The 120028-nt window shown below is 44.1% G+C and overlaps 3 protein-coding genes across 3 annotated transcripts; 2 read left to right on the forward strand and 1 right to left on the reverse strand.

Annotated features, from left to right (window-relative positions):
• The first annotated feature begins 48246 nt into the window (after nt 1-48246).
• On the forward strand, nt 48247-86739 carry UBE2Q2 (ubiquitin conjugating enzyme E2 Q2). The gene is made up of 13 exons (XM_088519834.1): nt 48247-48471; nt 63192-63296; nt 69429-69533; nt 71182-71238; nt 72968-73108; nt 76796-76880; nt 79193-79253; nt 80589-80679; nt 80992-81050; nt 81979-82027; nt 83009-83104; nt 84107-84173; nt 85959-86739. The coding sequence occupies exons 1-13, from the start codon at nt 48286-48288 to the stop codon at nt 85988-85990; spliced, it is 1134 nt and encodes a 377-aa protein (XP_088375960.1). The 5' UTR covers nt 48247-48285; the 3' UTR covers nt 85991-86739.
• Nucleotides 86740-87900: 1161 nt separating this feature from the next.
• Nucleotides 87901-92384, forward strand: FBXO22 (F-box protein 22). Its single transcript, XM_088519843.1, has 7 exons — nt 87901-88017; nt 88129-88261; nt 88603-88690; nt 89124-89219; nt 90137-90301; nt 90923-91088; nt 91804-92384. Exons 1-7 carry the CDS (start codon nt 87914-87916, stop codon nt 92231-92233), a joined length of 1182 nt encoding a protein of 393 aa, XP_088375969.1. The 5' UTR covers nt 87901-87913; the 3' UTR covers nt 92234-92384.
• Nucleotides 92385-100595: 8211 nt separating this feature from the next.
• NRG4 (neuregulin 4) lies at nt 100596-119168 on the reverse strand. The gene is made up of 5 exons (XM_088520954.1): nt 119079-119168; nt 116232-116365; nt 105866-106015; nt 100904-100983; nt 100596-100792 (listed from the first exon to the last, which is right to left on the reverse strand). Exons 1-5 carry the CDS (start codon nt 119166-119168, stop codon nt 100776-100778), a joined length of 471 nt encoding a protein of 156 aa, XP_088377080.1. The 3' UTR covers nt 100596-100775.
• Nucleotides 119169-120028: the final 860 nt, after the last annotated feature.

A 120028-nucleotide genomic window follows, 5' to 3' on the forward strand; every position in this document is an offset into this window, starting at 1 on the left:
AAGGTTTGTGCATTATTTCTGGGTCTCAGCCTCCGGATGTTGTTCTGTCCTTGTCAAATACCTTTCTGCACCCTGAAATTCCCCTTATTAAACATGTTTTAGTTTCTTAGCTGTCTTTTGGAACAACAAAATGGATTCGGCTTCCTGGTGTCTCATTAATAAAGCTATTTTTTTTTTCCAGACCATAAATCATTTTCGAAGCTTTTTCTGTAATTTGTTGAGGTGCTCATAGTTCCCGTGCCCACAGGGTGAGCTCACCGCATGCTCGGGGCATTAGTGCCCTCCAAATTTGATGTGGTTTTTCCCTGCTTACAGAGAAGCATCTTTGCTTTTTTAGCTATTGGTTGATAACTCAGCTTTTGGCTTCTGGGATATTCAGTTCAGCTAGTATAGATCCACTATAGCTCATCATGTTGTATAACATATAAGGCAATATATTGCCTCTGGTTTAAGAAATTTTGCTTCTATTTGAAGAGATGATGTATCTGATTTGGTGGGTAATAGATCTGATTCAGCAAGTCGCAGATCTGATTCACTGGGTCATTAGTTTGCCAGGCGAGTAGTACATGTAATGTAATTAACCAGGAATCTGGCTTCGTAGATGATCTGTTTTTTTTTTTTTTTTCTCCTGAATAATTAACTTGTGTATGTGTGTGATGAATCTCTAACTGTCCATATAACCTCTATTAGGTTTGTTTTGTGACTCGTCTATCCCTGTGCACGGTCAAACACAATAGTTGCCCTGTTGTCACATAAAATACAACAGCAGTCACTCTGAATGTGAATATGAGCTAAATATAGATATAAACTGCATTTACTTGTCAATAAAGATGGTATATTTATAGAATTCAACTGGAACATTACAATTTTTTACATGTAATTGAGAGCCTCCAGGGACTATAGTGTCTTGGATAGCTAAAAATCTATTTTGAGTTCTATCCAGTGCGATCCACACGTCCATCTGCTCCTTATTTGTGACAGCCGGAGCGTGCCAGCATGCGGGAGAACAAACGCAGTCCCCTTTTGGCTAGGACTGTGTCTGTGCCTTCCTTGGTACAGTCCCATCTGAAGCTGCAGGAGGAATTGATTTAGGGGAATTGGCATAAAAACAAACAAATCAGGCTAGATCAATGGTGAACAAATTTCTTGAAGAATTTTCTTGCTGAAAAAATTTTAAAAGATCTTGTTTTGTCATTATTCCAAACAAAATGTTTTGATTTTGAGTAGCATGTAAGCATCACGGTCTCTCCTGGAGCCATTCTGGGGAGGACGGTTTCCAGCCTCCACGGCTTTGATTTCCCAGAGCTTTTCCAATATTTGTATCCCTTTCCTTCTAATTCTTCTACTTTAAATGGCCCCTTCCATGGGTTGAAGTATGTGCAATAATTTGAAATTCAGACCTAGTTGGGGATTTATGTCTGTACCTACCGTGTGTGATATGCAAGTGCCCTAACTTGCTGTGTTTTAACTGAGCAGTTTTTCTGTATAAGTACCATTTTGTTAAGGTTTCAGTTACTCCTAAGTGCAATTAGTTTTTGTCAAATTACAGCTGCAAGAATTAGCAGCTGCTGCTGAGAGGTCCCCTTGCACCTGAAGGCAGCAGCTGATGTGATCGTGTGAGAGGTGAGCCCTGTGCCATGAGGGCCACGTGCGTCGGCGTGGTGACCACGGGCACCCTCTGAGCTGCCCCGAGCCCGTCCGCGTCAGGGGATGCTCGACCGGCCTCCGCGGGAGGATGGAAGGCTCTGGATATCAAGGTGTGTGGAACAGCCTTCGAGTCAGATTGCTCCAGGGATCGGGTACCCTGGCTGAGCAAGGGCAGAGTTTCCCAGGGCGTTTTAATGCTTCATTTCTTTATAAAGGGTAGATCTATCAGGAGGAAAAATTTTAAATGGGTTCAATGCGAATGTTTTAAAAAGAAAGTGGAGCGAAAGACAGCTCAGTCTGAATGTTCTCAACCATTTTATGTGCAACATTTTTAAGCATTCCCTAAAGAATATTTTACTTAAGCAAAGACACATGTGCCATAGGAAATAATAGTGCTATCCTGTTGGTTAATACCTTTTTCTTCTTCTTTTTGTAGATTTGGACAGCAGGTAAAGCAAATCTTCCGTAATTAGTGATGAGGTTCTACCCTGTCCCTGGGCAGGGAGCCTGAGAGCGTTTCCTGGGCTGTGCTGGATGTGGCCGCAGCAGCTCCCGCGCGGGGCCGTGTGGGCAGAGGCTGCTGCGCTGCGGTGCTGCGCGCTCCTGCCACGGGCCTGGGCAGTGCAGGCGCAAAGCTGCGCTTGCCAGGATAACCTTAGCATGTGCAGGGCAGAGGAGAGAGTGTGATGGCAGCCTAGGAATTTTTATCCATTTTTTTGGACAGTTGTGTGTATTTTTCTACTGAAAATTGCTTTTGAGAATTGCAGAAAACAAAGAGGAAAAAAGGTGCTTTTTTCCATTAAAAAGTAAAAAGATTTTTAACTTCACTGGATTTTTTTTGCAGAACCTCACTGAAGGCATCGTGCTCCAGCAGAAAAGTGGGCACCATCTAAAGCGGCGTCAAGAATAATCTGTGCATGAGTGGTCAGTCCTTTCTGTACATATGAAAATGCCAGGGAGATCCTGACTGGATTTGCTTCTGCTTTATATAAGGGTGGGTGCAAAGTGTAAGGAAAAAGGCATCTAGAGCTTTAAAATAAGAGGAGACTCTGCTTAATATGTTAAATTTCAATTTCCTGTATCCTGTGCATCTAAGAACCAGAGTGAAATGGCTGCAGCAGAGAATCAGGAGCAAGATGAGAAGGATGCTTACATTTGTTTGGATTCTTTTGCCCTTGTTTTTTTTTCTACTTTAACTGAATAATATGCACTTTAGTGAAAGGAAGCAGATGTCTCTCGTTTGGTAAAGACTCATTATCCTTCAATTTAAGGTGTGAGAATTAAAAATAAAGATGTAAATGGCCTTCCAGAGCAGCGTTAAGGGAAGCTGGCCTTAAGAAGGTATATCCTAAGCTTGAAAAACCTCCCCTGAATCTCTTGGGCATTCTTTAATTTTCACTAAAGAGAAAAAGAAAAGAAAAACAAAAAAGGAAAGAAAATAAAATAAAAGGCAGTTTTCTCCTATGCAAAGCTAAGAATGCGTTTACAAACAAGTGGGCTTGGGTATGTGTGACTGTAGTGGGTTTTTTTGGTTTGGATTTTTCCAGCTTTGGGCTCCCAACATGAGGACCAGGGAGGCTGTTGGAACCGAGCGGCTGGCCCGGGGAGGCAGAACGTGTAGATGGGGCAGCTGCAGGTCTCTGCGCTGGAGCGAAGCGGGGCAGGTCCCCCTGCTCTGGCAGCGGGTGTGCAGCCGCCGCGGCGGGGACGTGCCTGTCCGTGCACAGAGGTGTCGGCAGGAGCCGCGTGGAGGCTGGCGCCGTGGCCAGTGGCTGCTGCTCTGCCCCCCGAAGAGCCGTTTCAGCCTTCCTGAGACTGAGCAAGTCTCCTGGTAAAATGGATGACTTCAGAGCACGGAATTAGCATGTGATGCCGCAGCCGGTTTTGAATTCCTGCTTTCATTCCTCTCTGGCTGAATGCTGAAAGCTACTCGCTCCGTGGTGGGTAGGGAGGGACGTCACAACCTGCCACCTCCGCAGCTCGTGCGTCTGCCAGCTTCTGCTCGGAGCTCTTGCCCGCTCCCCCTGCTTGGCACTCCCCTGCGCGTGTCCCTTTGCCAGGGACGCTCCAGAGCCGCTCTGGGCACGGATGTGCAGTCGCTATGAAATGCTGCTTCCTGTGAAGCCAGAGCGGTGCCGACAGCTGCCGCGGGCGACGTTCCGTGGAGCGCAGCTGAAGTCTCTGTCCAGCTTGTGTGTTCTGGCACTCGCGCGTTGCCTGAGCCTGCAGGGAACTGCAGGCTCCCCAAGGTCTCTTTCCCTCTGGCTTTGCCAGAGTATTTATGATCTCCAGGTTGAGGTTCATGTTGGCCGCAGTGACCTTTTGTAAATTAATCTTCCTTATTGCCTCATTATGTGCACTTGAAAAATATTTCAATTACAGCAGATTAGCATTTTATTAGTATGATACATACCCAGGATGTTTTCGGGCAGCTGCAAAAAAGAGATGGAATCTCAAAGCAAATGGGACAGAGGATAAAATCTCTTGGTTGGAAAAGTTATGCCTGAAGCTTCCTCTGTGTTACAGTCTCTGCAGAAGATGGCTTTGAACTAGTGCAGTGCAAAACAGAAATTGTCTGTCTTGTTGCTGCTCTAGACGAATGCTCAGTAAGTGCAGGAAACGATGCTGCATTTTGAAGTGCACTTGAAAGGCTGCCTGTGGGTGCAGTCAGCATTTCTGCAGCGTTGTTTCCCTAGGATGTTTGATAAAGGAAACCTCCCTGTCTCAAGGGGTTTAGTTTTACGAGGAAGCTGAGGTGCAGAGAGGCCCGTGGCAGCCTGCTCCGTAAGGGAGCTGCTCGCGGCAGCAGCAGCTGCAGGGTGGCTCCGAGCGCGGCTGGAGGCCGTGCGGCCCGAAGCTGCCGGGCCTCCGAGCAGAGCCACCGCGCAGCCTGCCTGGCCACGCGTTAGCACCGCAGGATGGGCTCCCGGGGAGCTGTCTCACCCGACTGGCTTGAGGTCAGGCAGAGAATTGGCATGACCTGCTGCTGAATCCGGGCTGGTATTCACCCAGTGACTTCTGCAGGTGTGAGGTACACATCGGGAATTAATGCCAGCCACATACAGTATTAGGTGAGCTGCTACTGCTCCAAACTGCAGCAGTACCGGACCGCAGAAGCTCACGTGTGGCGCCTTTGGTGGCGGGAGTCCTGCAAGGAGGATCCCTTGCAGCACCAGCAGAGCTGGGCTTGCAAGGCTCTTTCCAGTGGAGGTTCCCAAAGCTTAACCCAGCTGAGCACACACTGGGGTCTGCAAAGGTACTGGGATATCTGGAGCCTGGTCCTACTGGTGAGCGCACAGAGATGAGCTGGAGAGGCCAGGTGTTAGAGGGGGGCAGTTAGATGTGTGACATATGTGTGGGAAAAGCCTCAATCCTCCACGAAATAAGGCGACCAAAAGTCACTGCCATTGAAGTTAAGGAACCGGGCTTCTCCTCTGCTGCAGCCCTGGTTGCATTTGCTTTTTAGTATTTAGTATTTGTACCCCCCACCCCTTCTTTTTTGTTGTTGTTTTTGGTGTCAGAACTGTTACGGTGCTGAATCTTCTTTTCCCAACTTCTGTCTCTCAGCTCTACTGGCATCGGCTCATTCCTGTGTCCTCAGGAGCAAACCCTCCCCAGGATCCCTTTCACAGTTTAGTTCAGACGGGTTCTTTTCCTTCCCTCTCCTCTTCTCCAGTTTCACTCTTCGCACCTCCTTGCTCTTCCCCCCGCTTTTACCCACCTCCTCTTCCTCGCTTCACACACCAGCTGTGTTCACCTCCAATTTTATCGTGCAAGTTGGAAACGCGTGAAACTGCTTCCCTGGCGCTGTTGCTGTGTGCGTGTGTCCGCGTGCTCCTAGCTGCCTGGAGGGCCGGTGCTGGCAAACCCGGGAGTCTCCCTTTTGGGGCTGCGTGTCGGGGAGCAGCACTAGTGCGGCTGGGCGCAGGGGACGATGGCTCAGCACCTAGAGGTGGCTGCCGGGCCAGCTGTGAGCCCTGCGGGAAGGGCTGCTGCCCCGTTGCAGCTCGAGGCGGTGCAGCGCTCACCTCGTTCTGTGCTTGCTGCGGGATGGACTCCTTGGGGCCTGCGCGTCGGGGCGAGTCCTGTCCTGTGCTGCTCCTGCTCTGCTTCCATTTGACCATGTTTCATCTTGCAGCAATTAGCCTGGGAAAGATTATTTCCTGCCAGTTGTTTATTGATGATTTAATTAATAGTAGTAATTCAAATAACAGAAAAAAATGGAATGGCTGAAAGGCCAGACTGTTCTTATCACCATTTTATTACCTCTGTGAGAAGATGTTTGGCTGTGTAACAGGCTTCAGCAGTGATTAGAGAACAGGCTCCTGATGCAGGTAGGAGCATCCTGAGCGAGCCCCAGCCTCGCTGGAGCTTGTGGTGAGGTGCAGCAGGGAAGGACCTCGTGGCTCTGCGTGGTTTCCTCGAGCTGTTCCTCTGCACCAAAGGTTCTGCTGCTGCCTGGCCCTGCGGGACAGGGGAGCACCCTGTGCCACAGGCTTTGCTGCTGGCACTTGGCATGGCCCTGCCTGGGGACAGCCCGTCCCTTGCCCTGTCCCTGCTTTACTGCGTGCTTCTCTGCTTCCTCTTTGTTTCCTCTGTCTGTGCTTTTCCCACCATCTCCCTCTTCCTTTTTCTATTCCCAGTCTACTGCCTGCATAGACTCCAAATAATACAGCAAGGGCACAGTTTTGTTATAGCTTATTCCTGTTTTTTTTTTTTTTTTTAGTTCTTTGGTGCCTTGCATATAATAAACGGAAAGCGAACACCATACAGAAAAATAAGATTGTATGTCTGCCAGAACTAGCAAATAATTCATGAGCAAGGTAATACCCATGACAACTAATGTCTTGCATTTATTATGGATTCCCTATCAAGTAGATGGTCCCTGTTTTTCATAACAAGTTAACTTGAATTATAACTCTTTACTTTTGTTCATGTGCCAGCTTTTAGTTTGAGCTTCGCTTGCCCAGGATATTCAATAGTTTTCCAGTAGTTTTAGAAGTACTTTTAGAAAGTTTTCTGGTGGTGACTTCTCCAGGCTAGGATTATGCAAAGGACCTTTTCTGCTGCCTGGAAGGGGCTATTTACAGCAGCTGAGATATCAAGACAACGAGATAGGGTTTTAAATAAGATGTTTTATTTTGAGGAACAGGAATGGAAAATCCAATGAAAAAGTCTGCTTTTGTATTGGAAATCAGCTTGGAGGCTTTGCAGTCCTTTCTGCAGAATGTGTTCTGTCACAGTGTGACCAGTTTCTGAGGCTTTAACAGAAAACTCGGAGACAGACTGAGAAACAGAATAACAAATGTGAGTGCTGGGCAGCGTCCCCTGCAGCAACTGTATTTTTGGAGGCCTGTCATGGCAAGGCCAAATATTCTGCTTGATGAGTCTGTCTGTGTCAAACTGGTAGAAAGGAGGGGAATATATTTTTACTAAGGGGAAAATACCCAGGGAGGGAAGGTTGCAAACTGGGCAAAGACTAATTGGCAACTTACTGCACTTGGCCTGTACAACTCGGCTAATCTGTGCAGAAATTCAAAGCGAGAGTCTTTTCTTCTCCCCATCGGGCTTTCCCCGTCCTCGTGGTGCAGAGGGAGAGCACAGACAAGAGCTGTGCTTGGTGTGGGTTGGCTCCTGCTGTGATGAGGAGAGTTGCAAGCTGTGCTCCCCGTGCGCCTTTAATCCTTCCTGCGGCTCCACGGGAAACGAGAGCACTTTCTTTCCTAGCGCTTGGGATATTGCAGGAGAGGATAATTACTCCTCTCCTCGTGATCTCCAGCGTAGCAGGAAAGCTCCCCCTCAACATCCTGCCCTCTGAATAATACCTAGCTGAGGTGATTTCCACAAACATTCATTGATTTCAGATTTAGGAAGAGTGCCAAAGGAGGGAGCTTTAGACCCCTTGTTGTGCTGGGGCTGGTTTTGTGCTGTCATCTCCCTGCCAGGCTGCCGCTGCAGCAGCGTTAAGTGCCTTAAATCCCAGCCTGTCTCCTTGGGATGCAGACCTGCGTGAGAAATCTGCTCAGGGCTGTCACTTGGTTTATCTAGATAACCAGCAGTGATGTTTTGAAGCCTGCCTTACTGGATTTTCTTTGTCTCATGCTGTCTTTTCTTTGGAGTCTGATAAATGTGTATAATAAGGCAAATATTTTAGGCATGTTTGAAAGCCAGGGAGATTGTTCTTGGGCAATAAAAGTGCATGGTAGTATTGTGTACATAGGAGGGCAATGCAGCTGGGGATGCCATTCCAGGCAGTTTTGGGGAAGGGCTGGGTAAAAATGCTTTGTGGATAGAGATAAGAGAAAATCATTCCTTCCCTAAAAACTTGGCTGGATTAATTTCTGTGCTTCCCATGTCCCAGTTGAAGTCTAAGGGCATGCCTACATCAGGAGGTAGGGAGCCAGCCTTTATGAGCTGCAGAGCCACCTGCAAGCTACGTTATTTGTAATCACCCTGGATCCGGGAGTGTGCGTGCGCGTGCCGCCGCACGGCTCCCCTGCACGCCGCCGTTATTCCTGCCAGCTGGAGCGGCGCTTCCGAGTTGTCATTAGGCTACGCGTTTTATCCGTGATAAAATTCCACTGAGGGCAATGAAGAGATGAGTCTGGATTTCTGGAAATGTATTTTCTGTCTAGCCTGCCCGTATTAATTTCTTCCCCCTGCCTTTGACCATGACCTCACTCAAAAACAGCATGGTTAAGCCAGGAGTGTTCTGGGACACTGAAAAAGTTGTTTTGTGGGTGTTTTTTTCCCCACATTGTCTAAGTACTAAGCCAAATTATTTGGATAAGATAACTGAGAGGAAGAAAGTCTATTTCTAGAAGGTGTTTTCTCCCTACACCCCTGACTTTTATGCACTCTTTTGCTCTTAACTGGAATCAGCATGTTTAGCACATCTAAGCTTTTTAATCTATTCCAATTACAAAGATTTGAAGTAGTATCCAAAAAAGTGCTGATCCCGTCAGGGTGGCGCTTGCGCACTCAGCACTTTGTCACGGCTCTGCCTGCCAGCACCTTGTGTGCTCTTCATCTCTCCTCTATATCCCAAGGCCTGGCTGGAGGAGAAGCCCAGCAGGCTGGTGCCCATAGATGAACCACACAGGAGCCCTGGCTCTTTTTGCACATGGGTCATTCTTTTTCCTCCTCTTTTTTTTTCCTAACAAAACTGTGGGTGCAGTTGGGGCAATTGCTTTGGAGCAATTGCTTTCCCCATGTTTCTCTGTGTGTGAGTTTTTATTTTTTATTTTTTAAGTCCCATTCTTCTGCTTAATTTTCACTTCTAGCTGGACAAACCCTCAGCATGAGCTGATTGACAAAATATTTGTTAGACTGACTGAAATAGAGATGCTGCATTTCCCCTGGTCCTGGCCATATTTAAGAAGAGATGGGGCAAAACGAGAGATCTAAATGTGTTTTGATGCTCCAGGACATTCTCACCTTTGCAAAAAGGATTTTACTGTAGATGTCCAGTGCTGGTTCGAACATATTTTACAGGGCAGGAGGGAGTATCTGGGGCAGTCTCTCCTGTTTATCTTTCTAACATATCCATAGAATTCCAGAGAACTGTACTTGGTGATTTGGTTTTAAGAGGGAAAAATTATTAGCGAGTCATAAATGTTTCCGAGTTCGGGGTTAGCTTTGCTGGCACGATTAGCTCCTCTCCGCCTCTCCTGCCTTTGCTGCGAGCTCTGGCGTGGCTGGAGGCGCTGGCAGAGGCCGGAGCCGCGCGGGGCCGTGCGCGCGGTGCGTCCCGCGGGGCTGGCGCTTTGACCCCTCGAGACGCTGGCGGCTGCGGTGGGGATGGCGCTTTGCTGCTCGCTGGCGCCGGGGCTGTTGCCCCTCCGCTTTGTTTCACAGCTGCGGGGCGAGTGCAGGCTCAGCAGCAGCTCTGTGAAGGGGCAGACAGAATAGGGTAGGAAAAGCTCGGTGGGGTTTTCTTTTCTTTGCCCTAAAGGCATGGCCAAAAATCTCCCCAGAACATCACCCCTCTGCAGTCCGTCCCGCGCGCATGTGTGTGCGCAGGCATCGGCAGCCCTGGTGCACAAACAAAAGGAGCAAAAATCAATATGTGCCGCTGACATTAGGTGGATAATGGTGGGTTGGACCTTTGGTGCTAGGGTCAGTTCTCTAGTGCATAGTGAGCAGAGCTGTTCTTAGTGCTTTGGAGCAGTAAAAAATGATTAATAATTAAATACCTACGCCTTTTCTGTTTTACCTTTCTTGAAAGGCATGCTCTTACAGATCCTGCTATCCCAGAGGCCTTTAAGAAGATGGATGCAGTGAGTGTTATTGTGACCTTTGCTTAAATTTAGTTTCTTTTACCCCTTCCTGTCCCAGCATGGCTGGTACAACTCAACTGTCAGACTGTCCTTGTAAGAGCTGAGATGCAGGAATTGACACCACGAAAGTAATAACAATCGGACTGGAAAGCTTATGTTTGTGTAGCAAATGCAGAATCAAAGCAAAGGGGCTTTGAAAATGTGTTTCCGTGTTTTGGGACTCCAGTCTTGCTCTGATAATAGAATTATTCAAAAAATCAGGTTGTGCTTTTGGGATGCCTGGGACTTCCAGAGCGCTGGTTGCTGAGTTGCTGAATGATGGAAACAGTGAAGCTTCCTCACCTTGCAAACCCATTTAGCTGGTAGGAGACTGCCCTGTATTTCAGGATTTAAATGCACAACATGAAAGGGTCCTGCTCCCTGGGTGCCAGCCTGTAGATAAACCAGCGCAGGCCACATAATACCCATCAATATAAAACAGTTTAACAAAATAAGTCTGTTCACAGGCGACAGGTACTTTTTGCCTATAGTAGCAGTATGCAGCAGGCATTCCCCCATGATAGACGTGACTCTCCCTGTAGCATGGGTCTATGTGAAAGTCCCAGGAACAGCAAACTAAGGTTGAGTTTTCTTATTTACTTGTTCCTCTTCAACCCTTTGTGTTCTGATGGGCTCGGAGGGGCTCTCGCGTCCCTGGCCCGGCGTTAGTCCCAGCTCAGGGCACCGCTGTCCTCCGGATGCAGCAAGCGGAGCAAGCGCTGCTGCCCTGGCACGTGGTGGCAGGAGCGAGGTCAGCGGGGCCCTTGGGCTGAGTTTTACCTTCATTCATCGTAACCAGCCCCAGGCTGTAGGCAGGAAACGTGGCTAGACACGGATAAGAGCAACCGTGTGGAGCAACCAGGGGCTCCCGAGGCGAATGCCCAGTGTCCGCAGCTGCTGATACATAAGTTCCTTAGAGAAAAGTGCAGGAAACAGGAGCACTTGAAAGCGGGTGTGTTAGAGATCTCTGCAGGGGCAAACTCGTGTCTCTTCCTTGGTGATAATTCCAGTCATTCAAGCTGCCTTTTTGCTACATCCAAATATCGAGCTAATGTTTTCACAGACCCACTCATGATGACTCTAGCATTAGTTTTTTTTGAGGAATAGTAACTAATTTAGTCTATTGCTGTGTATATACATAATCAGCCTTGTTTTACCCTTGTGAGTGCTCTTTGGTTTTAAAAACACTGAATTTGAATGCCCAGTCATGCAGTGTTGAGTGAACTCTCTGAAGCTCTTTGCGGTTAGATTTAGTTTCAACTTCTAAAATAATTTTGTACATTTACCAAACCAATCAAGCAAGCTCCCTCCTCCAGTTGCTCAGTCGTGTGACTGCAAGGCAGTGTAGCTCTGCCAGCTTTGGACATAAATGCAGACGTTCCTGCTGATTTTTATTCCGCTCAGTGATGCCATGGCTTTATTGAAGGTCTCTTTTCTCCCTCTTTTTTTTTTTTTTTTCCCCTTTTTGGATCCATGACTTTACTTCAGCATTGAACCACAGCTATCTAATCTAAATATTGTGTCAGGTTGTAGCAGCAAGTAGGGAAGTGGTAATAGCTGCCCTGTAGTTATTTCTGGTGCTAAAATCCATCCCCAGAAATGGTGCTGGGAGAACAACCACCAATGAGTCTCTTAGGGTGAACTCAGTATCTGAAGTAGTTTTAAATCCTGTATGAAAAGTATAAAAGAGGCTTGATTAAATCATAAAGCAAGCAAAGTCTCCTTTTTCTAATGATACCATAAAACACCAGAGTAATAAAGCATTAATACCAACTTGCTGATGGACGGTCACCTCTAGATGGTTTCAGTATGTACAGAAGTTGCATGAAAAAGGGGAATGAATTTCTTTAGAGGGAGCTGGGCTCTTCACAGGAGAAAGTCACAGGTTGAAAAGCAGGATGTTGTGGCCGTAGCAGGGCCAGGAGGGGTGGTTGGCAGCAGCGAGTCCGTCCGTGTCCGCTCGACGCGGGGCCCGAGCCGTGGCCCAGGCTGTGGGGCCGGTGCTCTAACGTGCCGGCTCAGCTCTGTCCTTTCCAAGTCAGTGGCCCTTTAATAGGAGTTCTCAGTGTCTCCTTTCCAGCATGTCCCCAGGGAAAACAAGCTGAGGGAAACAGAAGAGAACCTGACAGCTTGAATTCACCCTTAGGTACCGATTGTATTTGTGGATTTCCACGTCACGCACAGAAGTGCTGTGGAGCGACTCAATTCTCCCTCACGAAGTTAACGTGCTGCATGGCCGGGGCTGCCTGTGCAAAGCGCTCCCAGGGAGCGCTGAAGGACACGGAGCAGCGCGCTCTGTTTTCCCCTGCTCTTTGCCTTTTGAAGCAGGGCTTGGGTTTTGCCTCCCGGCTCTGGAGCCAACCCAAGTCACTGCCCGCCCAGTGGCTGTCTGAGCCGTTCAAGACAACGTGTTTTTTCTGGCTGCTTCACAGCTGGTGCCTTTCCGGATGAGGGCAGAGGATGGTGGTGACCTGGTGAGACCTCAGTAAAGCTCCTGCGTGAGGACCTTGCGCAAACCATGCGCCTGCTTGTACGGGGCAGCGAGTGCTGCAGCCTGCTGGGGGAGGAAGCCGTGATTTAGGAGTCAGCGTAAGCAAGGACATTATCCCTGTGACGTGACATGGGCTACAGTTTATTGTCATGGCTAAGTCGCAACCATCTCGTGGCAGCTTGCCCTGGGCTGTGGCAGTGAATTCCCACAAGCACTAAAGTGGTTGCATCCCGCTCCGCTGCTCCTGGGTGCCCTTGGCCTGCGGCATCGCTGCGAGCGGGAACCGCCGGGGCAGCACAGAGGTGGCGGTAGGAGCGGGCTGGGGATCGACCCCCTTTTCCTGCCCTACCATAGAAAAGAGTGGAAGGTTGTCAGCTGGCTGTAGTTGAGACTATTTAATTCTTGCAGTCTATTGTAGAAGTTGGTGCCTGAGCATTTACCCTGGCATCAGGCACTCTGCTTTATAGGGCTGTTCCACACAGGATTAAAACCACGGGTTTTCTGATCAGTGATGCTCTAACTTTGCCTGTAAAGACTAACGAGATGGTTTATTAGCTTATTATGTTTGTACTTTAGTCACTCTCTTTTTTTTCTATTTTCTTGTCCGTGAAAATGGAAAAATGATGGTGCCAAAAAGTAGCAGAACCCCCTCATTTTTATGTATGTGGTAAGAAGCAGCGAGAAATGGAGTCTTGTTGTTTTCTGCATTATTATTGCTCCGAATATTGGTCATTTGCCTTGTAGCTTTTCATGCAACTAGTTGCATATTAGTCTGTGTGATTTGGCTGTGATTCCTTTGTATATCCTTTAAAGGACACATATATTTATATATACCTATACATATATATGTACACAGATAAATAGAATTGAACAAAATGGAAACTTCCTCAGGATAGTCTGACATGTTTGATAGGAATAGTGGTAACTTTTAACAAGAGCAAATACAGGGTTTTGGGGTATGCTTGGAAGATGTTGGTTTTGTGAGGAAGGCCTGCCTTTCAAGTCTCCCCCCATAATGTAGGATTTGTTTGCAGTTGCCCTGGCCCTGTTGTTTTTTCATTTGTTTTGTTGCTGTTGTTTTCTCTGGGGGCTGTTGCTGCTGTTCCGCGAGCAGATCCCCGGGAGCCACGTGGAGGTGGCCGCGCTCGGCCTGGCACCGTCCGCAGCGTCGGCGGGGACGAGGGCTCCCACCGCAGCCCCGAGCCGCGAGGCGACGGCGGGGGCGCTCTGCAGTCCTGCCCCCAGCCCGCTCGGCCCTCGGCAGGCAGCATCTCCCTGGGTCCCTGTCGCGGGGAAATCCCAGGGCACCTTCCTCCCTCCTGAACGTAACGGGGCTCGTGTTAGCTCCGTATCTGCTCTCCTGGCAGGTTCAGCACTTGCCTTCAATTTACTGTCTCGAGCGCTGCAGTCCTGATGAGGCTCTGCAACAAGCATGGGCAGATTATGCTCCGAGCGTTTCTAATGGCATTTTCGTGCTTGTGCTTACGGCTCTTGGCTGCTAATCAACATGCAGAGATGCTCTAACATTTAAATAGCTCCAGCAAGCTTCACCAGAACAACTCGCTTGAAGCAAATAGCAGCATTAAAGCTTCAGTTCACCGAAGCTGCAGGATTTCAAGTGCTCATCTGGCTTTCACACGAACCCTTCAGACCTGAAGCTGCACCAGCTCCTAAGGTGCAAATGCTGGCGTGATCCTGGGGAGGGGAAAGCATCCACAAGGTCCAGCAGCAGAGCTAGTGTTTAATATTTCTCTCCCTGAGAGTTTCTTTCCTTAAGCAGAGAAACTTCCACTTGCAAAACTGCCCCTCTTTGCGCACATGTCAGCTTGTGCCTTACCAACTGTGAACATTGCAACCACGGCTCTGAATTAGGATCTTCCCCCCAGGATGTTCCTAAGCTGGTCTGTTTTTAGGATGGATTTGCCTTCAGCAAATCTGTAGCCTAAGTTTGCCAAGTGTAAAATGGGGCAGGTTTCACATGAGAGTGCTTTGAGGCACTAGTGCTTTTCAAAAATTGCCTGATAAAAAGAGTTCTGGAAAAATAAAGTTTCCATTTTATCAGTTCAAATCCTCGGGACCAGTCTTGAAGAGATAGCAGAATGATATATAGGAACTTGTTGTTTGCCCTCTTCAGTTTTATTTATTTCTTTTTCTGTTTTGCAGTTAAGCACAGGACGTGCACATGTGGTGGCATTTAGCTAGTCCGTGTCCTTTGACATGAAGATCTAGCCCATCCGGACGAGGGGCCCTGGGTGCCCTGCGGCCTTCGGGGTGGTAGGTGCCCTGGGCACAGTGAAATTCCTTCTTCCTTCCATGGATTTAGCCAGAGCCGTTCTCTAAAACCATTGCGCTACCAGGAGATCAACGCTGGAAATTAATATACTGTCGGGCTGAGCTCTGCCCTGTTCTGCAACGCTGTGCTAGGTTTCCCCGTTCCTCTCTTTCCTAACCAATGCAGACAATGTTTTTTAGCAGGATCTCTGTACCAGACTGCACTTTTTTTGCCCCTCCACCTAATGAACCTCTTTCCTTCACCCTGAGTTGTTCACAACACAGACCCTGATGAGATCCCCATGATGAGCACGCGGGTCTGATGTGAGCGTGACTGCGAACGTGAATCCGGTGCTAAGAGAGGGTTTGAGAAAAACGGTCATTGTTCCCCAGGACAAAGAATGTCCTGAGAAGAACAGCCCCTCTCTCCATCAGCTTCTCATAGATCTGCCCTAAAAACACTGTAAGTGGCTGAGGACTGAGTATGTCTCGATGGATGCTGACATTTCTGAAGCCTGCCCGCAGTGCACACTTGCTCTCAGTGTGGTTGCTCACTCAGGGCTTTGGCAGAGCGTGGCCTGCGGGTCGTGGTGCCGCAGCCGTGGGGCCTGACGCACACATGCTGAAAGTCCCCACCACAAGGTCCTGCTTCCTCATTCTTCCTTGCAGTATCTTAGTAATATATTCAGTTTTCTTATATTTGTCAAAGCACAGTGTCCCCAGATGGCTGCCTGAAAATGGTAAATAATTCATTAAATAAGAAAACACGGAAGCAGAAGGGAGTCACCTCTCGATAGCCTGAGCCTGAAAGCACGAGCCCCTGGACAGGACTGTTCCTCATCACCCTATGTATCCTCACAGCAGCACTTTGGTGCCAGCAAGAGCCGGGTCCCACCGCGTTATCCTCGAGCTTTGGCTTTGGCACGTTGGCTCTGGGCTGGCAGTGCCGTTGCCGCGCGCGGCCCCTGCGCAGGGAAGGGAGAGGCACAAAAGTGCCGGCAGGTCCCCTTGGTGAAGCCGGCATCAGTCCTGCTATCACAGTCGATTTACCAGGCGCTGGCAGAGGGTGATGCAGTGCCGGAGAGGAGGATCTTCCTCCTCTTTGGCCTTTGGAATCGAGATGCCCCTCTGCTGGAGTGTGGAGCCTCAGACAGAGCAGCTGCCGCTTTCGGGGGCCCTGGCACCACAAGCAACGGGATATTAGCACACTGGTGGACTCCAAGGAAAAATTAATTTATGGCTGTGATATTCTTATTTCAATTTGGGACTGATTTGAGAGTGTTTTCTCTCAGTATAATTGTTGTGCAAGGCATTATTTGAGGAAGGAGGCAGATGAGACCTGTTGGGCAGTGGACAGTGACTGAGAGAGGAGGAGTGTGGTAGCGCCGGGACGCGCGCGGGCAGGGGAGCCGTAAGGACAGACCCTGCAGGCAGCATCAGGCCATAAAGCAGAGTATAGAAAATTGCAGGTGCTGGTGGAGAGGGCTGAGCCTTCGTGCTTCTTGTTGCCTTTGGAAAACCCTCATGGGCGTCAGGGTCCAGTTGTGCCCAGGTGCTGTTATGTCCCGAGAGCCCCGTTTGTGCCCTCAGTCTGTGCCTGCTGCGGTGCTGCTGGCACCCCACGGCCAGGCCTTTTGTTTTTCTTTTCTGCTTATTGCAAACTGTTTAACTCTTTGAATGTGAAGCTCTGTCCCTTCATATTAGGATTTTGAGCCCTTGCAAATGTTCTATAACATGATGTGCTTCCTTCGTTTGAGCTTCCAATTTATATGTTAATCTAATGTATTGGCATAATTAACAACAGTCATCGGTTTGTCTTCCCAGGGAGTGTCTCCTCTGTAAGTGGCAATTGTTTATGCAGAAGCTTCGTCCTGGTGTTATGAGAAAAGGAAAAATAAGACAGAAAACAAATATGTGTATGCACACACATACAGCTTTGTGAGTTTGCGTGTGTGTGTATATATATGTACATGGAAAACAGCTGGAGAAACTGATGGGTGTAAAAGCTGCTTCTAGGGGGCATCCCATGCACAGCTGGTCCTCTCAGGCTGCTGTATTTGCATGCTGCAAATAGGTGCATGTTTGAAAGATACAGAAAAACAGGAGCTGATGTATATTAAAAGAGCAGTGTATGAGAATTCTCTTTGTATAAGAAATAAAGTTCATTAAAACATTTATTTTCATTCAGACAACTGATTTTTCTGGTGAACATTATCTGTAATATCTTGGAGAATCAGTTTTGCTGTTTGACTTTAGGGTCCTTAGAAATTTTAGAACTAGTAGACTTTAGCCTCTTGTAGCTGCATTTTAATCACAACTAGGAGAGGAAAGTGAGTTTTTGGGGTTTCTCTTTTTTTAAACTTTTCATGAATTACAAAAGAAAATGAGAAGGAAAAAAATACCCTTCTGCACTTGCAGAAGGGGCTGCAGTTGCGCAGAGGTTTGTGCTGAGCTTCTGAGCTCCTGTGCTCGGCCAGCAGCTTCCCTCATTGCCCTCGTAGTGAATATGTGCTGCTTATGCCTGTGTTATACGTTTAATTCAAACCTTGTAAGGAAGGTGTAGCACTATGAGACCTTGGTGTTCACCGGTGTTTGATGTTGGGCTTTTCAACTTGTGCCCCTTCCAAAAATCACAAAAATCCAACCTTTGTGTTTATCCTGCAGTAATATCACTAACATCTTGACAGCATCCTTTCTTTGAATTCCAGCATGCTTAGAAAAATACCACAATTAATCTATCTTGATAACACCTGAAAGAGGAAAGCTGAAAGTTTATAACGACAAACTTATAGAAGTGCAATGTGGAGATCTGCATAAGTGCAACTCTTGCAGAATTTTAAGTTTGTTTTTTTTTTTACTTGAAATTACGTCTGCTTATTGTTGAATTTTCTCTTTTCTGGTGGTGATCAGTTTGCAGATGGACTTGACGATCTTGGAGGTCTTTTCCAACCATAATGATTCTACAGCATTTTTTCCCTTGCAAAGGTTTTAGGCCAACGCTTCTGGTGGAGGTAAGCATTGATGCTGGCAGAAATTTATCAAATAGAAAACTTGTTCAGGGTAGTAAACGTCCACGGGTGACCATTTGAGTGGCGCTGTTATATGTGCTATGGCACAGTCTCAGGAATGAATTAAAGTTGGGCCAGTTGTGCTGTGCATTTCTGTGCATGCTACAACATAATCCATATTGCACAGAGCACCAGCTCACTGCGTTGTATCCTCTTTTAATGATTAAAAACAATCGTGATATTCTGTCTGATAGCACTGAGTGAGGAAAAAGCAAGTGAGCCTCCCTTTAATACCTTTATTCATCAGTTATAAATGAGATATCCCTTTCTGCAGATTAAGTATTGCAGTTGTGTGACACGGGGTGCATGTGTGACCCGTGGACAAACCAGACTCTGACAGAAGGCTCCAGACCTGCTCGATTGCTTCCAAGGCAGACTTGCAGCTCCATCAACATCCACAGATTTATAGGATGGGCCGAGGTGCATCTGGTTCTTGTCTTTCCAAAACCAGAAGCAATTAGTGTCGCAATACAAACACTAACTGGTTTTCACTTCCAACAAAGCATACTTTAAAAACATGGAAAATGGAAGAGAGAAGTAGCAAAATGGTTGAAATCAAAGGCTTTATGTAACGTGCACCAAGAGTTGCCTGCTTGTGTAGAACTCTGGAGAAGCTCTGCACTTCTTTGGTTCAGACCACTCACATTTTCATTCCTCTTCTAATCCAGAAAACATCTGTTTTTCACCAATAAAGCATAGCAAGGAGGCAAGAGAAGGGTCTGCTGAAGCAAGTACTTTATGTAGTCAAGGGCTCAATTATGCATCAGTGGATTCAATTTATAGAGCAGAGAGCATCAGTCTTGGACTAAGTCAGTCTCCCCCACAGAGCACTACAGCACGCGCTGACAGGATGAATTAAACAGAGTGCTAGCCAGAAGTCCCTGCTTCCAAAAGGTAATTTGATTCAGTCCTGCAGAAATTAGACTCCTGAAGCGGGATATGAACATTTTGTTTGGAATAGCTCAGAAACTGTAGGAAAAAAGAGCAAGTTTATTACTGGCAGGGCAATTCTTGGGTAAAAACTCCTGTTTTGATCTAGGCACAGAAGTCTTCAGGAATAATTGAGTAGACACTGCTACGCTAATACCTAACGCCTTAGGTTCTCTGCAGACTGTGTGCATCTCAGACTGTGACTATGACAAATTTTTCCTAGCTATGTTCTTATGTAAGTGAACAGTGTGTGTGAGGTCTCGGATAATGCGGATGCTATAAAATGTGTAGAAGATTTCAGAGCACCAAATCCCATCTTTCTGTGTTTATGCTGGTTACACGATCAAGAAAATACCTTTTGTGATGAAGTGAGGGTGTCTCCCTATGTGCCTGGATACACTGTTTTAACATGCAGAAGCTGTCATGTGAGAGTAGGAGAAAAGGTTAGGGATTCAGAATGAGGCTGCTTACGTTACTGTTTGTTTTGCCTGGCATTAAAAGCTTTTAGATGGTGTGGTCTGGCCACGTGCCACCTGAGCAAGTTGATAGATCTTGTACTTTGTTGTTACAGACAACCAGACTGTGGTTCTTGGGTGCTCCCATGCTTCTGCACTGCTCAGCTTTGCTGCTTATTCCTAATGGAAGAAGAAATTTCTTTTCGAATCCCAAGACAGATTGTGCTTTTCTATTTGGGAAAGGTTTTGTGGAAGCAGGATGTATTATGCAGCCAGAACTCGGGGATTTTTACTCCCAGCGTGTGCTGCAGAGGCTCATGGAGTTATCATCAAGCTGTCTTGAGCCCATCAGCTCAACAGAGGCCTTGAAGCCGTCTTAGGCCCTCTTGGATGATGGTTTCCTGTCAGTAGAAGGGAGGCAACGTGCGTTTCTCTCTAGTGCTCTGCTGGGAAAGCAGCTTTCGGTTCCTATGAGCTGACGTGGAAGGGGAGCTCTGCTCTGCGGCCTGCGCCAGCTTCGCACGCCGCCACAGAAAAGCCTTGGAGGTTTTTGGGGTCTTTCCCAAATACTCTGCCTCTTCCTTCTCTTTCCCCCAACAAGGAGCTCTCCAAGATTGGGGGCCCTGCAGAAAGCGCCCTGGGATCCTGACCTGACCTGACCTGTCGCCCTCCCGTGCTCTGCAGTGACGTTGGCTGCAGGGACGTGCAGTGAGTTAGGCAGATATTTTTCACGTGGTTGTTGGCAAGGGCCTCAGGCTGCCGTGGCTCCCTCCGTTGACACTTTCACTTGCATTTCCAATTTTCCGTACATGACGGCACGATCTATCACAGGCAGCCTTTCCACTGGCCATTAATTCCTGTTGACGGGCTGATTGACTGGGCTCCTGTGCCGCCTCGCTTTGTACATTAACAGGAAGAGCAAAAATGCAGGGACCTGATTACGTGGTGACTTAGAGGAATAAAGACAAAAGGGGAAAAAAAAAAAAAAAAAAGGAAAGTCAGAGAGGTGATAGGCAATTTGTCAGGATTCACGCAGTGAGTGCGTTCACCTCCTCTGAGTTATCTAGAAGTGCATTTGACTGATGGCAACATTAATGGACCAGCTGTCATTTTGACTGACAAGCCTGCTCCGAAGTCTGATGAAGCCGCCGTAGATGAACTGCAGGAGCAGGGCCAGGGCTGGCTCGGGGCTGCGCTCAGGCTGCAGTGCCGCAAGCTGGAGGCCACGTGGAGAGGTGCCAGGGCCAGACGTGCGGAGCAGGACACAGGCAGCGTCCCCGGGGCCTGGCCGCGGGTGCTCGGCCTGCTCTGCCTGCTCTTAGCTTCACTTCTGCATGCTCATCCCTAATGTTTTGGTTGTCTCAGTATCTCAGCAGATCTCAGTCAGTATTTCTGCTTTCTCTCTAGAGGCCCCTTCCAACCTTAACCAGTCTGTGATTCTGTGGTTCTGCTGCTTTGTGCACTGTAGTTCATCATCAAGGCAAGGATCTCTTGAGAGTCGTCGTAACTGCTGAACACCTGGTCTTAGTTTGTTTTTCCTCACTCGGGTCTAATGTAGTTTGATTGAGGCGCTTGAGGGCCCAGTATTGCCTGAAAGCAGCGTGGCTGTGGGGCCGTGAACCACATCGAGCACCTCCCCGCGGGCTGCGTTTGCGGCTCTTCCCTCTGTGCCAGCTGTGCAGCTTGTCAGGCCGCTCTGCCTTGGCTCCCCCCTGCATCGTTTTCTCCCAGGTTTGTAAGTTAAAGGCAACGAAGTGAGAAAAACCTCAGTGCAGGAGTGCTGCTACAGCAGCGAGCTGTCAGCTCTCGCAGGATCCCTCCTCTCTGCGTTTCGGAAGAGCTGGAAAAGGATGGATTTAGAAAAAAGGTGTCAGATATGGAAAAGTGAGAGAGTTAAACATAGATGCTGAAACTGAAACCTCATTAATATTTTTATTAGGGAAAAGAGGCTACATGCAAAAGGTAATGTAGTTTCAGGACAAAATTATCTTTAAATGATTTCCTTTTACACTGGAAGAAAGGAGTATGATTCTAGTCTCACAAAGAGAACAAGTAAGATGAAAGAAAAGCCAAATCTCAGCAAGGCAGGTAGTGTGCATTTGTGCTCTGCAGATATCGGCATTGAGCTGGAGGGGTTTTAAAGCTGCCGTTCAAACACAAAAGGGCTATCACAGCTCTGCAGGTTTCCAGCCCAGGCTTTGGGGGTGACACATTCCCTTTGCACACAGCTGCGTTTGGCACGGGGCTGTGGAAGGAACAGAGACCCCCAGACAAGGGGGCTGAACAGGGGGCTGCTCCTGCGGCCGTGCTGCAGCGGTGCCGGCGGGGCGCAGCGCGGGGGGCTGCAGCGGGGCCGGCGCCGCTGCGCACGGCTGGCCGCAGGGCACCGCTGCGGCTTGCATGCTGCAAAGCGCCTTGGCTTTAAACAGCGTTTTTTCCACTGCTCTTTATGTAATTTGATATTAAACTTACCCTCTTTTGAAGGAGTAATTTAATTGCCAAAACAGGCTGTCTGAGAGCCATCTTCCACAGCAGCCAGAAACAAAGACATATTAAGAAAAAATGGCTAAAGAGAGGCATGTATTTAGCCACTGCATCTAACCACTGCACCAGTCTTGAAATGGGTTACGTCTTAAATTTCTGAACCATTTCTGGCTCCAGAAGCTGGCTGGGTTTTTATTTGGTGCCCTGGATTTCTGTGTGTCTGGACTCTCTTAATCCAGAAGCAATATGAATAAATGTTTTTTTAAATAACGAGAAAAAAAGGGGCAGTTCTTTGCCTGCCCTCTAGTTCTATAGGAGGGCAAAACCGCTCAAAATCCAGTGCAGTGGCCTGACTACATATGTATTTTGCATATAGCTGATTGTGTTATGTCTGGATATGCAAGGCTTGCAAATTTGCTGTCTGGAGAGCTTCAGCTAATGCTCTAATCCAACAGCATTTTGTGATTTTCTTTTTGTCTTGCTGGCCTCCTAAACTGTATGTTTACAGCATAAGCAGATTTTAAGAGGGTCTTTATATACTGCTTATAAAATATCTCCAGGGACTGATAGGAAAATAGTTTGCCTTTCAAATGGAGGTAGCCTCTACCAAGATAAAGTTTAATTGCTTTCAGAGCTGTCAGAGTGATTTCGCGGTGCCTGATGGACGGGGGTGGGTTGTGTTCAGGTTGCTCCCTGGCCGCATGCCTGTGCTTTCTGTTTGTCCACAGGCTGCTCGGAGCGTCTCTGAAATGGAAAGAGCACAGTCCTGAAAAGTCTATTTGTTTTTTTTTTTTTTTTCTGTCAGGAAAAAAAAAATGTCCTAGACAGATCTCTTTCCTCTGTCAAATATTGGAATTTTCCAAGAGCAGTAAAAACTCTCTGCTCTCTTAGAAGTCTAGCACGAGTGAAAAATCTCAGTCAAAAAGAAACGCAGAGCAAAGGGAGGTTTCTGGTGGTGCCGATAGCACCTCACGGGCTTTTGAGCACTTGCTCATAGGCTCCTGAGCCGCGTTAGCAGCCATCTGCTGTGCAGAGCAGCTCTTGGGTCCTGAGCACTAATGCAGCTGTCGCAAAACCTGCATCCTGAGGGGCCTAGCTGAGCTGGGGGAGCTTGAGGGGCTCTGCTCGGTCGAGGAGAGCCAAGGAAGCCTCCCTAGTGCGTGTGGAAAAGGAGCTTTTGGAGGCCAAGGCAGCCAGGCCGGGAGGGCCTGCAGCGGCTCCCGGCAGCCAGTGCTCCAGGCTTCCCAGGCTGCGCTGGGAGCAGCCCGTCAGGTGGAAACGGCGCCTCAGGGACTCGCCGCGCGGCCCCTCTCCCGCCGGCATCGCCCAGGCCCGGCGCAGAGCCGCTGCCGGCAGCCCCGGTTCTGCGGTGGCTTCCCCACCGCTGGCAGCGTTGCAGCGGCCGCTCCTGTTCTCGGTACGGCCCTCTGGGCACTGCTGTCTCGGCTCCAGCAGCGCTTTCCTGGATGCTGCGGCGCTGTGTTCCTCCGGGCACGGCGAGAGCAGGAGGCTGCCCGGAGCTGCTTCTCCTTCAGCCAGCCTGGGAGTAGCGGCTTCTCACGGGAGAGGGGCAGGGGCACTAAAGGGGTTTTGGCCGCGCGGTGGCAAAGCTGCAGAAGGAGACAGTGGGATTTCTGAGCACTCTGGAACAGAGAGCAGCTGGATGCTGCTCTCCTGGGAAGTAAAACCAGCTGCTGCTACGTGTGTGTCACGGGGGGAGGGCCGCGCGGGGGAACCATCTGCATTTCTTTGTGTTCGCTCTTTTAACCGTGTCAGGGTTTGCAATCCCGGTACTTCTGGAGGCTGAAGCATCAACAGCCCCTCTCCCCACTGCAGCTCAGTTTAGCAGGGCCTTCTTTCAGGAGAGGTGTTTTTGTTGTATTTTCTGTTTTGCTGTTTTCACTGAAAACTGTGCGAGTATGACGCGATGGTTTGTGCTTATCTGGAGTGAGACGTTGATTCAGTTTAAAAATCATGTTAAATTGCACATGGAATAATGCCCCCAAATTCAGATTTTAGAGACTTTAGAGAGGCCCCCCTTTTGGGGCCTCCCTTGCTCCTCCTTTTCACCTGAATGCCAGCACTGCCAATGTCCTCACTCCTGCCAAAGGCATCAAAATGTGCCCATCAAAATGGCACTTACACCATTTCCATGCTGGTGATCTGGGGCCGTGCAGGTGAATGTGTCCTTAGGTGCATCTCCGTGGCCTCGGTGGCTCTGCTGTGAGCTCGTGTTGCTTCCTCCTTGTCCCTCCTGCCCTCCCTTTCTCACTGCAAAATGGGAAGCTTCAAAGCACTTAAAACATTCCTCCTGTGTATTGAGAAATGGGTCAAGGTTTTTAAGACCCATTAGTCCAAGAGCAGCGAGACCTGTGTGGGCAGCAGGGATTTTCTGGAAGCCCTTTAGCATGTTCCATCAGCAGCGTTTGCAGAGCTCCGCGGGCTGCACAGCGCGCAACGGGGCCTTTAGCTCTCCATCTGCAGCATAGCACAAATATTAACCAGATAAGGCCGCAAATGTTTTCTTTTTCTTTCTTTTTCCCTTGCTCCCAAACTCCAGCGTGTGTAGGAGCTACCCCAGCACAAACCCGCAGCCCGCACGGCCTCTCCTCACCGATCCCACACTGCGCTCTCCGTTGCCTCAGGCTCTTTGCGTGAGGCAGCCGGGGCGCGCGGGCGCCCAGCGTGTCTCCGAGCACGCGGCTCCTCCGCTTCCCGCGGCGTCGCAGCCGAGTGCCCGTGCGCCTTCCACCCTGCGCACGTGGTTCTCCAGAGCTCCTTGTCTCTATCAAATATCCCCAAATGGAAACAGAAATTAAGACTGGAAACCCGTGCGTGAGGGTTGCAACGTGACAAGCTGCACCTCTGCTGCCACACGTCTGGTCTCAGCCACACAGGAGAGTACCCACCTTTCCCCACTATCCAGGCCTTGTTTAGCCAGAGGCAGCTGCTGGGTCTTTACGTGGCTGGATATATGACCTTGTCCCTGTTTTTCTTTCCGTCATATCCTCCTGGTTCCTGTTCTTCCTTGATTTGTGTTGCTGTCATCTTCCCTACTCCTCTTCTAAATAGTCTGACAGAAGTTAAGGGCTTTTCATTCTCAAATTTTCTTTTAGCAGCTCCAGCTAGTCTACAATAGAACATTTGCAAATCAAAAATGGATGGGCAGGAGTATGAGCAATAAATAGCAATGCTCATTAATTCTATATGTTTTCCTGCCACAGGAATTCTTTTTTCTCCCAATTATGTTTCCTTCTTCAAAGCCAATTAGTTTAATGCAGTAATGGGAATTTGCAATGGGGCTGCCAGGCCATATGTCTCAAATCTCCATGGGTTCCCAGCGTGACGGTTTGTTAAGTGCTGAGAAGTGACAGATGTGTGACACTGAAAATGTTATTCAAACCTGTTCTGTTTTTCTGTAGCTTTGGGCCAGAATCACTTTAAAGAAATGTGGTTTACCAATAACAGGATGGAACACAATGCGCTTTCTGCCCCTCCGTCCTGCAGAGATTCCTGTCTGTGCTGGGGTTCACACGCAGACAGGTCCACCGGGTGTGCCTGGGTGCTTCCAGAGTCGAGGATGATCTTGGGAGAAAATCCTGCAGGACTCGGGCCGTGACCCGAGGCGAGCATGGGCAGTGCTCTGTCTTGGGCAGCTTCCTGAGCAGTCAGTGCAAGGTGCTTTACAGAGAGGTGTGAAACGCTGTGATGGTCCGTGTTGCTCCATACTGTTAGAAGACATTTCTCTGTTGAAAGATATTTTTCTAACCCCCTTCTGGTCTAGTTTCTAATAACCAGCATCTGGTGTAAAGTATGAGTGTTACAGAAGAAACCCCTCTTGCTCTGTAGATCATTGGATTTGTGGTACAGATAGACATTGTTTTGTCTGTCCTGCCCTGTCAGCACTTGCCAAGCTGCAGGTTTTCCTGCGTATTGCACGGAGATGCATGGCGCAGGTTTATGCGCATCGTGCTCGAGATGTGCAGTGTCAGCCGGAGGTGCTGGCAGCTGCATGGGGACACTGTGAGTTTTGGCACTTGGGAGGTGGAAGGGACAGTGTGAGTTTGCGTTTGCATGATTCACCTGACTAGTTCAGCACAATGCTCACCTGAGATATGATTCACAATTTTAATCTTTCCATTTTCATTAGATTTTTTTTTAATATAGTTGCAAAGAAATGGGCCTTGTCAGACAGCTCAGAATAGTCTGAAGTGCTGTGGGCAGTGTGGAAGATAGCTCTGTGTGTAGAGACTTAGGTCTTTCTGGATTCTTCTGAGTAAATGTCTATTGCATGTATCCTTGTGGTTATAGGAGATTTGATTTCTTGACTCTGAAGAACCTGCCAGACCAAACTTGTTCTTTGTTTTTTTGGGAATACAGGAATGGTGAGCCTGAAAGGGAGGTTCTTCCCATCTCCCAGGAGCCTCACAGGTTTGTTTATGGCAGGAAAAGAGGAGGCAGGTTGAAATCTTAATTTGGCAGGAAAGGAAATCTGGGGCAGTGTGATATGGAGGGCAGATGAACTTCTGTTTGCACGTAAACTCAGCTATGGTGTAGAGAGTAAAAAGGAATTGGATCCCGGATGAATAGAGGCCTTCATGGAAGGAAAAAGGGAAGAAGAACCAGAAGGAAAGGAGAGATGAGGTTGTGTTTAGACAGAGAAATGGGGACAGAAGGAAAGAACAGCCAAGATGTTGGGAATTCTTGAGTGCCAAGACACCCCGTGTAGTGTGATAGACAGAGACAAGAGAAACGGGCAAACGCATTCAGGGGAGCTTCCAGAAGCGAGGTATTTTCATGGCAGCCCAGAAATAATTCAGAAGAACAAATCATAGCTTCGGAGCAATCATTCAGGGCTCAGTTGTGCTTTCTATTTATATACCTGCTGCAGATGTTTTATCTGAACTGCACAAAAGACTTTCCTAGCAGCATTTATGATGCTGCCCTTTCAGACCTTACTGATGTTCTTTATCTTCGCTTTCACTGAGGCTGTTACATCTGGGCATCAATTGTTTTTTATGGCTGGATGAAAGATGGATTTCTGAGCATTCGTCATTCTGAGTAACTCTCCTCTCGCCGTAGTCAGTGGAGTGAATGTGATTTTACAGTCGCTGCTTTGCAGAAGCAGCTCTGCATTCAGCCCCTCTGCCTCTGCCGCATTTCGGATAACGGGCCCGATCCAACTCCGTGAATGGCCGGGGAGGGCAGCTGCTCCTGTGTTTGTCTGGGAGCTGGATCGAGACTAAAACACAGAGTAGAATTTAGGCTGGTTTTGAGCTCTGTGCAGCTAACCGTGCGCTCAGGCTGCGTCCTCCCCGGGAGCATCGCTCCGCGTTGCGCCGGGCGCAGGACTGACTGGCGCGCGTTCCGGCAGCGTTCCTGGCCTGCAGGCAGGTGTGCCTCCAACCCGTGTGGGGCCCTTCAGCCACCCCCTCAACGCGCAGCAGCTGCAGCATCACGGTGGCTCCAGTGCACTCGCACAGTTTGGCTGTTGGGGACTGTGAACGGAGTTGCTGTACGTTTATAAAAATGTGTACTTTCTATTAAGCATTTTTCTAACTCAAGGTTTTTCCTGCCAGGGCTATGGAAGTGTCACGACTTTGCCACTTTAGCAATTACCCAAGAATTGGGCAGTTAACCCATTACACACTTTTGATTAAATGTGTGCATTCCACCACCTTTCTGGACAGATCTGATCAGCCTATAGACATTTTTGTCGGCAGGGTGACAAACTTTGAGTCAAGGCATAGGGAGAGTGTTAATGCAGTGCAGTTAAACTGCAGCCGTTTCCTGCTTGGATTATGAACTCTAGCAGAGCTCGTTTACCTTGGCATCTAGTTTTGCTGAAGATATGAGAAATAAATTGCTGCTCATTTGTCTGATGTGCTTTACAAACCCCAATACTCTGCTTGCCTGAGCTGTCCTGAATAATATTTTTAAATGAGCTTTGCACACAGAGTGTGACTCTTAAAGAAACCTTACATTATCTTGAGGAAGAGCTGGCATGAGGCTGCCCATCTGCAGATCCTTCCGTGCCAGCAGGTAGCTATTGTGCAGAGCGGGCCTGGTACTCGTGTCCACCCAGTCCTGAAGTTTGCAAAGTCCTGAAGTTTGGATACATGCTTAGAATAAAACACGTGTTTACAAGGTGTGTTGAATGGGGACCTGGGTGTTCAGGTGATTGCTGGGGAATTGTCAGTGCTGCATTGCAGGGTTGTCGGCCTTTCGCACTCGGACTCGCCCAAGTGGCAGTTCTTGCCAAAGCCGTCGTCTCGCTGGTTTTCTGTACCCAAATGGGGCCCTGTTGCACAGGGCGCTTTCCTGCCCACTGCTGCTCTGCAGGGCTTTGCTGTTGGTGCTGCCGAGCTCCTCCGTGCGTTGTTGCTCGTGACACATAGCTCATGCTCAGCCCTGAGGTCACCTGGACAAATGGGATCTGCTTGGTTCAAGTGTTGCAATCTCCTGCGTAATAAATAGGTAAAGGATAACCCTTGTGCAGCCTGAAAGCAAGGAGCCGCAAAAGCACTTGGCCATGTACTCTTCTCTTAAATGCAGCTCTTCGGTTTGTTTGTACGCCACATCATCAGTAATATAGCTTCAGTATGAATTACGTTCTTTAATTCCCTCTGTTATTTTGCAAAGCTGCATAAGTCGTGTTAAAACTGCTTCATTTTCCTTGTGACTTCATCTCCAGAGGCAGCCGCTGCGTGTACTCTGGTTATAATTTGAATGATCATACTGAATTGTCATCAGCAGATCTCAGCTGCACTGCACTAAAACTGTTTTTCTGTTGTAATCTTATATAATAATAGCCTCCTAATGATTTTTCTAGTAGACATCCAAGATGCAAATTGACTGTTTTTCTATTTTATAAGTTTTCTTTGAAGCATCAGCATAATGGAGTCATCAGGAAGGTTTCTAAGAGCTCCTTCCTGGTTGTTTTGCTCTGGTAATGTAGTCTCAGTGTGCTCACATATGCAGCAAGAGATTGTTGGGAAGTACTAGGAAACTAGATTTAGTGCTATTAAAAAAAAAAAAAAAAAAGTACGCCTGATAGGTGGTGTAATTTGCAGAACGGTGGTCCGATCCCAAGTGGAAATCCAAGTGGAATGATGGGTGCTCATGAAGCTGCAAGACCGTCTGCTCTAATGATGATGGAGTTACGTTTTATCCCTATACTTTGTGGTTGAGGGTACAGGATTGCAAGGAAGCATTAAAATTCATTGAAAGAAATGAATACTCGTCCTTTCTCTAGTTCAGCATCATTCAACTCTCCCACAGTTAGAGGATTTTCAAAGGTTTTTTTTTCCTTCTACTTCTCCCTGTGTAATGTGCTAAAGAGATGAGATTTCTCTGTTGACCCAGATCCTTCTCTTTGTTGTGTGTTTAAAACGCTCACCAGAACTGCTAATTTTGTTGGCCCAAGGCCTGAGACCTGTTGAGGTCTGGCTAATAAATAATAATAAAAGTCTGGCTCAGTTTGCACATTAAATGCAGATCTCTGTGGTCGTGATCTCCTCGAGTTCTTGGAGTTACAAACCACATTTCCGTGGCAGGAGGGAGATCATTCCTTAGGCTTTGTTGATCCATTTCCTACACTGTGCATGGAGACCAGCCTGTGCGCTTCCCCTTCGCTCCCATCTTGGCCAACCTCCCTGCCCCAAATGCTGCTGCGTTCCGAGTCGCCAGGCCAGGCTCCGGGTCCTTCCAGGGCTTTTACCCAGCCAGGCTCAGCTTTGGGACCCGGTAAGAAGACAAAGATGCTGTAAGCGGCTGAGCGAGGGTTCCAGAGCTTGGAGACTGTCAGGTCTTCTTGTTACATTAGTGTTGCTCCTGGCCAGCTCTGTGAGCGGTTCCACAATTTTAATTCATGTGATTTTTGTCTATACTCTGTCCTGAGCTTCCCATAGTTATTCCGGCATCTTCAAGCATCCACCCTTCCTTTCTCCCTTATGTTGCCCAGGAGGTTGCAGAGTTGAGGCACAGGCTGGGCGAAGCTCTGAGCGAACGCAGTGCTCAGCTGCATGGGGTGGTTGCAGTTTTGGTGGTGCCTCGAGGCATCGACCCCAACCCACCTGTTCCGGAGATCATCTAGTCCAACCCCCCTGCTCAGGCAGGGACACCTCGAGCACGTGGCACAGGGTTGTGTCCAGGTGGGTGTTGAAGATCTCTAGAGAAGGAGACTCCACAACCTCTCTGGGCAGCCTGTTCCAGTGCTCTGTCACCTTCACTGCTAAAGAGAGGTAGTTTACAAGGGAAGGGAGAGAGCAGAAGTGAGATTTTGTTGCCTCCTTCTCACCTATAGCTCAGAATCAGGACTTAACCATGAGTCTAGTCTATTTTACACGATTTGACTGGTATTCATGCTCTATGAAAGGCGTCACCTGCGTACTCTGTGTATTTATAGCTTAAAGTTAGGTAAAGTGCTGAGTTTTAATATCGCCCTTTGCTGGCGGGAGGAACATGCCCACCTGGACTCTCCTGCCTAGGGAGGTGTCACTCGCAGGTTGGCACCCAATTTCATACCCTGCAATTGCATATAGACCTAAGTTCATTTTTTTTGCTTGAGGACAACTCATTTTTAATCTCTTACAGTGTAAGCTCAAAATAAAAATAACAGTTTTAAATGCCAGAGCTCCTATTGCAAAGTCACTGAGTGAAGGGCTGTCGTGTTACATTAAGAGCGCAGTTATCGCACCTGATTACTTCATATAGTATATTTGCCAGTCTGTCTGCTGTGTAATCGTGAGGAATGCCTCGACTTAAGAAGAGCTGTGCATAAACAAGTTGTGAAGGAGTCAGGGAGACAGCTGAAAGTTCCTGCCGTGGTGAGGGGGAAGGCCATATCAGCTGTTGTATATTGAAGATATGGACCAGCATCGGCGAAAGCTTTAAAGTGCCCAGACACAAAACCAGCTCACGCAGTAACACTGGCTGCTGCCTAGGCCTGGGTTGGTTGAGTTAGTTTAGGCAAATACCGGTACGTGGCATCGCCTGAAGTGCGGTGGTGTGTTTCGCTGTAAAGATGAGTTGGCGGTGTAGCTGTCTGGCCTTGCGCTGGTTGTGAAATCCTGATGTTTTGGGGAGCTTTCCCACTTTGGCTACTCTGAGGCAGCTCTTCAGAAGTCGCTGTCTGTGAAACCTGCGTGCTCTGCTTCTCATACACGCTAAGGGGCTTTGGGTTTGTGCAGAGCCCTGAAGCATGTGTAATATGTACACTCGCTGGCAGCTGCCTCTGCTCTGCCTGCATAGAACCCACCCCATAATTTTTTCAAACAGCTTGAGCAATTTGGAGTTACATCAGGTGAGGGAGCAACAGCCACTTATCTTGTGCACCTAAATCATTGCCAAGGCACTCGGTCATATAATTGTCCCTTTAAAACCTGGTGGCAGACATACTGCTTCTCCTCCAGGAGCCCTTAGAAATCCTTCCTATTTCTTTCTCATAGCCATAGTTCATTTTTCTATCTTCTTTTTAGCTCACTAGGTCTTCACCTTGCTGCCAAAAGTTTCTTTTTTGTCTCCCTCTCCTGTCACTAGCTGGTGTTTCCATCTGTTGAAGGATTTTAAGCCAGTGATGGCCGCGGCCCTGCTCTGCCGATGGCAGCCCCGCCGGGCAGGAGACGCGGCGCTGCCGGCCGCCCGGCCCGTTCCTTGGCCCCCCGTGTGTGGAAGGCAGCAGTAGCAGCTGCTGGCGGACGGCAGCTGCACGTGTGCCTCGGTGGTGGCACCGGCAAAAACCTGGTGCTTCGTGTTCTGCCCCTGTCCGCTGGACTGAGCCCCACAAAGCCCCAGATTTTGTTCAGGAATGAAATCCTCTGGTGTGTGGTGCAGCCTGTTGTCCGTTTCGTTCCCCAGCAGCGATGCTGTGGGGGCCGAGCGGAGCTGGTCCAGCTCTCCCCAGCTCTGGCTGGAGCTGAGGATGGTGGGGATTGAACCTGATGCCGTAGTCTGGGCAATTTGTCCTTATTTTACAAGTGGTTTAGCCAGAAGTGGTGGAAAATAGCATAGCATACTGTACCTCAGCTTATTGGAAGAACAGGGAAGCTAAGGCAACGATTTGTAAGCACTTTTGCCTACATTTGGCCTTCTAAATGCAGATTCAAGCACCCGACTCACCGTCTGCATTATCTAAGCTGTATTTTTACCTGCGTTGAACTTGATCTACAGCTATTCACCTATGTCAGAGGGCAGAATTTGACCCATTGCCTAAAATGCTTGAGAAGAGCTCATGGAAAATGCCTAGTGATACGTATGAAAAAAAACAGTTCTGCTTCTGTTTTGTGTTTTGTTGCATTAGGGAAGTTTTTCCTTCAAGCAAAGGGATCAACCTCAGTTTTGTTGCAAATTCCCTATTTGAGATCTCCTTTCAGAATTGCGGCCAAAACTTCTGTTCTGCATTAGCATTCACCTCTGATATATAAGATTTTCTTAATGATGTGAGATAAAAGTAAGAATAATAGGTTAGACTGATATTTGCAAGGTCGTAGCACTGAGACACCAGCCTGGGAACAGTAAGACAGAAGCCCAAGAGCTGTGTGAGGGTGTTTGCTCTGCACATGCCCTGGCATTTTTCTAGCTCGCTCAAGTCGCTGTGTAAACGAGGAGCTCCCAGAGCTTCGGCAGTAAATAGTGAAACTGCAAAGAGCACCAAAATCAGGAGACAGACTGTTCTCTCACTGTGTAGTATAAGAGGAGTATTTAGGATTGTGCGGCTGCTCAGCGGGCACGCACAGCGCAGTGGGTAGGGAGGTCTCCTCGCAGGCCAGGCTTACAGTCAAACCCACCTTTCTGTTCTGGTGACTCCTCCATGCCTGCCCAGGGCTCTTACCAACCAGCTGCTTATATGGGATGTGGGGCAAAGTCATCTCTCTGTTTTGGGATCAGATTCTGTTCTGATCTCCTCATCTCAGGCCTCTGCAGCCTAGGAAAGTTCTTTTCTTTTAAGGCCTCTTCTTAAAGCTCTTTTCTCTCTTGCCCTATTTTCCATTTTTATCCAGAAGGTATTGATTCTCTGCTTGCTCGCAACAATACCAATACTTTGCACCAGCATCCTGCCTCTGTTTTCACATCCCAGGCTGCTCCACATTTATAACCACCCCTTAGAGCTATAAATATTTTTCTCTGACACGTATCCACTCTACCAAAGGCATTTATGAGCTATCTCCATGGTTAACCCTCCTCTCTTCTGCAAGAAATTTTCCTTCCTTCCCTTTTAAGAAGTTGAAAATAAAAAGCCTTTGAGGTCATTGGAAACTGGTTCATTTCCTAAATCACCTCCAATATTTATTGCTTAGGCCTTTGCAGTGCACTGTCTGTCTTTTATCCACACTAGAATATTTGTCATGTTAGTTGTCTGTCTCTTCTCAAGTGTCTCTAATGAATGTAATGTGCTTTATAATTTGCTTTTAGACATCCAGATAAGTGATCTTACTCTTTCTGTCCTTGACACGTCCTTCTGAGCGCGCTGTCTTGGCCGCCCAGCCTAAAGCAGCGGACAGTCACAACACAGAATAGCTGAGCTCTGCTGTCACACTTCCCATCGCATCGCAGCCGTGTCCAGAAGCCACACTGTGACCTTGGATGCCTTTCCCATGAGGAGGAGCCTTGTTCAGAGGAGCTGGTGACCTGCGGAAGGGAGGGGGCCAGCACATGAGGATAGAAAGGAGGCACCGCTGGGCTCTTGGCTCACCTGGGCCCTTGCAGCGGTGCCGGGTCCTGCACGCAGGGCCTCTGCCAGAGCTGGTCCCAGGCATTTCTCACCAGTAAGTGTTTCACCACGTTGACCCCAGCATGGTCAGCACCCCGTGAGTATTTCAAAGGTAAAGCACTCAGGTGGCTTCTCCTCTGCTGAGAGCATGGCTGGCGAAGAAGTGCAATGGCAAAGAAGCCAAGAAAGGTGACCAGAAAGATCTGCAGTATTGCTTGGGAGACAGGTTTTCTCAATATCATTTAGTGAGGTAGGCTAGTGCTTAAAAGCACAAGACCTAAAAGCCTTTTCTTTGTCTTTTGCTACCATCCTTTTGATTTACTGTGCTGAAAAGCAGATCTAACATGGAGCTAAGTATGTGCACACGGATGCTTGCCAGTGGCTCTGATGGAGACAGAAGGAAGGCCGTTGACATAAGCCCATATTTTGCATTGCATTTGGGGTATCACTGTCTTGGTGCTGTCGTCGGAGGGAATGTGCAAGAGACAAGGATGCACTCTTGTGGCTGCCAGGCGCTCTGCGGGAGAGCTGAAACCCCCCTCTTCATGCCTCAGGTCTTGAATACTTCCCCTCAGATCAGCAAAAGAGGTGAGTCTGCAGAGAGGGAACCTGCGAGCTTCGCTGCAGCCGGACGGTGCTGTGTAGGCTGCAGGAAGTCGCTGGAGCTTGGGCTTGCCCTGCTGCAGGGCACGTTTGTGCTGTTGTCCTGAGCTTCATGTGCTGTTGGGTGTGCGCTGGAGCTCCGTGCCCAAACAGCCAAACAGCTGGTTTGCTCCTGCCTGTGACTTGCAGGAGGGGAGCTGCGAAGGGCAGAGAGCAGCGCAACCGATGAGGAGGGTCCCCCATCTCCTCTCTGCTGTTTAGGGCCCCAGAGCTGCAGTTACATCAGTAACGATTCCTTGTGGAGGGAGACTGGGCCATTTGGGGACTGTTGCTGTAAGGTGCTAATGCACAAAACGTTTGAGATGAGACCCAGTTAGGGCACGGGCAGAATGTTTTCCAGACATTTCTTACCACAGTCAGTGAAAGAAGCAGGAAGGAACACACAATGCACAGCTAAGGCAATAACACAAAAGGTTAATATCTCACAAATGTGTTAAGAGACGGGGTCTCACACACAGCCAAGCTGTAGCAGGTACAAGGGCCCACATTTTGTTTAACACGGAGGCGATTTGGATCCCTGGGGCTAGACAAAAGGCCAAGAAGGGGTAGAAATGTCACTGGAGGTTGAGTAACAAATGTGGTGGGCACCTTTGATGATCCCAATTTAATAGAGGAGACAGAGCATTCACACAGGCTCTTTCAATCTGTGCATTTAATGTATTGACATATGTGGACAATCTGCTCTAGGTGAGCAGATGATCTCAGAGGTGCCTCCCAGTCCCAGCTGTTCTGTGTCTCTGCCCAGGAACAGTTGATCAAGATCTGTTCAGTGTTTCCAGCATTCCTAGTTGAAGACAAGCTAGGGAAAAGCGAAGTAAACAAATTTCAAAGGAGGAAGAAGTCATGAGAATTAGTGAGAGTTGCTACTTCTGCAAACTCTGCCTTGTTTCTCTGTGACAAACACGCAGTTTAATCAAATGCAAGAGCTCAGCTTTGGAACTTGGGAGTAGGAACATGTTTTCCACTCAAAGCACTGAACTGTGACCATTGCCAGCGGATCTTCCCTGGATGCTGTGAGGAAGCGGTGCCCTGTGCTGCGTGCGCACAGTGAACCCTTCACCGCAGCTCCCCACAGCTTCACGCCAAGCCACGTCCCCGGCCCTGCCTGTCTGAACCAAAGCAAACAACGCGAAACCTGGCAAACAGATTTCTAAACACTTGTTCCGAATATATATATATATATTTTAAGATTTAAAATTAAATGAAATTATAGGGGACCTTTAATCCTGTGCTGGAAATACCACATTATTTTTCCCATACACTGAACAAGAAAATCAAGGTGACTTAAGCTAATAGAAGCAGTTGTCAAGAAATTGTATGCTTTGCTTGAACTTCATAGTTCACTTGAATTCGAGATATATCACCCAAATTACCATATGAGCTTACCAGAAGAAGAGTAGAACCCTTCAGTGATGATTCCTTGTGAGCTGCCATAGAAAGTCCAGTTTTTGTATCTTCTGAATGAACACAAACCCAGGGAAGCTGCAGTGATTTAACCAAAATGCTCCAGTTCTACCTCATTGACACTGACTCCTCATGCTGAGCCACCTGCCGAAGAGCGTAGTGCTTGCACAGCCTTCTGAAAACCAACCCAGATGTCTTAAGAATATTAAGAATATGCTCTTAAATTTTAGACATCAATATATTCTGAAAATTTTAGACATCAATACTTCCTTTTTGCACTAATGCCTTATAGCTTTTCAGAATATGTCAAAAGGAATTTGGGAAACAAAAACACCCATTTAATCCAACCTGGAAGTGTGTTCTCTGCCCATGTTCCTCATGAGACCAGCTGTCCGCAGTCCCCTGGGAGGGAGTCCCAACCCCTGGCTTGCAGGCCGGGATCAGCGGGCCCCAGCTGGGATTTGCTTGGAAAACTCTTCCTCGCTCGCCATCTCCTGGTCTGCTCTTCTGGAAGCTCTGCATATGCTGTATGGACTCTTTTCAATAAAGGGTGACTAACGTTAACACAAAGGAGTTTAATGAAGGTATGTCTCCACAATTTTCCCGCTGGATTTCCTTGTAGCTTCCTCCGTCCCAGGTATCTCGAGCCGATGGGAACCAGGAGTCCAGAGTAGGAGTCTTTTACGGGGGGATTCAGATCTTGCCTTTGGGGACTGCAGAGGACTGCAGTTAGGGACTGCCCCTAACTGATCGAACACCTTAGAGAAGAATTAAAGATATGATTAGTGAAGCACTAATTACTGAATGCCTGGGAAAACAGTGCCGTGTTTCTTCTATGTGCATTTTTTCCTTTGTAAAAAGAAGAGCCACAGGTTATTGCATACCCTGTTGAGTAGCTTGTTGGTTTTAAAAGAAGGCAAGTAAGTACTAAACAGAAATAATGTTTCTCTCTGACTTTTCTATGCTCCAGCCATCATTTAGTCCGTGGAGATGACATGGTGTTTCCTCAGCTGCTTTTGGAATTGCTGCAGACTGGGGTTGTTGGGGGGCTTGTGCTCTTGCCTTTGGTTGCAAGAGGAGGCTGTGCCTCCTCCACCTAAAGGGGGGCAGGCCACTTGAAATGCAATTGCTTTTAAAAAGTTTAAGGAGTTCTTGGTACTGCACACCCCCCACCAGCTGCTTTGGGCAGATTATAGTCACATTTTTCTTTTTTCTTTTTTTTTTAAATGTTTTTCTCTTCTGTGCTGGGCTTTAAAAACACCATGCAAGGGAAGAGGATTGATGGACTTGGGGAAGTCCTAGGCTCTGGGGACACCCCAGTTTTGAGCTCGGAGTGCCCGAGAGCCCTGTCACCAGGGCTGAGATGCAGCTCTGCAGCTGATGCAGGGCATTCCAGGTGTCACCCTGGTATCCCAGGGTGAAAAAGCCTTGGAAACCCTCCTTCAGGATATGTATTTTCAGATCCCACCTGAGATCTTATTCAGAGAAAGCGATTAAAAATGCAGACAAGTGGAAGCCCCTCCAAAATGTATGTTATTTGCTCTCTGCTAGGGGGGAGATTGAACCTGCCTCTGTCAGAAGGGGTGGGTTATGCTCAGCCTTTTCTGTGGGGACAAGCAGCCTCGCGGCCGGGTTCCCCCTCTGACCCAGGTCACAGCAGCAGCCTGCGACGTTCGTACCGTGCTCTGCTGGCCAAGCGCCGTCAGCTCCGGCTTGGCCTTAATGCCCCCGCGAAATAAGAGAAACGGGGAACAGAAAGCGTGAGATTCAGTAAGTAAATAGTCCCCAGGAAATGGGGCCTGTTCCTGGAAGAGTTAACTCACTTAGAAGCCTTTTAGCAGGCGTATCGATTACGTGGACGTGTTCGCAGCAGTCACAGTGAATGGAGGCAGCTTATCACTGCATCAGTCATTTTCCTGGGATGAAAATGAGCTTTAATTAGACTAATGATGATGGGCTGAATCTGATGTTGAAGCTATCTGGCCATCACAAAATTATCTTTCAGTGAGCTCATCTGTTTTGCTAGGAGGAGACTCGTAATCTCACAGGATGGAAAATGTACTGGTTATTTATAGTCAGTGACTTTATTTGTAAGGAATATCAGGACTGCACAAGGGCAGGGCAGCAGTTTCCCTGGCAAAGATTTGCCCTCACCCAAAGGGAGCTACTTGTTGCAAAGGGGGCCCCTCACTTCAATGGCCTTGGGACAAATTTGCACCACCAGCTCTCGCAGGCCTGGAGCAGCAGCAGGTGAATCACGGTGTCCTCAACACAGGGGCCGAGAACCAGCTGCTCTCTGGAAACGAGGTGGTGGGATGCAGTGAGGCAGAGGAGACCTGTTCCAGCTGAGGTGCTTTGGGTGCCTGCCCATAGGGATGGAAATACCCTTCTGGTTATGTGTGTGGTTATGTGTCCACCATACAGCTGGAGGACACGTGTGGAGATGAGACCGGCCAACATCAGGGCCAAAGGGAGTGCAAGTTAATCATGAAGCGACATTTCTGGGGGATCAGTGAGCCTGCAGGGAGCTCTGCTGCTGCGGGAGGGCGCAGGCCGTGGGGCTGGGACTTACGTCTGGAGTTGTGTTGGCAGTTTGGCAAGATCTCGAGGCCTTGAGCTTGGCCCAAGTGTAACATGTGCCTTTGGCAGGACATGGGCCAGCCCCGCGCTGGAGGAATCGACTGTGAGGGCTCCCCGGCCAGGAGCTGCCGCTCTGAACCTGGCCCCGGACCCGCTGCCTTGCAGCCCTGGGGTCCCTGGGCACCCGCGGGTGGCCAGGCCACGCTCACGTAGATGCAGACACCAGGGATTAGCAGCACGAGCTGGGACTGTGTCAGCTGAAAAGGCTGAACGCAATAGTGTTCCTTTAAAACATAATCTTTCGTGGAATATTGCCCTGAGTCGTCATAGAAACCATGGCATCGCCAAGGTTTACAGCTCCGATCCAGCCAAACAGCGAGCAGTTGCTTTTAATATAAAATATGTGTTTCGGTCCCAGTTATTTCCATGGCGCTGCTTGTGTGCCCAAAGCAAACCTACGCTTTGGTTTTCCCTGGATGGCAGCGATGCTAAAACCGTCTGCGTGTTTTAATTAAGCCAAAACAGTGTGCAGGTCTCAGGTCAGCAGAATTACAAACACAGGGCTGGTTTACAGGTAATACAAATACACGGCTTCTAGGGGACAGGATTGGAGATAGAATGGATGTCTGATTGGATCTCACCCCTGCCTCTGCTGCCTTACAGAGCATTAGAATAATCTAGTCTATTTTTGTAATTACTTCCCACACTTAGGCACTGGGGGTGACTTTTAATTCATTTAATTGTATCAAGAGAATAGCATTTTTCAGCTTAACTCAAGCAGTCATGTATCTAAACAAAATGTTGATGTTGCTACTCACAGGATTTTTTGGATTTCTCTTTACAAACTTTGTGTTAAGTATTTAAGAATTGCAGTTTTTATTATTAAGGTGAGTTTTAGCAGTGAAAGTGGCTGAGAAAAGCATGCAAATATGTTCCCTATGTCTCCAAGAAAACAAAACAAAACCTGGAGACAGAGAACCCCAAATGTATTTTAGTTAGAAAATCTGAGATTTATAAAACATTTTTTAATTGAGAACCATGACTCGTGTCTTTCAACAGGAGGTAATATTATTTATTCTATTCAACTCCTATTGCAAATACATTTGAAAAATAACACGTAATATTTTACACATTTGCATTTCACTCGACTACAGAATTTTGTTCCTCAAGTCACACTGCAAACAAAATATTCAGGTGCTTGTTCAGCAAGGAAATGTTGTCCTTCGGACAGAAGCTCCCTCAGAGCTCACTGAAAGCCTCTGTTGGAGCTCACTGGGCTGCTAATCAGGATGAAACAAGTGGTTTATTCCCTATAGAAGAATATATTCTGTATATTCCCAGTTTATATATAATTCTTGAGAGTCATGTGCAGTTATATTTAGTCCTCTGGCTGGCTGCTTTGGGTGACAAAGCCGTGAGGAGCCTGAATCCATCCGCCTCACATGCAGACTGCAGGAAAGGCCGACGCTTGGGCTCATTGCCGTGGTCGCCGCTGGCCACAGCCCCTAGGGCTGTTGGAGGAGGCGAGACGCCGGGGCCTGGGCTGTTCCGAGGAGCCGGTGGTGGCCCTGCCGCAGGGGACAGCACTGGCGATTCCCCGGCGGCTCCCGTGTGTTTGGGACACTTTCCGTGGATGGGAAATGAGGTGATCCCGGAGGCAGGAGCTTCTGTGCAGCTGGAAGCGGAAGGTTCAGAAACGTGGCTGAGTCGCAATTTGCTTCCAATTCAAGCAATGTTTGTGGACAAATCTTTCTGCTATTTACTGAGCTCCACCAGCTGGTAAATCACTGTGCATTTCTAAAAGCCCTGCTTGTAGAAAGCTAAAATGTTGTGAATGAAAAAGGGCCTGAAAATGTTATTGGCTGGTCTCCTTGCCTGGAGAGGAAGTATGGGCCTTTCTATACCCCTTTGTATTCCTGCAATGATAAATAGGGGAATATGCTGTTGTTTTTGCTGGTTCCAAAGTGCCTGGGCAAAAAGACAGGATCTTACCTATAAAATCATGTTGTTCAATAGCCAGATTGTGGTAAAGAATGAAAGAGTTGCAGTGAGCCATGCTCACTGACACAGCCAACAGCCCCAGCGGGCCCGTTCCTGGGGTTAGATGTTTGGACTAATAGTACTGGATGTATTTCCTTAACTCGAGCCCGCATGAGCTGCCAAGAAGCAGAGGAAGGGTTGGGGAAGGGGAACAGTAAAACCACTTTTCTCTCTCTTGCTTGCAGTGCTCATTGGGAGAGGGCTCAGCTTTCGCCCAAGCCGGTGCCAGGGCCTTCCCTGCTGTCCCTCGTAGACAAGGGATGAAACGAGGCTGTCCTTGAATGCCAGGAAGCCGTAGGGAGGGCAGAAAGGGGTGCGCGCTCTCTTCCGAGGGTCTCTCTCCTTCAGCGTCATGTTATGGTGCCGTTTCTTCCCGTCGCAGCGCAGGAAGCGTCAGGCTGCTCGAGTGCTGGCCTGGCTGCTCTGGGTCGCGAGCAGCCGCCCCGCACCCTGCCCGCGGGAGCCCCGAGCTGGGGTGGCTGCCGAGAAAAGGCCCCCTGGGCGACATGTTTTTGATGCCCTTCCTGCAGCAGAGCCCCTCAGCGCTAGGTGGTAGTGTGTGCTCACCCACGGCTCTGCCCAGGATCCTCCCCGAGCCCCTCGGGGTTCTTAATGCTGTCACGAGCCTGTCGGAAATGAAAAACAGGTTGTCAACGCGGCGGGACTTTGGTCCCTACAACACCTGGGCTGGGGAGCTTTTCTAATCAACATTTCTTTGCTTGCGTTGTCCCGCTGGTCACGGTGACGTCCCAGGCAGCTCTGCTGTCCCTCGGAGGCTCCGGCCCTTGCCAGACCGTTCCCCGGAGGCTCCTCGGCACCACAGCTTTCCGGGGGAGATTTCCACGGCCCCTCACATCACAGTGGTGGGAAGCACTGGGGGGACATTCAGGTCACATTTTCTTTTTTGCAGTTTAATTCATTTTTCATGCTTAAGTCCTCAGCTGCCTCCATATGCCAATACTAAACTATCCCTCTTGCCCACAGACACGGCAAGCCCAAACACGCACGCAGGGCCCTGCAGCCGCTCCTTGTGTGATCTGGCCACGCGCTAATGCAGGAGGAGGTGATGCAGATCCCTTAACTCCATCCCTCCAGGCCGGCTCCTCTCCTCGTGTGGCTGTGGGAGCTCCTGTGCCCCTGTTTAACCATTCCTCAGGAACGAGGTGGGTTCTTTAGGCCAGCTAAACTTTTCTTAACCAGGAGGGGATGTGTTGTCCTTCCTTTGGGCACTGCTACTGGCACGCAGCACCTAACGGTGCCCTGACCTCGTTCTTGCTGCTGTGTAGGAGTAACTCGTATCCAACCTGTGGTTCTCTGTCAGCTCAGCTCCAACCAGACCTTGCTGTTTTCCAGGTCTCTACCTCTGTTAGGAATCCACACTCACACATCATGGCCATTATAATCACTGGTTTTCCATGCTGGGTAGACTTGCCTAAGATATATTTGACCATTTGTCTGTCCTGTTATTCTCCCTACTAATTCCTAAACCTGTTGGCCAGTTTAAATTTGGTAGAAACTTAGAGGTCTTGAAATATTATGTTCCACAGACTTTCTAAAAACAGATGTGTAACTAGAGGAGAGAATGTGGTTCCCCTCAGGGAAATACTGCTAGGACCCCGGGCTTACCCTGTGCACAGACCAGAGCTCACCTGCACATGCTTCCTGGCCATGCGAAATATTCTCTACCACAAAACAAGGCATCTGCTGTCTCCTCCCTAGCAGAGCAGGTGGTGGATGTGGGAGGAAATTCAGAGAATGTTTTAGAGAGTGTAAATGTGGAGACAGGGAGAGGGGGGCTGGGGAGATTTATAGGTGATATAAAACATAAATCTATAGGAAAGCAGGATTTACTAGGCTTGTGGCTAGCGATGCAAAGGGTTTGTTTGGTCTTTTACGTTTCTGATTTTTTTGCACCTCTTGGAATCATTTCCTTGTCCTCAGTGTTACTCAAAATGCCTCTCACTTTGTGTCATCTGATCATTTCATCAGTCATCATCTCTTCTAGATCGCTATGAAATTTCTGAAATCAGCTCTAACACCATGCTGCCATAATCCATTTTGAACACAATAAATACCTTTTGTCTGCTCAGTAATTTGCTACTTTTATTCCCTGTTCACAGCTCTTAAGCCAGTTCTCAAGCTGTGTTGGTGCTGTTTTGTCAAAAGAGATGTGAAAAAATGTTACATTTAAAATTTTGCGATTCAGTCTTTCAACAGTTTGTTTAAAGCCAAATATGTTGATCCTGCCAGTGTTTTTTCATTCCCTGATGCCATAAAGCTTTAGGGGGCTCCCTGCTTTAGGAACTCCAGGACAAACACAAATAACTGCTTGGGAGTCTGTTACCCTTCAGCTGTGCTAGTGCCTTTTTGTGCTCAGAATTTGTTCCGTGTGGGAAAAGAGACAGGTTTGCAAAATGGTAATTGCTGGGATTGTTCTTTTAAATTGGCTTTGCATTTAATTCTCTGAGATTCTCTGGGTTTTGTGACCTTTTTTTCAGTAGTAAAGTAACTCTTCATCCTTCAGGTCATCTTTATAATATCTTCATGTGGAAAAAAATGTCTCATCTTTTCTGTTTTTCTCTTATCCATACAGATATAAGGGTTAATTTTCCAGTTAGGGGGTATTTAACCACTTATTAAATGATTAATTGACCACTTTTTTCCAGTGTTGGATCTACCGACCTAGATCTTCTGTGTTTAGTATTTAAAGATCATGAGGAGCAGAGTATATAAAAATTCCATACTATAGCTTGACTTGTACTCTATGGACCCCTGTGGCCTGCAAATGAGAGAAACACTGGAAATAGCTGGTCTAGCTGCCAGTACCTTAACTCCTGTGGAAGCTTCGTGGCCTTGGTGAAGCAGTACCAGTCCCAGCATGGGGAAAGTAAGAGCAAAGTGCTTAGGAGCTGCAACAGGGAGCAACCTGACGGATGCCAATCCTGTTCCATGAAAGAGTCGGTGTCTGTCGATGTGCGTGTGACACGTGCCATTACAGCCAGTGCAGGAGAGTCCCAGCAGGACAGCTGGCAACAGCCAGAACAAGGGAAAATCCCAGCAGGACAAATCCCCGCACTGACAGCAGCCCTCTGCATAGCTTTGAGACAGTCTCTTCCTGGGCTGGGTCAGGAATTAAACTAGATGGGTCACTGCAGCGATGGAGCATGGTCAGGTCCTGATATTGTCTGCGCAGCAGGTTTGGCAGTGACGGTATTTCCCAAAGGGTAACTGACTTCCCCATCTCTAAAACCAGGATGCATCCTGTTCCTGGCACGCTGCACGTGGTGCTGAGGCTGTGAGCAGAGCCAGCCCTGGCCCTGGCAGCGCTTTGTTCCCCCAGAGCTGAACTTGCCTACAAAGGGTGACCCCAACGAGCGCGAGGCCCTGGCTGCTGCGCTTGCTGAGATGCTGCCGATTAGCGCTGTCCAGGCGTGCGGACGTGCTGACGTGCGCCTGCGTTTGCAGAATCAGACACAATAACTGCGAGCTGCCCGCTTAGCTCCGCGCACGCCAGCTCGGATGAGCAGTGCTTTGCATATTGACAGTTAACTATTGCACTGCCTTTCGGAGCAGCGAAGGAAGGGGCAGGAAAGAGCTGCACGTTCGGCTGGGATTGAGTGCCCCGCAGCACTGTGAGCGTTTAATCCAGGGATGTGCACGTTCGATGCAGGGATCTGCGCGTTTCCTGCTCCCGCCGGCAGCCAAAGTGCTGGTAGCAGGACTGAGCCTCGCGCGTGGCCTCTGCTCCATGCTCAGCCCTGCGGAGCTGCCTCCAGGCCAAGGGCAGAGCAGCCGGCTGAGCCCGGCCCGCTGCCCGCTCCCGTGGGTCCCCAGGGAGATGGGAGACATGTTAGCAGGCTGTGAACTGCCCTCCGGGAGCTACGGCCCCCCTCACCCTGGGAGGGTTTGGAGAAACTGCCCCACGTCCTCCTTTTTTCACAGCCTATCCTGTTAGGTTAGGATATGCCAAGCCTTAGCTGCCGCCGCTGAGTTTTCTTGCTTTCATAGCCATGGATTTCATCTGCTTTAGGAAGCTTTGTGAGCCCTAGAAGAGGAGCACCAGGCATATTGCCCTACGGCTCGCTGTGAAGTTTGGGTTTTGATGTGTTTGTACAGCGGATGCTAATCCCTGTCCGCAGCGCTGCAGCACAGAGATTAACATGGCTTTGCTGTCCTGTGGCACCTTTCTGCTAATTAATTAATTCCCATGACCTTCATATCGTATCATTGCCCCTGCTTGGCAGACACTGTTCAGCATTTCACTGCCCTGAAATAAACACTGTTCAGTAACATACACGAACATGGTCAAAACTACAACTCTAAAAACATTCATAAAGTCTTAAAAAATAGTTATGGATGTTTCCTATTTAGGATTAGAAATGCTCTTCAGTGGCTGGGCAAAAACACTCTTGGGAAGGCCCCAAGCACCTACTTGACTCAGTTGCTGACGAGCACAGGGGAGGGATTCACAGCAATTGCAGTTGAAGTGACTTCAGCAGCCTCTGACCATCCTGCCTAGAGCCCTGCTACATTTTGTTTAATACTGAGCTCATTGCCGTAGTATTTGAGTCCTCGTGGGCACCTCTCTGACCCCTCTCCCTGCATGCCTGGGCAGTGGCACTGCTATCTGTGCAAAGCTGCTGCGGGATGTAAATAGCTTTTGAAATGTCATTCCTTAAGAGTGACAGCCTTTAAAGTAGGTATTTGAGGGACTAAGCGATCGCATGTCCATTGCGTGTGCTGTTTCTTGAAACTGCAATGGCCAGCAGTTTCATCAGCTTTTCTGTAGTGATGTATGGTTTTCTAAAATGTTTTGAAAACGGTTTCATTACTGAACCAATGGCTTTGATGCCCAAAGCTCAGAAGTGAACACAAAGACCTGCTTTGGTGATTGAAAAGCTCGGACTGTATCTCTGAAAAGCAGATCTTGTATTTAACGCACAGGCTTTCTGCTGTGTCTATAACCTGCCAGAGCCCTCACGTTTCAGCAGAAGTTCCCACCTTACCCTTTTCTTCTCCTGTGTCAGCTACTGCTTGTCTGCTCATCCCAAGTTCTGCTTCTACCTGGGAAAAAAAAGTATCTTTTCAGGCCTAGCATTAGCTAAAACCAGTTTACACTTTCTCCTATCTCATTCACTTTATCCCTTTCTTTTCTTTCTCCTTCTTCTGTGGTTCAGGGGGACAAAAGAGCTGAGTCTTATTTCTAAACCAACAGTTCCCCTGCTGGAGCTGCCACCTCAGCCCTCTCAGGAATGTGAGCTCAGAGTTAAATAGAAAGACACTTTCCAGAGGCGAGGCTGCAAAGGAAAGAGGTGAGAGTGGAAAGCCAAACCATAAACTACCCTGGGAGAAAGAAATCAACCCTCTGCCGGACATTAACCCTCAAATGAATCTACGGGAGCTTCAGTTTGGAGGAAAATATGGCAATAAAAGCATTCACGGGATGAAAAGGACTAACATGCACTAAAATTCATCCCTGCTCCAGTACAACCTTTCTTTAAGACCCAGACCATTCTTGATGTTTTTGTGCAAGTCCATCCATCCAATGTCATTGTTCATTTCCCTTTTACTGGTTTATCCAGAACGTTTCTTTCCCTCTGCTCCCTTCTGCCCCTGCTCCCCAGGAGCTAGCTGATAATGCTGGAGACTGGGCAGGCAGTAATTGCTAATGGGAAAGACAATTTTGGTTCGAGTTGTTTCTCTCCTGCTTGCAAATTCTGCTTGAGAAAGCAGTGAGGAATCAGCTGCTTGGCCTGAGAGTTTGGTGTCAGGACTCTTAGAAAACTTGGTTGTATTTAAAAGAGGGGAGGGAAAAGAAACAAGGGGGATTCTGAAGGTGTATTATCTTCTTAGCAGAGAGGCTTGGCCAAAGGGCAGAGCTCTGCAAGAGAAACAGACCTGACTGCATCGTAAACAGAGGCTCCCGGGACGTGGAGGATCCACATTCAGGAGGAGGAGGAGGGCAGAGGGCGGATTCTGAAATGCCTGATGAACTCTAGCGCATGTGAAAAGAAGGCACAAGAGTGGCGAGGCATCTGAGGTAAGGATTATAAACCAGGTGTTTTTTACTTGCATTTCTATTTTTTCTTCCACTAGGTAAGGTAAAAAACACTTGCATTAAGATCGCTTGCAAAACACAAGCCAGTTTGTTTCAGCTGTTAGGTGTCCTATAAGGAACCCTGCAGGCTCTGGATGCCCTGACTGGAAGCTCAGAGGAAATCTGCAGGAATCAGTGCTGATATGGGGGATGCTGGCTTTATTCCCATTTCCATGATGGGGTGGCACACAGGGAAAGTGGACCACTTAGAAGCAGTATAGATCAAGGGAAGTTTAAGAGCACATGTAATGAATGGAATCCGACCCATCTTGAGGGTCTCTGCCAGGATTAGTTTCCCGTCTTAACCAGAGATAATCAGGCCTTTCCCCATGTACTTTCTTCTCAGTCTTTGTGAAACTCAGGATTTCCTGAGTCATCTTGTGACCAATATGAGACTCATGCCCAAGCCCCTGGGCAAATCCCTGAAGGAAAGAACCGGATGAATCAGGCAGGATGAACAGCTCTTTACACCTCTGAAGCAATCTGCTGCATCCCGGAGAGCAAGGGAGCCCGGGTGGGTGCTGATGGCCCTTATCACAGAATTGAATTCCCAGGCAGGGATGTTACGTTGCATCTTGCACAACGCGCCCTAAATATAGAGGAGCGCACCAGAATTAGGGGAGTGGTGTCTGTGCAGCTGCGTGTCGCCTGTTGGAGCTTGCAACGGAAAGGCAGATTGAAGGAGCTGGAAAAGGTTCTAGAGCAGACTTAAACACCATATGGCTTGCAGGACGCGCTGGGCCGGTTAAGCAATGTGTTTGGCCTGCCAGATGGGCAGGAGACACCGTGATGCTGGGATTGCTGAGTGGCTGGGAGATCCTCCTGCCTTGCAGCCAGCTGGCCAGCATGGCACATGCCTGGCCCGCAGCACGGACCCGCTGCGCCGCGAGCCGGTGGCCAGAAGCAGGCGGCACTGCCAGTGGAGAGGCCACAGATGAAGACAAGCAGAATGAGAAGAGTGGATGTAGGGGCAGTGAGGCCTTCAAGGCCAAAATCCTGTTACGTGGGGGGAGCAAAACTGAGTCACAAAATTTATTCCTCTGCTGTTTCTTGCACCACACTGCGTGTTGCCTTACCAAGCCTGGGCTGTCTGGCTTTTGTCTCCAGAGTTCCCGTAGAAGGGCTGCTCCAGGCCTTCCCTTTCCCATAGGCAGCCTCCTCACAGGCAATGTGCCTTGTGCTCAGGTCTTCTCTTCTCCTGCTAAGGTCTGCGCCCTGCCCGATGTGGCATGGACAGGCAGCTCAGCCCTTTGAGGGAAGTGGAGTCGCACACACTTCACAAGAGGAGTCTTTCCAAGGACACCTGAAGCAAACGGATCGTTCTGCTCCCCGGGGACTTGCTGGTACCTGGCATTAAGAGTCTTTCAGGCAGGGTCAGCCCTTGCTGGCCCCGGTGCGGCTCAGCGCGTGGTCTGCAGCTCTCCGCGCTGGAAGGACGGGAGGCTTCCAGCCCACGAGTCAATGGGGTGCCCATGTGCTCGGAGCTGGGCATGTGCCTAGCTGCTTTCTGGAGCGCGATGAGAGTCCTCACCGCTCGGCAAGACCCAGCTCGTGGTTTCTGAAGTGCTGCCAGTTCCTCTGTAATTAAAGATTTATAGATCGCACAAAATATCACTGCAAGGAAAGAGAAAAGAGGCAATTCCCCACTCGGGGTCCCGGGAGTTCTGCACTGACAAAACGGGGCTCGAGTGGGACGCGGCCCTGGCCCGGCGGGGAGCGCCGTATGCCGGAGCCGCGTGGCGCCCACGGACACGGACACGCGCGGGGGCGGCGCCCGGGCGCGGAGGGGGCGGCCGGGCCGGGCCGGGCCGGGTCGGGCCAGGCCGGGCCGGGGCCGGGGCGGGGCGGCGGGCGGGCGGTGCCGGCCCGGCCCGGCCCAGCCGGCGGCGCGGCCGAGGCGAGGCGAGGCGGGCGCGGGGGAGCGGGCGCCGCCGTCGCCCTTTGAAAAGCAGCGAGCGGGCGCCGGGCGCCGCTACAAAGGAGCTGCCGCCCGCGCGGCCCCGCTCGCCCCTTCTCCTCGCTCCCCTCCCGCCATCTTCCGCCGCCGCCGAGGCGCCCCGGGGCCGGCCGGGCGGCGGCGGGGCGGGCGCGGCGCAGGCCCGGGCCGGAGCCGGAGATGAGGCCAGGATGTCGGTGTCAGGGCTCAAGGCCGAGCTGAAGTTCCTCGAGTCCATCTTCGACAAGGACCACGAGCGCTTCCGCATCGTCTCCTGGAAGCTGGACGAGCTGCACTGCCAGTTCGTGCTGCTGCCGCCGCCGCCGGGCGCCGGCCCGCACCCGCCGCCGCCGCTCACCATCCACTGCAACATCACGGTGCGGGGCCGGGGCGCCGCCATTGTCCGCGGGGTGACTCAGCAGCGGCCGCGGGGCGCGGGAGGCGCCGCCGCCCTTTGTTCGGCGGCGGGGGGGGTGGACCGGGGCCCGGCGGAGGCGCCCCCGCCGCGGCGGCCCCCGCAATGGGGAGTGCGCCACAGGCGCCGCGGCCTGGAGCGGCCGCCAGCGCCGGGCCTGCCCCGCCGCGGCTCCCGCGCGCCGGCTGTCCTGAAGAGCCCTTTTTTAGCAGGAAAAAAAAAAAAAAAAAACCCGCTCCGAGCCGCAGCGAGCCGCGCGCCACGGCCACGCGGAGCCCCCGGGCGTTGCGAAGTTGCTGCCTGGGGCCTTCGCCCGGGGCTCGCGTGCGGCGCTGCCCGCCGCTCATGTCCGCCCGCCGCGGGCTCGGGCAGCCGCCCGGGCTTGCGCTGCGGGCCTTAAAGAAACGGAGTTTCCCGTCGTGCGGAAGTGTCGGGCTGGGGGCTGGGAGAGCGGGGGCGCCTGCACGCAGGCCGGGCCGCTGCCCGGGCGGCAGCGCCCTTTCCCGAAGGGAGCTCCCGCAGGAGACGCGGGCGGAGGTCTCGGCGTCACGGTTCGCGGGTGCCAGAAGTCGGTTTTGTCATCGTATGGCAGGCCCTTGTGCTCCCCGGCACTTGCACGTACTTGTATGGTGCTCTTCGTGGTTAAATAAGTAATATGCGTCTTCAGACATGTCCCGTCAGATGGTGGTTCTGTGACTTCCTTTAAGTTGTGTTATATCAGCACAGGGTAGTGTGGCAGTGCCTGAGGAGGCTGTTTGTTGCTTTCCTCACACCATGGTCTCTTATATAAATCTCTTAAACAAAAACAAAAGCCCTGAGCCTTGCCCTCAGTTGCTGGTTGAATTTGGTGGGTTATTTCTTTGTCAAACGACAGAGTTGCTTATAGGAAGGCCTGAAGTTCTCAGCGCCTTGGATTGGCACTTTGGTTTAAGTCTGCGTTATAGGTTGCTTTTGTCATAACTTTTTTTCATAGCAGTTTTTCTTAACTTGCACTGAAATATGTCTGCTTTTTTGTAGGCCTTTAGTTGAGGTATTTCTGAGCAAGCAATGAAGAGCAGAGTAGCACGGGCCCTTCTTTGCATTTGAGTGTTATTGAGGAAACCTTCTGCAGTTGCTGTTGCAGGCCCTTTCACTACAGGTCAGGAGGTCCCGTGTGTCCCCCACTACAACAGTGGCATGTTGCTTCGAAAAAGACAGTGGAGAAAAGCTGTTTCAAACCTTCTGTCTTCTGCTTTGAAGCTGAGTCCAAGCTTCCTGGAACTTCTGTCTCGCGGTTGTCTGAGCAGCTTGATGCTTTCCAGTGTTGATTAATTTTTGGCTCTCAGGTAGGTGGCTCATTTCCTCATCTGTTAAAAATAAATGAGAGGGCAGCTTGAGATGCAGTGGATGACTTTCTTGGAAACAAGTGGGAAGCTGATGACAGCCCAGAAGAGAAAGCTCTCCTCTGGACTGCTGTCCTGGGTTTTGACACAAGTGCTAGAGCTTGAGATGACAAGTGACACTCTTCCTCCCTGAATTGGGTCTCTTGGCTCTGACTCCTAATTGCCTCCAGTTTCTTTCTGTAGGTCCTGTAAGCTAGGAAGGAGTAAGTCTTGTTTACTGTGCTGCAATGGACCTGCGGATCTCCTGGAGAGTGGAATCCGTGGGAGCTAGAACTGCACACCATGGTGCTAGCATGCAGAAGCTGGTAAGGTTGTAAAGTTGTCGGTATATGTTTTCTCTGGAGAAACTCGCCCTCTGCATCAGAAGCTGCTATCTTAGTGTTCTGGATTTGCAGTGCAAATATGTAACTTTAGCTGTTTGCTGCTTCTAATCAGTTTAACTCCTAGAGTTCTGGTAAAGCCCTCAAGGATAGTTTCCTTACTGAACAAGGGATTGGTTGTTCTTCAGGACACCCGAGGATTCTGCTAAGGGGAGAGTAGGCACAAGTGTGAGATGTTCACTTTCCTTCTTTTTGGTCTTATTTGGATACCTTGATATTTAAAGTGAAATCTGCCTAGTTGTGTGTGCAGATGTTGGAGTTTTTGGATGGGGAGAACTTGGTAGGAAGGAAGCCCTCAGTAGCCTCTGCTCTTAGTCTGGAAAGAGCTGGTCTCTACGTTGTTCTCATCTTCACAAGGTATCTTTTTATTTTCTCCAGCCTAGAGAGAGAAGGCAAAGGAAAAAGGAAACATTCTGCTGGAGAGGTGAGGTAGCTTAGGAGCTGCGTGGGTTTCCACAGGTTGCTTAGACTAAATTCCAGGGTTTAATTAGAAGTCTGCCCTGGAATTTCTCCCTGCAATGTAAGTTTGTAATACTGTTGAAGTTGAGCATTTGCAGCCTAGGACCAGTGTAGTCTGGGTGTGATACTTACAGATGCTTAGTGTTAAAGTAAGATGTGCTTTACTCTGCAGCTGATTCCTGTTTCATGAAGTGACAGACAAATATTGTCTGGGTCTGTCCTTTAATTTTGCTGGGAGTGACCCATATTGGACCTTAAATGGTTAATCTGTTTATTTGAAAAGCACTGTAGGGTGGAGCCATCCCTGTCAGAAACATTGCTTCTCCTTCCTGAGAACAGTCTAATTATTGAACTTGTTCAGGCTCTGTACCTTCACATTCCCATTGTGTTATGCCAACAGCAATGTCTCCATTCTGCACTTTTATTTCCGTTTTTCTCAGATTCCTTTTTCAGTTAACAACTGTATTCCAATTAATCAGGTTGAATAAACCAGTGTCCATTACAAAGCACGTGCACTTACCGTGGTCCTCTTCTGCTTAATTTTTTTTTTTAAGAAAAATATTGAAGCCGTGGGCTTACTTCAGACTAGCATGTTGCAGATCATAACTTTAAGTATCCTTCAGTGAAATTTGTAGCTTTTGTTTGCTACGTTACTGGACATGTGTGACAGTATTGCAAAGTCTGTGTTACAATTGTTTAATCCTTTACCTTTACTGCAAGAGGAAGGTCTAGCTGAAAAGCTAGGTAGAAGTATGTTTTTCTGCCCTGTAAAGCATGTGTAGTTTGTTTTTTATATAAAATCTCTGCAGAGAGAAGCTGGGTACTAATATCCCAGCACCCATACACAGCTTCAGTACAAGGTCTGTGTCCTTAAGTAGTGCTCACAAGCAGAGCAGGGTTTATGCCAGGTATCTGTGGGAGCTGGTTTTGTCCCAAATAGATACTGGACTCTGAGGTGAGGTGATGCCCTTCATACATTAACAAATCAGTCCATGTGATGTGGACTCCAGGATACTCCTGCCGCTCTTCTGGGAACGTGTGTCTTAGGCTTTCAGTGAAGACGAGCCTGCTGCTAAATTGCAGTTGGAAGCTGCCATGAAAGGCTTAAAGGTTGCTGTCTATAGGTAAATTTTTAAATGGGAGATGACTTTATTTTCCCTTTTAAACCAGAGGATATGAAAAGGTATTGCCTGGAAAGCTTTGGATGAGTTGCATATGTACAGAAAATATTAGAGCATATGATGATTCTTCAGAGACATAAGATTTTAATATTAAACAGACTCCTAGCTCATGCTTAGACAGCTGATAACCTTTTAAAAAGGTTATTTGTACACAGAACTAACCACATAATGAATGAAGCTTCCAGTTCAAACCACATTTTTTTTTAGCTTATTAGACATTGCATGGATGCAAGTACTAAATCAAAAAACATATGCAGCTTTATCTCAATAATAGAATTAGATGTACTTTGTTCAGGTCCCTTAAAGATATCTAAGTAACTATTATCAATCATAATATCACTTCCATATCAGGTCCCTTAAAGATATCTAAGTAACTATTATCAATCATAATATCACTTCCATAATGGAAATTGAAGCTTGGTCTCCTCCTTTCATCTGGTAAGACAAAACTAAGCAAATAAAATGCAGAGTTCTGAGGATTTTAGATTATATTTCTGTGCTAAGACTGTAATTGTGAAAGGAGTATTGCAGAAAGGTAGGGGCTGAATCTTGCATTCCTGGAAGATGTAGCATCTCTTGACATGACAGGTTAGTTGTGCTGCAAGTGTAAAAAGCTGTAGCCAGTGCTTATGGACTCTGCAGGTCAGCTGCTGTCTTCCTTCTAATGTATAAAGTGCTCTTGAAATACCTTACAAGGCCGCAATGAAGGGCTTCAAACACGTTTCCACCGAAGCCGGTATTTGCGTGTACAGGAAAAAGCACTAAGCCAAGTGGCTGACTCGTGTGAATTATACCATAAGTATATCATAATTTCAGAATTCCTCAGTAGAGCTCTCCATGCTTTTTCTGTAATTAAAAGAAACTCATTCAATTAAGACATACTTTTTACTCAGTACACTTCCTTATTTTAACTGTTGAGGAAATCTTTGTAAAAAACTGTAGAGTAGCTGGTAATTTTTATGTGCTTCTTATTACCCTTCTTCTGAAGGATCTGGAGCTTGGTGTGGGGCTGCCTCCTTGCGTTGTTGTGAGCTTTGGCTGGTACGTGGTGATGCCCTTTCGTTTGCCTGCCAGAAGTAGTCTCTTTGCAGTGGGCTTGGAGCACTGGTGATTGGGATTACCAGGGATCTTTCTTGGGCTGAGAGAAGCAAGGATGCTGGTGGTAACTCTTGAAGTTGTTGCTTGGTTGGTTGGTTTGCAATGAGAAAAAGTAGAAAGTAGTATTAAAGTGTTCTGGAAAATAACATAGGGTTTCCACATTGTTGATAGCAATTAATCTGTCCATGTTGAAATGCTGCAAAATCGGGGATTCTGATTGGGATTGATCAGTGTGTTCCTAAAAGAGGGACATCTCCAGACTCATTCAGGGCACAGTGAAGCTGTGAGTCTGCTCTGCTACGGCTGGGGATACAGCTTATAGATGACAGACTGATATCCTCGGAAGGATTTAAAAATCACAGGTGATGGGAAGAGAGTTGGGTTGTCCCGCATGTCCCCTCATCCTGCTCGCAGGCCTGCAGGGCCTGTGTGCCTTGTCAGGTGGCCAGCATCGAGCCGTTGGATTAGGGACCTGGCTGGCATATAAAAATTCTTTCCTGGGTTATTGTTTACCTGGATCTCTTCCCGGCCTGGTTCACTGCGGGGCTGCACAAGCAGCTGCGCCGGCAGCGCGGCGGGGCAGGAAGGACTGAGCGCCGGGAAGGCGGCGGGAGGCAGCGCCGCTCACGGGGAGCCGCGCGCCGAGCTCTGCCCCGGCCCGCCTGCTGCCTGGGCTGCCCCTGCGGGGTTACCGGGCCCGTATCGGGCCAGCGGGTCCCCATGGGTGCCCAGGCTCTCATACTGACAATGGTCCAGTTCAACTGAAATGCAGGTTTGCTTCTAAAATTGAATTCCTCTCAAGACACAAAGACAGAAGCAGTCTTTGCGTAGTGCTTGGATTTGTAAAGGGTGCTTCTGAGTAGGAGCAAAGGGTTTTAGGAGCTATCAACAGAAATAACCACTCTGTGGTTAGCTTCAGCTTGGACTATGCTCAGTACTGCTCAGTTATTTACCTTCCTGTAGTACTTAAAGGTTATGACACCCTAAATTCCTCACTGAAATTGGACTTGTTTGTTTTACAGAACACAAATGTTAATCATTTGGGTGACATGATAGTTTACAATATAATAAGCGTTCCCCTATCTGTACTCAGTTGTAAGCACTGTAGGAGAAGTGAAAATGACCTGTGACCAGTTAACATAAGCCATCTGGAGAATTAATTAAATGAGGAATAGTAAAGAGATACTACCTAGTGTTTTAGTGTTGCATCAGCCTGTCTGTATTTGCTGAATTTGAAGCTGATGAATTTGATAACTCGTTAAATCTTTGTTAGAAATAAATGGACCAGTTAGTCTATGATATTAAAGTCATGATCTTACTTGATTTTTATTATTATGTCTTTATCATAATTTATTTATGTATGTGTTAATTGTCATCTTAGCATTCAAAGTACTGCAGAGTGGTCACTATGTGGATTTGGAGGCTGTTTGGGCTATGTTCTGCTTTCCTCCAGATGTCCCACTCTTTTACCCCTTGTAGAAAGCCTTCAGTAAGGCAGCAGGTTTTCCAGTAGCTGCCTCGGTGCATGTTCAGAAGGGCAGGAACATGAGTCCTGCTGGAACTCACGTAGTGGCATTAGAAAAAAGAAAGTTGCCTGGCATTTCTGTGCAGTAGTGCTCAAGATACCAGAGGTTTCCTGAATTTCAAAGCAGGAAATAACTGTGTTAAGAGTGTGGCATTTAACCCAGTGCTAAACACTGGTTGAATTCTGTGGTACTAAATTTCACCTGGGGAGGGCAAAGTCCCCTTTGAAGGGCTGTGCTCTGAAGGGTGGCAGGACCTGCTTGCAGGGAAGAATGGGAATGTTCCCTTTGGAGATGGGACTGGAGGGCTGGAAAGCAGCTTGCTAGAGGAGAGGAAAACAAACAAGCAAAAACACCATGGAAAGCCCTTTCTTAGTTGGGAGAAGGGAAAGGCTGCTATGGCACTGATAGAATGGCGAGTAGACCATAACTTCAGCTAACTGAGCACCTTTCAAAATAAAACAAAATTAACCCCCTCCTCCCCAGATTCCTGAGGATCAAGTGAAGAGGAGTAAGAAAGCCTGTATCCTTGAGTAGGAACAAGCGGGACATCAAATGGTGGCCCCCATGGGTGCATCTGTGTCTAAGTGATAGACGCAAGAGCCAGTCTGCCAGGAAACTGCTGGTTTTCACCTTGGCAGGGCACTGGTGCAGGAAAAGAGTGAAGTTTGAGCTCTGTTAAAATTGCTTCTCATCAGTCAGTTTTAACTATGTTAAAAGACAACTTTGGCTGCAGCAGCTTTGAGATTGCTGTTTATGATCCCTTTTTGAATATACCTATTGGCATAGTTGCAGAAGTAGGTGATTAATAACTCCTGATGATTTATATCGAGTTGTTAGTTTATTTCAAGTCATCAGACTTTTCCTCCAGCCATCCAGGAGTTTGGATGCATACATGCTGTGCTGTTTGTAGAGAAAGAGCATTGCAGGATCTATTTCCAGAACACCCTGCTCAGTGCAAATCTCTCGCTGCCTTTCAGATAACCCCGTGCCGACCTGTGTGTGCATTGCACACAGGAGCACCCCGTGTGGCTGTGGGCTCTGAAGCAGCACTGCTGACAAACGTCAGGGTGAGGGTTACAGGCACACAGTGGGTGTTTCAGTGTGTGAGGAGCAAGATAAGTTGATCTGACTACTATGAGGTGCTGCATTAAAATCTGGGGTCTAGTCCCAGTTCTGCTACCTTCTTGATGGGCAATTCACTTGACTGTTCGTGATAGTGCTGCATTTAGTTCATAGTCAGTGTGCATCATTTGTAGCTTTTGTTTGTTGCTCTTTAATGGTATCGGCAAAAGAATGTTCCTTTAGCTCACTCAACTGGGTTGGCCTTCAGCAACAGTTTAAACCTAGGGAATACGCAGTGTTCTTGAGCAGCTGTCACTCACCAGGCTTGTAGTTAAATCATGTTTAGTGCGAACTTAAGAGTTGTTCTTGATCGATCACTATATCGATACTTGGTGTGGGGTCCTTGCAAAAGTGTTAGAGAGATTCACAGAGTTGATAGATGGCATGTTGTATGATATTCTCCCAATATCTAGGAGAATAAAGTGTTGCTTTTAGTGAAGATCTGTAACCATTTTCCTTAGGAAAGGTGCCTTTTTCTGCTTCTATACTTAATGATAAAGTTCCTATTTTAATTCTGAATGGTTATGGCACCCTGGACAACATGAAGCTTGCTGTGTTTGGTAAGGAGAGTGGAGGAGGCTATGGCAAGTAATAGAGCAGTCTGATAAGCCCAGTAATATGCAATTTCATGTAACAGAACCATGTTTTGTCTAGACTAGACTGTCATTGAGGAATGCCTCTGGCATGTGCCTAATTGAAGATACCATTTAATCAGATCTATGCCAGGAATCTTTTTTTTTTTTTTTTTTTTTTTTTTCTCTCCCTTCCACAAAGTGTTATATTTTTAACTGCATCCAAACAGGGTTCTATAACAATTTCAAAGAGAACTCTGAAGGGCTGCGTTGGACAAACCTGTACAGGTGAATTTGCCCATTACAAGCTCCTTGACTTTTGGGATAACTTTTGCACAAGGGAATTTTCCTCCAGGTATCGTCCGTGTTCATACTTTGCTATGTTGTGGTCTCTGCCTCATAAGTACTGGCCACTGAATCAGTTGCCAACTGATTCAACCAGCAGTTGCCACTGAATCTGTGTGTTACAGACTGCGTTTCACAGTCGAATCTTTCAGTTCCCTTAAGAACATGCTGTTGTCCACGTGCACTTGCCCAGAAAGTGGCTGTATAAGGCGCGAAGTGACTGATTGTTGCACATCATCCTGTAAGACCCTGAAGTGGTGAAAGGGGAGTGAGGGGAACTGCTGTGCCCTGCCCAAGGGGATGTGCGTTGTGAAGGCAGAAGTAATGCCCACTGCTCTTCTGGGCGCTCTCTTGTGTGCCAGCCTTCTGCAATGAGTAGAACTTGTTTGTGCCGAGACCTGATATTTATTTCCACTTGGAGCAATTTGGTTTGTAGCCTGAGCTCCAGAGGAACCTGTGGAATGGGGTGTGCTGTGGCCTGTCTGTCCCGGGAGGCACCACTAGTACCACTATCCTTACCAGCAAACAAGTCTAAACTGGGGATTCTCTTGTTGCACGTGCACAGTTCCTGAGAGAGGACAGCAATGACCATGTAAAGACCATGGAAGCTGTGGTGCTTCAACATGCTGCTGAGGGCCTCGCTACTGCAACGGTGAAAATGTTGGCCCTGGCTAGAGCTGCCTTAGAGGGTTCCCTTTCTAAGCACCTCCTGTAGCCATCCAGCGTGGTTTTGCTCTTGCTGTCCCTAGGGTCCCATGGAAGCAGCCAGCTTCACCTTGCAGTATAGGTTGCTACAGTCAAGATAACCATTAAACTTGGGGGTGCGTTTGCATAAAAAGGCAATATTTTAGTCAACTGCACTTGGTGCCTTGGAAAATGCATGGGTCGCTGCAGATTTTCCTGCTGCACTGAGTATAGCAGGCTTTGACTTCTAGCACTGTGTAAGAAAAGTAAAGCTAATACAGATCTGCTTCCTCTCATAGAGTAATAGTTAATGATATCTGCCTAGACATCTCAGTGACTAAAACATGTCCTGCTGTTTATACATTGAGCATGCAGTGTTACATTATTAAGAAAATCTTTTAAAATCCTGATATATTTGTAAGTGTTAATTCTGGTGTGTTTTTTTCTTCTCCCTTCTAAGGGTAGTTGATACAGGTGGAAGTTGTATAAATGCTGAATGTTTAACAACTTCAAATAATACCTACTATGTTTTGACTAATTAAGTAGTTACTCTTTAATACTTTTTTGGTTGCTAGCAGAAAATGTGCATATAATCAGCCAGTGGGACTTGTTCTATTTGTTTATGTGTTTGTTTTTAAGTCTTCTGCTTAATTCAAATGAACAACCTAGAAATTGTTTTTATTTTGGTAACATCAAGGTGTCTGCTGAAGGGCAGCCATCTATGATATGAAATTAATTTACTTGATGTGTTTATAGCCACAAATGTGCTCATTTCGAGAGATTATATTAGTTGTTTGAAACATCTTGTTACACTGAGATTTACTCACTTCGTTACCAAGGCTGAGTGAGCCAGAACAGACTCTCCTTACCTTTTTAGGAGCAATTCCAGTGTTTAGAGGGTTTATGGGTTTGGCATTGTGTTATTCAGAAGTAGTAGTGAGAGGGCAAAATCTCAAGAATGAGAAAGCTGTCAGACGTGCTGCCCTGCAAAGCAGTTCTGCCTAGCCATGGCTGTCTAGCTGGTGTGAAAAACAGGACGTGTTTTTGTCCGTGATGGAGATTTTGCAAAAGCTTGGAAACGGGAGAGATGCGATTGGCTGAACTTTGGTTAACCAAACGAAATTAAAAGAAAAAGAAAATACTTTCTTGTTCTAAGATTATCTGAAAAATGATTAGAAGAACAGGCAATATGCAACTGCAGCTTAAAATCATATAATGTGTCATACTGTGTCTGTCTTAAATGCACTTGGTACAGTTTGTTTTAATGAAAAAAGCAAAAAAGTATATATATTTAATTTAGCAACTTCACACTTTATACATAATGCTGTAGTCATTTAGAAAAAGCTTGTTTCCTTTTTCTAACATCAGAGTCACATGGCCATGAATTTATAAAAACAGGGTAAAGATTATGCAACACTGCAAGTAAAGCAGCCTTCTTGGTGAGGATGAGGAAGCTTAGATAGGATGTACTTAGACAGATGACAATTCTCTGCCCAGGAAAAGCTTTCTTAAACCTCTACATGCCTGGCTGCTTCTGTCAATCTTTTTCTAAGCGAGAATATTAGCGAACTGTAAGCAGACTGTCTTGGAGAGGATGCGTCACGGTGTCTGAACAGCGAAGCTGTAGCTTCTTTTAATATGCTGTGGCTTTCCTAAGCAACTCGATAGGTTTTGGAATTGTTCCAAAGACGTGAACATAGGGTTTATTCTGTGTATTGTGCATGTTTATTAGTAGCCTGACCTCTCTTCCTGTGTTGTGTGACGGACGCCGGGGCGGTTGTGGTGACAAAAGCTCTGCTCCGCGTCAGGCTTGGCGCTCGCGGGTGGCGGCGGCAGCTCCGGTCCCGCCTGCCCGGGCCGCGGTGTCGCCGCAGGCCGGCGCGCGCAGCAGCCGCGCACGCTGCCCCGCGCACGCAGAGCCGGAAAACGTCCCCGCACCTCCATGGAAGGGCCCCGCCGGTTAATATGAGCCATAGATACCTGTGCAGATAAGATATACACCATCCCTCCAGGTCAGCTGTGGAGAAAAACGTTTAAAATGTATTGAGGCCCCTGAGAAATAATAATAGTTAGTATTTCTAGCAGCAGTTAGTTAACATAGCAAGAGAGTTGTTATCGTGCGATTCCTCTCACCTAATGTTTCCTTGTGCTCGAAGAGCTTGTGTGTTATGTGATAGAGCAGCTCAGTCCCCTGGCTGCACCTATGGGTTGTAGGTATAGAAGAGAAGGCGGGCATAATTCCCTCAATGGAACCGAGGTTTGTAAGTGTGGTTGTTTGACCTCTCAAGCCACAAGCTTTTTTTTTCCTCCCCCATTTATACACTATGGTGGTACAATTTCAGGAGCTTGTTTCATCTCCGGATTAGAGTGTTTGAATTTCTTTTGTGAATTCTGTGTTTCAAAACAGAGTGACTCATATCTGGCTGCAACTCGGCTGTTCCAAAAATATGGTTTACTTACTAATCGAGGGAAACTTCAAGTGCTAGTTACCTTTTTAAAATATAACAAACATGTTCTCTGGTACGTCTGTTTAAGAATTAAAAAGCATCAAAACAAATTTGAGGTTAGACTGTTTTGCATGTTATTAATACTAAGCATCTGTTGCTTAAAAAGTCAAATATGCAATTAAATTTCCATAATCCCTCAGTCTAAAAAATAACAATCTTTTTCTGATGAAGCTGATTTTAATACACTCACATAGTATTTAAGAAAAGCCTTCTGATAAATGCATGATTCCCACTTAAATTGCGAATTAAAACATGGAATTTAATTTTATATGGGGAAGGGGGGGAAAACAGTTTGCTCATGCCAAACACGGCAGCAGCATCACATCGTACTGTGCTTTCTCGCACATGGCAGGGCTTGCTTTGGTTGCAGAAAACCAAATGAGTTGGAATGAGAGCAGAGAATGAGCAGAGCACTGTCAGTGCAGAGGGCATCAGCACATTCAGGCAGCTGCTGTCATGTGTTTCAACACAGAGGGATTGCTCGGTCATCAAACCTGTGCTGCTGGTCATGCCCCCGTGTGACAAAGGATTTGCTGCCAGCGTCTGCGGGAGGGGGCTGCACGGGCTAGCTCCTGCTTGCAAACCACAGGTGTCCTGGGCTATGGGTGTTCGCAGGCTCATTGTGGTGGAGAAATGAGAAAAGAAAGAGCATCGTCAGGAAACAAGAATGTAACTAGTAAAACGTGGAGCTCTGTAAGCAGCCTCCTAGATTCCTGCTGCAGTGCAGGAGAGTGGAGCGGCCGGTTATAAATCATTGAAATTAACAGACCTAACTAATAAATGTTCAACTCTTGCAGAAGCCAGAAAATATTTACTATGGGAATGTGCACGCACACAAATGTTGAATATTTCGCAAGAATATTCTTTTATCTGATGAGACTGAGAAATCTAGAAACAGATGGTTCAACAACTCTTTGGATTTTGTGTGTTCTTGTCTCTTTGGGTGGCAGTGCGGGTGTAATCTAAAGCCGTGACTGTAGTGTCTTCCCTGTGCCCCTTCTCCTGACCTAATGAGTGGGCCAGAGACAAAGAGGCCTCCAGGAGAGCTGGTTGAAACAAGCCTTAATGCAGTAGGGCCATGGTTAGCGCGTCTACTCCTCACGCACCCCACTGGTCCCATGGGCACTATGAAAATCTTGGGGTAGGAGTATTAAGCTGTTGCAGAAGACTGGGCAAGTAGGTTGCACACTAATAAAAAATCAGTAAGATGTTATCAGTCTAAAACCTGAAATACCTTTAATGAGGTATAGCACCTCATTAAAGCAACCGTAGGATTTGGGGGAAATGGGCAGCTGGCCATGCAGCTGTGTTTCTCTGGTAGTGAGAACTGGTTATTCTTCCAGCAGTGCCTGAACTGAAGCCGAGGAGAAAATACGCTTTTCAGAGAGCCTATAATTAGTGCAGGAAAAGTGCTCAAACCCATTGACCTGCCTGTTTATTTTCCTTAATCTTGAAAGCTTTGTGGGATGAACACTATGCTTTCTTGACAAGCTTTTGAGATATTAGGCCATAGTTAATCAAGAATCCCAAAGGTGTTACATGTGGTATGCACTGGAAAACTGAAAAAGATCTTTCTTTTCCTAAAGGTTCTAGGAATACCATGTCATTTTCTGGGATGTTTTTAGGATGTCTTTTCTTTATTATTATTTTAAAGACCTATAAACCGCCTCTCCTGGGGAGATTGAGCTTGTTCAAGTTTTCAGAGAGGTTCAAGTTTGCAGGTGAGAACCTGAAACCCGCGGGGCTCGAGCCGCTGTGGTGCGGGTCGCTGGGAGCTGTGCCGCGCTGGGCTGCGTTGCCACAGCCGGGGCCCTCGGCCTGGTCCCGCGGCCGCTCCGCTCCGCGCCTGCCCTGCGGCCCGTGGGGAAGGGAGCCCCGAGGAAGCCTCGTGCCTGCACAAGTGACTTCCCACACGCTTGGTTCCTCTCCAGAGTTCAGCCTGGTCGTGTTGTGCATCCTGCCAAGCACAGCGTCTTGGAAATGATTGAAGCTGGTTGAGGTTAGGCATATCTGGGGTTTTCTTCTCTGTTGATTTAAGGCTTGCATTCTCACAGCTTGCTCTAAGAGTGTGTTTGCTCGGGAAGCACTAGAGACTGGGCAGTGACAGGGATTAATGGGTATCACGTCTGTGTTCTGCGAAACCACCTGTGGCAGCCTTGGGGCTATAAGGCAAAAAATAACGTGGCCATCAAGAAGTGATATAAATATTTGAGCGTGGTACTGAGCACATTTTGGAGCCTCCTATTAGAATAGCAGTGGGGACCTTGATTCTTTGAAGAATGAAGTACTAACTGTTGATAATGTTGCTCTTGGAACGAGAACAGCTTTTGGGATTTTCCTGTTAAACTGCAGTGACTGAGATCAACTCCCTGACAGCGTTTTATTAGATAGGAAGATAGTATCTGAGTGATAAAAACTGAAGTTCAGCAATCTGCCCTCAGCTGTGAATTTCACTGAATGGGTGAGAAGACATTTTCTAGCCTTTATTCAAAAAAAAAAAAAAAAAAAAAGTGGGGGGAAAGCAAAGAATTTCCGTTCATCTGTTAGCATGAGGGCCTTGCTAACAACTTAGATCTATCTTGTGGCAGTCTAGAGACCTAAACATTGCATACTGTGGCTTGTATGAGAGGTAGGTATGTGAAGCCACCTCACGTCCCTGTGCCTAGGCTGTGTTTTGGCCTCTGCCTGACAGCGATTGGAATCGGGCGGTGTGGCTGAAGGGGCAGCGTGGAGGTTTCCCTGAGGGCTGCTGTGAGGGGCGTTGCTTGAGAAATCTGTCTGTGATGGAGGGCCATCCATGAGCCTCGAGACAGCAAAGATACAAAATGGCAGCTGGCTGGTCTCTCCTTTTGGCCAGTAAGTTCTCCTCCAAGGCAGGGCACTTGGTCTGTGCTGCTCACGTCCGGAGATCCCTGTTGCACAGTTAGAAGAACCTTGCCTGAAGGGGTGATTTAAAGATACGCGGTTTTGTCTTGTGGATTTTGCTGTTTGGAAGAATCTATATTTTGTGAAGAAAAGACGGGGAAAAAAAGAGAGGGGGCGGGGTTATGGCTTTTCATTGGCACATGCTGTGTCTTACTCCATTTTGACAATTACTATCTGTGCTACACTTCTACATTTTATTCTTCCTGCTCACTCCTCCAGTCTCTTAAAACCTTTCAGCATCACTTCTTGGGTATGTCTGTTGGCTAGTCAAGATGAAAATAGGGTGTCAAGTACAAGAGCCAGTTGGCTGGATTTCTTTCAATTTCTCCTGTTAGTTGCCTAAAAATACTTTGTTAAAAGCTTTCATATTACCTGGTCTTAGAGAGAGATAAAAGATAATGTTGATATTTTTGGCAAAACTTTTTTTTTTTTTTTCTGTGATTGAACCCTCAAAGCTTTGTGGGTTTTCTGTTTATTTGGTGCTTTTTTGTTTGTTTTTAGGAGTCTTACCCCTCTTCATCACCAATATGGTTTGTAGAATCAGATGACCCCAACCTGACTTCAGTCTTGGAGCGTTTAGAAGATATTAAGAAGAGCAATACTCTGGTGAGAAATTCTGGGGGGGTTGTTTGGGATGATATTTTTTGTTTGTTTGTTCTTTTGTTTTAGCGCTCTCAGATGAACAATTAAGTGTGTTCAGATTTGGTATTATTTCTGGGGCTTTGTGAACCTAAGTTTCTCTTTTGAAAATTCTATGGATCAAAACTAATCCAAGAGATTTTGGTCAAGGAGAAGAATATGACCTTGTTCTGATGGACATTAAGTTTCAGCCCCAAGAGTACAGTTGTTTAATGCTTTTTGAAAAGAGCTGAACAGTAATATGTATGAGAACAGATAACTAAATGAAATAGCAGTTCTGGAATGCAGCTAAGTATTTGGTGTTTCTTTGCAGAGACTAACTGCTGAGGTAAGAGCTCAGTGTTTTTTGAGAATGTATATTCTCCAAAATCTGACTGTAATGGTAGCTAACCCAAAACAAGAATTCAGGATTTCAGGAAATGACTTGACCTGATAGCATCTGGTTCATCTGGATGTTCCTGAAATAGCTGTAAGTTGAAATAGTTCCTAAAACAGTTGCTCTTGTGATTTTGGGGGTGGCTCTTTGAGGAAAATGTTTGCACAGGTTCTAACAGTAGTTTAGTATTCCAGAAAAGTGCCAGGCTTTATTTCTTACTTGAAAATCTTTTTGATGTGATGATAGGAATTGTGTAAAAATGTCTTCACTTTCCATTCTGTGCAGAAAAGTAAGAGAGTGTCCTTGAATATTGCTTAGAGGAAGATTTCAGTACAAATGTACTTAATAGACTGTAATACTGTTCTTCTAGAAAGGACATTCACAGTGATTCCCTCTGAATTCAGCTTTATGGTCCCTAAAAACTGTTAAGGGTACAAGAATGTGGGTACGTGGGATGTGTACACAATAAACATCAGTGTGCAGGATGCATGGGTTCTGTGCTGGCCTTTGTATTTGCTTGTTTTTAGAAAAAGGAGGATGTTCTCTTTGATGAAATCACTTGCTGGTTATGTTTAATGGGATGTTATTCAAACATACTGAACCTTAAATAAGTGTGCATAAAATTAAATCTGTGAATAATATCTAGAAGACATTTGACTTTTAGGAGGAATTATGAGAAAACTAACAAGCAACTGGGAAACTTTCATATGCCTTGCCATAACTAAGCACAAATGAGCATTAATGATTTAACGTTTTCTGTTGGGTATGGTTATGGGAGCCACGTGCTTTAGTTTTGTATTCTTGCAGCCTGAACTTTCAAATATATTAAGAAGAATCTGAAGTTTGTGTCTCAATCTTCTTGAGACTTCTGCAGAGAAAAGACATAGGAGAATGCAATGGCTGAATGTGTGGCCAACTAAACTTTCTTCCAATTTTTTTTTCTCTCAGCATGAACAGTGTGTGGCTAGAAGCTTCTGTCCCCTCTGTCACTTTAGATGAACTAATTTGCTGTGTGGGATTAACAAGTTCTGTGGAACAAGGTGTTTCCCTGTGTTTAGCTACTTGCAGGTTTGCTTGAGTTAAGATAGAAAGCCTTTCTGCAGACGTGCACGAGTCTCGCTATGCTGATTTGCCTGCTCGCAGGGAGTGCTTATGCATCTTGTAAGAAAATAGCTTCTGGGATCAAGATAGTACTTGCCCATGTAAAGGCTGCTGGGTTGATGTAAGAGACACCTGAGCGTGGCCCACTGGTCTCTGAGGAAACCACCCGCAACATGTTAGGCCAAGATGGAGACACAGGGAGCGGCTGAAGAGACAGACAGTTGCACTGTGAAATCTGATGACTTTGTTTTGCTCACAGGGCCTGGGTTTGTGTCTTGTTTTTATTTTCCCTCTCCCCTGTGAGTTGTTGGAGCAACTTATAACTTAGTGTGGTTAAGGAGTAAACGGATGAGACTGAAATGTTTTGCAGCAATTCCTGATAGATCACTAGCTGTTAAATGCCACCTTAGTTCAGCTTAGATTTTTAGAAAGTTTCAAGACTGCTTTTCATTTAACTTATTTCATTTAAGCAGTCACTTCCCATGCTGCTCTGAAGTTATATTATAAAGTTACTATTGGAACAGCAGGGTTATGACTGCACTCATGCATTTGGCTATAGACCTCACTACCTCATTTGGCCCGAGTTAAAGTTCTTTGGTATTTCTCTGTCCTTTTTGCTTGTGTTGCAGCTTCTAACAAGTAGTTTGGGAAGCCAAAGAGCGGGCTGCTTAGGCATGAATGTTTGACAGGGCTACATAAAAGGAAGCCTTGTCACTTAACAAGGTGAAGGGAGAACTGTTTTACATCAGCTAAAATCCTACACCCTTCCTGGAAAATCTTCGGTTGATTTGAAGTTCTGTAGTGTATGCCTTGCATTAGCAGGGTGCTTTCTACTACAAAAGCTACCAAAACACTGCAAATGTTGAAAAGGTCATTGAATGTTGTCAGTATAGCTAGCACTCATTTCTGGTAATTTAACTGACTGTTCATATTGAGCAAGATATAAACAGTAGATGCAGGAACAAGGACGACTCATCTGTGGTGCCTCTAAATTCATTTATGAAGCCTGAAAATTGGCACGGCTTTAATCTTGCTAGATAGTTGATACTGACAGCTGCCTTCTAGTGGTTGTATCATGTAAAAGATGTATCTTACTCTTGCTCTGTGTTGTCCTGTTTAAAATAATAAAAGTTATAGTTGCAGGTCCAAAATCTCAAAGCTTACATCATGACCCTAAACTCGTTAGTTAATATAACTGTGTGATTAGAGGTTGTACTTTTTAAATTCAGAATAGTTGGTGATTTTTGTAATTGAAGACAATAGTGAAGGGGACCTAAAATTGGATGACATCTAATTTGGAAGTTTAGTTCTCATGCTTCCAAAATCTTTTGAGGGTTTAAATCTGCATCACAGAGTTCAGAAGTGCAGGATTCTTGATGCAGCTCTGTCCACAGCTTGGATAACCTGCTGTCACTGAGCACAGGGCTTCTGGGTTAACAACTTCTCTATAGTGGCATTTCAGTGAAGAATGTTGCAAACTACAAAACAGCAGCAACTAGTTATATACCCAGGACCCTAGAGACAAAATACCGGAAAAAGCTTTGCTTTACTCTGAAACTGCACAGGGCTCTGAATGTGCTTGGAACTAATTACTGTCACGGAACAACTGATAACTGGGTGGCCGTACTGCAAATAACACTCATTCCTTCCCTCTGGTTCCTCTTATCTCCTTTTTCAGCTTCAGTGATAGGCTGTGATTTGCTGAATCATATATGTTGATACACACAGGAATGCATGTGTAATTGTATTATACTTTAAGACCATGTTTCTTAGTAATCTGAGGACAAGCTGCTTCATAAGGAGCACAGCAATAATATTAAAGGTATTCAAAAACTGTTAATGCTTTCCTTTTGTTTTATAAAGGACACTCAGCACGTAAAAAGGCTGCCTAATGTAGGACAGGTTTCAGAACAAGTGTTTGCTGATTTGTAAGACACTAAGACAGAAACCAAAAAAAGCCAAGAGATGCTTTGATGTTCTAAAATGGCATTTTGGTATCTGTAAGAACAACCACCTCCTCAGAACAACTGAGGAGAATTAATAATTATTAAAAATAACAACAAAACAATGCAATTATATTATTTTAATTGTATTTGGTTGCTTGAGCATTCTTATTAATCACCCAGACTATTTCTAGTCTTGCCTAATACCCTGTGGATTGCACACAGTATTTCAGTGTAGCTTCTGCCCTAGACACTCTGTGATCCAGAGAAGCTGTTTATGTTCTGATAGGGCCCCTTTTGTGTGGTCTCCTTCCTGGTGGTTTTGGTGCTTGGGTGTTTAACCCCCATCAGCGAATGCACAACCTGTCCAGAAACCTGCGCGTTGCTGCGTTAGTTCTCAGCCAGGTTGTTTCTGCAACCCGGCTTGTGCGTGGCTCTGGGCTCGCCGATACCAGCACCAACGAAGAGAGTTAAACATTCTCTTCCTAGCTCTTGTGTTGGAGAGGTCTAATACTGTGTCCTTCTTCTTTTCCCCAGTTTTGAACCAGCTAAAGGTAGTGTTTTTCTCACTTAGCTTCCTCCTCGCCATAGCTCATCCAGCTTTACACAACCGTGTGGGAAAAGGAATGATGATTCCGGAAGCTTCCCCCTCCCTGGCTCTGCCCCTCTCTCCTCAAGCTCTCTGAGGAAATGTTGTCTGCTCAGAGGGTAAAAGTTTCTCAACAAAATACATAGCAGTAACTTTAGGTATCTCACGCATATTGAGAATAATAGCACTAAACCCTGTGGACCTAACTGGGAAGTACTTTTTAATTAGTTTTTTGCCTGCTTTCTACCCATTAAAAGGTTTCATGACACTTCACACAGTCAAGAAGTTTTGGAACAGCTTCAGAGTCCTAACACTAATGAGGGATGCGACTGTTACAGGAGGCCTACGGCAACATAAGCGATCGCCTGTCGTGTACCTACTCACAAGAAATGTGATGCTGATGCATCAGTTCTTTGGGTGTCATCTGCTGTACTTACGAGTTAAGGATGACTTTCATGACTCTTGCAAAAACAGAAAATGCGAACAAGATACAAATAATTCATAACTTTTTTTAGTGTTAACTTTTGCAGGCTGCTATGTCAGTTCATGGCATCTGATGAATAAATGAGATTCCTATTAAATAGGAATGTTGAATTCCACTGGAGAATAGAAAAGCACAGAAGTTTTCAAGTATACATATAGAATCATAGAATCATAGAATCATAGAATGCTTAGGGTTGGAAGGGACCTCTAGAGATCATCTAGTCCAACCCCCCTGCATACGCAGGGACACCTAAAGCACGTGGCACAGGACTGCATCCAAGCGGGTTTTGAAGATCTCCAGAGAAGGAGACTCCACAACCTCTCTGGGCAGCCTGTTCCAGTGCTCTGTCACCCTCACTGTTAAGAAATTTTTCCTTAAGTTCCTATGGAATTTTTGATGTTTCAGTTTCCGGCCATTTCCTCTAGTCCTATCAGTGGCCACCACTGAAAAGAGACCATCCCCGTCCTCTGCACTCCCTCCCTTGAGGTATTTATATACACTGATTAGATCCCCTCTCAGCCTTCTCTTCTCCAGGCTGAACAGGCCCAGCTCCCTCAGCCTCTCCTCATAGGGCAGATGTTCCAGGCCCCTGATCATCCTTGTAGCCCTGCGCTGGACTCTCTCCAGCAGCTCCACATCCCTCTTGTACTGTGGAGCCCAGAACTGGACACAGTACTCCAGATGCGGCCTCACCAGGGTGAGGCAAGCACAGAAGTTTTCAAGTATACATATATTTATATATTAAAACATACATTAAAAAAAAAAGTTAGAGTTGACCATTTTGCAAATGTAATCTGCAGTCCTGTCTTTGCTTTCCTGACATGGTGATGTGAAGGCCATGAGAAGTTAGGAAATGCTGGTATGCTCTTTCATGGCCTTGGCCGTAACTAGGAATCTGAGGGCTGCCCAGAGCTTTGGGATGTTAGTGGCTATGGAAATCAGCACAGCTAGCATGGGACCAGGAAGCAAGCTTAACACCTGCTCCTGCAGCACTAAACTTACTGTCTGGATAGTATCAGAGTGAGTAAAAGCTGTTCCCTATCTTGAATGTAATAAAACTCAGTCAATAGTCAACCTTGCCTAAATCTCACCCAGGCAGCGCAAGCAGATGACCTGGGCTCTAGCTCGGAAGCTGTCTCGTGGTGTGTCTTGTGCAATGTCTGCGTTGCTGCTGGTGATCCCCTGCTGCTCCTAGGGAGGGATGTGGGAGAGGGGTGTTCCTCCCAGGTTTTTGAAGGCATGCTGCTTTGAGATGGGCAGCAGGAAGGGCAGACTTGAGCCCAGAGGCAACATCATGGACATTCGTTAGTGCTCTGTGGCTCTGAGCCCTGGGACTGCAATGGATGGTGCAGCCCCAGGAAACTCTTCTTTAGCTCCTGACCTTTCTCACTTGATATGGAGAAGTAAATGGGACAGCTTTTGTGACCTGTCACCTTCTGGGCTGCCTAGCATGGGGATTTTAGCAAGGAGGTTTTTAACAATGAGCGTGGAGGAATCAAGGGATGTCTGGAAATGCAAGTTCAGTATTAACATGTGGAGAAACATCAAAATATATTGCTGACTCTGTGCTTTGGTTTAAATGGACATTCTCCTCTTTCTTTTATAGCTTCTTCAACAGCTGAAGCGATTAATATGTGACCTCTGCAGATTATATAATCTTCCTCAGCATCCAGATGTTGAAATGTTAGATCAGCCATTGCCAGCTGGACAGGTAAATTAAAAAGCTGTGGACACCTGCTTATGGAAACACAATCCCGTTCAACTCTGACAAACTAGATGGTGATAAAGATTAAAATCTGTGTAAGCCAATACTGAGATATGAAGCACTATTGTTTTTCAGTAGGTCCTTTGTCTGTTGTAAAGTCCACTTTAAGGAAAGAGTATTGCACAGTTTCCTTTAAAGTTTGTTTTTTGGGTGATTGAAAGGTGTGTGCATGTATAAAAATACATATGAAGTGACACGCCATTGATCATTTTAATCCTCACCTAAAATCTGCTCAAGATGCCTGCTTTGCATTCTTGGTGCTTTTCAAAATGCGTTTTTGCTTAAATATTCCCTGCTGCTTCTTGAAGAGTTTACATTTTAGAATGTGCACTTGAATGACCTTTTTATCAATGTTTTCCTTCACTCCCTTGTAAAGACATGGGCTATCACGACCATATGCTGCACTTTCTTTTTTTGATAGGAGTTATCTGAGGTGCCTTGTGTACTTTTCACGCATGTGATTATTTAGCAGCCCATCACAACATTTAATTTTTCTGGTTAATGAGTGTTGTGTTGTGCTGCAAACCAAACTGGTAGCTAATAGTCAGCATGTTTTTATTTGTAATAGGATTGTGGAACCTTTTTTTACTTGCACATGTTAAGATGACATTTCTAAAAACTCCTGTAGCGTAGCAGATGGTTTTCCTGTGGTGACAGTAATATAGTAATGACAAATAACTTGCTTAATTTTGGTCATGTGCCAAACTGTAATCCTATAGCTTTTCTTTTCAGCCACCCACCCACGTAGCAGTGCAACCATGAGGCCATAGGCCTGTAACACTAGGAAGTAGCTTTGCAAAGAGCCCCACCTACGCTCGAAAACTCATGCAAGGTTATCTTAGCCAAAAACCTCAGATAGTTTGTGGGTTAAATAACAGTGACCTTACCACTTTGAGCCAAAGATCCATCTAATCCCACTGCCATTGCCATGTCAGGCTTCCCGAGGGAGAAATATTAGCAGAGGACAAGCATATCATAATAATTTTGAGTACTTCTGCAGCTCAGACTTTGAGCTTGAAGTTATATTCTGAAATGGAAAATTATGAAAAATGGACTCCATATATTTTAGTATTCCATCAAATAATTTAATTAAAATGGCTATAGAAGTTAGTTGTTCCCCAGAAGTTCTAGGTAGCTGAGCCAAAGATCCATTAATTTCCCGAGATCCAAATAATATGAATAGGGATATTCAGAACTTTGATCTGATTTCATGAATAAGTTACCATGAGTTACAACCCACTTGACTTGTTCATTGTATTTGTCACTGCTGTCTCAAAATAGGATACCCTTAGCCAATTCTCTAGGTTTCCACGTGGATCTTAATGTGAAATGAATCATGGTATTCTGTTCATCTTATTTTCATGCTGAGGTCTCTTCACTGGCATGCTGCAGGAAACACCTTCATACATGATCTTTCGGAGAAAAAAAAAAAAAAAAAAAAAAACTTTTTGGCAGTTTTTTGGCACTCCTTTGTAGACTCTGATTAAATATAACTTTCCTGTGTAGTGCTTATTATTCAATAGTAGACTCCCTGTTTTTGAAGGACGGGAATGCAGAAGCAATTCATGCTGAAACTTCAATTGTTGTATTGCAGAATGGAACAACAGAAGAAGTTACCTCAGAAGAGGAGGAAGAAGAAGATATGGGTGAAGTATGTATAGATAACCAGAACTTTCATCATGCTGTCCTTTTGTTCTGTGGTTGCTGCCTGATTATCCAGCCAAAGTATAAGATGCAATCACTCCAAACTTCAGTGGAAAAGAAAATTCAAAATTTGCCTGTCACCTTTGTAAAGGTGATATTGGCATATCGCCTTTTACTTCAACCACCAAAACCTGTGAAATATTTTTCTTAAACCTAGATCTCAACATGTAAACTGCTTGAATATAGAGCCTTGGACATCTGTTCACAGTTCAAGTTGAGCAACACATAGCACCACATGCCAGTCAGCAGGCTTGCATTGTAAACTTCTCTTTCAAGCAGCATATGAACTGACTTTGCAGATGAAAGTGCATCCCAGGTGAAACAGTCTAGTTGAGAATATTTTTTTTTCTCATTTATTAAACAGCTGAAGTTTATCTATAATATGCTGAAGGAAACGAGAGGTTATCTGCAGCTGACAGGCTAAACTGCACGGCTTATGTCAGTGTCTGGCAACATGGTGCTTCTTTTAATGAACTCTTTGCTGCCTGAGAACCACCCCCTTTAATTACTTCTACAGCATGCTAGAATAGGTCCAAGAAATGCTTGCTTTTTAAACCGCAATAAATAGCTTTATTGTGTAAGAACTGTTCTTACTACTTCAAGTTTACATTTGTAATAAATAAAGAGGTATGTAGAAAGAATGAAGAACAACTTCTCTTTTGAATAGGAAGAGGACAGATCTTCCTTCAGGAAATATCTAAATGTTACCTGTGCAGTGGAATGAATCTAAAGCAGCTTCCCTCAGACTATATTTAGCCTAAGCCAGACCACATTTATTAGAGTCAAAGTTTCTGTAAAGGTAGCGTGAACGCTTCTCCACACTGTTGCCACAAGAACGTTTTTGCTGCTTTTAAGCATCCTTTTGCACTCTGTTCAGGTAATTTCAGAAGCAAAATTGTCTTTTGTTGCTTATAAGTCAAGAAAGCCCTTTGTGGTACTGTTCTCTTCAGCTTTTAATTTAGTCCAATTTCTAAATAAAAACGTAGTTTATTGTTCCTAAGGCTACGTCACTACCTTGAGAAACAGGCATGTTTAAAAACAAACAAGCAAAAAAACCAAAAAGCCCCCACTACTACCACCAAAAAACCCACTGTCTAAAACATGCTGCATTTAGGGAAGAGTGGCTGCCAAATGCTCCAAGTAGGTGTGCTTGATTGTGTGCAAGACATGCTTGAATTTGTGTTTATGGCCAGGTTTTCCTGCCGCGCAAGCAGATGGTGCAGGGGAGCACCTGGGGTGTTGGAGCACACCGCAGCGTGTCTGGTAGCCGTGTGGGCTGCTGGCCTGGCTGGTGGCGGGTGCCTTTTTCAGCTTTCCCTCTCCATAAATAGCATTTGTATCACCTTAAAAGCAGTTGTCTTAACCTCATAGCACTGCCCTGCAATAGGATTGCCTCTGTGGCAGAACTCGCTAAGAACAGAAGATTTTCTCATGTCTTAGCCTAGATCTCAAGATCGATGATGAATGTGGGTCTCATCTGTAGGGCTCCCTACATTTTCAGTGAATGGTGCTGGCGGAAAGAGTAAATTTTGAACAAAACAGAAATGCTGTCCAACAATCACTAATAGTTAGTGCTTTGCAGTGTGGTGACTGTGTCCCTGCACGCCTTTGCAGAGAGCTTTTTGGGGAAAGAACATGGTTAAACTGTTTACAGTGAATTCTTTTCTCTCCTGAAGGACATTGAAGATCTGGATCACTATGATATGAAGGAAGAAGAACCAGTTGATGGGAAGAAATCTGAGGATGAAGGCATTGAAAAGGAGAACCTTGAAATCTTAGAAAAAATCAGAAAAAATCAAAGGCAAGATCACTTAAATGTGAGTTTTTTTTTTTTCTTTGCAGTTCTTTTAAAATAGGAATGGCTTGCAGCAAATAAACCTATCACAAGCATGTGTGCCTATATAGGACAAAAGTTATGTCCCATAGTTTGTTCTGGAGAAATCTTGTTAGGCCAGCTAAAACACAAAGTTGCGTCAGTAAATGGAGTAACTTTGCATAAAACCTTTGCAAAGCAAGCTAGTTGCCAGGCCACATCCCACAGAGCAATAATACCACAATAATTAAGTGCCCCTTCATTTAACTTGGGCCAGGCCAGCTTGTCTTCTCTTGCTTGGTACCTGTGTTGGACAGTAGCCCTCCCTGCCCAACTGGCAGAAAGCATCTGGGTTGTAAGCATGACTTTTGCTTAGCTGTTACGGAACTAGTGAATAGCCACATACACAGTGACTACAGCATGAGAAGTATTAGCATTAGAACTCATAGGTGACCTAGCGTGTCTGGTAAATCGAGGAACTTGTGCTTTAAAGTTGCTCTTATGTATGAGTTTTTTTCAATAATATCTGAAATAACAGAAATTGTTTTGCCAAACATACAGCAAGACACTTTGATCCTTCTGCAGCTTTGTTAACGAGTTTGAGAGTATTTCTGCCAGTGGAAATAAGAAATTTCTGTATGGCTGTGTCCTGGAGATGTTTGTTTTCGTTTTTCATATTAAAATACCTCTGTAAACACTGGGCCCTGTGACTTTCATTTGTCTCCAGTTTTGTTAGTTTCACTTTGTACCTTTGGTGATTTATTAGGTTGTGTGAAAAAGTATAAAATAATCTGTCATCAGTAATCCAATATTTAAAAATACAAAGCATAAGTAAATTGTTTTTGTTGTACAGAATTGTTTAAGGATTTGCCATACATAGGAGTTACGGTTTTGTAACTTAAATGTTTGTTCAGACTTGGAGATGCCTGTTGAGATTGTGTATATTTCTATACTTACAACCCAGACCTAATGGCTAAAATTTCTTAATCACTAAACAAAATAAAACCTTGCAGCCTGAAAGCCACGGTCTGCTTACTGTCATCTAAAAATTCAGTAGAACTGAAAAAGCTTTTTGTAATGTCAACATCATTCTGTGGTGTTGAAAGCCTCTTAAAACTGCAGATTTTCTCCCCCTCTCTGTTCTTGCCTACTTGGCAAACTAGCTTTTCTCTTGCTTTTTCACTCTGCATCTAGCAGAGCTGAAACGAACACTGCTGGGTTTTGTTTGACAACAGCAGATCCAACTTACATAATAGCTGTTCCTCATGCCAAGACACTCTTGTTGATGCTGATGCATAAACAAGGTCAGCTGAGTACAGGGAACAGGGTATTCAGCTGCTGCTGAGGAAGGATGGTATTTTTGTGGGTCACCAGAAATAGCTGCTCTGGTTAAATAAATCCTCACAAGTCCTTCGTGAAATTACTCTTTAGTTCCTGAGTGCTGAAAGCTATAGTTGCACTACTGACCCACTAAAGAGCAAACCTAGTAACACTTAAATGCACCCTTATGCTGCCAAAGCAGGGACTCTGCACAAAAAACTGTCTCTGTTATAGCAATGGGCTGCTCCGTATCCTCAGATAAAGCAGTGTCTAAGTTTGTTCCTTGGCGGCAATGGGTTTTCTGAAAGGACCATGAGTCTGACAAACTTTGGTGTACTTTGTTTCCTCAGCAAAGTGAAACAAAACCATACCTGCGTGCTGCTTGCTGTGAAGAGAGGGGCCATGAAGTCTAATGCAGGGCTTCAGCTTACACCTAATGAAACCAGGAAACTTTTCAATGTTCTTTAGCCCTTGTCTGTGGGTCATCCTTTCTCTCCTTGGGAAAAATGTGCCTTGAAGATGTTGCTCATGTTAAAGATCTAAGCACAGAAGAGGAGTGCATGAAGGTGTTTTTTTTTTTTTTTTTTTGGCTTATTCTATGTTTTTCTACATAGATTGTGTGTTCTAGTGGTTTTCTGCAGCAGATGTTTCTCTGCTGCTCAAGTTTTTGTTCATAGAAATTCTTTTTTTTTTTTTTTTTTCTTACAGGAAGGGAATGCATCTACTAACTTTGTAATTAAGTTTTCTTCATTGGCAGTATCCCTAATCTTTTCCTCCTTACTAGCACTAGGAAATAGCCTTAAATTTGGCTTGCAGTGTGATATATAACTTGGAGCAGGAATTAATCGTCCTCTTGACATTGTAATAAGTTTATGGAGCCATTTGCTTACAGTGAAGAAAGGTCTTTGAACTTGAATCATTAACTTCAAATATTTAACAACTTGCTGCTGCTTGATTTTCAGAGGTTTCTCCTCACTTGGTCATTTTAGAGATTAATGATTTTCTTATTTAGATAATGCTGTTAGCTTTTGTACCTCCACTTGAGGAGTTTATACACTTTTCTTCAGGAGTCCCAGTGTTTCTGTTCTAGTCTTGTACATTTTTTTTGAAGTTTAAGGTGTCACTTGTCCTTTTTCTGACACTACCTGAACCTTCAGGAGTGAATGCACTTCTGCACAAATACTGAAAATGTTAAGTGATAACAGAGGTAACTTGTTTTGTGGTTCTCTTTAGGTTACTTTACTCTTTCTGTACGTACAAAATCTAAAAACAGGAATTGGAAAATGTCAAGCCATTTTCAGCTTTGGAGACTTAGTGCAGTAGATAACTTGTACGGTGGCACGTGCTGTGGTCATTTCTGTGTGTTTAGTTGTCTTACTGTCTTGTGAATGTAGAAGCTCAATTCTTAAACAGCTTCTAAGAAAACTATGATTTAACTGTGCAATAAAGTATTCATATAAATTCTAATGTTTGCACTAAAATACAAATGTAAGGATGAAAAATACTTCTGAAGAATGTAATTCCCACACCAACTTGAACAGAAAATTTCCTGCTTCTGGTAAAAGCAGATCCAAAAGAGGAAGACTTGGGAGCAGGACAAGCTTGTAGTGATGCACCTCGTAAATCTCTCTCAAGGCTGACAGTGTACAGCTCTGGGACTTCCCGAGTTAAACGATTAGCTGCAGCTGTCAACTTGGAGGGCTGTCACATAAAGGCCACGTCGTGCAGCGAGGACTTCCCCAGCCGACGGCGCAGTTGTGAGGAGGAGGCACCTTGCTCGCCATGCGCCTGCGCGTTCTGTGGGCTCCGCGCCCGCCACCTCCTGCGCACCGGAGATCTCGGATCTTGGGTGGCAGCTCTTTGCAGCGCGGCAGCTTGCAGACCAAGTGACCACCATTTGCTGATCTTGCCTCTTGGCATCAATCACACATAACTGATAGCTCTCATATCTCATGATCGACCGGTTTTATTTCTTAGGCAACTGTGGTTGTAAATTTTAATATCATAACTAGGTAAATCAGAGCTTCCTCTTTCCTGAGTCCAACTCTTCCAGAAAAACACTCAGTTACTTGTACCTAAGTTCAGTCTTTGAGATTATAACTTGCATTTAGAGGCTTCTTGAAAGTTAATATTTCTAGTTTTGGTACCGTTAGAGACAAAGTTTCTGCTCTACTATATCTATATGCCGTATATGATCCATATAGTACTTTTCTTCTACACAGCCCTTTAACTATAAAATGCAAACATTTTGTCATAATGGAGGCTGTTTCAAAGGTGTGGAACAGCACCTTCAAGGTACTGATAACTTGCAATGCAAATAAAGCTGCATGATATGTATGTTTTCGCTTATTCAGAGTATTGTTTGTTTCAGGGTGCAGTCTCTGGGTCCGTTCAGGCTTCAGATCGACTTATGAAAGAACTCAGGGATATATATAGATCACAGAGTTATAAAACAGGTAAAGTGCTTGAAATATTCCTTCTTAATATAGTTTAAAATAATTATCTTGGTAAGTATTTTCTGCTAATCTGTGTTCTGTAGGTATTTGTGCATAATGTGTCTATGTGTGTATGCATGTTTCACTAAATGAAGCAATGTATTTGCAGAGATAAAAAGCAAGGCAGGAGACATTTCCTCTAGAATGTTCTTCATCTCTTCTTATATGAATCTTCATGCCAAAATTAACAAGATTGGAGTATCTATGAAAATGCTTTTGGTATAGATGACTCCTAGCAGCACTACATGACTGCTGTGGGAGTTCTTGAGCCCTCAGAACTACTTGAATCCACTTCTCCAGGTATCTAGGGCACAGTCTTTGAGACTGTCCCAGTGGGTAGTACTGCTTGCAAAGAACACATTAGCTGCAGAGAGATTTGTGTTCCACACTAGGAGGTTTTGTTATCATGAAGAAATAATTAACCTTAAGTATATTCCTCTCACTTCATTCTTTTGTGATAGTGCTAGTTTGACCCTGAGCTCCGTATATTCTTTGGATATAAACAGCAGGAGAAAATAAGCATCAGGGAGAGATTAAGCTTGTCTGCTGAGCTTGTTTTTGTTTGAATAGCAAGCACTCATTGCTTTTTATTGGTTAGTTTAATGAGGTTTTCTCAGTTGGCTGGTTGGTTTATTTGCTGTATACAGTGGCTCTGTCTAAACCTTCTTAAAATATTTGGCATATTGATGTGTCTGGGTATTACTGTATAACAAGTAGAAGTTTGCCTAGATTTCATGGAAGTTGTGTTCCTGTAGGCCAGCCCAACTGCCTAATCCATCCCTGTATCCAGAGGTGAGATCTTCCTCCCTCCAGAATGGGAACCGGTAGATAGACTGGGTAGAAAATCAGCCTAAACTTCAATATTGTATCTTGTGCTTTTCTAAACTCTTTTAGTTTGTTGCTAGTGGTCTTAAATCCTGTTTGTGGGCTCTGGCATTTTCATTTGTTGTGTTTGTATCATATATTTTATACGTGTTGCTGGTGCCAAAGACACAGTACGAATAGGCTGCTTTTCCATCCTTTTGGGATGTAGGTGGAAGAAAACACCCTAAATATGATAGGGGAACAGATTCCTCATTAATTTGAATTGACCATGAGCAAGAGTTCTGAGTGCCAGCTCTTTGGTTTCACCAGAGCAGTGCCAAGTGAAATTTTATACTTGATTTCCATTTATACTAAGGGCAATGCCCTTACATCTAGGGAATTGACACGAGGCCTCAATAGTGCCTTCTGTTTATCTTCAGACAAGTGTGTGGTGCCTGTGAACTAGCTGCTGATTAAAATGGGACACTGAGAGCACAGTGAGTAGGTTTTGGGGCCTCCTCGATTGTCCTAGGGCTAGAGGGAGACGTTTGAAATCATGGTCTTGGCTGCAGGAGCCACTTGTCTGTAGCACCCTGGTAAAGAGACACAAACGTGTTTTCATTACCTTGGTTACTGATTTTTATACTTTTTTAGAAATAAAGATATGTGGACAGCTTGAAATGCCATCTGTATTAAAAGTTAAAAGTGCAGGATGAGTTTTATTATTCTAGAATATGCTAAAAAGTACCTTCTACAAAACCTGTGATTCCTTGAGGATCTCTGTGCCGGAGCAGTTTTTTGGTTTGTAGCCTTCGGAAAACCTAATCTCTTCCAACTTGCTTATAATCAATTCAGCAACAAATATGCTATTAAAAATTAGCCCAGGTAACAAATACAATCAAGGCTGCTGCGTGTACATGCGTGAATAGCGTGGGAGGGAGAGGCTAGATTTCTTCCTTTTTTTTTTTTTTTTTCTCTCTTTTCTGCTTTTTAAAAATATTTTCTTATGGTAGAAGATCTGCTTTATCATGGGCTGCTTTGTGAACTCCTGCAGGGAACGATCTTACGTGTCCAAGGAAAATGACAGAGAATTGTTTGCCCATCCCCTTGGGAATTCCTCTTGGGAATGTTCTTCATCCACTGCAGTATCTCTTCTCTGTTTCCGCTCTGTCTGGTGTCCTGTCTGGATCTGCAAATGCAACCTGTGAAATACAACACTGCTTACTTGGACTGTGTGTTAAGTGTTTTTTTAATTATGTAAGTCATGCATTGGGTATCAGCTAAACTAAGCAAGTTGGAGTTCTAAATATGGAAAGAGCGACAGGAACTGAAGAGTGACATCCACTGATTCACGTAGTTTTTTATTTTTTTTTTTACAGAAGTGAAATTCTGTATATTTTCTGTGCTAAAATTTGTGCTAAATTCTACCTCTTCTTTTAAAAGTAACTAATTCTCTCTATTTTCTACAGGGATTTATTCAGTGGAACTGGTAAATGACAGCTTGTATGAGTGGCATGTTAAGCTTTTAAAGTAAGTTTTTAAACTCTTCTGATATCCTGAAGAATGCATTTTAATATTCTTGCAGAGATTTTATTAAATGAAATCTTTAGCCAGAACAAGTCCTACATTTCTGTTATCAGATACATACAAGGATTTAGCTCTAGTCATAGGGAGGGGAAAAATAACCTCTATGCACAGTCAAGTCAGTGTGTATCACTAACTCTCATTACTGTACAAATCTGCTTCCAAGAATGCTCCAAAATTCAGAACTCTAATGATGAAATTCCCTGCTTAGGCCACACACTTCTGTAGCAGTGTTCAAACTGTTGTGCAGTGCTTTGCAACCTCACTGAAGTACTGCGGACAGCTCTGATCATCTACCCTCAGGAAAGAGCAAACCAAGTTTTCTTGGTGGCTTCCAGAACAACTGAGAAAATAAAAGGTTTTTATCCCAGCAAAGAATGTCTTAAGTGAATGAACTGCATGCAGACAAGGGAGTAAATATTGAGAAGGCAAGAGCCTTTTTGCCTAGGGGACAGTATTGTTACTAAAGCAAGTAACTCTGAGCTGGCCTGGCCTAAGCTTTGGTTGGAAGGAATGGGTTTGCAAGTGTCAGGAAGTATTTTCCTGGAATAGTTTCCCATTTGCCAGATAGGGATGAACTGCCCAAGTAGTTCAGAAATGGGATCCAGCAGATTTGTGGTTCTACCTGTAGTAAAGGATTGGATTTAAGAGGCACCAGCCCCTTTTAAGGTCTGCTTTGAGCTCACTACAGCTTTTGCTTGCCTGCTCCTTTTCAAAAGCTGCTGGGTGCTGGTGTGTGGGTGGGATCAGTGCAGTTGGGTGCTGAGCAGGACTGCTTGCCATCCACCTCCTGTTACAAGCAATTGCTGGAATTGTGCTGAGAGCAGGATCTGTGGCTGCGCTACTGCTGCAGAGGCAGATTGTTTTAAACAGCTAGTACAGAGCTGCGGTCACATGCCCTGCAATGGATTTACTACCTGTATAGTAAACATTAGAACATTTCAGTCTTCCTGTTAAAAATCTCTTTTTTCCCTACTTTCTTGGAAGGCATTTCCAGTGAACTGAAAAGAATAATATTACTGTTTTCAACTAAGTATGTCTTCCCCCCCCTCCCCCCCCCCCAAAAAAAAATGTTCAAAACCCATTTGGTAGTGGTGGGAATGCAGTGTTTTGCAATAAACTTTAATGTTGATCTCACAGCGGAGTGTTCACCTTGTAATGTGAGCATTAATTTTCTGAAACTACAAATACCTAGAGCTAGAGAAGCTCTTTGAGAGTAATTACTGCTTTACAGAAGCTGCAGTTAATGTCATCCAGGATCTTTCCCTGCTTCTTTTGTAGGGTTGATCCTGACAGCCCATTGCATAGCGATCTTCAGGTCTTAAAAGAAAAAGAAGGTGTAGAATACATCTTACTCAACTTCTCTTTTAAGGTATGTGGCTGTTGGAGGAAATGCAGGGATAAAATGCAGGGATAAAACATTCCTGGTTTACTGTAGAACATGATTGAAATGACCCTCTTCTGTTCTTTGAGAAAGATGAAGGTGGACTTTGAAAACATAAAACAAAAAGAAGCAGCTTTCAGTGTGGCATTCGAGCCAGTACTGTGGAAAACTGATTTCTACAGAGCTGAAAAATTCTATTGCTTTAAATCTTACCTGTCAAATAAGCCTTTTGAAATACTCCCTGCATAGGAAAGCAGTGTTACAGTATAGTTCCTAACCTATGTTTGTTATCCTTTCCAGGATAACTTCCCTTTTGATCCTCCCTTTGTGCGAGTGGTATCTCCTGTGCTCACAGGAGGGTAAGTTTGAGTTTTACAGAAACTTTGCTTTGTGGGTAAAATGTTACAATTGAGACTAAATTCATTTTCCAAGGCTTTCATTTACCTCCTGCTGACAAGGACTTATCAACCTTGCATGTTTGAAAATGCAGGCTATAATAGCTGATGCTGATTCTAATTAATTTCTGTTTTTTTTTTTTTTTTATTCAAGAAAAACTTAGTGCAGTTAAATTGTATTCCTGATACTTGTTGCTACCAAAAAACAAAAAACAAAACAAAAGTAAACAAGCAGTGCCAGACACTGGGAAGACCATATTTAGGTTTCTGGTTTTGCTCTGCTTGGACTTTTTTGTACAATTCTGCTGGGAAAGAAAGAATGGTGTAGGAGCTTTGGGCATTAGTGGTGTATTTTCTTCCTGCAGTTCAGATCTTGATACCTAGATGTGCTGACAAAGTCCTTGGAAAACACAATAAAAAAAGCATTACAGATATTAGAAAACTGTCTTCACTTGATCTGCTCATACTCTACTCATCTGCTTTACCTCATTTATCCGTATTTTTGGTATATAAACACCCAAACTCATTGGAATTATGCTAAATCATTCTTCAAAAGTAGGGTTATCTTGCAACAACACATCAGTACTACATCCATAGAGAAACCATAAAAGCAGTGTTCCTGCCCACAGTCTGCACAGTTGAATAAACAGTTGTGCAGACTGCCAAGTCACTGTTTTTTTTTTCCCCCACTAAGTTTTTCTTGCAGTTAACAAAGCAAATTGGCATTGTGATACAAGAGAAACTAACCTGCTTTGCAGAAATGCGTATGTCTAAATTATGACATACTGCTCTTCAGAGCAGTTCAGCTTTGTGAGCAAAAAAGGCCAAACTGTGAGAGCCTGTGCATGTTGGTGTTAAACTAATGTAATTAATTTTGTGCATTTATTTCTAGGTATGTTCTAGGTGGAGGTGCGTTATGTATGGAACTTCTTACCAAACAGGTGAATGCAGACTCTCTTCCTCTTGTTACTGGAGTGCCAAGATTGATCATGAAAGGTGCACTGCTTTAGTAAAAAGATACTTGACAATTTTTATCCAAATAATAACAAATCACGCTCTAAAATAACGAAAATAAGTTCCTCCCCCTGAATTTAAGAATCCCTGCATGGATTATATCGCATACTTCCAAAGAAAGCATGGTGTAATATACCTTAGTCCCACAAAATTTGCCTTGCTGAATTTATACAAGTTTTCAATCTTTTCTGCCTTGAATGGGTTACAGTAGGTTTGAGGAAGAAGCTATATGTAAGAGCACCTCAGTTTTCCTTTTTGTTTTTTCAGAGCTTCTTAAGTGAAGCCAGTGTAGAAGAGATTTCCTTTGAGTCTTGAGGAGCAAGACATTCTGTTTTCTTTTCCAGAAGCTGCTGTTATTGCACAGTCAGTTCTGGAGAAGTGTGGAATGTAGGAGACTGTAGGACTGTGCAATTTTTGAATAGACAGTGACTGTTGCCTTTTTTTATTTTTAATCTTTTTAAATGATAAAACTTGTTGCAAGCTTGGCAGAAACTTCTGTGAGCTCTGGAAGGTGGAATAATGTCAGAGAGAAGCAGTATCAATGCAAAATCATCTTGGTTCACCTATGTGCTTCACTAGGAAGCAGTCTTCTAAAGTTGTAATTTGTGGGGTTAATGAAAATATCTAGATGCCATAATGTGGCTGTTCTTGTTTCTTTCTTGCCATATTCTGGATATGTGTACAACTTGGCCTATGTCTCCCTACAAATTCTTAGTGTGTACAGTTACGCTTTTCTCTTGGAAATAAAAGTTACTAATTGAAAATGAGTAGTTAAAAGTATAACAAAGCTATAATAACCTTTTCTCTGTTGGCGGAAAAATCCCCCAGACATACATTCCCAAACAGCTTGCAAGATGAACACAAGAAGCAAATACATGTTATATAGAAGTATTTCCTTCTTCCTCCAGGGCTGGAGCAGTGCCTATTCAATAGAGTCAGTCATCATGCAGATCAACGCCACTTTAGTCAAAGGAAAAGCCAGAGTACAGTTTGGAGCCAACAAGGTAAATACACTGTGCATGTCACTTAAATGAATTTCTGTTGGGTTTCTGTTTCTTTGTTGACCTCGGTGGAATAGTCTTAATGACAGAAGTGTTAGTGCATATATATAGATACATATCTGTATATGTATATTTGAATTTTTATTTGCCTTAAAGTAGATAATTTGCACTTATGAGTTTGCAAAATGATGAGTATGTGAGGAAGAAAAGCTCTCGGGGTGGGCAGTGTCTTGTAAGTGGGTAGATTTGTACCCTTCCCATGTTCATCATGTCGCTTTTTCCCTGTAATCTTGTTCTCTGTGTCGAGCTTCAGGATCTCTTTCTGATTCCCTTAAGGAATTTAAAATCTTCAGTCTGACCTGACACAATTCCAAATCATGCTGTGGTTTTTCAAGAGGGTTTGGGAATTCTGGCTCTCTGAGCAGGGCTGCACATAACAGCCTCACTGCCATGATTGCATACACTAATGTTAAGAAGTTCTCATTTTGCCAGACTATACACTTAAAATTTTATGAAAGGGTGAAAAAATAATACCATACAAATACTTCTGAGTCAACCATTCAGCATTAGTCTTAAACATAACTGACTTCCAAGTGTGCATACTTGGACACACTTCCAAGTAATGTACTTAATGTGCTTAAAGGACAAGTCACTTTGAAGTGTTAGGTGCTAGTCTCAGAAGAGGTTTAAATATTTTCAAGCCCAAGAAATTGTGACTTGTGTGCTAATTTCTAGGTAGTGATCTAGGTAGAGAAGATGGAATACGAGTGTGATGCATAATTCTGACGTTGCTGTTGAAATTATCACTGTATACTTGGTTTAAGTATTTTATCACATTTCCCTCTAGTCTGGTAAATGGTCAGCTGAGCAACACACTTTGGAATTATCTCTGGTTCTGAACCCTTTGAAAGAGGGGCCTTTCCGACAGCAGGGGTGTATGGTTGATTTATTATCATGATGGAGAAGAAATGACAAGATAAAGCTATTGTCTTTTTTTCCTTTCAGAATCAATATAATCTAGCAAGAGCACAGCAGTCCTATAAGTCACTAGTACAAATACATGAGAAAAATGGTAAGTACATTCTTGCAGTATTTGATATTTGACAGCAGTAAAACTTAGTGTTAGACTGTTTTAATGTTGGCTTGGAAAAAACATAAATAGAGTTTATTTTCATATCTTACTGGGAAGACAAAACTACCTAAAGTAACTAGACTGACAATTCCTGTGATTTTTCCAGTTTATAAGAATGTAAGCTATGTTCTTACTATCTTTCGAAAGGTAGTTGAATTTAATTTTCATTCAGTTGTCCTAGTGGATTTAGTGTTACTTCACTTCAAGATATATAGTACCTCCTGGAAGCTTTCTTGCCCGTTTCCAAAAAGGTGCTATCCAAATAATGCAAGAGCAAAGTAGCAGTCATTCAGGAAAAACTGAAGTATAAAGAAAGGGCCAAAGACTAAAAAGTATGAAAAAGTCTAGTACAGTGCACTGTCCGCAAAACTGTGCGATGGAAATGGGAGCCACGTTCTATTTAAAGCCAGTTAATGGTATCTTGGTTGACCTAAGACAAATGTTAAAGGGCTTCAGGTATAATCTTGCCTTTATGACAGGATGGGATGGCAACGATTGATCTGAGGCTCTGGAAAGTTTAAGTGACTTAATATGTCTTATAAAAGTAATCAGTAGAGCTGGTGCCCTGATCTCGTGGCAAAGGAATTAGTCCCAATTCCCACTTCAGTGATGTTCTTTGCTCCAGATTGGACACAGCATCCTCTGGGAATTCAGGTTGCTGGGAACGAGAGCTTGTTTCAGTGTGACCATAGTGAACACCTCAGGTTCCCCTCCTCTAAAATGAGCACAGTGAATATGCTATTCACTATGAATACACTACTGGGAGATCAGTGCAGTGTTGGGAAGACAGCCAAAGATAATGTGCTTATAATGCTTTCCAATTTTATGACATACTGATCTTGCCATCAAGTTTTTTGCTTTTTTTTTAGATAGCTACCAAAGCCAGCATGGCTGTCTGGTTTTACTTGCAGCTATATGCTAGCCTTGACCACAGTGCTAAGTGCTGCATCAGAAGTTCTACACAAAACATTCACACCATTTATTACTGCTGCGAAAGGTGTCTCTGTTAACTTATGGCTGCTCCTTATTCTTTGGGACAACATAAATAGGCCTGTACCAAATGTAGAGAAATTTTTATTGCAGTGGCTGGGAGAACAAAGATTGGAGATCTGGAGATGACCAGGTCAAGTCAGTCTTACTTGGCTCGTTGGGTTTTGGCATGAATAGCTTGTCTCCTTTTATGATCCAGCTGCCAAACCCTGACATTGCTGAGCCTGTTCCTACACAAAGATTTGCAGAAGTAGGGTAAAACTTTCAAATACTTGTGTGTGCCCAGCTCTTCAACATGCAAGGTGGGATTTATATATTCTCCCTGTGCAGTCATATTTGTATGTCTGTATGTGTTAAGTGGCTGGAATGACCTGCTTTTTACCCTTATTTTCTTATAGCAATGTTTCTCCTTTAACAGCTCCCATTATTGGTGTCCATCTTGTTATATGGCAGTAGCAAGATAGCTGCTGTGATATAAGGAAAAAAACACCACCACCACCAACAAAAAAAAACCCACAAAAGGATTTTCTTTTATTTTCATACAGAAATACTGGGTCGGGTCCTGGAATATGCCAAGTGCTTTATCTGCCACTAGCATTTAAGCCACTGATTCTCACTGAACTGGTTTCCTTGTGAGAGGAAAGGAGCCAGTTCAGCTCTCAATCTCCCACAGATTCAAGGAAAGATCATCGTAACGTGATGTTGGTACCTAATGGGTTTCTCTGTTCCCCGCAGGCTGGTACACTCCTCCAAAGGAAGATGGTTAATACCGAGGACTGTCGTATACCTGGACCAACATCAACAAAGCGAGCTATTTTTTATGTTTTCCAACACACACAGACTCAAGCTATGAGTGCCCCTATAACAGCTGTACTGAAGACTTTAGCTCTTAGATAAGTTAGTGGATAATCTGTCAACTGACACTTAAAGTATAAGTTACAGCCTTACCATTCCGCTCTTCTTAGATATCTCGGACTGAGCAGTTTTGGCCTTTACTGCATTTGTTCTTATGGATTAAGCATATTTGGGTCAACCCTTCCCTTCCCCCCTTTTTTATTTAAAAGTGTAAACTCCCTAAAGCAAGCTATCGAGTTACTAAGGATCATTAAATAGGAGTTGTTCACACACTTTTGTGTATTTCTTACCTTTTGCAGGATGCAGACTGCAGAGACTTGCATTGTATCGTTTCATTTAAAGCCAAGAAGTTTAATACATTGTTTAATACTATTTTAGGAAATGTCAGGTCTTGCAAATCACGGTAGTTTTTCTGGTCTAAAATGACAGCATTTGTAGTATTTCCAAATTAATGATATAGGAAAAACACGTGTATGTTAAGTCATTAAACATTTTTTCATGGCTGTTTGAGAATATGAACTGTTTCTTGGAGAAGATGCTCTTTGTTTAGATTATGTTTTTTGTTTTGTTTTTAAGCAGAGCAAGGCTGTGCCAATAAAACCTTGTAACTAGTCACTTCCACTGGGGCATCAGAACTTGCTGGGCTGTTCCTGCTACTGCTCGGCTCAACCTACTCACCGAGAGCCGCAGTATGAAGCTTGAAGTTATTTAAAATGCTAAAAAACCTTTTTAGGTGTTCCATTTTTATTAACGGGTTGTTGCAATCATTTATAAACTAATGAACTTCTAAAGTGATTGGCACAAATTGAGGTGAAAGTCCTTGAATGAAAAGTTTTTTTATCTAAAAAAGCTATAATAAAGTACAAGAATGCATCATCTGCTTCAGAGATTTAAGGAATGTTGCCATAGTTGTGAGAGTGGTTTTGCCATGGAGAGACTAATGGGAACTGCTGTTTCTTTCATAGGAAATGAATGAACCTGGGTCTGTGTAACCACGCCGTTCATTGCCTTATGAGCGTGGATCTGTTTAGGTTGCAGCCCTCGGTGTTGCCTTGGGAGACGTCTCGTACAGTGCACACCATGGGCGAAGTGCTCCTAGAGGCCCAGGAACATATTTTTGTTATATTCTTTTTTGTTGATTATCAAATTTGTGCTGTGTTCTCTTATTAGGCACCTGTGGGTCCTTGTGCGTTTGCTTCTTGATCCAATTTTTAGCTTGAAAGAAAAATAAGAGATTTGGCACTGCTTCCGATACACGTTGTTTGGGCTCCCCTCTCGGCCACGGGGGGTGACTGCCAGCCTTTCTGCTCACTTGGTTGTACATATTATATTTGTATAAATTCCTGGTAGCCAGACGCTGATGTAGCCCCCCGTGCGAGGCAGAGCCACCAGCGTCGCCCTCCTCGCAACCTGAGGAGGCTGAGCCGCCTCCGGCGCCCCGCGGGCTCGGCATGCTTTGGTTTGGGTTTACTTTCCTTCTTTTTTGCCCTTTCCTTTTCCTCCCTCATTGCAGAATTACTTGGCAATGTACAGTAATTTGTAAACTTGCATCAAGTTTATGAATAAAAACCATTTTAAGAACGGCCGCCTCCTGTGGTTACTGTGGGGGGGCGGCGGGAGCCGTCATGGCGCCGCGGCTGCCTCGGGCGCGCCCCTCCCACCGCCGCCAGGTGGCGCCCGCGCCGCTCCCGCCGCTCCTCGGGCGCGCGCACGGCGCGACCGTTGCTTGCGGCCGTTGGCGTCACGCGCGCGCCCGCCGGAAGGGGAGGCGGCCCGCGGCCGGCAGCCGTCGCGCCGCGCGTGACGCGGCCGTTGGCGGGGAGGCCGCCGCGGCCATGGAGACGGACGCGCGCGGCGCGGCGGTGCTGGGCGGCCTGGCCGAGGTGGTGGAGCGCGTCCTCGGCTTCCTGCCCACCAAGGCGCTGCTGCGCGCCGCCTGGTAGGGCCGGCCCGGCGCGGCGCGGGGGGCTGGGGGTGCGCGCGGCGGCCGTTGGCGGCGGGCGGGTGCGGGGCGCCGTTGGCGGCGGCGCTGACCCGCGGTGTTTCGCAGCGTGTGCCGCCTGTGGAGGGAGTGCGCCCGGCGGACGCTCCGCGCGCGGCAGCGCCTCGCCTGGGTGTCGGCGCTGGAGCCGGGCCCCGGGGAGAGCCACGCGCTGGTGCGCGCCCTGGCCCGCGAGCTCGAGGTAGGTGCTGCGCGGCCCCCCGCGGCCCCCCGCGGCCCTCCTGCCCTCCCGCACAGACGCTGTGAGGGCCCCGCTGTCTGCAGAGAGGGGGTGCCGGCCCCACTGCTGCTGGCAGAGATGCCCGCAGCCGCGAGCTCCTTTAACGAGGGCTTTGCAGGGCTTAGCTGCAGAGGGGCCCTGTAAACAAAGCTGGGGAAATGGCAAAAGTGAATGTAATCACCTCTTTTCCTCCTGCTTTTTCTGTCTCGCACGCTTTTTTTCTTATTTAGCTTATGTCTGTTAAAGGCATGTTCTGAGAAGCGGCTAACTAGCGTAATCTTGCTCCTTGCATCTTTTTATAGAAGGTGCATGTGCTGCCACAAACTGTGCTCTACATAGCAGATGCAGAAACCTTCAGTGGACATGAGGAGTGCCATGAACAAAAGAAAGGTAACCATTAAAATTACATATTTATAAGTGTTAAAAATACTTATTCTTTCTTACAAGAAGCACCTGCAGTTAAGTACAGTGTGTGATAGAAAAGTCAGCTGAAATGGAATTCTCTGAATTTCAGAGGAAATTAAATCTTTTGCCCAAAAAAAAAAGTGATTGTGCAGATGAGTGTTTGTGTTATGAAATGCAGTCCAACACATGTACGTGGCTCTGTGTGGCTTTGCATTCACACAAAAGCGTACGGTGATTGGTTTTCTCATCCTTGTCAGGGTGCTTATTCCGCTCTGTACCCTACAGATAGTTCAGGTTTGCCAAGTTGTTTACTGGGCAGCCGTTGATTGGGAGTGTTATTTAAATAGAGTGAGACTAACTGTAAGGCTTGAACTCCTTTAACTTCTCTATGTCCTCCCCCACCCGTTTTTTTTAACAGCAAGAAAAAGAAACAGTAAAGAAACAGCGACTGAGCTGGAAAAATTGTTGCCAAAGCGATGCCAAGTTCTTGGACTCGTCACCCCAGGGATTGTAGGTAGGACAAAAAATGTGCGATCTGATGTGACATCAGGTTGAAGATGTCTAGGGTATTGCAGGTGTTTTCAGGCTTCCCTGTATTGCAGCTCCATGTGTTTTTGCGTGCACAGTCCTGCAGACCGAACGGAACATGCTCACAGATTATTACCTGGTGCTGCTCCCACCTTGTTCAGTCCTAGCTTCAATGTGAAGGGATTCGCACTGTTGCTGCTAAAGCACAAGTGCTCTAAACTTTTACTTTATGCAGTCATTGAAAAGGTTGATTTAATTTAATTTAATTGGGAGAAATTAGATACAGCAGGGATTTCAGAGACACTGGAGCCATCGGGGATTGAATGTGAAAACCAATGAGCAGGTTTACTCAGAAGACACTAAGCAAGCCGGATCACTGCAGCAGACTTCGCCAAAGTCAAATGCAACTTCAGCATTTCCAGGCAAAGTGATGACATTTTCGTTTGTATTGTGATTGTGCTGGTCTGAGACACAGTTGTCTTAACTGCTTCTAGATTTTCATTAGTTGGTACCTTAATGTAATTATATTTCTTAGATATGTGCATGTTTTAAAAAGTTATATTGTGAGCAGTTGTACAGGGAGGTCCCAGGTATGTGATGTCCTCAGTGTGAATCCATTTGGTTTGGTCCAGCAAGAGGCATTAACACTAGTGATGGAAAATTCACAACTTCCCTTGGTCTTTTTCTAGTACTTCGTTTTTTATCACTAGAAACGTTTTTTTTTTTTTTTTTTTTTTTCCTAATTTGTTACCTTAATATCTCTCCCTCCAGTGTAAGAGCTTTTCCTAGTAACTGTGATCATGGAGGACAAATTACGTTCTTGCATAAGGGCAACAAACCTGCAGGCAGAAGTGTTGGGATCACAGTACACAAGATGTGGGGTTTTTTTTTGTGTCTTTGTAGTTACCCCTATGGGTTCAAGCAGCAATCAACCTCAAGAAATTGAAGAAGGTGAAGCTGGCTTTGCTCTTTTGTTCCCCAAAATTGATGGGGTGAAAATCCAAACTTTCCATTTTTTTAAAGACGTAAAGAACAGAGTCTTCGATGAAAACAAATTTGCGGAAGCAGGTGTGTATTTCTTCTCCATTTCACCTGGGGTTTTGCGAACTGTTATGTGGCTTTTTTAGGGTCCTGCATGGAACTGGGTGGAATGACCAGCTTGTGTGCTATCCCCACGCACAGAGCACTTGGTGGCTCCAAAGGGCTACTGAAGATACTTATACACCTCTGCTCTTCCCTTATTCTGGAGTATTAAGGTTGAGTTATACTGAATATTGAACTCAGATTTCTGCAGCTAGCTTCTAGGCAGTCCTGCTCAGAGGAACATTTATGCTTGTCGATATATGTGGTATTTTGAGCATTTCCCTATTTGTGGAAAATAATCATAGATATCCCCTGTGCCATTGTGAGTGGTTCCTATACTAAAGCTCAAATATTCTGCTGAAGAAGTTGAAAACTGGAGGAAACTAGTGTAATTTTCTCTGTGCTCGATTCTTTGCTGCAGTTTGCTTGTATGTGCAGGTACCAGCTGCCTGGCTGATTGTTTTCATGATCGTGGCAGTGGGAAGCCGTTACTAAATGGGTGATGTATTACTTACGGAGAGAGTGGAAGAGTTTAAACAGGGTGTTTGGACTTCAGAAGTCAAAGTCTGAAAATAAAAGGATTGACATTTTTGTTTTTATTACTAGGTCTGAAAAATAATCCAGACCTGCGTGTGGTTCTTCTGTTCGGCTATAATTCCTGGAAGTCTGGAGCTACTCGTTTTCTTCATCAAATAGTCAATCCTTTGAATGAAAAAAGTATCATCCTGGCTGGGGGACAAGTGGAGGGCTTTACATCACTGACCTCTGAAAAGTAAGTATCTTTTTTAAGCTGAATTGTGAAGGAGATTTAAAACAGGAAAAACAGGTATGGTGCTGGGCCCAAAAACACTGTGACTAGTGAGGAGCCAGGAGCCAAACATCCCTGCAAGTCAGAGTGCTGTTACTGAGCTTATTACTTGAAAAATCAATCAAACAAAAAAACATACAAATGCACAAAACCACTGTAGATACAGTAGTATTCCTTACTGGAAATGCCTGTTAACAGAAGTAAAATGGTACCTTTTGGAGAGAGTGAAGTCCAGCTGTTGTACTGGGATCCAGGAAAAATTTAGTTGAGATTAATAAAATGTTAATAGGTAACTACCAAAACCAATGTGTCCTGACTAACCAAGGAGACTGAGACAACATGGATCTGCAGCCATTACTCATTGCTGCCCAGGTTTGATATTTAAATTCTGAACGTCTTGATTTGTCCATAGTTCTGCTGGAGTTACAGAGCTGTGACTTAAGTGAACTGCCAGATTGGCAAGTAGCTAATGCATAGGAAAGTTCCACCAGGAAAGTTCTGCCTCTATTTGCTTCGTGTTTAAAAAGAAAAAAAATGTTGTGCGTGTTTTGGTGTGAGGAGCTTTGAGAATCCCTTCGGGAGGTTGTTGGTACGGAGCCCCGCGTCGGCTGCAGCAGGAGCTAGGCGAGCGCCGCGGTGCCCCGGGAGGCTTTGTAACGCGCCGTGCGTTGCCTTTCAGTGCCAGCGCGCAGCCCAGCGATGCCTGCGGGGTGGTCGGCCTGGCCTTCAGCGGTCCCCAGATCCAGAGCGCGACCGTTCTGTTAGACCAGGATGTAACTGATGAGAGGACAGCAGAAGCCGCCATGCAGCGCCTCAAAGCAGCCAACATCCCCGAGCGTAACACCGTTGGCTTCATGTTTGCCTGCGTTGGCAGAGGATATCGGCATTACAAAACCAAAAGGAATATGGAAGCAGATGCATTTAGGAAGTTTTTTCCAAATGTTCCGCTCTTTGGCTTTTTTGGACATGGAGAAATAGGATGTGATCGAATAGTTACCGGGAATTTCGTACTGAGAGAATGTAATGACATAAAGGAGGACCTGCTTCATGGTTATACTACAGTTATGACTGTTATTCATCTTGGTTCAACTAAAGCAAACAAAGTGTAATGTTTTTAATGCACCAGTGAGCTGTTTGCTTTCATTACAGAAAACAGAAAAGTCTGGAAGAGTGGATATCTTGCCGCGAAAGCACCTTCCAAAACGTAATTTTCTTAACATTATCAAATCTTGTAGTCTGCGTAGCATTTATTATGGTAGCTGTGGGGAAGCTTTGCATTTTGCATGATCCTGTATGCACATCAGCAATGCAGGTAAATTGTAATTGATGGAACTTGGCAACTGAGGAAAGCCACTTTCTTCTAAGATGAGAAAAGTTTCCACAGATAGCGGCTGGAATCCAAATGTCAACATGTGGAAATAAAAAAGTATTTTGATATTATCTATTTATGTATGTAAAACAATCTGGAAGAACTACTGATGCATACTGAGATACTGATGCATGAAATCCACTTCTTTCTGGATTTTATTTCAAGAGATGTGCAACTTGCCTAGATAGAGTCCTGTTTACAAAGCTAAACTGTTTTACTGGATAAAATAAATGATTACTATCTTTAGATAGCAATCACAATACACTCACTAAATAAACAATTAAAATAAGCAAAAGTACCTTGTCTTCTGTTTTTGGAGAAGAGGAATCTTTGAAGAGATGTCCAGTTATAAAATCACCTTTTCTGACCATCTGAATTGAATTTTAAGAGTCTTAAATATGTGATGTAGAAAGGTTGTCCGTTGCCTTTTATGTAGTAGCAATTCCAGTCTTGGTGCTCAAATATTGAGCTTATGCAGTGAAAATGGACTGGTCCCCTTTTCTTGGCAGTTCTCTTGCAGCATCGTGCCCGTACAGAAGGTGGTTTCTTTCAGAAGCATTTTGCTTTTTGTTTAGAAATTGTGGACCATGAAATAGTTGACTTTGTTGCATTTAGATGCCAATTCTTTGGCTTTTGTATGTTTTATTTATCTCAGCTGCAGGACAAATTATTTCTGGAGCTCTCTACACTGTAGCTTTTACACCAGTCACCTGCTTTGATTTCTGCAGCTGGAATCTAGTATTACAGAGTTCAAAGGAGTAAATTCAGTGTAGTCTCAGTATACTTGTAATAGAATTCCTCCTTTTTCTTTTCACTTAGTAACAGAGCAACAAGAAAATAAGATTGATTTTGTATTATTTCACCACTCCTCTAAAAGCCAAATCAGGCAGCTGTCCTTTCTTCAGTTTAACAAAAAGAGTGCTTGGCTCTATGTCGTACAACAAAATAACATTTATGTTACAATTCTAAATGCCAAGACTACAGTGTGCGACTTTCTACCAGTGTAGAGTTAAAAACTAAACAACAGAAAAGCAACAGGGTGCACCAGAAAATAGGTGAACTATGCAAAGGACCCCCTGGGCATCCAGCAGTACAAACGTGTCCAGAAGTGCCTCCTCCAGGCAGGTTGTGAGCACAAGCACGAGCGACAGCAACGCGGAGCAGGAGAGCACGTTTGAAGCGGCTGATCAGAGCAGGGCTCTCTGCACCCAGTTTGCCCACAGTCAGGACACCTAATATTTTGCTGATAGTGCGAGAAGTGATGCCAGGAACCAGAACGGCTGGGACTGCTACCTTGCACCTTAGTGTCTCTTCTGGGCCCTCTCATGTGACAGAGAGGTCATGTCACTCATAAAATTGCATATATCTATGATTAAAATGTTTAGGCATCCAAATCCATTTAGCTTTCATGCCGTCATGTGGTCTTAAACTGCAATAGCTCCTGAGTGAAGCTAAAATACATCTGCTTAAAGGGCAGCTTATGCCTCCTGTTTGATGCAGCGTACCAAAAGCCAATGCTTGTTCTTAATAGACTTAGAAATTTTGCAGTACAGTGATTTATACCTCTCCCTCTCAAAAAAACAGCCATATTTTTTTGCGTTGCAAACAAGCTAAGCAAATATTCAGCAACTGAGGCAAGTATGAATAGCAAGGCTACTTACCCAACATTCAAAGACAACTCTGACAACAATCATCTGCACAATTAAGAGGGCTGATGGTAATCTGTTTCTTGTAAGCATATGTAATCCTTAAGTGACCACAACTGGATATTGTTACGGTGATGAAGTGACACCTTCAAAGGCACAACACTGGCAGGAAAATGTGTGTGGCGGGGGCGAAAGCAGGGTAGCAGGTAAAAGGTAAAAAAAAAAAAAAACAACGTTTTTCTCGTATGTTGAATGCAAGTGAGGTTTCGTGCAATATTTTTTCTTTTAATGCCTCTTTTGATTAAGTGAACTGTAGCTGTCAAAAGTACAAAAACAAGCAAAATGACGCGATATATAACATCTCGGTACAAATCTAGAAATCCTCTCCTTAGGAAATGTTACTACAATGTGCATTTGTAAGAAAGCAAGAATAGTCTGATGAACAAGAGCCAATTTATGTTAATTTTAACAACTGTACTGTCAGAAAGCAAATTTGGTTGAACCCTGCAGAAAACTGCAAAGACAGAGAGCACAATTTTTGTCACTTTCTGTGCCTGAAGATTTGTTTTAGCTCAAGTTAATATTGGAACAAGCCTTATTTTAACGGATGAATGAGTCATAGTGAATCATGCCCTTTTGGCAGGGAACAGTAAAGGAAGATGTTTAAATGATGCTGCTAAACTCCGGCTTTCGGGATGAGGAAGACGTGGCTGGTAAGAGTGCAAACCTCCAAGTGAGATTTTTGGGGAAAAACATGTTTATGTATATTTCTTAATTAATTTTTAGTTAAAAATCTGCCTCAGGAATCACTCTGTGTCATCATGTTCTCTTAATTTATTTTGGTCTTTTTGAAAAAAATGGAAAACTTAGAACCTCTTTTCCCTAGTAATAATTCTTCTAGTTTTCATTAATCTTTGTATAAGACAAGAAGTTTGGTAGTGACTTAATTTTTTTAAACACCTAGTTTTTATGGTCAAATCAGAGGACAAATCTGAAATATTTGCCAGCCATACCCTACTTTAATTTTAATCCATGGAACAATACAGGAAAATAAAGTTACAAACCAGAAGTTTGCGTGAGTGGAAGTTTTTTATTTTGAGAAGTTACAAGGATAGTAAATATGTAATATAAATGTTCTTTGATAGGGTCTTTTATATTATTATCTCCAAGCACTCTGCAAACATTAAGAAAATAATTATTTCCCCCTGAAATGTGATAATTTTTCATGATTATATGAAGGAGAGATTTGTTGAAATTTCAAGACTTTGGTTTGGGTGTTCATTTTACACTATGAGCTTGTGGTAGGTCTCTGAATCATCTGAGGCATTTTTTGCACATGAGAGCAGGGCAGATAAGCATGAGGACGTGATTCTCACAGTTCTTGCAATTTTATGGCCCAGTTCTGGGTAGTTCCTGCTTGTGAGCTGGGCGCTGGTGCCAGCGCGGCCCCGAGGAACCGGCTGCTCCTGCCTCCTCTTCCACAGGTGCCAGTTTTGGTCAAGCAAACACCCGCTTGGAGCTTGCGCTTTGTAATGATTTATGTCCTTTTATGCTTGTCTGCATTTCATAACGGGTGGGGAGCTTTTCTAAACTCACACATAACGATGGTGAAAACCTGGAAACTTTGCATTTCAAAGGAAGGTTTCAGGGAGGTTTGGAGTCTTTGGAAATTGTATTACCTGGAGACTTGTGTTTGAATTCTTAGTAGAGAAACAGCTGGTGGAAAAAGAAGTTTAGAAGGGCTTTGATGACAGGAGCACAAATGTCATCCCCAAATCTACCATTTTGTGCTTCTAAATCATTTCAACACTTTTAAAAAACAATTTATATACTGCTATCATTACATTTCACAGCTAGATCCTGGCTGAAGATAGCAGGTAGCACAAACAGCTTAAAATAAATGTTTCATAGTGATTCACGTCACTATATCAGTGGTACTCATGTCACCTCTTCAAGATAATTTTTCACAACTATAAAGAGTTAGAAACAGCTTTTTTTTTTTTAATTAAGCTTGTCTTATCTCAGCTGTCCGTACTGCGAGAGCGAGAGACAACACTGATCTCTCCCCTCCTCCTCCCCCTCAAAAAAACAGGAACTCTGCTAGACTCTACAAAACTGGTGAAAATGTCAGAACAGTTTAAAGACAGCAGAGCCGTGACTGCCATGTCAGAGAAAGAGGAGCACAGTGAGTACAACACAGATTTGCATAACTGAGCCCTGCTAAATATTCCTCCACTGGATGCTCAGTTACATTTTCTAATCTCATCACCTGCATGTACAAAACTTGTGGTCAAAATATCACTGAGAGGGTAACTTGTGAAGAATCTGTAGGTAGACTGAAAAGAGAGTTCAAATGCTACACAAACTGACACAGAGGTGCTCTTTAAAGTGTTAGAGGTCTTTTTTGTTTTGTTTTAATTTAGGAGATGAAACCAACAATATCTTGACGCAATTTCCAGTTCCACATTTGCAAGTTCTATTTATACACCCTTCGATAGCTGTAGGATTAATTCCTGCTGAAAGGCTTTTTGGGTATCAGTCCCAATCACAGAATAGAGCGGCAATCTGCTTACATTAAATATCTGCATTTGTATTTGGTACTTTGCTATTGAGAAACTGCTCTAACTTGCATTAAATATAGCCTGCGTTGAACAGTCACAGTCACAAGAAAAGCAAAACCAGACATCCTTTGTAACAGACATTACAGCAAGTAACATTGCATACAGCAAGGGAGAACAGCTTTTTTTCAACCACATTTTGGCATACATATTTTCAAAAGATGGGAAATATAGCAGAACTTGTTTGAAAAGAAAAACCATCCTTTTCATTAGCTTTAACAAATATCTCCCTCATGATTTGTGCCTAAATTGTTTCATTATTCAATATTATCTGAGATACAGCCATGTTTTAGCTCTGCAGTTAAGGATTTGATCTGAGAGAAATATGATAAACATATATCCTGGTTATTTAATAGCATGGCTAGAGAACCACAACAGAATTTTGTTCTTTTTTTTTCTCTCCCACAAAAGGACACAGACAAATTTTTTCTAACATTCCTGGATTTGAATATGGGCCCAGTACATGCAAAAATTCTCACCCAAATTAATCCACTGTCATTCCAAACTTTATCCAAAGTAGCCTCATGTCATTTAAATCTGAAGGGTGCTACATAGCATTGAAGCATGATTTTGTTTTGGGGCTGTTTGTTTGTTTGTTTCTAATGCAAAAGAGTTGAGTGGCCCGTAAACCCGAATCCATCCTGGCAAAGGTTCTTGCTGTGCAGCTCCCTCTCCTGGGCATACACCTCCTGGTACGGATTTTGCTGAGAATATGACAGGAATTTTTATCCCTTTAGGTATGCTCATTGCTTTCCCTTTTCTGCCTGGGCTTTTACCAGTTCTGGTAGCTCCTACTATAAGAGCACCCTTACAACAGGAAGGAACGACACAGGCACAGTTGCTGTGGGGGTAACGTTTCTGTCTTCCATTTCTCCTCTGCTTTCAGTTTGTAAATAAATGAGTTGTGTTATTTAAGCCTCTCTGCTACTCCTTACAAAAGAAGGGCCATGAGAAGGAAAAAAAGGGTGTTTCTGTGCAGTAAATGGTGAAGAGGCAGCACAACCCTGCACTACCAAGCAGACTTCCCTGTGATTTTCTCCCTTAACATTTAATTACATAAGTCAAAAAATATGCAGCACAGAAATAGCCTTTTGTTTTATTTCAACAGCTATTTCTCTTTTCACTGATCTTTGCCCCTACTGTTCACTTGTGCCACTAAGGAAAAAAAATATATATTGACAATGTATAAGCAACATCTGAATTAGGCCTACAAAAAGTTTTCCTCTGTGTTTTGTGACTAAAATTTTCTGTTTACACATTAAGAAGAAACTTTTAGTATGAGATTCTGGAAGGAAAGCAAAACCATCAAGTATAAAAGTTTTTTTTTTTTTTACCTTAACATTATTAATACATTGATTAATTATATTAAACGTGGTTGCTAATTAATTAGGTGTATGCAGACCATCCACTTCCTCCCACCCTTTCAACTGGTGGGAGGATAGTTTCAAAGATGCCAAGAGCTGATATGTTTCATGAAAACAGGAGTCAAGTAAAGAGAGGCCCTTTCAGTGCTCTCTGCATGTGCGTAACATGCTTTCCAGCTCCAACCACAAGATCTGATCCATGGGAAAACTGTGTTTCCTTAGCTTTATTGCTCACTGAACTGCTTGCTTAATTTTGTAAGCAAGCATTCCTAGGTGGCTTTGTGCAGTTTTATTACATTAGCTTTAATGTTGGCTGCCCTGTACTTTGTGGCGTTTGGCCAACTTAAAATGAATTTGTAGCTTACTCTGATTTTGACCTGAAAGACAAATTCACTAGGCTTGTGAATTGGAATAACTTATTTGAGAAGCTGAAATGTTCGCAAATGCAAGGGATTTGAGGGAATCAGAATCATTAATAGGATTCCATTCAAAGGCAAGATTGTTTCATAAATGGACTTGTTTGCATTTAGACCATGCTTTCATTTAATCAGCTTGGTGTTTTGGTACAAATTCCTTCCTGGATAATGCAAACAAGTTGAGTGGCAATGAATTACTACTCCATATCTATCTGGAAAGCTGAGAGGGTTGTAAGAGTTTATGGAGTACAACTTCAGCCCATTTATTTCTTCCATCTTCTATTAGGATTTCCTTCCTAAATTTCCATTTCAGGCAACTGCTTTTCATTCCTCAGTGAAAGTAATGCCCTGAACTTTGCCGTTATTAAGTCTGAGTGGCCCACGCTCAATAACATATGGATGTTATCTAACAGCAATCTTCCCTGACTATTTGTCACTGTGGCTATGCATGGTATTTTAAGTAACACTGATTCTCATGTAGCTATCAATACCACTGCACATACCCTAAGCTCTATATTTATCAGTGGCATGTTCCTATGTGATGAAAAAATCACTTTTATATTTCCTAGCCTTTAAAACAACATTAGTAGCGTCCTTCAGAGTATCTGTTAATGGTTTGAAGTTCAAAAAATAAGGAATAAGCTCAGTTAATTTGGGGCAGAAGTGGTCTTTCAAAGCTTTGCAAAACTTAATTGAGATCTTATCTGGACCAGAGCCTCCTCCTGAGTCTGAGACTGATTTGATGTCTTTACAACCTCTCTGCAGATGTTCAGCTTTCACTTGGACCACAGCTTCTACGGCATGAGTCCTTAGAAGGTAATGAATTTCTTTGTTTTGTTTTCTAGTATTGATTACTGTATGATTTTCACTTCTTAGCTTATAGGCTGTAACAGTATATCCTTTCTTCTTTGTCTTACTGTGCTCTTGTGTAACACTGATTTAAAATACACACTATTTTTCCTGGCACCACAGCATGTAGCAGGCACCCCAGGGAAACAAGCTTATTCAAATTTTTCTTTGCACCTTTATGTGTATTTTTCTTTGCACCTTTATGTGCCATTGGTTTTCTTTCAGAAATGAGAAATATGCATTCTGCATTTTCCTTCCTTTCAATTCCTGGAGTTTTCTCAATTAACTTTCTCTTCAATACAACCCTATAATATATAATAGATAGTAATATATAATATATTAGTGTGATCAGCAAATGGTTATGTAAATAAAAAAAATGAGACTTCAGAGAGGGCATGACTTGTCCAGCCAAGACATCTGGCTGGATACTATTTTCTTTCAGGAACGGACTTGGTAAATAAGTTTCCTTACTTCCATGGTAGGAACTATCAGCTGTAGAATTGAAATTGAAAGCTGTAGAAGTGAAATTACCAGGAGATATTAGCAAGGCAAAAGGCAAAAACATCATGGAAGGTACCTTGCATAATACTAGGGACATGTACCAAGCAAAGAGTAAATACTCTGCCCAGTAAATCTCTTTTAACCATTATAAGCCTCTCAGCAATTTCTTTTAATTTGAATTAAAATCTTATGCCAGGAAGCTGTTCAGTACACTATAATGACACCTCACCCTCATGTTGCCTTACTATCAAAAAAGCAATATTAGCTGGAGGAAGCTATGTTTTTTTTCCTCTACATTTGATAGGGTTATCTGAAAAAATCCATATCATGGACATTTATAGCAAGGATAAATTTTGAAAATATTGAATCAAGGCAGTCACAACTTTTCTGAGGTGATACTGTGAAAAGAGTCAGTCTCATCAGAAATTCTTATCATTATCTCATGCTACTTAGATTATGAAAAAATCCTATGATTATCTCAAATTTCTTACAAAGTGAAAACAAAAAGGAGTATTTTTTATTTTCCATGCAGTAAAAAACAAAATTATTCCACATTTCTATCTACGCATTGCTGAAAAAGAAACCAAAAATCAGACATGATCACTTCTTCACAAGTAATACGAGTTACACTTGTCGTGGAAAATCTCACAAAATTCAAACATACAGTGTTTACTAATTTCTGTAGAATTTGATATGTCTTTTAAAATTTAAGGAAACACTAATAAATACTATTGTTCATGTTTTAGTTGCAGTCTTCTCCAGCAAGAAAGCCTTCTACTTTAGTTTACTTTCTTCTTTCATCATGTTCACTACACCCTCTTCTTCACTAGTTATATAATTATGGTTGCTCTGCATGTTGGTCTCCCATTGTTCATCTGCTTTACTGCTTTATTCTATTATTATTTCTGAAAAATAAATAAAATATATGCTTTTAATTAGGGAAAAAAGGGAGGATTAACCCCTTTGTCTCCTGCCTTCTTTGAAGAGTGCAGTCATTCACTTTGAAATGTACTCACTGTTGCAGCCATTGCTGCGCGTCGTCTCAACCAGGTTGGCTCCGCACTCCGATGGGCTCCTCCGCGTAATGGCAGCTCTCCTGGTCATAAGGAGCAAAAAAGTGACACAACAGAGTAAAAACAGAGTAAAAGCACACAGAGTGAAAAAAGATTCAGAGTGCATTGGAGAAGATGCACGTTAACTGAATGGTACTTCCACTGAAAAAAAAAAGCAACACAGGTCTTCTGCGGTTACATTTGAATGAATATTCCACACTTCTGAGAAGCGTGTAGGGATAACGAAAGGGATCAGAGGCAGGAAGAGGACTCAGAACTAACAGCTTCTCTCTTGCAGTTAATGTTCCTGTTCCAGCCTGACTTCTCAACTCTTTATTATGTAGTTAGTAGACAGCAAAAAAAAAAATTAATTTATTAACTCTCTTATATTTAGAAAGAAAATATCAATACTATAATGTTTTCCACACTTTCTTCAGGAGACAAAGCTTTTTTAAACAGAGAGGATCTCCTCCTTTCTCCTTCAATCTTTTAATAGTAATTAGACATCTGCTGTTTTGAGAAGAGCCATGAGCTATTCCCCTCTTTGTTTGTGTCCTGTGGTGCTGTAAACTCCTCCACAAAGTCTGTTGGCTTGGATAGCTCAAGTGGCTGTATTCCTAGACCCCGTTGTTTTGGCTGGCATAGTTCTTGTCCATCGAATATATACTTATCTAGCAAGTAATTTACCCTTTCAACTCGGACTTATACTAAATTACAGAAATGAATTACAGATGTATTTTGGTTTTCCCTAGGGCTTTCTCCACCCCTCTAAGCTGTGCACTTCACATTCAAGCTGTGCATTTCACGTTCAGGCCTCTCTCCCCCTTTTTTTTTAATAAAAGCTATTTCATATGGATTCTCTACTAGATTAATCAGTTGCCTTTTTGCTCTTCTTGTAGTAACCCTGTTGCAGAAGGAAGCCAGATGGACCTGTGCTGGCACTTGAATTGCTTCTAGCAAAATCTGCCATTTGTTATCTCAGTAGCAGTTTAATAGCAGGAGTTTTGAAAACTTTCCTGCTTTCCCCAGGACACAACAGTCAGCTTGACTAGTGCCATTTGTTGTGAGGGGCAAAGGAGAGGTGTGTGCTGTGTGTTTGCTCCAATCGAGAGAGCAGCTCCGTCTGGATAGTGTGTGAAAAGGGGAGAAAGGAGTTCACCGTTGAGATGAACGTAGCACACTGAACTGAGCTTGCTCTCCAAAGACTGAGAAGAGACTTTTATTGCTCATCAAGCAGTAAATTCCTGGAGAGAGAGCCTGATGTAGTAACATAGGCAGCCAAAGCACCCAAGTGGGAGCTGGCAGTGGGAGGTTTAACCCAGACAAGCCTGTGGGACCAGCTTCACTTGCAGAATTTAAGAGGAAGGCAGCAGCTGTTTGACATGATAATGCACAGGGCAAAACAAATCTTTAGGACAGTCAGATTCAATTCACTGTTTCAAAAAGCAGTTTGGGTCTCTAAAATGCCCCAAGGCAGGATTCTTTCAGAAGGCCTTTCACCCAGAACAGCCACACTGTCTTTAAACTGTCTCTGTTTCTGTCTGAAACAGAGTTATCCGAACTTCCATCAGCTTCTGTTTTAACCTACTAAAACAAAGAGCAAAATCTGTAAGGTCTTCAGCAGGAGAGAGTATAATTGTATAAAAGAAGAGCCCCATAGCAGTTCATATCCCATGCAAAGTCCACGGTATTCCACAATTTGTGACAGGGAGAACAGACCTCAATTACCTCTCATCTGGAAAGGTGGCAAATACCTAAAACATGCTGTACCCTATTCATCAGCTTCATCTTTCCCAGGTCTAAGCTGCTTGTTTTTTCTATCTCCAGTCTTTGACCATTTCTAAATTTATTCTTTCTTCCCCTGCCCGTTCTCCAGTTCCTTTCGCTCGGATCTTCCGTTACGTTCCTCTATTTCTCTCTCCATTCTACCACTCTCTCCCACTAGCCAAGTCAAATACTGCCTGCTTCTTCAGTGTCTTTGATTCTCTTTTATTTCTTTGTAGATTCCCCTTCCCAAACCACACCATCCTGATGAATCCTAGTACATAATCAATACAAAATGAATTCAGCTTAACAGGAGATTGCTGACAGGCTCAAAAACACTTTCTTGTTTATTTTTGTAGAAAATATTTTCATATATAGCTGATAAAAATGTGATGACTTGGCTAAATATAAACCGAGACCTGTTTACAACTGTTTGCCCACACCCTTTCCTATCCAGTCCCCCTCTTTTATAAGCTGCTTTCATCACTACTTAAGATACAGTTTTAGAAAGAGAAGAACAATGAATTCCTTTCACCCCATCCTGATCTGCTGCATGGGTGTGTTTGTTAGGATCATAAAAATCTTTCACAGATCAACTGCACCCACACATGCCTGGTCCTGAAATGTGCCACAGTGGCATGCAGCCGGAGAGGCAGAAAACTTGGAAAGGAAGGGGGATGCGAGTGATGACATGGAGGAAAAATTAGAGCATCAGTTTTCTAAATTCTAACACAGATCTGATGTACAATTTTAAGGATTCTCTTTTTTTATACTACATTGCAACTAGTATGCTTTGTTCCTCTGCAACTCTTTCAATTTTATTACTGTTTATACTAAAAACACTCAGTACTGTTTATACTAAAAACACTTTAATCCTATGCTGAAAGAGCCACCGAAATGCTTTCTGATAAACAACATGGGAAAAAAATCCTGTACTTTTTGATTCTGGATAAAACATAATATTTTTTAATAAAGTGTAGTAGTGGAAATTTGATAGCACAATGCTTCTCTAATTCTTTTAATTTAATACTGCCTGTCAAAAGGACACGTTAAGAATAACACAAGCTCTCTGCTAACCCTTACAAGCCCTTGTTCCAGACCCTTCTAAAATTGCATGTTAGAGCTGATGGACCAAATCTGGGTAAACCTAATGTTATTAATCGCAGCTGCTAACAATCATCCTTGTTTATACAGCTCAAGAGATGGCAGCAGATTTAAGAACTGACTTTGCAAATACTCTGATGTGCTGATCACATCAGTTGAGGGAGAAGGATTTCTCAAGGGAAAGTGCTGCTTTTGCAGGCTTTGAAGCAGAAGATGAACGTGTCATATCAGACTTCTGAAGCTTAAAGGTAAGGGTAGCTCTTAGATGGTTATGTGCTTTTCTTTATGACCAGACAAATTAATTATTGCTTTATGAGTTTTCATAAACAAGTGCGGTAGCTAAGCTAGATTCAGGGGTGGCTGTGTTAAGATCAAGTTGCTGCCCTTTTTCTAGCATAAAGGTTCCCTATCTGTTCTGCCAGTTATATAAAACCTGAGTAAACTGAGCTCCCATAAGGAAATAGTTTGAGGTTCACCTTCCAGCCATGCAGTAGAAAACCTGCACAGGCCTGTAAGTGCAGTTATTCTGAGCTGCTGAACTCTCCATGTGAGGCTTTCTGTCAATAAAACTCAGGAGAATCTGTCTCCAGCGTTCCCCTTATCTTACTCTGTGCAACATGAAAGGGGTCTTGTTATAGATTGCGCTCTCTGCATTCTCTTCACATGTTTTTCTTCCCAGAGCCAAGCTTTACCTTTAAAGAAATGCAAACAGTTTTAAGAGCTTTGTATGAACTCTTTTGGTTTAGTTAAAACTATATTGTATCCCACTAACTTCTCAGTAATCCCTAAATATTCTCTTGTTAGCAGCTGTTCTGGGCTGCACTGCTGACGCCTCAGCCCTTGTAAAGTCTTTGTGATTAAGTTAATCCTGATTTATTCTCTGCAACAACTTTTTTGAAACAAAATCTTTTTTTTATCAGATGTTCTTGCTCTCTTCTAACTGTGTTCAGTTGTGGGAAAAACTGGCATCCAGTTGGTTTCCATGACAGCAGCCAAGGTAAAACCAGACAGGCTATTTCAAAGGTCACTTGTTGAAAGACTGTGATGGGGAAAGGTTGAGCTGGCAATGTGGTTATGGGAGAGTGAAGATGAGAGAATTGCAAGAAGCGGAGGTTAGCATAACGGAGGGGAAAAGCCGTGCGGGAGTACCCAAGAGCATGGGAGGCTGTAAATCTGCATTAGTTAGCAATGAGAGGGGCTACTAAGTGGTCTTAGATCATGTTACTGATATCATGATAGTATAAACTCTTGCAACAAGTGCTGTAAGCCAAAAATAAAACAGGACATTAATGTAAGTAAGTCAAAACAGTAATATTAACAATGCCCAAATGACTTTTGCTTGTTCTCCTCTAGTATCTTGCAAGCTTTCATCTGGGTATCTAAGCATCTACCAATATCCTCTGTAGATAAGTGAATGTTTGAGTGTAAACAATATTTTCCTGTAATACTGTACTAAGCCTCCTGCAGTTCTCTAACTTCCAGTATTTCAATGTATAAACAAATCCTGCTAGAGGAGATGCTGGTTAGTTAAGTGTACCAGTTCCCTGCTTTAAAAAAGCTGCAGCAACAAACAGGTTGGTTGTCTTGATCCCAGTAACTGTGTACATAGTTAAGTATTTTCCTTTCAAGCCAGGAGCTGTAAAGGAATTGGGAGCTAATGACACCCACATGGTTTGGTTGCCAGTACAATTTATTGGAAGAGTTTTTGATTCCTAATCACTCTAGAAAATTGCTTCTGCTTATCCATCTTTAGACAAATGCTTTAAAATGTTAATTCTAAAGCCAGGTATACTATAAAAATCTCAGAAATGGGTGCATTACAATTTCTTTCTTTCTTGGCAACTGTAAATATTAGCTTACAAAAGATATTTAAAACACTACAACCCAGGAAGTAAAATATTACAGGCAAGTTGAGAATTCCACATTAATTATGCTGAATAACCACACAGACCTTATGGATAATTCATTGCATAGTTTTACATTCAAATAATTAGTACATGATTACCAGAAGAAATTTCTACTTGATTGAATAGCTTCAGCACTCTGAAGCACTTTTACCTGCAAAGGAAGTAGAATGTTCCAATTACAAGAACTCCTAGAAGAACAACTGAAGCCAAGAAAACTGCAAACAGGTCCCCTTTTGTTTGGGATTTGATGCTGGGCAGCAAAACTTCCTCACAACGGGCTCCTGTGTAATTCTCAATACACCTGGGAAACCAAGGTTTATATGGATTAGAGTCTACCTTGTCATCTAATACAAAAAGCATAAGGCTCCTTTTGGTTTTAAGTGGGGAGAGCAGAACTTCTTGTGATGACATAATTCAAATTTGTATTTGCAATAAGATTTCTTATGGATTTTCCACTTGGATCATATTTCTGGAGCAAAGAGTAGGGCATGTTCCTATTTCATTTTATATTCTGGGCCATGCTTTTATATGTTAAACTCTCTCTCTTTAATATAGTCTCTGGATTAGCAACGTACATGATATACTTCACAATTAAATCTGTCTCCTCCGCAGGATTTTTGATTTTAATGTTAGGTGCCTCGTCTCACTGGCTCTCATCGCAGACACGGCAGTCACGCTTTCTTTTCCTGCTTTCCTGTAGCTTTTTACCTTTCTTCATTAAGAGCTTGTACTGTCAGTTATAGTAGATCAAGGAAATGGGAATTTACTGACACACGGTGCACATAAAACACTTTACAGATTGCAAAGGTACTTATGATGGTAGCTTATGCAGTGAAATAACTCATTCCAAAGCATCTCATGTGCTGCTGAACGGCCTTGTCCAGACAGACCTAACTAAAAGGCTTCCCTGCTCTGCCCATCTTAGGTATGAACCTTCTGAAAGCTTCTCCTGAAGCAAAGATTCACACTATACTGCAAGATGTGGAGGAAGCAAAAGTTCCCTCTGCAAACACTGCTTCTGCTCCAAGTTCTGTATTCCCATCTCCTAAGTAGATTTAAAGCAGCAGTTTGTTCTTGGGCCTGGCTCTCTGGGGATAGGCGCAGATCATGGACTTTTCTTTCCTATGCACACAGGCATTTGTTGCGTATTTTATCATGATAGGCAATAATACTATTTAATACCGATATTCTCTTAAAAGTCGAAGTTCCACATTAAAAATACTCTGCTTTGTTGAGTCAAGGAACAAACTGTTTAGATACTAATCAAAGTATCGGTGTTCTCCTCGGGGCTAGTATCTTGGATAAAATATGGGCTATAAGAAGTGGAAAAGTTTAGAAATATCTTTCTCATTTTCTGTTAATTGTTGTACTATTGCGTAAGTACTCTGTGTTTTATTTCCATTGCATATGTTCAATTGAAGCACATTCATGAAAGGAATAGAATTTGGATTCTTCAGCATAGCTATCTGGTGGTGATGCTCTTATCGTGGTGTGGCTAAATTATACTAGCCAGTCAATATGTTTGCCTTTGAACTGAATGTAGTCTTGTGAAGGGAGAACTGAATTTTTGAATTATGCAAGTAATTCCTCAGTAATGCATTACAAAAAACTTTGACTATAGAAATGTCCAAGACTTAAAATTCATCTTAGACTTGCTAATTATCTCCTACACATTTCTGTTCATTTGAATTATGATTCATTTTAATGTTCCATTCATAAGGAACCGGTGTAAAATCTCAACTATGACAACTTTCTCCCTGTAGGTGAGGGAGAAAAAGCCCAAATCCTGCTTTCTATGAGGCCAGTAATTCAAATGATACCAATATATATCCTGCAAACATGTCAATGAAACTTGAGACTTGCTCTTTGCATTATACTTCAATGTAGAGTCAGTTTACACTCAGGGCTGGATTTATCCCTAAAGTGGAGGGGACTGGGATTTCTCCTAGTTGCATAGGGTGTCTATGGGATGGTAGTCCAAGGCTTACCTTGCTATGTATCCTACACTGTACTCTGGGGACCTAGACCTGAGTTCATCACAATAAATGTGGGTCTTTACTATAAAAATAAATAAAATAATTTACTCAATAATTCATATTGAGTCAAATACATGTAGGTAGAAGCTAAACTAATAACTCGTTTTACATTTTTCACTTGTTCTGCTAAGTTATTTTAAGGAATTCACTACATCACAGAAAATGGAGAATTTCATCCAACCACTGCATTTCCCATGTATCTTTATGTAGGTACATTTGTTTCCATCTATTTGGATTAGTAAGGATCTTGCTATTTCTGGCACTAGAGTCATGATAGCCTGTGACATAAGGAATTTCAAGCTCCAGCTGAGGCCAATGGGCTGAGATCTGTAATACAAAGTTCTCAACTGCTCTTGGCAGCTGCAAGGTCCTGTTTCAGACTGGGAACAATAAGCACATGGGAAGGAGCTGTTAAAGGAAAGATCTGCCGCTTAGCTAAGCCAGACCACCTGGGGGCATCCTATCATGCCTGCTCCATGTGGCTCCCAGAACCACCTTGTGTAGCTTGTGGATTATTGTATCCATACCACAGAGAATTATTGCCATTTCTGGTAATTCCCTGCCTCCGAAAATAAACTTTGGATTTTTTTTTTTTTTAATGTGGATATCATAATGACCACACGTTAAAGCCATGTTGCTGATCAAGCACCCACTTCTTATTTAGCACAACATGAGACTTCTCAAAGCTGCTCCATCTGACTGCTGGGAGAAGGGAGGGTAGGCAGACAGTTCTTTGATTGCTTGAGATAATGTTCCAGATATTAACTGTAAGTGTAGTGGCATTTCAGTGGCCTCTGTCTGAAATACTTGTAGACTATTTTTAAGAATAGAAATGTAGTCTGAGTGGCGCATTGTTCTCAAGCAAGTGAGAGAAAAATGCTTGACAGAGCTGCATAGAAAAGCAGGAAGAGAAAATGGAATATAAAATTCATACAAGTATTCTTGAATACCAATGAAAATGGCAGAATGAATCATAGAATCATAGAATGCTTAGGGTTGGAAGGGACCTCTAGAGATCATCTAGTCCAACCCCCCCTGCATACGCAGGGACACCTAAAGCACGTGGCGCAGGACTGCATCCAAGCGGGTTTTGAAGATCTCCAGAGAAGGAGACTCCACAACCTCTCTGGGCAGCCTGTTCCAGTGCTCTGTCACCCTCACTGTTAAGAAATTTTTCCTTAAGTTCCTGTGGAATTTTTGATGTTTCAGTTTCCGGCCATTTCCTCTAGTCCTATCAGTGGCCACCACTGAAAAGAGACCATCCCCGTCCTCTGCACTCCCTCCCTTGAGGTATTTATAGACACTGATTAGATCCCCTCTCAGCCTTCTCTTCTCCAGGCTGAACAGGCCCAGCTCCCTCAGCCTCTCCTCATAGGGCAGATGTTCCAGGCCCCTGATCATCCTTGTGGCCCTGCGCTGGACTCTCTCCAGCAGCTCCACATCCCTCTTGTACTGTGGAGCCCAGAACTGGAGAGGGTAAAGTGATAGGAGAAGTAAGAAATAAATAGGTTTTGGCATCAAACTAAAGCTTATGGAAAAGTTCTAAAGAATGAGGGTGGGGAGAAGGAAGTCGGTGGACTAAAGGACAAGTGAAGCAGTGGGAGAAAGGGACAGCTTTCCTAAGCATTGAGGTTAAAAAGCTAGGGTTAGAGAACTACTGTGATACTGTAGGGTGAGCTGTCATGGAAGCAGTACTTCTGTTCTGTTACAGACCATGAAAAAATTGAGAAGGTGGTCAACAGTAAAGTTTAAAAGGTCACAGCAGCTTTCCTAGAAACAGGAAAATTGAGGTCAGGCATCCCTTAGTTGCATTTACCTTCTATAAACAAAGTTATGGCCAAAGAATTGATTCTAGAATTAGGCTCTGCTATTGTACAGTCAGAGCAATTCTGAAAACAGGTGACTTTGTGCCAGTTTTTACCAAGTCACCAATGCAGATGTTTGAAACAGGAGAAGGGATATACTAACTGTATAAAGGCAATAAATGTCTTCAGGGAGTCAAGAAAGATTTCTGCTGAAGTGCTTTACTGAAGTTGGTAAGAAATTAGATAAACTTTAAAAATAAACAGGAGGCCTCAGCCAAAAGATTTTGTCCTTTCGCATCAGCGGAGTTGTAGTAATTTCAGTAGAGTCACATACACCGTGATGGGGGCAAGGCAGAAAAGCAGCCTCATATAAGCATAGCCTCCGTAGGGGAACATGATCAGACTGTCTGTCTCGTGTCTCCTAGAGGTACTGAGGCTTCCTCTTAAAGGCTTTAAAAGTTGATAGCAACTCACACCTGTAACATACCCTATTTAGCAGATGCCTAAATGTGGAGCATAGCTTAGGCATGGCGTGGTCCAAGTTGTCCAGTATGACAGACAAATGTGCCTCTGTGCTTTAAATGGATGTCTGCAAAAGGCAGCGAAGCCTGTTTCTAAGCTCTATTTAAAGAGAGAATTATTCTAATAAGTGTGTGGTCACTAGGCCGGGTGTTGCTCTTGCACACGCTGTTTCAGCACATGCTGTCTGCTGACTTTAAATAATCTCAACATGTGGCATTGCAAAGTTGGTGGAGAAGGGGCTCTTTCCCCTTCTGAGAAATTAGCATTTCTAATTCCATCAGAGCTGGCAGACGACAGGTTTCTAAGGTTTGAATAAAGCTGTGAGGCTGCAAGCCCTCGTTTCGGATGGCGTCCAGACTTCTCTTCTGCACGCATGCAGACACATGTGTGTGTGGGCATATACAGGAACTGTGTGTGTAAATACCTGTGTTCACATGAGGTGACTCTAAAACTCATGTGCCACAAAGTCATGGCAAGAGCCATGCTGTAGAGGAAACACTGATATAATGAATATATGTAAAGAAATCCGCAGTATCATTCAACTTAGGGAGTTATGTCAAGATCAATACAAGGTGGAAGAAAATAAATGGCATCTGATATGATGCCACGGTATGACCAGACTGAAACTGTATTGATCCTCTATGGTCTGATCAGTAGCTAATACATAAGCATATTAGCTTGCCCACCAATAAAACAAGGCATTACTGCAGTCTGTATGCACCCACAGTTTGAGACAGTGCAAATGATCCACTGCTTATCTGATTTGGGTAAGAAGAAAAGATTTTGTTTTCTTTCAGACTGAAGTGGTGCCACAAGAAAATATGATCTGATAGACTTCAAGATTGGAACTAGATTTGATTCAAATGTGCACATGAAGTCTTCTGTCTTAGTGTTATATAGTAAGAGATTTGTAGATTCTGAGTCAGGAAAAACCTGGATGCTTCTTGGTGGAAAAAGATGGCATGTAAAGACAAAATCTAGTCATGAAAAAAAGAAAAACCCTGAGCTTATCTGATTGCCACTTCAGCTCAGGTCACATGTCTGATAGCTTAACAATTGTCCTGATCTGCAGGGTGTAGAAGGCTCTTAAAGGCTGGCTGGCTGAATCCAGACATCCTGTAAACATGAAAAATTTTATCTAAGGTTTAAAATTTTTATCTAAGGTTTTAAATTTTTAAAAAGCAATGGCAGTTCTTATTGGAAACTGTAAGTGGCTTTTTAAGAAGCTTTGTGTCCAGATAACTTTCAAAACTGCTACTTTAAATTTGCATTCACATCCATAGTAAGCAAAATAAAACTCTTACTTGTGGTACTATTAGAGTGAAGTTGAGGGAATGGATTATTTTCACCCTAGAACTCCCTTAGCTCAGTATTTATAAAGCATGACTTACTGTAATATCTGGTAGTGCTGTTATTTGTCCTTGTAAGGCTCATAAATACCTCTCAAACACATAAATAGATAACATTGTACTTTCTATCTTTATGCCTCATTAAAACACAGCCATAAATATCAACCTTAAGATTTATTTTAGGTATGCATTCCTACTTCAGTTTTTGCCTTTCAAGCTTAGGCTAGAAGTGGCAAATACTAACTGGATGCTTTGTGTTTCCCAAGAGCCTAGGATATTGGACAAGCAGAGTTTCAGAGGTAGAGAAAGAGGAGCAGCCCGCATGAAGGCTAAGCCCTGCACTAGCTACATGCATTGTGTGCATCTGGAAGACTTCCAGAGCATATTTATCTTTGGGAAAGCCATTTGAAAAAAAGAGAAAGAAGGACCCATTGCAGAGAAACAGACAGACAAGGAATGAGGAGAGGGAGAGAGAAGGGATTTACGTAGGTTTTAGAGGATTAGTATAAGGAAGGGGGAAGAAAAACTAAATTACAGTAGTAGCAAAGTCAGGGGGAAGTAGAAATACCCTTTAACTGTGCATAGGAATTTCATGCAGAAGGTTTCTAAGTCTGGCAATCTTCCCCTGCAGTATGTAACCAAAATACAATATGAAGCCACTGCGCATTGCAGAATATCATCTCTTCCTCAAAATGAAGGGCCTTCACCATTAACTTCTGCACTAGATGATCTCTAGAGGTCCCTTCCAACCCTAAGCATTCTATGATTCTATGTACCTGCCTCAGCAGGTGTGTTCATGTTTTCTACCTGTGCCAAGCTCTGGTGTCTACAGACTGAAAGGTCCTCTTCAGAAAACCGACTGTACAAACTAGCCAGAATGAAGCATTTCTGGAGTTCTGCAGCACAGAGGTGGTCTGTTTGACTTCCCTCACTGAAGAGACTGTTCAGCCGCTTTGGGTACACTGGCTGTATCAGCACCTCAGCAAATCTTGCCCAAGACAGGAGGACAACCTTCCTGAGATGCAGGCTCCTTAATACAGGGAAGGACCATCAGTACTGGTCAGAGGAAGGAAAGACATTGCTGTTCAGGGAATAATACAGTGGGTCCTGGCCATTCCTTCTTCTAGGTCTCCTAACAAGAAAGCCAGGCCCTGTCTGCCACTATTGCCCTATCAATAAGGCCCTACAGGAAGCTAAGGAACCAGGTTGCCACATTCTCCCATTATTCCTTCAGCCCCTCTCTTGGGATCCTCTTACTTTTGTACCACAGAAGTAACAGCTTAGATCCTTTCTAATAGACACTGACTCAAATTCTGATTTTCTTTAGCTACTATGTGCTCAGGCTTCATTTGCATGTAGGTATAGTGGTTACCACTTGGCTTCTTGTTCTAATGCTGCTTTTTTTTTTAATTAAATTTTCAACTTTATTTCTGGTTTCAAATTTAAGAAATCATCTAGCTTTATCCTCAACATCTATTTCTCAAGTTTTATATCAGTTTCTGTAACAGGCAACCTTAAAATAGGCTCATGGCTTGTAAAATCAGTGCTGACAGCACATTTTAGAATAAGCATTATCTGTGTTCAGCCTTGAAATGTTTTGTGCTCACAGAAAAACCACCCATATCTTCTCTGAAATACAGAAAGAAAACTCTCAAAAACCTGTCTTATATAAGATGAAAACGGAAAGATCAGAACTTCCCCCTCAGACAATGAAATCTTAACTTAATCAGCACTCCAGTAATTAATGATTATGAGACAGCTGTACATCAGATGCTGAGGCAAACATCTTTCAGCCGCATGTTTTATGATACACCTGAGGCAACAGATTCTACCTCTTTCTCTGATGTGCTGCATGTTTATCTGTCTAGTACGTTTGAACATTCCTGTATCCACCTTGGATGTGGTGCCAGGTGCACCTTCCGCTGCTGAGGACATTAACTCAGTATTAGAGCAAGAATAAGGGAAGATGGCAGCTGAGCAGCTTCATGATTTAACATCCCTCAGCTGTGTTTAAATTCTACTGAAAAGCTGATCTGGAGAAAGAGTCACCAATGACTCTGTTTCTACTAAATCTCTATCATATACCCAGTTCTGAAGGGTAAAAGTAACTGAAGTGTCCAAAAGTGAACAGTTGGCCCTTGATAGGGTAGCATGCTACAAAAAAAAAAAAAAAAAAAAAAAAAAAAATCACAGAATGGTTAAGGTTGGAAGGGACCTCCAGAGATCATCTAGTCCAACCCCCTGCTCCAGCAGGGACACCCAGAGCACGTGGCACAGGGTGGCATCCAAGTGAGTTTGGAAGATCTCCAGAGAAGGAGACTCCCCAGCCTCCCTGGGCAGCCTCTTCCAGGGCTCTGTCACCCTCACAGTAAAGAAGTTCATCCTCACATGGAGATGGGACTTCCTATGTTTCAACTTGTACTCATTATCCCTAAAGAATTATGCAATTTCTCTATTTCTTAAATTACATATAATGATGATGCATCAGCTACTCTGCACTGTGTTTAGCACAACACCTTTAAACATATGTTTTATATTTTAACAGCTTTATCCATCTATTTTTGTCCCATTTCACTGCTGTAATTCCAATGATTCAGCCTTTGATTCTAAAAGTCTGACCCAATTTTTCTGTTGGCTGGAGGTGATCATTTGAGCAACACTTGGAGGCTTTCAGTGCCATCCAGCAGTAACCTCTATTAAAAACTTCGAGTGAGTGTGTGGTGATGATGCCAGTTTTAAGGAAGTTTTAAAGCAGCAAATGTTTTTCTTAATTCTGCTGAATAATGATGCATTTTTTTTCTGATGTTTCTATTCACATCACTGCTGATTACTAAGATATCTGTGGGTAAACAAAACCTTTCTCATCTATAATTAGCCTTCTTGTCTGACTGATTAAGGGACATGCTTAGAATGAGGACATTCTTAAATAGAATGCATCTATTTAAACCCATATAACTTCATGATCAAACATTAGGGACATAGGAAAAATACTTGATAATTTAAATGCTATAAGATTGCCTAGGCATAACAGATACGCTCTTAAAATGCTACTTTTCTGGTTCAGCAGATTATAAAATCCTCTAGTACCTGAATTATAAGTGACTTCATTTAGAGCCCTTTAGAAAGGGAAATTGTCTTTGCTTACTAGCTCATATTGCTAAAGAGTGAATGTTCGCAGTACTTCTTACTTTATCTTTACACGTATTTTATCAAATACATAGTTTCTAAGTGCCCTTTCTCAATCAGTACTAGTATGAGTAGTATGGAAGATAGAACTGAAGCTATTTAGTCTAAACATTCTCTTTTTCTTTTTAAGCAAACATTTCAATATCAAGAAGAAGCTCCTGCTTAAAAATATCCTGCACTTTTCAGCATGTTTTACTCTGCACATGTGTGTAGTCTTCATTTTTACTTCATGTAAAGTGTTTGAGGTCTCATAAAGGTAAAAGTTTGTACCTGGGGTACAAGTTTGAGGTCTAGTAATTAGAACAAATCATTATAATCAAGCCCTCTTGAATTTTCTCCTCTTCTCTGGATATATTTCTTTGTATGACATCCAACAAGACCCTTATGACAGTGATGTGTTCTGCGTATCTTTAAATGAGCATTTATCACAAAATTGTTTTTTCATACCCTCATCAGCTGCAGAGGCTTACATGCTTGAGCTTGCATGTTTAAACTGAGCTGTCACAAATAACGCAAAAGGGACATCTGTTAGAACTGGGAGTTTCTTAAGACTTTGCTTTCCTATTCAACTGTTTCTCCTATTGCTGTAAGTTACAGATCCAGGTTGAAAGAAATTACAAGAAAATAAAAAAAGAGAATTTCTATTCTCTTACCAAGAGAATAGAAAGGTGATATCTTTGAATGTTATCTAATATACCTCTGAATGCCTTTTAGTATACTAAATAAATCAATTTTATTAACCATAACTTCTCTTGATGAACAATAATTCTTAACTAGTGAATGTTTAATTAAAAAAAAAAAAAAAGCCAAACCTGCCCCCCTCAAAAAACCCCAACTTAATTGGATGTCTTCTTATATCTTTGTAAATAATAGAATAATAGGATAGGGTTGTATTTATGTATGAAAGGGACCCACATGCAAAAGACAGGAAGTATTTCTTTATCCACAGTGTACTGCATGAGCTCCAAAGGGGAAAATGGTCTCATAAATTAATGATGTAGGAAGTATCTGCATAGGCTGCCTTCATAATTTTTTTAGTAAGAAGACTTGACTGTCACTTTAAACCTGCCCTCCAAGTGTTTTGGTGAGATTCAGAGGATGCAGTAAGCCTTGATTGTGTGTCATCTACCCAGCTCCCACCAGAAAAGATTATATTCCTTTTTGTGCCTTCTCATTTTGTTCAGGTCACAGCACTTTTGTGTTAGAGAAAATTTTGCAGTATAATTCATCCAAAAGGAAAATAGGGAATGTTCTTAGCCTTCCTGAAAGACTTTGCTACGGTCTGTTCTCCATGAGGCGAAGGGGATTTTGTGCCTTTCTGTGCTGTAATGAGGGAGGCAATATGGCTCTAAATATAGATATCATCGTGAATGCATATGTAACGGAGCACAGTCACATCTGTCAAGCAGCTACTTTTGACCAGGTATGCATGTTTGTTTTTCTAAGATTGCCATCTTTCTGTGAGCTAATATACTTAGCGTGAATTAATGAATTTGAGACAGCCACAGATAACATGTATTTCTTCATATATTCTAACAGTAATTCCTTAAGCAAAATGGGCAAGTAGTCTTTAAACAGGTGATGTTGAGTATTTGAACACAAATTCTAACTTAGCTGACCTGCAGAATGGACTGGATACAGTAGGAATCATATAACAAATCCCTCCATTTAGACAAAAAGATCCATAACTGGTGCCACAGAGTTCTTCATGATCTAAAAAATAAAACCAAAACACAGAGAAAAACAGACTTGCCTACTTTCATCAATAAAAGGAAATCTTATATTACAGTTTTTGTGGGGAGAAAGGAAGAAGGCGTGCTGTCTTTAAAAAAAAAAAAAAAAAAAAAAAAAAAAAAAAAAAAAACTATGAACAAAGAAGGAATCAGTCTTGCCTTCCAGGCCAACAGCATACAGCATTGTCTATCTTACAAAACTGGTTTAAATGCCATCCTAAATGTATCACCATACCAGATATCAAGCGCCAAAATTATGTGAATAAATGTAAACAATTCCTTTTGCACTTAGAGGAACTTCTGAATTCCCCACTACGTTATTTCTTTCCTGCCCCAGACCATACTGAGCACAGTGATGCACACGCTTACCTTTATGAAGGCTGGTTTGTGCTGTTCCTGTGGCACAGACTGTCTTTAGCTGAGCTAGTTTCTGTGAGAGAATCAGGGTTAGTAGAGATAATCCCATGATATTCCCTGCTGTGGACCAGGGCATTCTGAGAGTGCTCTAGGCTGTATCAAGAATGGGATAGTTGCCCAAGTGGACACTACCAGTTTTGTCCCAATCAACTGTGAACCCTGCCTGTTAAGTGTCACTGATGCAGAAAACTGCCTGTTACAATGTCATTTTCAACATTTTTTCCCCCCCAATATGCTGATACTATCAGTTGTTAATGTTAAACACAGTAAGGTATTCTAATAAAATGTCTTGTATACTGATGTTGGCATTCATAAAGCCATTGTTTATTTTATGCTTAAATAGCATATCTAAATGCAAAACTTCATTGTTTAGAATGCAGTCTAGATTTGAAAGTTGGGCTGCATATATTTATGATGAGTTCAGTATGTCAGTAACTGAGTTCTTTTTAAATTTATATATTTATATTCAATCCTATTATACCACTACCTCAATCAAAATAAAAATAGAACAGTCTTCTGACATCACAAGTTTGAGAATTATGTGTTACCTCACACCTTAGGTGTTGTTTTTGCTGTTATTTCTTACAGAAGTCCGGAAAATAAGAATTCAGCTGTCTCACTATTTTTAGAAGATGTGTTCTGTACAAAATAGTGTTTAAAAGAAATGAAGAATTTCAGTTTTTTATTTGTTCTCCAAGAAACAAAGTTGCTGTTCCCCTTTATTCTTAAAGGTGATGTGAAGTGTGGCTGTAAGATGAGAGGGCATTTCTAGAGGCTCTGTGCATGAAGTAGAGGTGACACTTTTAAGGGTACTTGGAAAGCCTGGCTACTCCTAACCCTGTGCAATAGATGTTTTGTGCATCCTGTTATTGGAAAGTCTGTTCACATTTGACCTTGGTGCAGTGGCACAGGATGTGGCACAACAGAGAACTGTTTGGCCCTACCCTGTTAAGAGTTAAATGAAAATTTATTTTAACTCTAAAGCTTTATGTGCTTGCCTGCTGGCAAATCATTTACCACAAGTTCACTATGAAGTCTCTTAAAATCATTTTGTGTAAGCAGCAATATATTTCCAATACGAATAAAAGAGAAGTACTTGCTGCTACTTGCAAAAATTACAGGAGTGACACACTACAGAGTAGAACACAGACTTAGGAAAGAAAATTCAAGTTCTTGTAACACTAGAAGAAAATTATTAATTACTAATTAGTAGTGGGTTTTGCTGTTATTCAATATTATTACTGTAATCCATACCTGCTTTACTTAAATGTAGTAGATTAGACCAAATGTGAAAGCTGTAAGTCTGTTATCGGCAGGGATGAATGAAAGTAACAGTTTATCCCTTTGAATTTATTGTTGATGACACTGAAGAAACATAACAGAGTATCAGAAGGGGTACAGTACAAGGAAAATCTCTATTGTAGCGGCATCAGGGAAGCCTGACTCCTCTGAGTAAAGCTTACAAGCTTATTAGGTACTCTAATATGTTGTCAGGAGAAGCTCATGTAACCAAACTTGCTATCTCTCTTTTTATTTTGATTCTATTAGGCCTGTTGGATAGGGAAATCTGTATTTGATTTGGAGAGAATGTGTTACTTTTTTTCATGAGTTAGTAAATCACTTTAAAGATACAATTGCATTTTTAGATTGGAAAGTCACATGTATACTATACTGACTAGTATAATCAAGATAGAAAAATTTACAAGTCAAGTGACAATAGTTAATAAAAACTTTCAATTAATACCTCTGTAAAAAGGCTGTTTTACATCATGTGTATTTTTATTTATCCCTCTATTTGAGAGATTAAGTTTTATTGCTGACATCAGAGAGAACCTGAGGTATTAAATAAGATTTATTTTTTTTTCCTGGTAACTTTAGGCTATGAATAGTTAAAATTGGCAGAGGTAACAGCAGCCTCTGAATATCCTGATTTTTTCAAGTATTTTTTTCTGAGGACATGCACAGAACCCTGACCCTATGCTATCTTGTCTGTTCCCAGCTAAACTTTTGTAACCCAAGTGTCCTTTCTTTTTTTAAGAAAAGAAAGCAAGCAAACAAATGTTCAACAGCACCTTAACCCCCAGAGAGCCAAACTGGCCCTGATAATCCATGTGTTGACTCAACTGTCTGGCCTTGTCCAGGGACTAAAATCCTATAGACTGCCTAAGCTTGAAGTCTGCTAAAACAAAAGGAGAGGTGGGGGGAATGTTGACTGAAGATAAAGGAGCTGCTTTGTGCTTCCTGACTTACAAGCGACTTGGGACTGTATGAAAATTGGTCCCAAAAGCCCAGATTTTAGGACTGAGCAAAGCAAACTTTCTGTCGAGAACCTGCAGCACTGGCTGGTGAGGACTGGTTTGGAAGATGGTTCCGTGGAGTTGTTGTGAAGTTCCCAGTGACAGACATGGCGATCACTGTAACCTTAATGAATTCTACACACACACATGCACTTGTACCATGAGCAAAAATACTTGAAAGAAATTACCTGTTCGCATATTATTCTGGCAACAACTTTTTTTCTTGGTGTTAGAGGCTATTCTTCGAAAACAGCACCTAAAGACAAACACTTAAATTGAGTATGTCTTTATTAATCCTATTGATTTCTTCCCCCACCTCTGTTTTGACCAAGGAGATGTGTGAATGCATCATTCAGTCTTGCTGTTAAGGCATTTGTTTTACTTATGCAGCAATATCCTGTTTCATTACATCTAAGTTTCATTAATTCACAGCTAACGGCAAACATTCAAGTGTACTGTCAAGCTCAATGAACCTTTAAGAGGGCTGCTATGGATTAAAAATATACTATGACATGTTTAAACCATGAAAAACTATTCAAAATTGTAGTATCCCATGCTTTAGAAAATCTGCATTATCTCTCTGGCTAGCTAATTAAATTCTTTTTTTTGCCTTGAGAATCAGTGCATGTAACAAACCAATCCTCAGAGTGCTGTAATTATACACTTGGGTAGGATCTTCATGGCAGAATTTTTCAAATAAGAATTTCCTGTGTGGAATTTCTTGGAGAGAATGAATGTTTCACTTGAGTGTTTCTCATCTCTGGACATCAGATTAAATTAGTAACCTAGCCTTACCAGAGAGCTGAACAGAACTCAGTAAGGTCTCGACTTGGGCAATTATTTAAAAAAAAATGGAGTAGAACCTCTGGACAGAAATCCATCCTCACTGGACAAAGATAAGCAGAAACTGATTCTGTGGGCAGGCCACCTGAATAATTATCTACCATCACTATATTTTTCTTTATATGT

Source organism: Tinamus guttatus, unplaced genomic scaffold, assembly GCF_059628265.1.
Source record: "Tinamus guttatus ecotype Peru unplaced genomic scaffold, ASM5962826v1 Tinamus_guttatus_pri_ptg000004l, whole genome shotgun sequence".
In the NCBI taxonomy this organism is placed as follows: domain Eukaryota; kingdom Metazoa; phylum Chordata; class Aves; order Tinamiformes; family Tinamidae; genus Tinamus; species Tinamus guttatus.

What these genes read in the sequence shown, in the direction of transcription:
- FBXO22 (XM_088519843.1), top strand. Translation starts at nt 87,914, where the DNA reads ATGGAGACGGACGCGCGCGGCGCGGCGGTGCTGGGCGGCCTGGCCGAG. An exon ending in GTGCCATGAACAAAAGAAAG is followed by an intron (nt 88,691 to 89,123) that starts GTAACCATTAAA and finishes TTTTTTTAACAG; the next exon opens with CAAGAAAAAGAAACAGTAAA. An exon ending in CGTCACCCCAGGGATTGTAG is followed by an intron (nt 89,220 to 90,136) that starts GTAGGACAAAAA and finishes GTGTCTTTGTAG; the next exon opens with TTACCCCTATGGGTTCAAGC.
- UBE2Q2 (XM_088519834.1), top strand. Translation starts at nt 48,286, where the DNA reads ATGTCGGTGTCAGGGCTCAAGGCCGAGCTGAAGTTCCTCGAGTCCATC. An exon ending in AAGAAGAAGATATGGGTGAA is followed by an intron (nt 71,239 to 72,967) that starts GTATGTATAGAT and finishes TCTCTCCTGAAG; the next exon opens with GACATTGAAGATCTGGATCA. An exon ending in ACAAATACATGAGAAAAATG is followed by an intron (nt 84,174 to 85,958) that starts GTAAGTACATTC and finishes TGTTCCCCGCAG; the next exon opens with GCTGGTACACTCCTCCAAAG.
- NRG4 (XM_088520954.1), bottom strand. Translation starts at nt 119,168, where the DNA reads ATGTCTGTCACTGGGAACTTCACAACAACTCCACGGAACCATCTTCCA. An exon ending in GTATCCAGTCCATTCTGCAG is followed by an intron (nt 106,016 to 116,231) that starts GTCAGCTAAGTT and finishes TTGGTTTCCCAG; the next exon opens with GTGTATTGAGAATTACACAG. An exon ending in ACATTCTACTTCCTTTGCAG is followed by an intron (nt 100,984 to 105,865) that starts GTAAAAGTGCTT and finishes CCTTATGACCAG; the next exon opens with GAGAGCTGCCATTACGCGGA.